General features: G+C 40.0%; 4 protein-coding genes across 4 annotated transcripts in view; 1 reads left to right on the plus strand and 3 right to left on the minus strand.

The window, feature by feature from the left end:
* Positions 1-6,070: 6,070 nt before the first annotated feature.
* Positions 6,071-33,261, minus strand: LOC136706682 (macrophage mannose receptor 1-like). The gene is made up of 24 exons (XM_066680277.1): positions 33,228-33,261; positions 32,588-32,749; positions 31,109-31,222; positions 30,541-30,718; positions 28,405-28,553; positions 28,000-28,199; positions 26,854-26,978; positions 26,328-26,400; positions 26,072-26,228; positions 18,637-18,672; positions 18,385-18,548; positions 18,199-18,260; positions 18,007-18,107; positions 16,971-17,113; positions 15,033-15,135; positions 14,489-14,631; positions 12,633-12,738; positions 12,111-12,343; positions 10,582-10,747; positions 10,192-10,344; positions 8,130-8,246; positions 7,717-7,908; positions 6,480-6,509; positions 6,071-6,345 (listed from the first exon to the last, which is right to left on the minus strand). The coding sequence occupies exons 1-24, from the start codon at positions 33,259-33,261 to the stop codon at positions 6,119-6,121; spliced, it is 3,168 nt and encodes a 1,055-aa protein (XP_066536374.1). The 3' UTR covers positions 6,071-6,118.
* A 9,393-nt stretch (positions 33,262-42,654) lies between these two features.
* On the plus strand, positions 42,655-56,553 carry LOC136706683 (voltage-dependent L-type calcium channel subunit beta-2-like). The gene is made up of 12 exons (XM_066680278.1): positions 42,655-42,778; positions 42,928-42,993; positions 43,277-43,299; positions 45,692-45,772; positions 46,528-46,586; positions 47,110-47,219; positions 49,493-49,501; positions 51,240-51,391; positions 52,007-52,102; positions 52,641-52,814; positions 55,480-56,080; positions 56,369-56,553. The coding sequence occupies exons 1-12, from the start codon at positions 42,655-42,657 to the stop codon at positions 56,551-56,553; spliced, it is 1,680 nt and encodes a 559-aa protein (XP_066536375.1).
* Positions 56,554-74,910: 18,357 nt separating this feature from the next.
* On the minus strand, positions 74,911-104,541 carry LOC136706831 (macrophage mannose receptor 1-like). Its single transcript, XM_066680486.1, has 30 exons — positions 104,450-104,541; positions 103,814-104,200; positions 103,160-103,333; positions 102,826-102,981; positions 102,604-102,717; positions 102,339-102,476; positions 102,067-102,246; positions 101,662-101,819; positions 101,335-101,451; positions 101,079-101,194; positions 98,225-98,373; positions 96,286-96,485; positions 95,855-95,979; positions 95,375-95,447; positions 95,120-95,276; positions 93,767-93,796; positions 93,517-93,680; positions 93,355-93,416; positions 93,167-93,267; positions 92,432-92,574; positions 90,406-90,508; positions 89,169-89,311; positions 88,652-88,757; positions 88,122-88,354; positions 87,170-87,335; positions 85,621-85,779; positions 81,417-81,533; positions 80,998-81,207; positions 75,582-75,614; positions 74,911-75,501 (listed from the first exon to the last, which is right to left on the minus strand). The coding sequence occupies exons 1-30, from the start codon at positions 104,511-104,513 to the stop codon at positions 75,299-75,301; spliced, it is 4,281 nt and encodes a 1,426-aa protein (XP_066536583.1). The 5' UTR covers positions 104,514-104,541; the 3' UTR covers positions 74,911-75,298.
* A 28,491-nt stretch (positions 104,542-133,032) lies between these two features.
* Positions 133,033-144,179, minus strand: part of LOC136706684 (macrophage mannose receptor 1-like) — a 26,318-nt gene continuing 15,171 nt past the window's right edge. The window contains exons 12-26 of the mRNA XM_066680279.1: positions 144,068-144,103; positions 143,804-143,972; positions 143,624-143,680; positions 143,435-143,535; positions 142,891-143,033; positions 142,054-142,156; positions 139,202-139,347; positions 138,850-138,955; positions 138,334-138,566; positions 137,314-137,479; positions 136,828-136,986; positions 134,670-134,786; positions 134,275-134,463; positions 133,537-133,569; positions 133,033-133,400 (exon numbers count right to left, since the gene is read on the minus strand). Coding sequence (XP_066536376.1) covers positions 133,186-133,400; positions 133,537-133,569; positions 134,275-134,463; positions 134,670-134,786; positions 136,828-136,986; positions 137,314-137,479; positions 138,334-138,566; positions 138,850-138,955; positions 139,202-139,347; positions 142,054-142,156; positions 142,891-143,033; positions 143,435-143,535; positions 143,624-143,680; positions 143,804-143,972; positions 144,068-144,103 — 1,973 coding nt within the window. The 3' untranslated portion in view covers positions 133,033-133,185. The remainder of the gene's footprint in view (positions 133,401-133,536; positions 133,570-134,274; positions 134,464-134,669; positions 134,787-136,827; positions 136,987-137,313; positions 137,480-138,333; positions 138,567-138,849; positions 138,956-139,201; positions 139,348-142,053; positions 142,157-142,890; positions 143,034-143,434; positions 143,536-143,623; positions 143,681-143,803; positions 143,973-144,067; positions 144,104-144,179) is intronic.

Genomic DNA, 144,179 nt, shown 5'->3' on the forward strand with positions numbered 1-144,179 from the left:
ACTGAAGTCCCCAGAGTAATTCACAGACTTAAGTGGCAATGCGGCGTGAAGTGAGGGAGGAAGCGAGGCACCACAGAGACAGGTGTGACACCAGCTGTCAAAATATGGTTGAGCATCTAGCCACTATAGAAGTTTCCTCTCATATATACACATGTACATGTGTGTTTTATATATATATATATATTACCACATTAAATGTAATATGTTCCTAACTCTGCTCCGGCCCAGGCCTTGACGATTACTTGTCCATCATCCTCGATCTTGCCGTCCAATTCAGGGATTCCGCATTTTATGATTGTCATCGGCAATTCTCTGCACGGGCCACTGCCCACCTACAGAAATGGAACATCGCTTGCTACTGGGGTGCTCTGGATCTAGAACTCTACTGCCGTGTCTTTGCCGTTTGCATCGCTTCTATGTGATGTATGTGGCAACCCATCCCATCCTGCCGCATCACGTTCGCTTCTCACACAAACTCCCACTCCTGCAACTGCTATTTTCCCCCACTTCATCCACAGCCACCATCGCACCATGTGTTACTACTTCCAGTTCTCGAGATAGTCGTAGACGCCTGTCCTACCTCAACAGCCAAATGATTTGTAACAACTTTAACTTAGGTGGATGTTTCGCACCCTCAGGTAGATTCCTCCACATCTGCACATACTGTGGCCAGGCTCCAGCCCGACACAGCTGTCGCCTTAGACCACTTAGATTTGAATCCTTGAATCCTTGAATCCTTTCCACTCCCATCAACGTGCCGAATTTCACCAACTGCCTCTCCTGTCATCCCGACTGCACTTCTGCCTGTTTCCTTCTCATCCGTCCAGCCCAAACCTTCTAAGTTCGCCCCACCTCGCTGACACTTTTCTGGGTGTGGTCTATGCTAGTAAAGTGGGCGTTTGGGACTTTGCTGACATACTGGCCAATGAATGATAAGTGGGCGTTTCTGTTGTGGGCGTTCTTGGTTTCACAGAAACATCTTTACTTGGAGTTGTACTCTATTGGGGAGATGCAGATGGCAGGTCATAAGTGATTGACACCTCTGTAAACCAATAGTATGGACTTAAGGTGCATTTTCCCATCACATTCTCCATTTACCACACCAATGAGTAATGATGATAATGATAACCCAATATATTCCATAATCCATCCATCCATCCATTATCCACCGCTTATCCGGGTCCGGGTCGCGGGGGAAGCAGTCGGAGCAAAGAAACCCAGACCTCCCTCTCCCCATCCACCGACTCTAGCTCCTCCGGGGGTATACCGAGGCGTTTCCAGGCCAGTCGAGACATATAGTCTCTCCAGCGTGTTCTTGGTCTGCCCCGGGGCCTCCTCCCCGTTGGACATGCCCGGAACACCTCACCAGGAAAGCGTCCAGGAGGCATCCGAACCAGATGCCCGAACCACCTCAACTGGCTCCTCTCGACGTGGAGGAGCAGCGGCTCCACTCCGAGTCTCTCCTGGATGTCCGAGCTCCTAACCCTGTCTCTAAGGGAGAGTCCAGACATCCTGCGGAGAAAACTCATTTCAGCCGCTTGTACCCGCAATCTCGTTCTTTCGGTCACTACCCAAAGCTCCTGACCATAGGTGAGGGTTGGGATGTAGATTGAACGGTAAATCGAGAGCTTTGCTTTTTTTTGCTCAGCTCTCACTTCACCACAATGGACCGGTACAGAGCCCGCATTACTGCTGACGCAGCACCGATTCGCCTGTCAATCTCACGCTCCATCTTTCCCTCACTCGTGAACAAGACCCCGAGGTATTTAAACTCCTCCACTTGAGGCAGGATCTTACTTCCAACCTGGAGAGAGCACTCCACCCTTTTCCGGCTGAGTACCATGGACTCGGACTTGGAGGTGCTAATCCTCATCCCTACCGCTTCACACTCGGCTGCAAACTGGTCCAGCAAGAGCCGGAGGTCCCGGCTCGATGAAGCCAACAAGACCACATCATCTGCAAAAAGCAGACATGGTATCCTGAGACCACCAATCCGCACACCCTCCGCCACTTGGCTACGCCGAGAAATTCTGTCCATAAAAATTGTGAACAGAACCGGTGACAACGGGCAGCCCTGACGGAGTCCAACTATGACTGGAAACCAGTCGGACTTACTGCCAGCCATACGAACCAGACTCCTGCTCTGTTTGTACAGGGACTGGATAGCTTGTAACAAAGAGCCCAGTACCCCATACTCCCTGAGCACCCCCGCATAGACCTTACCGGGGAGGCTGAGGAGTGTGATCCCCCTATAGTTGGAACACACCCTCCGATCCCCCTTTTCACCACCCCAGTCTGCCAGTCCAGAGGCACTGCCCCGATGTCGACGCGATGTTGCAAAGACGTGTCAACCAGGACAGCCCCACAACATCCAGAGCCTTGAGGAACCCGGGGTGAACCTCATCCACCCCCGGGGCCCTACCGCCAAGGAGTTTCCCTACCATCTTAGCCACTTCAGCCAGCCACTATCACCCAGTGATAGACGAGCCCCCCCCCCCGGGGTGCCCAAGCTCTGCTTCCTCTGCGGAAGACGTGCTGGTGGGATTGAGAAGATCCTCGAAGTATTCCTTCCGTCTAGTGACATCCCCAGTCGAGGTCAACAGTTCCCCACCCCCACCATATACAGTGTTGGTGGAAAACTCACCGAGCTCCTCCCACACCTGAGTTTTTGCCTCAGCGACTGCCGAGGCCGCAAGCCGCTTGGCTCCTCGGTACCTGTCGGCTGCCTCCGGAGTCCCCTGAGCCAACCAGGCTTGATAGGACTCTTTCTTCAGCTTGACAGCCCCCCTCACCCGGGGTGTCCACCACCGAGTGCGGGGATTGCCACCCCGACAGGCAGCCTTGCAGCCACAGCTCCGTTCAGCCGCCTCAACAATGGAGGTCCGGAACATGGCCCACTCGGACTCAATGTCACCAGCCTCCCCCGGGATGCAGTCGAAGCTCTGCCGGATGTGGGAGTTGAAGATCTTTCTGACAGGTTCCTCTGCCAAACGTTCCCAGCAAACCCTCAGCACACGTTTGGGCCTGCCAGGTCTGTCCGGCATCCTCCCCCGCCATCTGATCCAACTCACCACAAGGTGGTGATCAGTTGACAGCTCAGCGCCCCTCTTCACCCGAGTGTCCAGAACATATGGCCGCAGGTCAAATGATACGACTATAAAGTTGATCATCGAAATGCGGCCTAGGGTGTCCTGATGCCAGGTGTACTTGTGGACACCCTTATTTTCGAACATGGTGTTCGTAATGGACAAACTGTGACGAGCACAGAAATCCAGTAACTGAACACCACTCGGGTTCAGATCAGCGTGAGCGTTACCCACGTGAGCGTTGAAGTCCCCCAGCAGAACAATGGAGTCCCCAGAATGAGTGTTATCCAGCACTCCCTCTAGGGTCCCCAAGAAGGCATGGTACTCTGAACTGCTGTTCGGTGCATAAGCACAAACAACAGTCAGAGCCCTTTCCCCAACCCGAAGGCGCAGGGAAATTACCCTCTCGTCCACTGGGGTAAACCCCAACGTACAGGCGCTAAGCCGGGGGGCAATGAGTAAGCCCACACCTGCCTTACGCCTCTCACCCTGGGCAACTCCAGAGTGAAAGAGCATCCAGCCCCTCTCAAGGAGATTGGTTCCAGAGCCCATACTGTGTGTCAAGGTGAGCCCAACTATATCTAGCCGGTACCTCTCAACCTCGCGCACCAGCTCAGGCTCTTTTCCCACCAGAGAGGTTACGTTCCATGTTCCAAAAGCCAGTTTCAGTAACCGAGGATCAGAACGCCAGGGTCCCCAACCCCGACCGCCACCCGATACACAATGCACCAGACCTGGATTACTAGCTCTCCCACAGGTGGTGGGCCCATATTTTCATATTATTCCATAATGATTGTACTAAGTAGTTTTGATTAAATATTACTAATAAGGTTAATAGAGATGTAGAACATATTGTGCTTGTGACCATAAAAGACTTATTACATTGTGTCCTCAGGACATGACCCAGGGCATGACCCAGGAGAAACTGTTGCAGGAGGGAAAGTGCTGAACATTACACTTCTGGGTTTAGATTAGAGAAGTAAGGTCCCTAGATAGATTAGAGAAGTCCAATAAAAATCTTGAAGAACATCCTGAGTAGGAAACTTGACCTAACCATTTGCAAACATTTTGCTGACAAGAGGAAAAACAGAGATAACAGATATATTCATAGCATAAGATGCCAATTTAGGAGTGTCTGGGTTTGTGCGATGAGACATGATGTAATAACACCCAAGGGTACACATGACACTTGGTGTACGTGCCGAAGGGGCACATGACAGTTGGGTGTATGTGACTGAAGTCCTATATATATTGCATCAAATGTTCCAATAAATCAGAGATTGGAGAAAATTCTTGAATCTGTGTCTTTATTCCTCTAATTTCTCCTTGGGTCCAAGAATCCTTTTGAGCATCGAACTTCATGCCTGGTGGTGCTTAGATAATTGCCATAAAAGACAATAAAAATATTCAAGTATTTTCAAGAATTTCAAGCACCCGTACGAACCCTATGGAGAAATGTGCTATTTTAGTTGTTTTAATTTTAACAACAAACCACCTGTCATGAAAACAAAAAAAGAATTACAAAGGCCGATTTACAAACTTGCTGCCCCATTCCACCTTAAATACTGTTTGTTTAACCTTTTAATAGTTAACAGTTGTTTCCAGCAGCCACAGAATTTTGATAAACTCTCAATATTAATAACAATCTTCTCCTATTTAAAATAATTTTCAGTTATGGATTATTCTTTTTGATTCCCAAAACTTTTGGCCCTATTTTGACACCATGCTTTTTTCAAATTTCAGTGAAAACTAACAATTAAAAATGTGTAGTGATGGACTAGGCTTAACCTCTGTCTGGAAATCCACCCCTATGAGTTCTGGATATGAATCATCTTCTGAATATATAATATAGTTGTATCTGCATATTTGTAAAAATTAAGTATATAGAGCCATTACTGGATAAAACAATGTAAACTTATTGAATATATATTTTTTTCATGGTATTGTTATTTGTTGTTTATAGGTTGTGTTGTTGCTGTCTTCATGCGCATGTTTGGGCTTGGTGTGTAGTGTGTTTGTTGGGGGTCTCACCATCATGCAGAAGCGAGTCTGCTGGCATGTTGTGTTCTGGGATCTTGATACACCCCAAGCCTAAAACTAACCAAGATTATAACTTTTCCTGCCTGTGTCCTGGTAAACACTCTCCACTCTCAAAAAAGGGCTCCACTCAGCACACCTCATATTACTGTGCCACTTTTCAAGGATGAACTCTGCTATATTCTTGTCTGGCCTTGTGGGTGGAAAGGACATCACTGCAGTCATGGACACAGGTGCCTTGGTGTCATTGATGAGACCCAGAGCAAAAGGGAGCTAGAAAAACATGACAGCCTAGTTCATTTCAGTTACCTAAGCTTGCGCAAACATAATGGGATCAAAGACCTGCGGCTGTCCATGCAAACAGACAAGTAACTCTGGCAGAAATCACAAACATTAAATATTGGAGGCCCCACACACATCTCCCACAAAAATCAGTACAGCGTTCAGTGTTCAGATGTAGATGGAAGTATGAGACCCACAAGAGTGTCTGGGGGGAATCAGCCCAAAATGATTGGTACAGTGACTCACTGGACCAGGCCACATATTGTTAGTCCTCTAGGGCCCAGTTAGCACAGTGTAATTGCATTTAACTTCATAAACACAAGGTGGAACAGATTCTCATTTTAAATGATTAATTAATGATCATACATGCCACTCCAGTTAATCGCAAAGTATTGCTGTTACATAGCTCATTCCTAGAAAGAACTTGTACCACTCTAGCCAAGAACTGGTACTGAACATGATGCATTTAGGTGCATGTGCTTGAGTTATGGTGCAAATTGTATATAAAAAAAGAAAAACCTGATTAAATTTATTTAGTAAAGACTGATGGTTACCTTTCTGTAATTTATATAAATCGAAATACAAATTAAAGCCCCCTTGGCAGTATAAATGCCTACATTTATTTAAGACAACAAGACCCCAGATCACAAAAAAACATTTAATACAGTTAAAATAATCAAAATACACATATACAAAAATGACAAAAGAGGGCTCTACTCGTTATTGTCCACTAAGAACTTGGTATCTTTCTCCTCTAACCGGGAAGATCCTGTAGCATAATAGAGTGGGTTCACAAGTGAGGGAAGGACAACAAGACGTTTTGAATTTCTGTTGTAGATGTAAGCCAGTCCAGCCAGCACTGATAGGACAACAATCACCACTACCACTGACACTGCAGCAGCGTTTGAACGTGGTAAATTAGGACCAGCTGCAGGAAATGCTGAGAACACAGGAATTATACTTCAGTAAAACACAGTACAATACAGTAATAACTTCATTTTGAATCTCTTATGATGCATTTTGAAAATAATGTAAAATATTGCACTAAAACATTTGAATGTTTCAGAATATTACCTGTGCCGTTCACTGTATGACCTGTGTTCACTGGAGTGAAAACAGAAAGAGAAAAATGGTTTGGTACTTGGTACTTTGGCTGTTTATGGTATAATGTTTTATACATACAATTATTTTAAATGTCAGAATTAATTTGTTTTGTGTGTTTGATGTAATGTATACTCCTTTGTAGATCACAAGAATCAATCCCACTCCTGTTTTATTCCTACAGTCTGAAGCAATGAAATATAACTACAACTCGATTTCTAAAAAGCTGTGAAAAAGGTAAATAATTACAACAATCAATGGCATGCAAATTATTTATATTTAATTTTTTTGGTATGAAACTGGAATAGTTTGTTTTTTGAAAAATATTTTTGCCTGTTTTGATTTTGATGCCAGCAACGTGCCAGACAGTTGAGATAGGTTCACCAGTGTGTTGCATCACCTCTTTTTTTAACACTTGCTTGTTAAATTACTTTCGCTGTTCCAAAGCTCGGCTTCTCTATAATAGTGTTTTTTGTTTCATAATGCACCATTGTTTTCAGTGGATGACAAGTTGGGCATACATTAGCTGCCAGACTCTTTTACTAAGGAGCCATGCTGTTGTAACCCATGCAGAATGTAAATTGGCCTTGTCTTTCTTTAATAAACCAGGCCTTCCCTGAAAAAGATGTTGTCTGGTTGGCAGCATGGTGCTCCAAATCCTGTATATATGTATAATTTAACGTTAACAGTGTTTTCAAAAACGTGTAAGTCACCTATTCCATGTGTTCTAATGCCTAGTAATACCATCACAGATGCTGGCTTTTGAGCCACCCTCATCTTAAGCGTGGAGGACACATCATCCATGATTTCCAAAAAGAAAATCTTAAATTTTGTTTCATCAGACCGTAGGACACGTTTCCATCAGTCCATCTTAAATAAGCTTGGACCCAGAGAAAATGGCAGAGTTTCTTATTCTTGTTTATGTGTTTTTTACTTTGCATTTGAGACTTAATTCCGTTTGTTGATGCAGCAAAAAACTGTTCAGAAGCAGTGATTTTGGGTAGTGTTTCTGAGACTATGCAATCAAATCTACTCAATTCCAGTCAATTATACATATTATATATTTACATATAAAATATAACACCTTTGTTTGAGGAATCAAGCAATAACAAAACAAAACCTTACTGAAGTCAGCTGTACTGAACTTAATTTGCTGTACTACTCATGTTTATTATCTCATTTTACAGGAAGCTAATAAATGAAATGCTACCTTTGGCTATTTTGCAAATGAATTGCGCACGACTGTATCTGCAGTGTTGTTTTCCCCATTTTTTAGTTGTTGCAGAGATAAAAGCACAGTAATTTTCACGATAATCATAGTAATCCTCATCATCACGACTGTCTCCAGATTGGTCCCAGTTAGTGTAATCCACCACACTGTTGTCCGTCCACAGCCAGTGTCCTGAATGAGGAAAGAGGAAACTCAATGTTAATTTATTTAAAAACACTGCAGTGTAAAAGTGTGTTTTAATCAAAATTCTATCATAAAGGGAAAAAGATCAGAAGTAATAGAAGCTCATTAAACACAAGCAGAAAATCTATCAAAATTATCACCCTAACACTGCAGAGAAACTTTGCTGGGATCTATTAGTATATTTCATAAAAGGAATATGTTGTATTTACCTCCAAAGGTTTTGTAAAGACCTATCCAGAAACGGCCCTCGATATTCCCAAGGAAACTTATGTAATTCTCTAAGAATGCTGACTCTTTTGTGTCTTGAATGCTGACAAGGCTGGCTCCTGGAAAAGACACAAAAAAACAAATATAGACACAATAAATAAAGACACAATAAATAAACATTACAGTACTTTACGACACACTCAGTAATCCTGGCAAATCATGGCACAGTACTACACACTACTTTGCGTATTCTTTACATTTGGCATGTAATCTGTTTCTTAATAAAATTGAATGGGATTCTATTCTATTTTGTAGATTTTAAGCTCATGTTGAATGTGAGGTGACTGCAATCAAACAGGGGCCTTTAAAAAAAAAAAACTTTGCAAACAAAATTCTTGTCTTTTCATTCATTTGTTCACTTGTTTTTATTATTTATTTCTGATGCTCTTACTCACTCGATTACTCTCATCTCTTCCTTTGCACTACTCTTTTCCCCCCTATACATTTTTCCCTGCTCTTTATTCTTGACCCTGATTCGATGTCGAGGGCAGGGTAATGCATGAGGCATTCATATCTAAACATTGTTTTTTGGTTTTAAGTTATAAACAATTAATAATAACTATATTTATTATTTTAATAAAAAAAACTATATTATTATTATTATTATTATTAATTGGGGTAAAAATCACTTTAATATTACTACATATTTAATGATTATATATTGAGAAATCTATCTAATTATTCCACATATAATTTTATGTCTAACACTCCTTCATATTTCTTGTTATTGTTGTTACTAAATAGATTAAAAATGTACAGGATCAACCTACCATCAGAATCTGGAATATCTGGACCAGTTGCTATAGATTTTGATTTGATTAAATGCATTTTTTCCGGTTTTTATGCATTTCAGGGTTTTTATGTAATTCATTCTCTCATGTCTCCGTCTCAGCATTACAATTGTCAGTGCTCTGTATATTTATTATTATACCAGAGTTAGTTCCAACCCTGCAATGTGATTGGCTGAGAAACCTTCCAGGAGTGCCAATATTACATGATAATGGCACTCTGAGAAAAGCTCTTCAGGTATCACTCCGCAAAACACATGTAACCTAGCAACAACGCGAGCGCTTTCAAGACAGAGCTATGCCTGGACTTTTTCACCTAACAGGGAACAGGTTCATTTTCTGTTTGCACACCTTATTTTGAACAGAGTTCTCGCTGCTCTGGTTCACCAGTTCCGCAGCACGACTTGTGATATTCTAAAATATTTTCTTTTAACATAGAGAGAACTTGGCATCTTTTAGTGCATGGTATCACTACGATTTGAATCCACTGTAAACAATGGTTAAACATAACATTTTATTGACTTGATGCGTTTATCTCTGCCTCTGTCCTGATTTCGATTGGTTTAACATTACACAAGTTAAAGATCCAGAATTCGCGGAAAAGAGCAAAAGGGTATGTGTGACGGAATGGAACTATTTATAATAATAAACAGTGATAACAAACTGTAGTATAATAGCAATAATACACTCAAGGTCCATGCTATATATTGGCACTGGTGTACTGATTTTCGGCACTAGCACTCCCTCTTGTGTATTATAGCAAAATTATTGTTGCATTTAGTAAATCAGAAACATTTGAATATTTAGCTATATATTTAGCTAAGTTTAAATTTAGCTGAGTTAAACTGTGGCCACATTGTCAAGATAATGACTGATGTGCAGGAATAGTGGTAAAAATATCTGGCTTGTGGAGACCAGGTGTTTTTATATATGGTCAAAATGGCCGCTATATTCTTATTTAGTCTTTTTGATATATTTACCCTGAATATATTTTATTCTTTGTAATATTAATTTCATAACAAAGTCAGACTACAATATGCTCTAATATAATAAAAGTCACAGCTCTAAAGACATGAGTGATTTAACCCAAAGGAGTGGAAGCACTACTTTTTTATATATTATAATATTATTTTAGTGGTGTTCATTACATAACTCTATTACATAATAATAATAATTTACGGTACAGTATCTAAGCTCATTATGATTTTGTTCTCACCTCTTCTGCTGCAGAATTTGGATGCTGAGACCCATGAATTTGAAGGAAATACAAATCCATAACAGTGTCCTCTGAAAGGCACCCATGTCATCCTGTATTCACCTTGCTCAGGGCACACTCCTGGATACTGAGTTGGTGGAGTTGGGGCAACGTCTGTAAAGATCACATTAAACAGAGTTCACAACAAGTATTTAAAGAGCATCATACATGTTAAGAGCATGTTACAGAGTATAAGGGATACATTGTCATTGCTGGAGCAGAAAGAGGAAGGATCTGAAGAGATTAGATTGAGATTAAATATTGTCTCATAATTAACAGCCTCCCCAATTAATCCCCACTTCTATTTTCTAAATCATACATTTTCTAACTCATAATTGCAACATAACTCACCTGTTGATTTCTTACACAGGCTGTAGTAGGTGTTGTTGCACTTGGCAGTTTTCCACCTTCCATCCTCATCCACATAAACACAGGGCTGGTCCTTCTTTGGTTCTCCGTAATGCCATTTCTCCATATTTAACTGCCAGTTATCAATCCACAGGAAATATCCATCTGTCTGCATAAATATAAGAAGTCTTTGTTAAAAAAAAAAAACAAAACTTAAGGATAATTAACTGAATCTCACAAGAAAATGATGACAATAATCTAAATATATATAATTATATTAAGCCTAAAACCACCAATTGTTAGCACCAATACAATGTAAATAAAGTGCTTCCATTTCAATTTCACTTTTTAAGTGAATCTGTGTTCATGAATATTTAAGTAGTCATTAGGCCAATAACTGTGGAGTTCATTTTTACAGCAAAACATTATAGAAAGTACGACTCACTCTTTTTTCCAAAATTATAATTAGATGCTACCTCAATACAAACAAATTATCTGTAAAGTGTAGGTCTACCAGAATAAAGCCTTTACTCCATAAAAATAAGCCCCACAGAGCACATTTATTTCCATACAAAGATCACTTTCTATGTTGGTACATTTTTTAAGAATCAAATTCTCTCGTCAGGTGAAATGAAACACATCTTTTGGCAGGTTGAGATTGTTTGGCATTGAAAGAAAATACACTCATATGAAAAAGAATCACTGTACTGTTAGAATATTTTTTTGTTTGTAATTTCTTTTGTAACTTTGATTCTCCTTTACAAAACAAGAAATGTAAAATGAAAACCCTCTGACAAAAAGTTGAACCTGTGTCATGTTTGTATCTTCCGCAGGATAGTGGTCCACATTAAGAGGGTTCAGGGCTACTTTTGAACCTGTGGGATTAGGTGAAGCTGAAGAGGGGAGCACCAAACGGGATACCTGTGAACTCTGAGGATGTGGAAAGATTCTGTTTTGGGGAGTGTTTCTTCAATTACATCAATATTATATTATTAATATATAATAATATATCAATATAATATTATATATATATATATATATATATATATATATATATATATATATATATAGTCATATCCCTTGCTCTAATCTTTTAAATTGCATTTCATTGTTTTCACTTATGTTTTAACTCTTATTTGAATTGTTTTATGATGTAATTCTATAAGTTTATAACTGTTCTGTTACTTTTATCCTCAGATGAGGGACAACCAGTAATGAAGTAAGAGTAGTATTTGTTTTGTTTTCCCCTCAAGGGACGGAAGACCAGTGATTTATAACTTTAAGTTTTACTGCTGTGTTGTTCTGCTATAACGCTTCTATACATTCCCTGTGCTCTATCTGTACAACACTTTGAATTGCCATTGTGTAGGAAAGGTGCTCAATAAATAAACTTTCTTTGCTGAGATGTACACTCACCCCTACATTTTTGTTTTCTACAGGAACTGCACTCTGTTAGTTACTAAGATACTGCTGTAATTTTGCAACATTTAGAAAAATCACAGGTTTAATGCTCTTTCACACATCAGTCCTACCTCCTGACTGTTAAGGCCGATCCACATGGGTTGTCCAAGTTTATTTGCCTGCAGCTCAATGTAGTATTGAGCATAGAGGTCTCGAATGCTGGCCAGTTTTGCCTCCTGAGACTCACAGTGTTGTTTCGCTTCTCCCCAGGTCAGGTTTGTTTGAACAATCAGGTAAGAAGCATTTCCAATTGTGATGAAGGTTTTGGGCAGTTCTGTGGAGTCTGGGCTTTTTACAAATGTATCTAAAAATTTAGACAAAATATATAAGAACATGATTACATTAAAAACAGACATGGAAAAAATGTGGGTATAAGTGTTTAAAGCATCATCAAAGCAAAGGAAGTTGATTTGTAAAAGAATCTCTGTATAATTCTGTTGGCCTTTGTATATATCCATGCTATGGCATAGTTTCAATGTCTTTAGTCATAATAACAATAAAGAAAACACTAGTAGTAGATGTGTCTCTCCTTTTGATTATCAGTGTATGTGTCTGTTTACTGTTTAATTAAAAGTATGTATTTTCAAACTTACCTGGAGGTCGACTGCAAATAAAGCCACTTGTGTCATTGCAGTCTTTCTCCACCCATTTTCCCGGCTTTGATCTTAATCTGCCTCCCATAGCAACACACTTTTTACCCTTTGGAACACAAACACAGGATCCTAATTCAGGATTAATATAATTCAGGATTTCAGGATATTTCATGCTCATGAAATATAAGTGAAACTTAAAGGAGCAATCTGTAAGATATGTACTGTACTTAGTCATAAAATGTCCAGGGTGTGTGATGATAGATTAAGGAAACGGTCAAAGCTAAAACAGTGCTGCCTCTCACAGCATTGCTAAAGCAGTATATTCCCCTTGAGAAGTGCCCAGTCCAGAGCAGCACTCATAGATCCTTCCCTTCGAGGTCCTGCCTGTGTCTCGACCTCTGTCCAATCATCCAAGTGAACATAGTCAATGTTATATTTTACCAGACACAAAAAGCCCCATTGCCCTTCTAAAAAATCTCCATGACCAGAGACAGAGTAAAGTGAGAGGAAATAATGGCCTTATATATGAAAATTGGGGGCAGTTTAGATGCAGCAACATGACAGAACAGAGCTGGCTAATTTTCTCTTGAACAGGAAACAGCAAATCATTTCTGAAAAAAAAATATAGAACTACTGATGCCTATGTATAGATTAAAAGAAGTAAAGGCCATTGGTTTTGTATTTTATATAAAGAAAGTGAGGCATAGCTACATTTGAATGGTGTTAGGACTGTGTTTTTTGTGTTTTTTATGAAGAAGGTGAATAACAACATGATTGAAAAGTGCAAATACCATTGTTTGTTTAAAACAAATTGATGCCGATTAATGTGTGTCTCTCTATGGTGTGTGTGTTTTAAACAAATTAAGGAGTAAGAATTGTGTTTGAAAAGCCTTGCATATTCACCTATTTAAGGTGGAACGCAGAAATCAAGCTTGGTAGTACCCAGCACAAATAAGCGCTTCATGTAATGTGTTTTAGTGGCATGACGTACACTTGGTGGTGTGTTTTAATGGATAAAATGGGAAAAAATACTTTTTCAAAAATGAGTTTGTTTATAAATCCTAGCACTAGATTTAGCTTAGCATGGCAGTTTAATGTGGAAATGAATATTCGATAAGAAACTAGAGAACAAACAAAAAAACTGACCCATTTAAGGTGGATCTAAATGCTTAAATACGAAAATTGTGAATAATTCCTTGAATAATACAATAGTTTTTGTGATTTAAATAGATAAAGTGGAATAACAGTTGCTTCCAAAATTTCAAATCTATAGCGCTTGCTTCAACTCTTAAGGTGCAACAGAGAATTCAAGAACCTGGCAAATAACGGCAATTCATAAACGGACACATGCAAGGTGGAACAAAATGTTTGAATAAGAAAATTGTGGATAAGAAGGTCTGCCTCCTAAACGACATTTATGGTGGAAGGGAAAATTGATAAGTAACACCAGTCTTGTGTAGTCTAAGTATTTCGGGTGAGAGTATTTCATTTGGAGAGTAAAGGCTTGCAAATGCAGGTGGCCACATGTTCAATCTTATGGATCGGTAGTACTAGATGTTTTAGTGAAATGTGTTTAGTGAAATGTGTCTTTTCTGTGTAAATGTGTTGATTATGTCACACTCATCTTAGCTATTAAGGCTGAAGTTCTTAAACTTATCTCTTGCTTGTTTGTTCGGTTTTCCTCAAACTGGCAACCTGTTCGAGCTTCACTTCTGGGGAGGATAGGGAGGAGGCAGACAGCTCTCTCCACTGCTTTGAAACTGTATTATAATTCTGATTTTAAACGCTTGCTGTTAATATTACAGATTGCTCCTTTAAGGCAAAGTCTTGATAAATAATCAAAGTGTGTGACATGCCGACGTATAGTAGTTTCCTGATTCTAAAAAGCTTGTGAGTTTGACTGGACTGCCATCTGTCCATTTAAATCTTCTGTTTGCCAAATTACTGAAGCCAATCCATAAGTCTTGGGTGTCTTCTACCATCTTCAAGGTCAGGAAAGCTAAATCAAAAAAGGGAGAGAATAAAACCTGAATTTTTTGGTGCTTAAAGTTTAAATTCTATAATGAATGGAAAAACATGGGTATATTAACATGAATAATATTCAGGATTGAGTAATTGGTGAGTCACTGATTTACAGTAACATTCTTCAGTGGATCACAGAATGTGTGAGTACTGATTCAGAATTGGGAAATAAAATATTTTTAAGATACCTTCAGAGATATCCTGAACAATTTATGTTTTCTACCACAGACTACTGAGTGACAAATGAACCGCAACTAATTTGCCTAGCCTAGCCTTGTTTGTTCAATCCCCTTGATCTCATTGGGTGGATAAATAAAGAGGAATTATCAACGTAATAGGATTTAACATGGTAGTTTTTGAACAGAAAATATCTTTGACCTTGCTGAAGTTGGTGAGTTATCGATACCAGATTTCCTCCAGTTCTCTTACAGTAATCTCTGGCATCATACCAGGTTTTCTGCTCCAGTTGCCTTTTATAACACTGTAAATACATGACCATACAGATGATATGTTACATGAATAGTACAGAAAGCAAAATCAAAGTGTTTCAATGAACCTCAGCAACAACTATTTCACAAAGACAAAGGAAATTCGGAGAAATTTTAGTGCACCAATGGACCAAAAACATAATATAGAGCAAGCCATTTTGGCCTAAAGTGACACCAGTCGTACAAGTCATATCTCATGTTTTTACAAGTAAACACTCCAAGATCTCTGTAATTTGGTTTAGAAACTATAATTTCAGATATCAACTATGACATTTTTAATAGTAAGAATATACATCTACATATACATCAAGATTCTGACTTGTGACATTGCTTGGACAACATATCCTTAATGTAATTTTGACTAGTCATATATCTTCATTGATTTACATGTAATTTCATATACTCATATACATAATTAACTAGAAATAATAGTAAACAGTAATAGTAAAACATATACAGATATCTGCAACATTTTATTAATAAAACATATTATTGCAGTTATCTACAAAGTAATTCAGATTACTAAGTAGTCTAGATCCACATATCCATAACAGAAATCTGACTAGTAAAATGGTTATTCAGGATATCGCTAAATTAATTTTGACTAGTAATAATATGCTTTCAAGATTCATAAGATTCAGTGTAATTTTATAAATCTAAAACAGTTTTGACCCATAACACTAACATAATTGATATCTAACACTAGAAATGTCAGTTTTCACAGTTTTATTCTAGTAAAAATGAAATAATAAATATCTCTAGTACAAATTGCAATAGAACTAGTAATGCATTTGATTATGATATAAACAATGTTATTTAAGATTAGTCATAATATTTTTATAAGTTTCTACAATTTCCAAAAAGGAGATCTAAAACATAGTTTAAAACATATATAATTTATTATTGTTATTAGTCACAATTATAATGTGGAGCTCTCTATAAATTTGACATGACCTGGACTTGTTGACATTAATAATACTCCATTTTTATGAAAGCATTTCTAACTTTACTAGTAAAAAATTATATTGACAAGTACAGATGAGAATGATCTGTAATTCAAAAACTAGTCAAAAAGTTTCTACGTGTAAAATGCATATTTTTACTAGTCAAAATTCAATTATAGATCTATATATTTAATAATATATAAATAAAACCTTGATACTAGTGATAATGCATATGAAAGAGATCCGTTATGAAATTGTCACTTATTCATAAAATAATCATGACTAATCACATTGGAGTTCTGACTTAGTAATAAATTCAATTTGAGGGATCTATATCTCCATTTTTACTAGTCAAGACACATATTCAACACACGCTAATTTACATAGGTAGCATGCCTCTTCTTATCTCATGCATTCCTTACAGCACATTTCAATAAGAGGGTGTCACGTGTGTACAGGGAAGATGATGGAGGCAGACGTACACACAAGGAGTCTTTATTAAACACGAACAGAAATAAACACGATCAGGACAAGAGAAAAAAAAAACAAAACAGAAAACAACCGTGAATGGTGTACATGTGTTTCATCTGTATTTCGATGTATGAAACACTGAGACCAGGGGGCAGGATTACAAAATAGACACAGGTGGAGAGACTGACGAGAAGGCAGAGCTAAGGCGGAGACAAGGGACCAAATCAAGCAGAGAGCCATGTGCTGACACACAAGTTTTATATATTCTTTTATACACGTTTTGTTTGTTTCTGACCTGCTCACTCAATATTATGGTCTGTTTAAGTGGTATCAGGTTCACAGTGTATATAATACGGACATACTGTACGATCTTGTATGGCTTAAAGATAGTACACAGTCTTCCCCATTTTTACCTTGTTTTGAAATTTGAACCAGTCCGGGGCACAGTCTCCTTGGGGCGGCTCGGTGGGGGCAGCAGTGGAGTTGACCAGGACAGAACCACTTCTTTCACAGATAAACTTCTCATAATCACCACAGTTCACACTTTCCCAAAGCCCTGGGGTAGAAAGTGGTGTGTTATTTTGATGAAAATATTTTAAAACGTCTTAAAATTTAATTACTTAAACTATACTTGTTTACTGCAGCATTACAAAATTACATTACAGGTGCTGGTCATAAAATTAGAATATCATGAAAATATTGATTTATTTCAGTAATTCCATTCAAAAAGTGAAACTTGTGTATTAAACTCATTCATTACACACAGACTGATATATTTCAAGTGTTTATTTCTTTTATTTTGATGATTATAACTGACAACTAATGAAAACCCCAAATTCAGTATTTCAGAAAATTAGAATATTATTTAAGGCCAATACAAAAAAAAGGATTTTTAGAAACGCTGGCCAACTGAAAAGTATGAACATGAAAAGTATGAGCATGTACAGCACTCAATAGTTAGTTGAAACTCTTTTTGCCTGAAGTACTGCAGCAATGCGGTGTGGCGTGGAGTCGATCAGTCTGTAGCACTGCTCAGGTGTTTTGCATCTATATATTCTCTGTATTTCAACTGTTTTGCAAACCTAGAATAAATATATATAATGCTTAATTTTTTTTCCAGTGTATAATTGTGTTTATGCCTGTAGATGTGTTGGAATTTCAACTGTGTATTTGTAAAGGTTAATTTGTAAATATTTGCATAATTACATAATTAGGTACTCAGTTTAGTCCACACTGACATTCATGACATTTTGACATTTAAGCCATTTTTAAAGTCCTCCTGCTTTTATATAAAAATCAAACAAGCATAAAGAGTGAAGTTTAGATTTAGATTTCCTCACTGGTTTTACTGTGATAAATAATAGTAAAAAAAAACATCATGATTTTGTCATCACTTGTAATTACTGAAATTTCGAGGTTATTTTTGATGAATCCACTGTCACGACTGACCTTGAGACCTAGTCATTTTCACACAATCCTCCTCTTCATTCTCAAAAGCCGGCTGGTTTTGTTCCCATGCCTGGAATACTACTGGAGATCCATCCATCCACCTTAACAAGAAACGTGGTAAGTTTTTGCCATTTCTGTTTTAATCATATCTTAAATATGCTTTTAAATGTGAGAGTTCTGGCAGTAACTTACATTAATGACTTATCCAGATCAATTTTCATGCCAATAAAGACATCACTATAACCGAACCTTGACTAAAAGATACAAAAATATAAAACAGTAAATTAAAAAACCACAAAGTAGTTCACTATTTAAACATGCAAATATCAACAAGTCTTATTTTAAAATATTAAAATGCCACCACAAGGTTCACTTTACCTGATGCCAGACAAACAACCTCTCTTCTTCATCATTGATGACCACAAGATCACCGTGTCTGTGCTTACAGAACCTCCGTCCTTCTTCCACAGAGGTAGGACCATGACCCATATAATACTGACTCTCCTTGAATATAATCCAGCCATCATCTGTTTTATTGTATGCTGCAGTTGAAAGAAGAAAAGAGAATTAACTTTTAAATTCTTCTCTTGTAAACCAAAATTGATAAACAGCCGAGCTGCGAAGACTTACTTTGCTCCGTAATCTGCACATTCTTTGGTGCAACACCTAGAGGGAGACAAAGATACCATAAGATAAGTTAAGATAATCGTTTATTAGTCCCAAAGTGGGAAAATTCACAGTGTTATGCCTGTAGATGTGTTGAAATATTAAACAATATATTAAAATGTTATATAATATGTAATAAATGCATTCTAGATTCTTATACTCAGTTTAAGTAAAGTGTCAATGTAGATGTGAGAGGTTTACTGGGAGCAGTGCTGGCTGTAAAGTCTAACAGCAGCAGGAAGCAAGGACCTGCAATATCGTTCCTTCACACACTTGGGGTGAAGCAGCCAGTCACTGAAGGAACAGCCTAGGGCTGTCAGAGTCTCATGCACAGGGTGAGAGTCATTCTCCAGCATGGAGTCCTACATTCTCCCACCATCTGCACTGGGTCTTGGGGGCTTTCCCAGAACAGAGTAAGTATTCTGTATGACATTTATCAATTATTAGGTTGTCGAAGAACATTTATCAGAATCAAATCGACTAATCAAGGCCTACTGCACAAACACGGACATTTCTGGTCATGGGCGCAAAAAAAGCAAATTGCTTACACTGACTGAACTGAACTGAAGGGTCCTATATATCTTCACTGATCTATGAAGTGATTCTAACATAGCAGAGTTACAAAAATATTCATATTCATGTCCATTGCACTGAAAACCTCAATGTTCCACCCATAATTAATGGAATAAACCCCAAACCTCAGGGCGCCAAGTTAAATTTAAAATACTACATGGATAGTAAAAAATCTGATTGGATAAGCTGTTTGAAGCCATTGTAAAATGCTCTATATATGCACACCTATGACCACCTTACAATATCTGAAAGCCATACTTATGTGCCACAGTTTAAACCGGTTGTCAGAGAATAAAAAAAAAAAAGAAAGAAAAAAAAAACATTTGAAGTAAGTGTTGACATTTTGACACCAACTATACAAGTACTAATTTCACTTTTAATAGAACATTTACAAAGTTTACTAGTAAATTAAATAAATTAAATAATTAATTAAAATTCTTAAATTCTGACAAGGACAAACTGTTTGGTATTCCGTAATTCAATTGTTACTGGCCACAATTAAATTACAGATTGCTATAATTACTAATATAAAGCATTTTTTTTTTACTTGTGGTAATGCATATGACAGAACATGACAGATATTATATTCAACACATGCTATTTTACATAGGTAGCACACCTCTTCTTCCTATCTCACACATTCCTTACAGTAAATTTCAATATGAGAAATACCACCTCAGTTTGTTAACCTTAAAATAGACACAGACAATAAAGCTCAGAGCTCTAAGCCGAGCTTTATAATATATATATACAGAATCTGCTACTTAGTAGAATTCTGGAGTGGCCCATTTTACAGCATTTTTAGAAAATGCCAAATTTTATTTGAAGGAGACAAAAGTTTTCAGAATGTATCAAACTCTTTATTCAACTTTATGAATATAAATATTCATTCATTCATTATCTGTAAGCACTTATCCAATTCAGGGTCGCGGGGGTCCAGAGCCTACCTGGAATCATCGGGCGCAAGGCGGGAATACACCCTGGAGGGGACGCCAGTCCTTCACAGGGTAACACAGATACACACACATTCACTCACACCTACGGACACTTTCGAGTCGCCAATCCACCTGCAACGTGTGTTTTTAGACTGTGGGAGGAAACCGGAGTACCCGGAGGAAACCCATGCGGACACGGGGAGAACACACCAACTCCTCACAGACAGTCACCCGGAGTGGGAATCGAACCCACAACATCCAGGCCCCTGGAGCTGTGTGACTGCGACACTACCTGCTGCGCCACCGTGCCGCTAGGATTAACAATCCAGTTTTATGACGAGCGGCGTCAAGATGGCAAACCTTATCCTATGCAAGATCAACAGATGGCTAACAGGATCGACCTCGCCCTGAACTCCTGTTAACCCATCCGCACAGGACAAACAACATGGACCAACAGCGACCCCAAGTGGACGTTTGCGAAATCACGTTTCGCCCTGCGGCCGTTTAAATACATTAAGGGACTTGATCGAATTTTAATAAATATGTTTATGCAATATGTATGAATGTCACTCTCTTGTCCTCAGATGAACGTCTACCAACTAATGAAGTGATGTGTATTACTGTTTCAATCATGAAGGAAAGTTTCTGTCTCTGATTAGGAAAACGAATTAGTATCTAACCTCTAACATAATATTGTAGTGGGATGTAATCGTAAAATACCCAAGATATATATACATAGATGTTTGATATTAATATTCCAGGACACTCATTGTGCTATACCACAAATATGTATAAGTAATTTTTGTGTATACGTGAATCTTTTCTCTCTCTCTGAAACGTGAAACAAGTCACGTGAGCCTCAGACCCAGGATCCAATCAAAGGGCGTGACTGCGCCACCTTTGAAAAGAGAGTGCCCGGCTCACGTCGCTCTTACTAGTTTCCGCCCTTCACTCTATAGCTTCTGCCCTTCGCTCTCTCGCTTCCTCTTAACTCTTGCTCTCTAGCTTCCGCTCTTCCCAGAGATCTTTCCCCGCTCTCCAGCGACCTTCTCACGTTGCGCTCACTCTTCAAGTGCGACGCTCTTCATTCTTCCTTACGCCGACGAAACGAATCAAAGACTCTAAAAGGACATCTTGTGTTAGTTAGCAGTGTGATACAGAAACTACAACGTAACGTCGAGTAACTCTAAGTTATCTTTTTTCTTTTTATTGTGTTTATGTTTGATCACCCAATCTAAGTTTAATCTCACGACTGATCAAAGCAGGTGAAACTTATTCGTGGCCAGAGTAAGTAACACCGCCGGGATAGAAGAAAATCATAAAATAAGTATAAGCCTATTGACTCGATTTTCAGTTCTGGAGACTGCACGGATCAGCGAAAACTTCTCGTCCAAAGCTTCCATATGGTTGGAACATCCCACTCAGGACAGTGAGCCAGAGGGAATCCTTTCATCTACGTCACCACGCTCTGAGAACGCCCGAGGCGGCTTGACTCGTGGGTGACTAAATCCACGCTGACCCATCCTGAAAACGTCCACGGAAGAACTGCGGGAACTAAGTGGGACTCCTCTCTTTCACAACCTCACAGCGCCTCTGTACCCGTCGAGTGGTTGAGATCGACCGAAAAGTAAGCTAAAATTACGCACTTCCAGAGCTGAAAATTGAATTAAGTCTCTTGATAAATTTATATGTTAATTAAATCTTATCTTTAAATTCGAATTGGCTTCACCTGCATTGATCCCGTGAGATTTTGAGATTATGTTAAGTTATATGTTAAGTAAATATTATTTTTTCCTTTTAATAAAATATTTCCATTATTTGAAATAACAGTGTGTGGAGTCTGTTCATTAAAAGTCTGAAAATCCTGAAGAACTCACGTAGCGATGACAGTATTCATTCTCTAACTACTAACTACTAACTACTAGTTAATGTTTTTGTCATTTAAGTCAATCATAATAATAACAATTATTATCAGTAGTCAAAACGTCAGTAATCAGAAGAGTTTGAATAAGGTCAAACGCTACAAACACAATATATATATATATATATATATATATATATATATATATATATATATATATATATATATATATATTACAGTGTATACACAACATACACTACAGCCATATGTTCTGGACATTCGGGTAAAGAGAGGTGCTGAGCTGTCAAGTGATCACCACCTAGTGGTGAGTTGGATCAGATGGCGAGGGAGGGGAGACCTGGCAGGCCTAAACGTGTGTTGAGGGTTTGCTGGGAACTATGGCAGAGGAACCTATCAGAAAGCTTTTCAACTCCCACATCCAGCAGAGCTTTGACTGCATCCCAGGGGAGGCCAGTGACATTGAGTCCGAATGGGCCATGTTCCAGACCTACATCGTTAAGGCAGCTGAACACAGCTGTGGCTGCAAGGTTGTTGGTGCCTGTCATGGTGGCAATCCCCAAACTCAGCGGTGGACACCCCGGGTAAGGAAGGTTGTCAAGCTCAAGAAAGAGTTGGCTCAAGGGACTCCCGAGGCAGCTGAAAGGTACTGAAGAGCCAAGCAGCTTGCGGCTTTGGCTGTCACTGAGGCAAAAACTCGGGTGTGGGAGGAGTTCAGTGAGGACATGGAAAACAACTTTCAGTTGGCTCCGAGACGATTCTGGCAAACCATTAGGCAACTCAGGGGGGGAAAGCAATTTTCCACCAACACTGTATATGGTGGGGGTAGGGAGTTGTTGACCTGGAAAAAAATACTTAGAGGATCTCAATTCCACCAGCACGTCTTCCACAGAGGAAATATATTTTGGGGACCCTGGGGAGGGCTTGTCTATCACTGGGGCTGAGGTGGCTGAGGGTGTGTTCAAACTATAGGGGATCACACTCCTCAGGCTCCCCGATAAGGTCTATGTAGGGGTACTGGAGAAGAGAGTCTGACTGATAGTTGAACCTCGGATCCAGGAGGAACAATGTGGATCCTGCCCCGGTCGTGGAACACAGGATCAGCTCTTTACCCTTGCTAGGATCCTGGAGGGTGCGTGGGAGTTTGCTAAACCAATCTACATGTGATTTGTGGATCTGGAGATGGCATTCGACTGTGACCCTCGGGATATTCTGTGGGGGGTGCTCTGGGAGTATGAGGTACTGGGCTCTTTGCTAAAAGCCATACAGTCCCTGTATAAACAGAGCAGGTGTCTGGTGTGTATGGCTGGCAGTAAGTCCGACTGGTTTCCAGTTAGAGTTGGACTCCATCAGGGCTGCCCATTGTCACCGGTTCGATTCATAATTTTTATGGACAGAATTTCTTGGCATAGCCAAGTGGCGGAAGGTGTCCGGTTTGGTGGTCTCAGGATCCCATGTCTGCTTTTTGCGGATGATGTGGTCTTGTTGGGTTCATCGAGCCGGGACCTCCAGCTGGCTGGACCAGTTTGCAGCCAAGTGTGAAGCGGTAGAGATTTGAATCAGCACCTCCAAATCTGAGTTCATGGTACTCAGTCAGAAAAGGGTGGAGTGCTTCTCTCCAGGTTGGAAGTGAGATCCTGCCTCAAGTGGAGGAGTTCAAATACCTCGGGGTTTACAAGTGAGGGAAACATGGAGCAGGAGATTTACAGGCAGATCGGTGCAGTGTCAGCAGTAATGCGGACTCTGTACCGGTCTGTTGTGGTGAAGGGAGAGCTGAGCAGAAAAGCAAACCTCTCGATTTACCATTCAATCTGTGTCCTAACCCTCACCTATGGTCATGAGCTTTGGGTAGTGACCGAAAGAATGAGATCAGCAGGGTGTCTGGACTGTCCCTTAGAGACAGGGTTAGGCGCTCTGACATCCGGGAGAGACTCGGAGTGGAGCCAGTTGAAGTGGATAATGGATGGATGAATGGATATTATTGTGTCAAGTGTTCATCTACACCTTAATCAACTACAGTCCTCCATCCATCAATTTATATTTATAGAGTTTAACTGACACTTATCCACAACTCACAAAAATCCTGTGTTGTCTACTCTGAGAATCGATCCCAGCTAGGATAAGTAGGTCCACAACACACTTTAACTAAGATAATGCTAGAAATATACACAAGATACTACTAGTACTTCTAGCTGAAACCTAGAAATCTAAACAAAATGCAACAGCATGTCAATGTCTCTTTAAATGGGAACTGAAAATCAGCATCTCTATAGCATATTCATAATCAGCATATTTATACATCATTGGGAGACAGCTGTAGCGTATTGGTCTAAGGTTGAGAGGAAGAAAATGTCCAAGTGGAAGGAGGATGCACAAAGCCAAAGAATAAATTAATTATATATTTTTAGATTAGCTTTGATATAATACTTAGTGTTATAAGTTATATTGGATGAGTGTTTGAATGCTTGTTTTATTCTGGACAAAAATGAACAGTTTGTAAAGTTTTAAATGTAAAATGCAGATGTGGAAAGTAACAAAATTACGTATACCCCAGGAAAGGCACAACACTCACAGCGTTACTGTAATTGAGTAGATTCTTTGTATATTTGTACTTTTTTAAGTGCCTTAGTGAATGGTGGGCTGGAGAGAAATCTAGCAGAAAATCATAAGAAATATGTAGACGGACAAGTCATTCACCGGTGCTGACCCAGCTGAGTCAGAAACCCAGTCGAATTCTGAGTTACTCTGGAAGGAAATGAACCCCTGGCCATATTCAAGTGCAAGGAAGGTGACATCTTTATAAAGCAGAATCATCCTGTATTTGGGCACTAAAAGATGTGTTCCATTTTGAGCCGACATGGGATGCATTTAGTTCCATATTTTTGAGGTCACACTGTTATAGCGATGGTTTGAGACAGAAACACACAGCTCTCTCAGCCAGAGTGAGGGGCGGATACTTCACGCCTCTTACACGCTCATTGGTCATCACCTTTATTTAGCAAATCAGCAGCCAATGCATTCACAGTCCCTCCTACAGTGAGTTGTTTTGGTGTGGTTCTGCTGTGAGCAGCAGGTCAGTGCTGAAAAATTGTGAATTTAAAGCTCTGCATAAAGAACTTATGTTAGCACCATGTCCCAATATTTTTATATACTTTTATTTTTCGATGAAAATTTCAGTCATCCTTTCCAAATCTACCATTTGCATTGGCCTCTTTGACTCCTACATCAAAATATAAATGGGAAATTAAAATCGTGTTCAAACAGCAATATGTATTGTTTTGTGAAATTTATATGCCCGGTGAAGGACTGGCACCCTCTACAGGGTGTGTTCCTGCCTTGTGCCCAGTCAGTGACCCACCACGACCCTGAACATATATATTACCCAAAGTAGTACCCAAGTAGCTCAGCAGTCTTCCAGTTCACAGTCTTCTTCCAGTCTGCTCCCATGAACTGGAAGAATGCTGAGCTACTTGGATACTGCTTTGAGTAATACATCTATATTCCTTCATTCATTGTTGAATGCTGTCTACTATGGGTAATACATTGACTTGGCATTAATACCTCATACATACACACTTCAAAACAACAGACATATTCTTTCAATAAAATGATGTTGAGTATACATAACTTCAGGTATTTTAATATTCATGTCTTATCTTCAGGCCTCTCCATTAGCACTTTATTTAATTTGTAAAATTATTCCATTAATTAAAACCAACTGGTTTGAAATGTATATCCCCTTTTTGCGCTAGGAGAGAAACCACCTCCCCACACAAACACTGTTAAAAAAAGTAACTAAGTAACTTCAACTCTGAGTAAATTTCAAATGCACTAATTTTTACTTTTACTTCAGTACATTTTTACACCGATAATCTTACTTGTACTTAAGTAAAAGTTTATCAGAGTAACAGTACTTTTACTTGAGCAGAATGTTTTAGTACTCTTTCCATCTCTGGTAAAATGCAACTATATGTTACTAAGTATGTATAGAACTAGATAAAATTTCTGTTACCTTTTTGAATCTCACAAAGCCAGTCTGTCCTTTGATCACACTGTAGATCATTCCATTGTTGTAGTGAGGTTCTATATGTGTACAGTTGAATTATAGCACATTTTTCAATGTTGTTTAAGTTGTTTGGTTCCCCCTCCTGCCAGTCTTCAAAAGATGACTAAAGAAACAAGAAATCCAATATGAATTTTATCACTCCACACATCAGCCCTATGAGGAAATATCTCAGAACAGCTGATCAAATTTAAACCACACTCACATCTGAGCCATCACTCCATGTGTAACCAACAGTGGGGTCCTGGATGCTGTAGCCAATCCATGCAGACTCTGAACTACAAAAATAAATATAATAAATCTGTATAAAAATTGTACGTCTAGGTCTCCACTTCTGTAAATTCAAAGCTACCCTGTAGTAGAAAAGACAGTGTATTCTTCATCTAATATTTGACTAAAATACCTATTTATATGTGAATGTTTATATTAGGTGGTACGTGTCATTGTTTTACAGCTCTGGTCACTGTCTGAGGAGTTTGGTGTGTTTTCTCCATGTCTGTTGAGTTTCTTCTGAGTTCACTGATTTCCTTCCACAGTCCAACACCTGCTAGTAGTTAGACTGGTTTTAACTCGTTAAAACATAACTCGTTTTGTTATAGACTACCGCACCATCCAGTTTCATCCAATTTCCACATTATGCCCATTGATTGCTGATAAGCTCCGGACACTGAACAGGAATAAGGGATTACAGAAAATGAATAAATTAATATTTTTAATACACTCATACTTACTATGCACTTTCCAATGACAGCAAATCAGTAGAACTGTGGATACTGAGTAGGTCGCCTCCCAATTCCCGACAGAAGGCAAGGGCTTCAAACCATGTCTTCTTTTGACTTTGCACCACTGAAAATATCTTTAGCAATCACATTAAAACAAACACTAATCAGTGCTGAGACACCAATTGCATGATACATCTTAACAATTATTTTTACCATATATAGTTTATTCAAAGCCCTTTTTGCAGAAAAAAGAGAACATGCCAAATGCCACACATAAACTGAGACAGGGCTGAACCCAGGCCCCCATTACCAGAGCTGTGTTGTAGCGACATCTGCTGCACCCCATGTAGGTTTGGGCAGTATAACAGTAATACCATATACCACTGTATTGAAAAATGTGGATGGTACCTCAAAATGAGAGCAGAATTTCAAAATTGTGACACGTGTGGTGTATCAAATTTTTGTTTTGTGTTTAACTAATTTAAGTGAGGGAGGGGGCACTGTGGGAGGTCACTGACTGGTGATGTTGCACTCTGAAAACAGCCCAGTAGCCCATCGCAGTTGTGCAATTTAGTGCTGAGATTGTATTTACAGAGAGATGAAGGAAGCTGTAAACAAACAAAATATGTAGAAGACACTTTGTGCTCACATGTATAAGGCATTATCCTTTGTGTGATTGCAGTTTGCTGGAAAACCGTCTGCTGTGGTGTGCTAATCCTCAAGTGCCTGTTAGCTTGCCAGGTATGCTTCTAAATAGTTTTCTGTTCCTCCAGCAACATTTGCTGAAATTTACTCGCTTGGAAACATTTTTTTATTGTCAACACATCTGTGTTAATTGTGAGCTGTACTGAGCTGAACTACACATCTGTGAATGTGGTTGAGTGAAGGTTTTTCAGTGCTATGAGGCTCAAACAGCCTGACAGTGCAGCCCGCATCCACACCCACAGTAATACAGCATACCATTTTAATATTTTGTGACAGTATGATACATGTGGATACCACCCATTCCTAACCCCACAAAAAAGCTCCCAAATATTGTGCTTCATTTTAATGTTCCATCAGAAGGTCTTCACAAACATTTTGTCATTTATTGTTTTTCATTCAAGTTTATCATTCTTTGTCATTATTATTAGCATCATAACGTTTTAATTGTACCTTGGCACACTGATCCCTGTTTCTGAGTGGAAACCAGCCCTCGCTGCAATTGGCAGGAGGAGTTGTTGGATGTGCTGGAGTTGGGGTCACTCCCTCTGCTTTCTGCTTACAGATGTATTTCTCTGCATTAGAGCAGTTTAACACATCCCATAATCCAGCAAGAACACCTGTGGTCATGGCAACGCAGCCTTGCTTCCCTCCTGTATTGGCACCCCAATACATTAACACACTGAATATGTTTGACAGGATAAATTGTATTTTTATTTGCTTGTTTATTGTTTTATTTTGAATCAAATATTGAGTTCTACTTCATCTTCTAACATCTACCATTATATATACACATTAAAAACGGAATATGTGACTCAGGTCATGTGAAGTGTCTCACATTATATCTGTAGATTTTACCTGGCATTTCTGCATTGAAGTGTGTGTAGGAAACTTTGCTAGTGTTTGTCCACTCAAAGATGTGTTTATTCTTTTGGTTGGACAGTCCGATCCAGAAGTGCTTCTCTGATCGTGCTCCAATCAGACTGACCAGGAATGCATTTTCAATCCTGAGGGGGAAAAAAAAAAAACATGAACAGACCCAAAGTATGGCCCGCATATTTTCAAACAGATACTGACAGCTGCAGAAACAAACTGAGTAATATGAGATAAACTACTGTGGAAGCAACACATATCAGTAAACGGATTATAATAAAAGGTAAAATTGCACTATGCAAATCGTGACATTTTTGAATCTATATCTAAACATTCCCTTATATATTTCCAATACAACATCATTTATATTTTTTCATATGTGGGAATCTGAAATCTAGTGATTCTCTGCATGTATATATTGTACTTTTTTTACCTATATAATTCACCCTATAGGGAATGAGGAGGTATTTGACAGAGACAGATGCTGCATTCAAGTAACGTAGACTTTATCAGAAAAACTAGTATCCCACCAGAAGGCACCACATGAACACCTTGTGAAGTTGGAAGCTGAATTCAAACACTTAGGCTGTTTCTCAATACAAAGCACATCAAGTTCGAACAGCCGTACTTGGTCGTACAAACTTGGCGAGTACAAACTCCCGAGAACGCTAAGATCATTCTGTAACTGGAACGCTGGCGTACTTGATGAAGTCACCGTCTCCTTGGCGCGAAATAATCAATAGTGCTGAGGTTGATGAAAAAATGCATTCTGGGATATCTGACTCTCTCAAGTCTACAGAAGTCATGCCCCAGTGCATCCTTGATAATACGGGTGGAGCAAAAACACAACTGGGTATTTGAACCTTATTTGGTAAGATGTGAAATTTTAAATGGAACAGTACTGGGTCTGGGCGGCACAGTGGCGCAGCAGGTACATGCAGGAACATGGAGGGTGTGGGTTCGATTCCTGCTCCGGGTGACTGTCTGTGAGGAGTGTGGTGTGTTCTCCCTGTGTCTGTGTGGGTTTCCTCCGGGTGACTGTCTGTGAGGAGTGTGGTGTGTTCTCCCTGTGTCTGTGTGGGTTTCCTCCGGGTGACTGTCTGTGAGGAGTGTGGTGTGTTCTCCCCGTGTCCGCATGGATTTCCTCTGGGTGCTCTGGTTTCCTCCCACAGTCCAAAAACACACATTGCTAGGTGGATTGGTGACTCAAAACTGTGTCCGAAGGTGTGAGTGAATGTGTGAGTGTGTGTGTGTGTTTCCCTGTGAAGGACTGACGCCCCCTCACCGGTTGAAATTGAAATTCTGAGCCCAATACTAATGTCAGAACATAGCCACCAGTCCTTTGCTAATTCCTGTTCAATACAAATCTATCTGCCTGATAAAATGTTTGTGACATACTTTGAGTAAAATGCAAGAAGGATCAAGCAATATGGTTCTTTATTATATTGTGTAAAGACCCAGTTTCAGAATGACTGGCTTCAGTGTCTGTTCCTTTAAATGAGAATGAGTGTCTGTGTACTCCACTCTGACCTGTCTGTAATGTAGACTAGATAAGATCCACTCTTCTCACACATCTGTTTAGCCTCTTGAAAGGTTTTAGTCTGTGCTCCAGTTTGATAGCAATAGTAGCCTGACCCAACCCTTAAAAAGTCAAGAAACACGAGACGCTGATTAGAAAAACTAATATGAAAACATTGAGGTACAAGTTAATGCCTTGCAAGTACAAATGTTTTCAAACATAAAACTAGTCCAAATAATATAATCTGGCTCATTCACATCCCACAGGACAAATGGGATGCTGGAGTGGTCACTCCATTCAAAGAGCATCGCAGTCTTGAGGTCATTTAAACCAATCCACACTTCATCTGTCTTCACTGTGTACGTTGGAAGAAATAATAAGAAAGACATATCAGAGAGTTCAGATCAGATCTTCTTCACAGAACTGATGGTTGGTTACAAATTCTACAGCTAGAGCTCAGTTTGATCCAAACCCCTAGTTTACTATAGTGTTCTCTTCTGATTCAAACCAAATTCAACAACCTGAACTTATGCTGAATGCATGTCACCCATTGTCCATTTTATCCTACAGAGTTATAGCTGATAGAACACACACAAACTCACAGTATCTGAGTTGTGAGATGACAAAGCTCTGCTCTTCTACACTGAGAACGCTCTGCAGATCTCCACCTTCCCGTCGACAGGTGTCTTGCTTCCAGCCACGTTTTCTTTGTTTGGTAGAAGTGGTAGCAGTGGCCTGAGTAAGGAATCCAGGGAGTGGTGCAAGAACCTGTGTGAACAGCTGGACAGAAGCAGACATAAAACATACAGGATGTCAAAGACCAGCATTATTTAATACTTCAATAAGTCTTTATTCAAGGAGACACTGATTACCTGGTGAAACAGTGGGAGTGGAGAGGCCTCTTTGACAGATATATCCATGTCTATCAGAACAAAGAGCAGTGGACCATTCAGAACCATGAAGCTGACTTAAGACCCCACAGCTATGGCCTGGTAGAGAAGATGGTTGACCTTTTCCCAGGAGGAAAAAAAAAAAAAAAAAAAAAAAAACAAAACACACACACACAAGCATGTGCAATAAATGAATGGATTCTCAGAATAAACAGATAATATGTCCTGATAAAGTCCACAGAAATAAAAATGAATGATGAATTAAGACAAGAAAACTCACCACTGAGCCATTGCAGATAACGTAAAGGTTGTCCATTGACCCAATGCCATCCACTAGAGGCATCCAAACTGTGTAGTCCTGTCCACAACACTGCCCCTGTTGTCTGAGTCAGCCCTAAATAAATTTAAAACTTTATTTGGAAATAGCTTTACACTATTACAGGAGTACAATGATTTAAAAAAAACACCATCGTCATACGAAAATAAGCAAAGTAAAGATTAAAATTCATATGAGAGTCCAGATTTGTGATGAAGACATGTATTTTTTTTTAAAGTTACATTCTACATAAACAAATGTTTATTAAACCTTGCACATTATGTCTTAATACTGTCTTCAAGGCAGCACAAAAATTCTGTTTAATATACTCAGTCCATTTTTTCCAAATCTGATTAATGAGACATTTGCAAATTCAGAAGCAGAAAGCTTTCACATTTTATATATATATATATATATATCATTCATAATCTGTAACCACTTATCCAATTCAGGGTCACGGTGGGTCCAGAGCCTACCTGGAATCATTGGGCGCAAGGAGGGAATACAACCCGGAGGGGGTGCCAGTCCTTCACAGGGCAACACACAGTCACACATTCACTCACACCTATGGACACTTTGGTGTCACCAATCCACATACGTGTGTTTTTGGACTGTGGGAGGAAACCGGAGCACCCGAAGGAAACCCACGCGGACAGTCACCCAGAGCGGGAATCAAACCCACACCCTCCATGTCCCTGGAACTGTGTGACTGCGACACTACCTGCTGCGCCACCATGCCGCCTATTTTATATATATATCATATGTTATTTATATTATATATATCCATCCAGTCGTTCTCAACTGGTGGCTCCAATTTAAAACACCTGCCAGTATTTCTAGCAACTAACAAATATGGGAGTCAAAGTTTAATCCCTGCTAGTCAACAATGTGGATAATATATTACTCAGGTGTAGGAAATCAACATTTAACAATAATCCCCGTTCTAAAAATTGCTGTATGCAAGAATTGCATCCCCAAACAGTGTCATAGTACATTTTTTATATATTATTATATAGTATTTTTCATCCATTCATTCATTCATTCATTATCTGTAACCACATATCCAATTCAGGGTCGCGGTGGGTCCAGAGCCAACAATTTTGAGTCTCCAATCCACCTACCAATGTGTGTTTTTTGGACTGTGGGAGGAAACCAGAGCACCCGGAGGAAACCCACGCGGACACGGGGAGAACACACCAACTCCTCACAGACAGTCACCCGGAGCTGGAATGGAACCCACAACCTCAAGGCCCCTGGAGCTGTGTGACACTACCTGCTGTGCCACCGTGCCGCCCATATAGTATTTTTGAGTACAGTAATATTTTTTGCTAAATAAATAAATAAACCAACTTCATAACTTTATTCACGGTTAATTTAATTATTTTTTTTGTATTACATTTACTGTAAGTAATCACTGTGTCTAGGAGTCATTAGAGCCTGTACCTGATATGAAAGCCTGTTCATGGGGCTCAGTGACGCTCAGCAGATCTCCCCCCTGCTGCTGACAGCTCTTCCTGGCCTGATACCACTTCAGTGCAGACACTTCATTCAGCTGGTAATACACATCTGTCAGAGGGTTCTTCACCCAGAAGTTGAAGTTGTCATCTACAATCAGAAAAGCACCAGAAAACTAACAGTCAGATATCCATATAGGGCTAGGTTAGAAACAAAAACACATTAAAATGTATAAATTAATATATAATGTTTTAAAAATGATTTTTGTTTCATTAAATAAACACATAATCTGTTCTAAGGCATGAACCCAGAGCTGATTGGGTTCATAGACACTTTCAACAGCACACCACAGACGTTTGATGGAGGAGCCATCCGTTGTGCAGTCTGTGTACCATTTCTTTTCATAAAGGAATGGAAATTCACAAGGACGTCCAAAAGCATTTCCTTTAATTGTGTATATCTCTGTGATAACAAAAAGAAAACAGCATATGCCTTTGGATACTATAGTTTTATGGTATTAACACCAATCCTCTTCTCATAAAAACCATTGTTATGGGCATGGATGTTTCTCTCGTATCTCTGTCCTGTCCTGTCCATATGTTCTAGGATCCAGTCCTGGGTTCCTGACTGACTGCATGCCGGATGTCGGAATCTGTGTCCATGGTTTGGCTTCAACCATCAGCTATAAATGAGAGAGTTACGTCATACCCGGCAGGAATGGTTCCTCACTAAATTGTTTACCTTTTGCGCTGTTGTACTCGGTTCGTGTTTTGAATTGTAAATTGTTGAATGTTTTTGTGAGTGTTGCCTGTCTATTGTACCTGTTTGTAAACGTGTACCAGTTGTAGGGAGTGGCTGCCGTTTTGTTTTGGGAACTGGGGTTTGTCTCTGTTTATACACAGCAAGGGAGTAAGGTTAGCACATTGTCTTTGTTTTTGTCGTCTTTCACAGGTTAGTTAGTGTACCTAAAGGTAGTTAGTGTGGGGTTTGTTTGTTGTTTTGGCCTGGGTCACTCCTGAAGTCATTTTTCTGGTCACTAACTGTATCAATCACATCAATACATTTCACAAAAAACTGTCCTAAGTTGTAGTTTTTTTTGCACTCCTCACACTCATTTGTTTTGTTATTTCATTTGTTTTGTGTTGCGGTCTGACCTAGACCAGGTCGTAACATTTTGGGGGCTCGTCCCTTTTCTTTTCTTGTTCTGGCTGGTGGTTTTCTCTTTTGTGGGTGGGCGGACGGTAGTGGTTGGAATGGCTAAATTTGACTTAGTTGCGTTTGCACTCGAGCCTTCCTTAGAAAGTTTTGATTTGTGTCGAAAAGACGACCTGCTTTTGGTGGCTGATTTTTTTTCTATTAATGTTTCTCGTTCTGCTCCAAAATATCACATAAAGCGTGTTTTGGAAATTGAACTCATTGGTAAGGGGATCTTACCAGAAAGGGACACTTCCCTGGGTGTTGCTTCAAGTGCTGTTCTGGGTGCGGAAGCGGCGGAGGTCGCCGACGTCCCAGACGCTCGGCCGTGCATGGATCCCAGCAGTTCCCCGTCTCCTGGATTAGATCCCCGCCTAGCCATCCGGCTGAAGGAGTTGGAGTTGGAAATTAAAATTCAAGAGCGTGAAGCGGAATCTCTTCGTCTGCGAGCGTTACAGATTGACGCCGATCGGGAGATGACCAAGTTAAGTTTGGCGGGCTTCAGGCCTGTCCCCCTCCCTCGGAGCACTGCAATCAGAGCTCACTCTGGTGGTCAGACAGCGATTGCTTCCCCGGTACCCATGCCCCGCTCTTCAGTACACTCTCCAACCCGCTCTACAGTCGTAAGTAACTCAGAACAATTTGATGTTACTCGGCAAATCAGTCTTGTTCCCGTATTTAGGGAGAATGAAGTTGATGCCTATTTCACTATTTTTGAGCGTATTGCCACCACGCTTAATTGGCCCAAAGACCTATGGTCATTGTTGTTACAATGTAAATTAGTGGGGAAAGCCCAAGACGTTTGTTCTACCCTCTCATTAGAACAGAGTTTGGATTATGATGTTGTTAAAACCACTATTCTTAGAGCTTATGAGCTGGTCCCCGAGGCTTATCGACAGAATTTTAGGGAAATTGTTACCTTCTGACACTTGTGTGCTGCTACTCGTTTCCCTGAGGCCATTCCATTACGCACCTTGAAATCACGATCTGTAATTAAAGCATTGATTAAATTTTGTACTACCTTTGGCTTACCAAAATATATTCAGTCTGACCAAGGTACTAACTTCATGTCTAAACTTTTTTCTCAGGTTGTGCAAGAATTAAACATTAAACACGTTGTGTCTAGTGCGTATCACCCTGAGTCCCAAGGTGCTCTTGAGCGTTTTTATCAAACTTTTAAAAATATGCTGAGAACATACTGTTTTGATCATGATAAAGAATGGGATGAAGGTGTCCCCTTGCTCCTGTTTGCTATCCGCGACACAGTACAGGAGTCTACTGGGTTCAGCCCAAATGCCTTGCTTTTTGGACGTTCGGTTCGTGATCCGCTCAAACTGTTATATGAGCAGTGGTTGTCTCCCCCCTCGATATCTAAGAAAGATAATGTGTTAAATTTCGTTTCGAGACTTCGTGAACGCTTAAAATCCGCACGTAGCTTGGCCAGAAAAAATTTGGATACCTCCCAGAAAAACATGAAAACTCGTTTTGATCACCAAGCTGTTAGTCGCTCTTTAAATGTTGGAGATAAGGCTCTCGCTCTGTTACCTGTTGGTTCTTCTCTCCAGACACGATTTTCAGGCCCCTATGAAATAATAGAGAAGTTGTCCCCCACAAACTACGTACTTGCTACTCCAAATCGCCGTCGGAAGACTCGTGTGTGTCATATTAACCGTTTGAAACCATACCATGATCGTTGTGTTAATGTGCCCTCCTCTTCTGCCTCATCTCACGCTCCTACTTTAGAATCTGCTGTAGCCACAGTCTCCATTATGGATTACTCACCTGAAAGCGACAATCTATGTTTGGGCCGAAATAGTTTACCTTGTGCTCGATTACCAAATTCAGAGGCTTTACAACATCTCTCGGAAAAACTTTCATATTTACCTTTGGCCGCTCAGTCAGATATTACACATGTAATCAATATGTTTCCTTCGCTTTTCTCGGACGTTCCGTCTCGCACTTCTGTATTGCAGCACGATATCGATATTTGTGGACACAAACCTATTCGACAGCATCCGTATCGTGTAAACCCATACAAACGTTCTGTTTTGAACAAAGAAACAGATTATTTGCTTGAAAATGGTTTTGCGGTTCCCAGCAGCAGCCCATGGTGCTCCCCTTGCCTTCTGGTACCAAAGCCAGATAATACGTAGAGGTTTTGCACTGACTTTCATAAGGTTAATGCCGTCACCACTCCAGATTCATACCCACTTCCACGAATGGAAGACTTAATAGATCGTATTGGCGTTGCCAAATTCGTTAGTAAACTCGACCTCTTAAAAGGATACTGGCAAGTTCCCCTTACTCCACGTGCCTCAGACATTTCTGCTTTTGCTACCCCTGACAAGTTTTTACAATACACCCACCGTTATGGCTTTCGGTTTACGAAATGCACCCGCAACATTCCAACGACTCATGAACATAGTTTTGGGTGACGTGCCTAATTGTGAATGCTACTTAGATGATGTGGTGCTATATTCTGACACTTGGGGACAACATGTGAAGCTGCTGGAAGTTGTGTTTTTAAGATTACAAGATGCCTCTCTTGTGTTAAACTTGGAGAAATGCGAATTTGGAAAAAGTGTGATCACATACCTTGGAAAGTCTGTTGGAAATGGCACTGTCCGCCCCCTGGATGCGAAAGTTCAAGCCATCAGTTCCTTTCCTACACCACAGACAAAACGGGAACTGAAACGTTTCCTGGGTATGGCTGGTTATTACCGCTGTTTCTGTAAAAACTTTTTAAATGTAGTTTTGCCACTCACCACTCTCCTTAAGAACGCCGTACCCTTTGTTTGGTCTCCTGTGTGTCAGTCTGCATTTGAGTCAGTGAAGACTTTGCTGAGTAATTCTCCTGTTCTCGCTGCACCTGACTTCGATAAACCCTTTAAATTAGAGGTAGACGCAAGTGATGCAGGAGCCGGTGCTGTTCTCATTCAGGAGGATACACATGGTATTGAACACCCGATTTGTTATTTTTCAAAGAAGTTTGTCAAGCACCAATTAACTTACAGTACTATCGAAAAGGAAGCCCTTGCTCTCCTCCTCGCCTTACAGCACTTTGAAGTTTACCTCGGTAGCAGTTCCAAGCCTATCATTGTATACACTGATCATAACCCACTTGTGTTTTTGCAGTGCATGTGTAATGCTAATCAGCGTTTAATGCGCTGGTCTCTAATCTGTCAGGGTTTTAACTTCAACATTATTCACAAAAAGGGTTCTGAAAATATTGTAGCTGATGCCCTATCAAGGTGTTAATTTTTATTTATTGCTTATTATTTTTGTTTGTTGTTTTGTGCATTCGTTGTTAACCAGTTATGTTTCACTCCTGTGGGAGGGGGTGTTATGGGCATGGATGTTTCTCTCGTATCTCTGTCCTGTCCTGTCCATATGTTCTAGGATCCAGTCCTGGGTTCCTGACTGACTGCATGCCGGATGTCGGAATCTGTGTCCATGGTTTGGCTTCAACCATCAGCTATAAATGAGAGAGTTACGTCATACCCGGCAGGAATGGTTCCTCACTAAATTGTTTACCTTTTGCGCTGTTGTACTCGGTTCGTGTTTTGAATTGTAATTTGTTGAATGTTTTTGTGAGTGTTGCCTGTCTATTGTACCTGTTTGTAAACGTGTACCAGTTGTAGGGAGTGGCTGCCGTTTTGTTTTGGGAACTGGGGTTTGTCTCTGTTTATACACAGCAAGGGAGTAAGGTTAGCACATTGTCTTTGTTTTTGTCGTCTTTCACAGGTTAGTTAGTGTACCTAAAGGTAGTTAGTGTGGGGTTTGTTTGTTGTTTTGGCCTGGGTCACTCCTGAAGTCATTTTTCTGGTCACTAACTGTATCAATCACATCAATACATTTCACAAAAAACTGTTGTAGTTGTAGTTTTTTTTGCACTCCTCCGTTATTTCATTTGTTTTGTGTTGCGGTCTGACCTAGACCAGGTCGTAACACCATACAAACCACTTATAGACTCTGAATCAGTGGCGGATGTTGGTCTTTCAAGGAGGGGAAGTTCAATTTCGGACTGCATCATAAAATGTGTCGGTTTATTTATACGTAAATTCTACCCTCCATTCCTTTTTAAGAAAATGATCTGTGACCCTGTCGTACTTGCTGTCGTACTATCAACTTGCAGAAGCTGAGCGTCCGGGCCAGCCGAGACCAGCCCACTGCCCCATAGACCCCCAGAGACGCTGAGCGTCCGATGGGTGAGACAAAGCCCAGCATTTATCCAATGACTTGCCTGGTTTCGGTGCACTTCGCTATTGAACTCTGTGGACACTCAGCATCCACACTGTTTAAAGCACTGTGAAACTGCAGGAATGGTTGAGAGTAAACCCATGTCTTTACCAGTGATAAGAAGCTGATTCTGAACAAAAGTTGAGCGCGTAGTAGTAAAAGTAGTGAGCAAAATTAGTGCATATTTATTCAAAGACATGTACACACAACAGTATATATTTGATCACTTATTTTTTTTACATTTTAGGGGAAGCTGAGCTTCCCTTGCAGTCTTAGAGCAATAGCCACTGCTCTGAATATAAAGTCACATTATGACTTTATATGACATTAAATTACAGTTAATGGCTAAACTAATTATAGCAGCAATTAGGGGATGCATAATTAGAGTTCTTATAAAATGTAATATGGTTCTAGAAATAAATACATTGTTTTATTGCAAATATTATAAAAATTATTAGCTATTGCACAGATGTTGTGATGTTGCAGTTTATTCTGAGAAACTAAATACCTTCATAGGGCCAAGAGCAAACACTGCCCATAGTTCCATGGATTGTCCACTTGTCCTTTTCCCCTGGGTTTGTGGACAGTGTCAGTAGAGTAGTGTCCCCCTGAAGGGACAAGTAAAGAGACTCATTCTTCAGGCCAAACAGAGTGTTGTTCTGGCACTCCCACTTCTGAAAATCACGGCTGGAATCACAGGTGAACCACTGCAGTTTATTGCCCTCACTCTTGACCCCTGTGCCGGGGCATTTCTTCTGGGCAACATTAAAGATGCGGTTCTCTGAAGTCCAGCGGAACTGCTGTTTGGGGTTCTGAGGGTTACACAGAGTCAGCTCTCAAAGACTGTCTCCCAGACATCGGTTCTTATGGGCGTTGTAGATCAGAAAAGTGCCATCTGTGGAGGAAATGAAGAATTGTGAATGAACACAGCAGCTGTTTTCCCTACAAGTCAGGCATTTCTTCAGCATCCATAGTGTACTGCTTCCATATCCATGCTGAGGAATTCAAATAAAGAATTTAGTGACGATAGATAGATAGATAGATAGATAGATAGATACTTCATTGATCCCAGAGGGAAATTCAGTAGCCGTTTCATATACAAGAATAAAATATAAAAATACGATAAAGAAAACATAAAATAGAAATTTAAAACATTTGAAATATAACAATGGAACATATGTAAAAATAAGATAATGGTAACAAAAATAGAAATTTGGAACTGGATATAGAATATAGAACAGTGTGTAGAACTAAAATATATACTATAAATAAATAAAATATATATATTCATTTATATATGAATATATAAACCAGAACGACCATCTTTCACCACTACAATGTTTTTATTTATTTATTTATTATTACTTTTTTAAACATTCTTTAACTAAATCTACAGACATCTCTGCAGATCACCTGTGCTAATTAAGTAATGATTGGTATTAAATATAGTTTAAATAAAGTGGCAACAAACCTGACTGAGCAAAGCAGTCTGACAATTTCAGTAAAAGCACAATGATGACAAGTATTTTCACCATCTTGTGTGAGCCCAATCTTATGTTGAACTTTGATGTTCAGTCTCAGAATGGCACTGGTCTTGTGACCTACTCTTAATAGGATTGCTAACTGCTCACCACAGAAGCGAAAATATCCTGTCACATGCATTTCTTTTGGAACAGCGAGGAACTGATTTCATCATAGCACATCCTGTAAGCAACACAAAGACAATTTATAATATCTACACAACTGTTAGGTTGAAATAATTTCCTCAGCATATACAATCCGGATTCCAAAAAAGTTGGGGCAAATGTCAATATTTTATTTGTAATAGAACATAGATGACAGATCAAAAGTTTAATCTGAGTAAATGTAACATTTTAAAGGAAAAATATGTCGATTCAAAATTTCATGGCATCAACAAATCCCAAAAAAGTTGGGACAAGGCCATTTTTTACTACTGTGTGGCATCCCCCCTTCTTCGTACAACACCCAACATACGTCTGGGGACAGAGGAGACCAGTTTCTCAAGTTTAGAAATAGCAATGCTCTCCCATTCATGTCTAATACAGGCCTCTAACTGTTCAATTGTCTTGGGCCTTCTTTGTCACACCTTCCTCTTTATGATGCGTCAATGTTCTCTATAGGTGAAAGATCTGGACTGCAGGCTGGCCATTTCAGTACCCGGATCCTTCTCCTATGTAGCCATAATGTTGTGATTGCTGCAGAATGTGGTCTGGCATTATCTTGTTGAAAAACGCAGGGTGTTCCATGAAAGAGATTACGTCTAGATGGGAGCATATGTTGTTCTAGAACCTGAACATAGTTCTCTGCATTAATGGTGCCTTTCCAGACATGCAAGCTGCCCATGCCACAAGCACTCATGCAACCCCAAACCATCAGTGATGCAGGCTTCTGAACAGAGCGTTGATAACAACTTGGGTTATCCTTGTCCTCTCTGGTCCGGATGACATCGCGTCCAAGTGTTCCATAAAGAACTTAAAATCATGACTCTTCTGACCACAGAACAGTCTTCCATTTTGCCACACTCATTTTTAAAAGACCCCTGGCCCAGTGCAAACGTCTCAGCTTGTGGAGCTTGCTTAGAAATGGCTTCCTCTTTGCACTGTAGAGTTTCAGCTGGCAACGGCGGATGGCACGGTGGATTGTGTTCACTGACAATGCTGTCTGGAAGTATTCCTGAGCCCATTCTGTTATTTTCTTGACAGTGGCATTCCTGTTTGAGGTGCAATGACATGCAAGGGCCCGGAGATCACGAGCATCCAGTAGAGTTTTACAGCCTTGACCCTTACGCACAGCAATTGTTCTAGATTCTCTGAATCTTTTGATGATGTTATGCACGGTTGATGATGATAACTTAAAAGTCTTTGCTATTTTATGCTGGGTAACACCATTCAGGTATTGCTGCACTATCTTTCTGCGCAACAATGGTGGAATTGGTGATCCTCTTACCATCCTGGCTTCAGAGAGACACTGACACTCTGAGAAGCTCTTTTTATACCCAATCATGTTGTCAATTGACCTAATTAGTGTTAATTGGTCTTCCAGCTGTTCGTTATATGCTCAATTTCCTTTTTCCAGCCAATTATTGCTACTTGTCCCTACTTTTTTGGGATTTGTTGACACTGAAATTTTGAATCAACATATTTTTACTTTAAAATGTTAAATTTACTCAAATTAATCTTTTGATCTGTCATCTATGTTCTATTACGAATAAAATATTGACATTTGCCATCTCCACTTCATTGCATTCGGTTTTTATTCACAATTTGTTTAGTGTCCCAACTTTTTTGGAATCCGGTTTGTAGTTTCTCAATAGTACTTTTATTTGTAAGTGACAGTTTATATAGGTGTGCAATTGAGGTCATTGAATTTTACCTGAAAGCCATAGTGAAATTTTAGTTAATGTTCATGCTCTATTGATATTGTAAAATTACAAATGAAATGTTCACCCGTCTGTGGCAGTGAACAAACAAACATATTCTCACATGCACACAGTATGGGTTTGGGGCAGTGAAAAAACACACATGCACACACACACACACACACACACACACTGGGGCACTGCCAGTGTCCAGGAAGCAGTTGCTAAAGGTCTCACCAGCCGTGGATGCTGAGAAAAAGCCAGTAAAGTTTATTCACTCTCTCAACCCTCAATTTTTCTTCCAGCTCAGGAGATCACACTGGTAAATTCTAGCCTGAAAGCATTTAAATTAATCTAAACACTATGACCAAAGATTAGTGGATACACGCTTGTAGAATACTTTTAAAATTATGATTTTAATGAGGAGTTTGTCCCCATTTCCTGCATTAACAGTTATTTCTTCTTCTGGGAAAGCCGTAAACAAAATATTTGAACATTACTGTAAGGATTTGGTGCAACACTGGTGCAGCAGGTAGTGTCGCAGTCACACAGCTCCAGGGATCTGGAGGTTGTGGGTTCGAGTTCCACTCCGGGTGACTGTCTGTGAGGAGTTCTCCCTTTGTCTGCGTGGGTGTCCTCCGGGTGACTGTCTGTGAGGAGTTTGTTGTGTTCTCCCTGTGTCTGCGTGGGTGTCCTCCGGGTGACTGTCTGTGAGGAGTGTGGTGTGTTCTCCCTGTGTCTTCGTGGGTTTCCTCCGGGTGCTCTGGTTTACTCCCACAGTCCAAAAACACATGTTGGTAGGTGTATTGGTGACTCAAAAAAGTGCCCATAGGTGTGAGTGTGTGAGTGAATGTGTGACTGTGTGTGTTGCACTATGAAGGACTAGCGCCCTCTCCAGGGTGTATTCCCGCCTTGCGCCCAATGATTCCAGGTAGGCTCTGGACCCACCGCGACCCTGAACTGGATAAGCGCTTACAGACAATGAATGAATGAATGAATTATTGAACTGAAGCAGGCAAACTACTGGTTGTACACAGGGAAGGGGAAAAGCTATTTTGCATAAACAAACCACTGTTTATTTCAGTGAATGAATGAATGTAAAGATTTAATGACATTCAGGCTCAAGAACATTAGAGAGGTCAGTTACTGATGTTAAATCATTCCTTGTGGATAACAGTTATCACTCCCACTCACACTAAATGTATTAAATGGAGCTTCAACACCTTGACTGCTCCTCATCCCAATGCCGGGGGGCTTTTTAGCCCTCCTGCTGAAACCTGGCAATGGACAATGTGAACGGAGACTTAGTGCTGCTGCTCCAAAGCGTCCAGCAATAGACACACCTAAAAATAGAGGACAATTCATGTGTAAGTGGTGTCTACAAACATTTGAATAGTGTTCCAAGCACATCTCCAAGCACATTGAATACCGCATGGGAATGTAAACATTTAAATTCTGAAGCTTTCTTCACATGGTCCGAATGCAGTGTGATGAAATCACCCTTCTGTTTTTCCAGCAAAGCCACAAGCGCTGGCTGCCAAAGATGACATGAACTCGAAAAAAGTCACTCCTCCTCCGACAGGTAAGGTCACCTGACTGACAGCCCACAGAGCTTTAAACTCCCAACAATTCCATTAACATGCTAATGAGGTTAGATCAAACATGATTAGCTCAGAACGTAATGTCCAGCATGGGCGTCCTAGTAGTCCAGTCCCACTCTTCCAATTACTCATTAACAACACTACTAGCATGAAATAGCACACAGTAGAGCTGTTAATAAAGCAAAGAGGAGAGAAAAGGAGGTTCTGTATCATATAATGAGCTCAGGCAAAATGTAATTTTTACCCTCTCCCCATCTCACACAGTTCAGCAAGTGAAGAAGAAGTCGGTGAGTACATGAGTTTACTGCCCAGATCCTCTTCACTGAATGCAATTCTCTTCATCCACCACAGTCCACAGAGGCCTTGAGACATTGTTCAGTCCTGTTATCTTCAGATCACAATATAACAAGATCTCAGTCTGAAAAAAAGGTTTTTCTGGATAAAGTCTTATTTTGGGGAGATTTTATTGGGTATTTATTTTTATGCAAGATAGCAAGTTTTTTTGTGTGTGTGTGGTTTTTTCCCTTACAAAAAAGTAAACTTCATTAATTCTTGTAAGTATACCTAAGCAAATGTACGAGTTGGATACTCGTTAAGTGTATTAGTTCAAAACTTCCTGGGACTAAATTGACTAAAGTTTTAGTTTATAAAATTACACTTAAGTATATTTTAGGTGTCACACAGCTCCAGGGACCTGGAGGTTGTGCGTTCAAGTCCCGCTCCGGGTGACTGTCTGTGAGGAGTGTGGTGTGTTCTCCCTGTGTCTGCGTGGGTTTCCTCCGGGTGACTGTCTGTGAGGAGTGTGGTGTGTTCTCTCTGTGTCTGCGTGGGTTTCCTCTGGGTGACTGTCTGTGAGGAGTGTGGTGTGTTCTCCCTGTGTCTGCGTGGGTTTCTTCCGGGTGACTGTCTATGAGGAGTTTGTTGTGTTCTCCCTGTGTCTGTGTTGGTTTCCTCCGGGTGACTGTCTGTGAGGAGTGTGGTGTGTTCTCCCTGTGTCTGCGTGGGTTTCCTCCGGGTGACTGTCTGTGAGGAGTGTGGTGTGTTCTCCCTGTGTCTGCGTGGGTTTCTTCCGGGTGACTGTCTATGAGGAGTTTGTTGTGTTCTCCCTGTGTCTGCGTTGGTTTCCTCCGGGTGACTGTCTGTGAGGAGTGTGGTGTGTTCTCCCTGTGTATGTGTGGGTTTCCTCCGGGTGCTCCAGTTTCTTTCCATGGTGCAAAAACACACGTTGGTAGGTGGATTGACGACTCAAGAGTGTTCCTAGGTGTGAGTGTGTGTCGCCCTGTGAAGGACCAGTGCCCCCTCCAGGATGTGTTCCCACCTTGTGCCCAGTGATTCTGGGTAGGCTCCGGACACACTGCAACCTTGAACTGGATAAGGGTTAACAGAAAATGAATAAATAAACAAATAAATATTTTAGGTCTAAGAGTAATAAACTTAACAACTAGTTTATTTCTAAGTTTTACTTTGTAATTTGTAAAAATAAAAACATTTGTAAATTGTGTAAGCTAAATATCTGGCAACCCTGAGTGTAAACACAGCCTTCTGATGTCAAAATATTTTTAGTTACCATAGTAGGTAGGTGATGTACCTTTGCTGTATGTGTTCATTTGGCATTTGGCATCTGCATGAGACATTCAAAATGTTACGACCCGGTCTGGGTCAAGCCACAACACATCAAATGAAACAAAGGAAATATTAACAGACAGAGTAATGTTGACTAAAGGACTCCAACCACTTGGACAGTTTTCAGAAAGTGTATTGTTGCTTATTTAAAATGGTGAACAGGATAGTGACTTCAGGAGTGACCCAAGCCAAAATAACAAACAAAACCCGACACTAATTACTTGATAGACACTGACTAACCTATACAAATAAATAAAAAAACAAAGGCACAGTGCTAACCTTGCTCCTTTGCTACATATAAACAGAGACGAAACCCCAGTTCCCCAAACAAAATGGCAGCCACTCCTTACAGCCAGGACTGGTTTACAAATATATACAATATAACCACAAGCAATCAAGAGTAAAGTGAATAGGCAGAGGTCAAAAATAATAAACTAGCAAGGTCAAACACAAGCAGAGGAAAACACTCAAGTGAGGAAATCTTCCTCCTGAGTGTAAAGTTGGCAGCTTTTATAGTGGAAAGGTGGAGCCCAACCATGGACATAAATTCCAGAATGGAGCAGGCAGGAACCCAGGACTGGATCTAAATTAAAATATGGACTGGGTAGAGACACAACATGCAGGAACATCCATGCCATTAACAAAAAGAACTGACTTAAACCTAAATGAACATCTATAAAGGCTTATTCCAGTGAGGATCAGTTGTTATTACACTTTCCAGGTTAACGGCAGCAGCTTTTATGACCACGGCCACATGTTGGAATAAGCCTTTATAGATGTCTTTGTTGATTTATTTTAGATCAAAGTCATGTAGTCATCAAAAACAATTGATGACTTTATCTTGAGAAATCATTCAGCTTAAGATCACAAGAGACTTAGGTTGAGACTTCTGGATAATAGTAGAGAAAAGCGTAAAATACTCCTGGCCTCTGTGGATTGTACTATTTCCTCACTTTGTTTCCTAGTGATTTTACAATCATTAGCTCCTCTCTCCACACATACTCATTGTAATTAAATCCAAAATCCAAATATTGATCTTTACACTGATGCTTTCAGGGGGAGCAACTGGCAGCGTATGACGTAGTGCCTTCCATGCGCCCCGTGGTGCTGATGGGGCCTTCTCTCAAGGGCTATGAGGTAAATATTTATTTCCTATCTCAGATTTTCTCTGTGTGTCCTAAAGCCAGATATATTCTACACATCATACACAGTCATTTTCTCTGATATTTCTGCTTCACGTTATGAAACTGCCCATATACTGACATCTAGTGGCTGAGATGGTTGAGGGGTTCATCTATTAAAGCTTTTTTAAACATGCCCTATGAATCTCTTTCATTGTGCGTCTGCAAAGAAATGTGTTCTTTATCTCACGTGAGTTGCCCAAAATAATCACTTTCATAAATATTTTGACTACTTTCTGGTGAAAGTTCACGACCTATACACACAGGTCGTGAACTTCCACCAGAAAGTAGTCAAAATACTTATGAAAGTGATTTTACGGAGCTTCACTTCTCAAAGTTTCTGAAGATGTGGACTGAAGTGAAACTGCAACTCTTGTGATTTGAGGATAGCACACTTGGAGGTTGTGAATGCAAGATATACAATGTTTCAGTTCTATTTTGGGGTATAATATAGATGTAAAATACAGACAGTGGCTATAAATCGCAGATGTAGTGTTTCATCCATATCACACAGATGGGCTTTAAGAGCCAATTGTCCAGCCTTGTGTGGGAGACAGTTCATACACAGAATTTAGTGCGCCCTCTAGTGTACAGCTCCCACTTCACAGTCTGCCTTCCTGAGGATTTAACCGTGCTTATGTACGGATTATATGGCGATTAAAGTTTCCCTCGCCCCTCCTCCAGTTCTCTCCCTTTCTTTCATTTTTACAGGTTACAGACATGATGCAGAAGGCTCTTTTTGATTATTTAAAACACAGATTTGAAGGGAGGTAAGCAACAGACCACGAGCATATATCGGTCCATTGGGACAAAAAGGCCGGCACACCACTGACTGTAGACCACTGCTGGTCCACCATCGGCCCACTCAGATTACTGTCCTGTACAGGATATAACTCACTTATAATCTCCTCACTCAGATTTTACATTCACAGAGACTTTTAATCTGGAAAACACACTAATACAAATATTACCAACAACTATGAGAGATATATTAATGAGTATAAGCCTGATATAAAATGATTATCATAAAAATGTTGACAATGTGCTGGATTAAAATTATTTCCTAATCTTATTTATAAAGAATAACAAAAGAATTTAATGAAGGAAAAAATTGTAAATTGGACTGTGAATGGAAAAGGGCTAAAATGTTGTCTAAAAAAGCTTCAATTTGAATTATTCTTACAAATTACATTTAGTATTTATTTTCTGACAGTCTGATTATTTTTACACAGCAATAAACTGATTCCCTCACGGAATATTTAACGTCTGTTTTTCTTGATATTTTTCTGCCAGAATAACGATCACCCGGATGACGGCAGACATCGCTCTCGCTAAGCGGTCGATCCTGAACAACCCCAGTAAACACACCATAATGGATTGCTCCAACACTCGCTCCAGTCTTGGTAATGCTCATATATTTCATCTCAAACTCAAAAAGGAGTGAACACATCAAAATGATTCTGAGCATTTGTTGATTAGTTCAGTGGGTACTCACTAAACTCTGGGGTCAAACTCGCTAATTCTGCATTCGCCCAAATCTGTGACAGAATTAATACAGGAAGTCACTTTGAATAAAAGTTTCTTGTACACTGTCAGAAAATGTATCACTGTTGTGGTACCATTTGCTGGCACTGTGGTGGTCCCTCAATGTTACATTTGAGTGCCTTTAATTAGAGAACACAATAGTACCTTGTTCTATATTAAATGTAGATTTTAAATTTGTGTTGATGTCATACACCCTGTTACATCTCCAGGACTTATGTTATATAGTTATATATCACACAAATCTATAATGAAATCTTACTATTGGAGAAGAGAATGTAATGTACCTTTAAGGAACATAACTAGACTTTAACACCGCTGTTGTACCTTTAAAGGTACATTTACACAGTTTGTACGTTTTGTGACCAGTAATGTACCGCTACCCTACCTTTTGAGTGTATGATGGAATTAGTGTTTTGTTTTTACACAAATAAAACCCTGTATTTATGAATCTGAACCCAACATGGGACAGAATGCACTCCTCTGCATACTCCAGAGGTTCTGTGTTCATAATCAGAGGCAGAATTACTGAGCAGTAGTGTGTAAGTGCAGTTATGGAGAAATAGTTTGTAATGTAATTATGATAGTAAGGTATTATTTTTATTCCACCACTCTCCTCAGACTTTTGTTTCAGATTTTTCTGAATGGGTCTTCCCCCCCATAAATCAGGTGGAAAAACACTGACTCAGAGGAAATCAGAAATTCGTGTTCAGGTCATTTTAGAGAGAACATGAAGGAACTTTCATACATATGGCCCCAGGTGTCCTGTGGTTAGCGTACAGACGTACAGTGGTGTGAAAAAGTGTTTGCCCCCTTCATGATTTGTTTTTTTTTTTTGCATGTTTGTCACTCTTAAATGTTTCAGATCATCAAACAAATTTAAACATTAGGAATTGTGCCCCACTCTTCTTTGTAGGATGGTTGTAATTCAGCCACATTGGAGGGTTTTTGAGCAAGAACCACCTTTTAAGGTCATGCCACAGCATCTCAATAGGATTCAGGTCAGGATTTTGACTAGACCGCTCCAAAGTCCTCACTTTGTTTTTCTTCAGCCGTTCAGTGGTGGATTTGCTGGTGTGTTTTGGATCATTGTCCTGCTGCAGAACCCAAGTTCGTTTCCACTTGAGGTCACGAACAGACAGCCAGACATCCTCCTTCAGGATTTTTTGGTAGACACCAGAATTCATGGTTCCCTTTATCACAGCAGGTCTTCCAGGTCCTGAAGCAGCAAAACAGCCCCAAACCTTCACACTACCACCACCACGTTTTACTGTAGGTATGATGTTCTTTTTCTGAAATGTGGTTTTACTTTGACGCCAGGGACACACACCTTCCAGATAGTTCAACTTTTGTCTCGTCAGTCACAGAGTATATTCACAAAAGTCTAGGGGATCATCAAGATGTTTTCGGGCAAAATTGAGATGAGTCTTATGTTCTTTTCAGTGGTTGCAATGGTTTTTATCTTGGCTCTCTGCCATTCAGGCCATTATTGCCCAGACTGATAGATCACAGCTACTTTCCTTCTCATTTGTTCCTGAATTTCTTTGGCTCTTGGCATGACGTCTAGCTTTTGCGGATCTTTTGGTCTATTTCACTTTGTAAGGCAGGTCCTATTTAAGTGATTCTTTGACTGAGAACAGCTGTGGCAGTAATCAGGCCTGGGTGTGGCTAGAGAAATTGAACTCAGGTGATAAACCACAGTTTTGTTTTAACTCTGGGACAAACACTTTTTCACACAGGGCCATGTAGGTTTGGATTTTTTTTTCTCCCTTAATAATAAAAACCTTCATTTAAAAACTGCATTTTGTGTTTATTTGTGTTGTCTTTGACTAATATTTAAATTTGTTTGATGATCTGAAGCATTTAAAAGAGACAAACATGCAAAAAAATGGGGCTTTTTCACACCACTGTAATTAACACTGTTGTTTATGGAGTCCCACTTACAGGGAAACCTTGTCCTGCCCCAAAACCAACAAACACACACCAGTGAAGTGTCCGTACTGTGCTGTGGTACAAGTGGATGGTCTTTTCCATGTGGGAATACGGAGAATGTGTTGTTAGCTACTGTACACAATGCTGAGAGGATTGATTACTTCTCTCCGCTCTGTTCCACACTTTGTCTCTTTTGCTTCAGATGCTGCGGGTACGTATCACTCCCAGTACCGGTTTCCTCTTGGTTTCAGTATTGAACAACTAGCCGTAATTACATTCCATTAGAGGTAGCACTGTTAGAAGTGCTAGAGTCCTGATAAATACTCACTGTGGGGTGTATAGGATCTGGCTTGCAGTAAAATAGTAAAAAAGTAAATAAAAAAAATAATTCATTAAATTATACAGCAGACCTGTGCCTTTTTGTGTTGATCAAAGGCTAGGATTTTTTTTTTACATTTTCTGATTACTGGAGCTGCAGGGCTCTATGATCAAATTCAGCATATTTCGATCACATCTTAGTGGCCAAATATTTGTGGACACCTGGTCATCCATCATTTATTCTGAAACCAATGGCTGTAATAGTTAATTATTCATTCATACATTCATTCATTGACTGTCTGTAAGCGCTTACCCAGCCTGCTTACACACCCTGGAGGGGGCGCAGGGTGACACACACTCACACACTTACACTTAAGGACACCAATGTGTGTTTTTTGAACTGTGGGAGGACACCGGAGCACCCGGAGGAAACCCACATGGACACAGGGAGAACACACCACACTCCTCACAGACAGTCACCCGGAGGAAACCCACGCAGACACAGGGAGAACACACCACACTCGTCACAGACAGTCACCCGGAGGAAACTCACGCAGACACAGGGAGAACAATCTAGTGACAATCCAGTAGATAAAAGAAAATCAAGCTTCAATTTGATTCAGATCAGAAATCGACACTGAATAAACACTGTGAAAGGATGTGGAACAATTACCCTTTACAGTGAAAAAATAAACAAAATAATAATGAAAGGAAAAATTGTAAATCAAAACTGCTGATGTTCTCTTGCTCCTCAAATAGAATGGACACTGTAATAAATGGAAAGCGATGATGCCTTGAAGGCAGCTTTCATGAATTTAATAAAAAAATAAAAATAAAAGTACTTTTAGTGTCAACATTTTTATAAAAATTTGAGGATATTCCTCATTATTTGCTTCTCTCCAGTCTGTTGGTGCTTGAAACCAGTCTAATGTGTTTATAGAGCCCGGGTGTCAGTAAATAGGTAAAAAAAAAATAAAAAATAAAAATAAAAATAAAAAAAAGTATCTCAGTCCTGACTAGGCTAGGCTTCATCTCTCTGCTCATGGGCAGAAAGGCAGCATTCTGGAGAATTTTTGACAATGAAGAGAACCGCAAATGTTAAAAAGCATGAATAGAGATGAGGATATTGCTCTATTCCTGCTCCATAAATCTGTAATATTGTGTTAATTTGCTGTGGATGGAACTAACTCTTAATTTGAGGGCACACTAACAATATGAAAGTAAACACGAAAGTAGAAAACTAAACAACTCAACTTACATATGAGTTTCTGTGGTAATTCACAATTTTTTTTCCCTCAAACATTTAGGAGCTTCTTAACGTAAACAAACCACAGACAATAGTGTCCCTCAACTGTAGACATTCCTTTAAAATTCAGATAAAATAATGGAATAATTGTTTTACATACTTTACATATAAAATTTTGGAATGGAAAATAGAGAAATAGAGTGGTTTCTGAATTATGTTTTATAATGTGAAAAAACAAACAAACTTTAAGTAGTAATCAGCAGTATGTTACAAATGTGGCAGATAGGCACTGGTTTAAAAATCACGATTATCAAACATTGAGATGAAGTAAGTGCTGATTCTCTAAGGTTCTGGTTTATTGAAGTTTCTCTCCATGTCTCTGCAGCTCAGATTCAAGGCGAGGTTGAGAGGATCTTTGAGCTGGCCCGAAGTCTGCAGCTGGTGGTGCTAGATGCAGACACAATAAACCACCCGCTCCAGCTCAGCAAGACCTCGCTCTCCCCCATCCTCGTCTACATCAAGATCTCATCCCCCAAGGTTTGAGCTCACAGCAGTTCAGTAATACAGCACTATTAGAATGGAATGTAGAATAATTCAATCCCTGTTTAGATCTCTGACCTATAGGAGTGGTAACATGATGTGTGATAAATGCAGAAAACACACTGTTCGTAGAGAACAGCAAAAATGTGATTATTAGCCTAATGAGGATTTGCTTAATAAATAATTCGAGTTTGTGCTCAACAATGAAATACACAATGTTACTGGAGTGTATTCACAGTGCGCCGAGACATTTACAACACCACAAAAGGCAAAACATTAGGGCAGACCCAAGTAATTACAACACATGTCTGACAAATGATTTCCAATATGTATGAGATACTAATCGGAAGTGTGTGCTCAAACCACAGCTGATTTTAGTTTGATTGAGAAAACCTTTGTAAGTGGTAGGTGTCTGTGTGGTTCTGATCTCAGTACTGGGGTCAGGAAAACTGCCAGGGTGCTTCCAGGATAGTCCTCCTCTTCATCTTCCTCATTTAACTGATAGTTAACTATGAAATGTAGATATTATTGATTTTACAGGGGAATTAATCTTAATTAATCTTACAACGTCATTCCTGCTCACACTCACCATGCTTTACTTTTTTGCTCCAGGTTCTCACCAGGTTGATAAAGACCAGGGGAAAATCTCAGACCAAACACCTCAATGTTCAGATGGTGGCTGCAGATAAACTCGCCCAGTGTCCCAATGTAAGATTCTACGTTTTTGAAATTTCTTGAGAAATCAAGTCAAAACCTATATTTGCTTGCATAAAGGTCCACCTGGGTGTCCTCCCTTTTAAAGATGCCCTTGTTTCCTTGCTTGTCCTTTCATTTCAATTATGCTTAAGGCCTTAATCAGGGACTGATTTACCTAATGATCAAGAGACTGGTATTTTTTAATTGCTTCTTGTTGCAAAGATCCTCCTGGGACCTTGGAGACAGACAGTGATATAGATTCTCAGTGCTGCTTTGGTGAAATGAGCAATAAGTACCTTTTACCACCAGAAAGTTGCATCTATGTTTATAACAGTGACTTTATTCTATGAAGTGTAACTCATGAGATCAAGAATCAAATTCCTTTGTAGTTACTGAATAAACCAGTTTTGCAGGGCAGCTACATTTAGTTTAGAAGCTGAGACTTTCAGGCCAGTATGTGTCAGTAGAATGAAAATATTACTTCATAACTGGAAGAAAAATGATGGGATAATAACCACTCTCGCTCACTCATTGCTACTTTATCTTTTAGGAGATATTTGATGTCATCTTAGATGAGAACCAGCTTTCAGATGCCTGTGAGCACATAGCCGAGTACCTGGAGGCTTATTGGAGAGCCACTCATCCGCCAGAAATGGAGCCAGCCAACCCCCTTGTAGAGAAACTAGCAGAAAACACACTCCCCACCTGCCCCACACCTCCTAAGGTACACACAAATATTCATGAGCAGCAACAGTAGAGAGACAGAGTTGGGAATCTCTAGCACAGATGCCACAAATATCACTGTGTAAAAGTCAGAGACCATCATTAATGCATTACATTTTAAATGAGATGGAAAGATGAAAACACATTTAACATAAAATTTCACAGAAGCTACAACCAAATAGTTTCTACATTCTTTCATTTGCCCACACTACTTTTAGCCTCCATTTTTCCCCAAAGACAAGTTAGTTCATTAACCTCTGTCTCAGCTGTAGCTTTTCTGCCCTGGTTTCACAAAAGAAAACTGCAGGAGCATTTTTCAGCACTGTAGTTTTAGAAGCTGATTGCATGTCCTGCATGCATATATATATATATATATATATATATATATATATATATATATAACAGTCTATGTTTTTTTGAGAACATTAGCAGCTTCTTTGTCAGATGAAATGTATTCTCACAGTGGAGTGATGGACACACAAGTGGATAATTGCCAAAGTGGAGCTTTTCTTCTGTCACTTAAAGATACAGACAGTGCTGTTTGTCTGATGTGGAGACATTTAGCACTCAATGGTGCACTAGGATGGGCACCATTTCTATTCACCCACCAATGCGCCTTTTACCGTAAAACTAATTTCTAAAAAAGAAAACAAAACAAGCACAGCCAGTCTGTTGTTACTATTTTGCTGCCCCCTTGTGTCATAGAGATGTGTTGCTCTGTGATGGGAATTGTTTTATGGCTGTAACAAATGTCCCACAATCCAAAAATAAACTGCTTTAATGAAAGAACCTCAGTGGGGGTTGGTGTAGGTGGCAAATGCACCTGCCCCCTTGCCCCCTCCATCCAGATGTCGCCCATGCTCCCTAGTATGTTTGAGCTTCAGATTTAGAGCTGGGCTTTAACGTAACAAAAGTGGAATATTACATATCTAACCAGAAATATCTACTAAATAATAAACTATTTGTACTTAAGGTACTTAAAGGTGGTTTTGACTCAAAGCTAAATAGATGTGGTCTTTGATTTTTTCCCAGTAATATACTCTTAAAAATCTATTTAAAGAACACAATATTTTAACCTTAACATTACAGCTTCCAAATTATTGCTTCACTGACCTTACCTAGTGTTCCTTTAAGTTTGAAGCAGAACACACCCTCACACATTCACATCTATGGAAACTTTTGAGTCACCAATCCACCTACCAATGTGTGTTTTTGGACCGTGGGAGGAAATGGGAGCACCCGGAGGAAACCCACACAGACACAGGGAGAACACACCACACTCCTCACATGCAGTCACCCGGAGCAGGATTCGAACTACAACCTCCAGGTCCCTGGAGCTGTTTGACTGCAACACTATCTTCTGCACCACCGTGCCGCCCCCATTTCAGTAATGCATCCCAAAAAATCATGGGGTCTGAAGTCATGTCCAGGAAAATTGACACCTTAATTAAGGGATTTCCAGCACTTTCAACCTAAAGTCCATCTATTTACATCTGCATTCTTTTATTTTGTCTTGAAAACAATTTTTGGACATTTCTGAACCACTTATTTACAAAGTGCTTAGTGAAATTTTGATTCCAGGCTTGTCGTCATTAAACACTTTATACCTGTTTTCAATACATTTTTAGTTAATTTGCTGATTATAGCTTGTTATGGACAAATTACACCCAGAAGAAAACACAAGTGAAGTAAGACTGTTACTGGAGGTTATAAATGATCTGTGCATGAATAACTCTCACAGATTTGGTCAAAAGAGCACAAAAATGCATTGAAGTCAAATGTGCTAAATGTGTCCATGATTGAATTATGATTAAAAATTCTATATATGATTAAAATGAAAAATTCTATATATGATTAAAATTCTAATGTGTCTAACAAAAGATAACTGCCCTTATTATGCAACACAGTAAGTCCCTTTACCCACCTAATGCAAACAGGCAATGGGCAATGCATATGTGCTTCTTAATGCTGTGAGACTCTCTCCAGCACAAGGAGAGGCGCTGTGTGTGAGGTAAATCTTTCCCATCTTTCCATCTGTTTACATTATTGTTCCACTCTGGAACCAGACAACTGTTGCCCACACCAAAAAAATAAATAAATAAATAAATAAATAAAATGGATTGGGAAGACCCAACACCAGAGACCCAAACCTGAAAACTGGAGATCCTGTCATAGCTTTGCCTTGATACACAATTGTTCCTTGATACTCAGCAGAAATAATATTTAATTCTGTCAGAAGGCACAGAGTACAATCTGCTATTTCAAGCAGCTGAATGGTATTCACAGTCCCGCTCACTGCCCTACAGACCCCTATACCATGACTCATTTGTCGTCCTCCAGCAATTTTACTTCTCATTCTTTGATTGTGAGAGTGCTGGCCTTCTGTGGACATTCTCTCACACTCAAATGCAATGGCAGCACTGGTTAAAATGCTGCTAAGTTTGGATTTAAACTGAAAACTGGTGGACTGTGCATTTATATTAACTCAGATGAGTGTCTGTGTAAATCATCATCAACTATACTGAATTATACTTTTGGACAGGCAGGTATCTACAGTTCTGGGAGTATGCACAATACACTCACCCTACTGCAAAGTATATTAAGTCTAGCGAGTAGTGATTATTACATTTCATGACTAACTTTATGTTTCTAATCCATGATGTCAGGATGAAACAAAAGGCAAGAGGACAGCAGCCACCAAGAGGAAAGGATCTCAGGAAAACCAACGGGAGCTGGAGCCTCAGGTTGAGGACCCTTGGGAGGACGAGGAGGAGGAGGCAAGGGATGAAGAGGCAGAAGAGGAGGAGAGGCTCCTGAGGAGTGAGCCGAAGAGACCACAACACAGCCACCATCATCACCACCACCACCATCATCAGCACCACCACCGGAACAGTGTGACTCGCGCAGAGCACCACAATCACCACCCGGCCCACATACAGCCGGGTGATATAGAGCTGATGCCCAGCAAAGACTTGGCCTACCCTGAGCCTCGGACCCACCACCTGCTGATGGATGAGGAAGAACTGGACCAAAGTGAGGTGTACCACAACAGGACCTCAGCCCACAGAGACCACAACCACCAGCACCACAATCACCACCATCACCATCACCATCACCACCACCATCGCCGGGGGACTACGGACCTCCAGGAAGACCAGGACTATGAGCTGAAGCACAATGAGCGCAACAGGCAGCACAGGCACCAGAGACACATACGATCCCACCACCATGAACAGCCAGTACGCTCCCACCATGAACAGCCAATGCATTCCCACCACAAACAACCAGTACGCTCCCACCACGAACAGCCAATGCATTCCCACCATGAACAACCATTACGCTCCCACCATGAACAGCCAGTACATTCCCACCACGAACAACAAGTGCGTTCCCACCATGAACAGCCAATGCACTCCCACCATGAACAGCCAATGCATTCCCACCACGAACAGCCAGTACGTTCCCACCACAAACAACCGGTACGTTCCCACCACGAACAGCCAATGCATTCCCACCATGAACAGTCAGTGCACTCCCACCATGAACAGCCAGTACGTTCCCACCACGAACAGCCAAAACATTCCCACCATGAACAGCCAATCCGTTCTCACCATGAACAGCACTACACTGTCCCTCACAACCACTACCACTACCAGGGCCGAGATCGAGACAGAAACAGGGATAGAGACAGACGTGGAGGTGCTGCTAACTGGTCGGAAGATATATACATTCACCACTGAACCATGTGGATTTGCACTGTGTCGATGCTGCTAAGTGAAATGTAGGCATAATACCAATGTTTGTACTGTCCAAACGATTCAACACAAGCATGCAAAATAGCAAACGGCATATTCCTGTATGCACAGTAGTTGAAATCAATGTGTACTTAATCTTTTCTGAACAGCACTAGCAGCAACTTATTTCACTACAAGTGGATGGTTGATTTTAATCATTTCCATGGCAAAGTTCTGTTAGTCTGAATATTGTTTTGTTATGCTGAAATTCCTTATGAATTCCTTATGTAGTAATCAGATGCATTATCTTTAGTTGATTTGTTGACTTGAAAACAATTCTTGAAAATTCTACTGGATTCCTGTTCATTTCCAGATGTTTGGGTTTAACTAAACAAATTATTTTGGTCCTAAACCAGTAGGGAATGGCAATTGCTCAAAAATGGATGCTATATTAATTTATAACAATCATACCTCAGATTTACATGAGCTAAGATTTAAACAGTTAAACTTGCCACTGATTTCACAATTTTACCCCATTTCTTTACACAGAAAGATGGTTTTAAGGAAGCTTTGAAAAGACTAAGCACAGAATAAAATTTTTGGCTGACGTTTGAAGAAAATGAGCGGGTTCTTGTGTAGCCACAGAGAGCTGAGGAACAGATTTCAGTTCAGCTTTTTACGACACAGGTTGGAGATTCAGACAGAGATAACTAGGCTAAACAACTGATTACTTTAAATCAAATTTAGAACACATCAATAAATATAAATAGCAAGCTTTCAGCTGTGAATTAGATTCATGTTTGTAGGCTGAAGTAAAATAACGGACTATTTTCATTAAATACCAAACTATATGAAACAAACGACTAAACAAAATGTTAGGATAATAATAAAATATACATGTGTTTTGAAGCCTGTAAATTAAAGACTGCGATTCAAGATCGAAGAAAGTTTCTTCATGTTCAATTTAGGTGGAATATTTGCTTCCTTTCTTACAGCTATTATTGTCTCTTGTAATTTTCTTATGAAAAAAAAAAACTTCCACAGAGTGTTTAATATTAGCATAACGCATAGCTAATAGCTAGCCTGAACTCAAATATGTGAAATAAGCAAAAGTTTAAATCAGCTTGGTCACTTCATATTGACATATATTGGGTATATCTGCATTTAATTTGAATACTGCTGAGATGGCACCTCAATATTTTATGCATGTTTTTAAGTGAAACAAATTAGCTACACAGAGCTAGCTTTAGCCTCTTTGTGATCCACACTGTGCTGTGTTTGATGCTAGAAACAAAAATGCATTGAGTTAGGAATTGTGAATGTTTTATGAGAGCAGTGTTCCTTTATTAGTGTCCACTTATTCATATTTTTGTAAGCAGTGCCTTCAGACAATGTGCTTTCTCTTTCATAACACTACAGTGGTTCTCAAACTTTTTAGACCATGTATGACTCATTAACAAAGTGAAATGAGTCATACCTTAGTGAAAGGGCTGAGCCTAGCCATGCAGTGGAGGAGACCATTTCAGTGAGCGTTAAATGCAGATCTCAGCATCCATTTTGTTACAATACAGGATCTTAGTTGTATCTTCTCTTTGGCAAGTGGCAAACAAAACATTTACAAATTCTGTATGGCTCACCTGCTTTTGCAATCCACAAGACATATTTTGGGATTTGGAAACTGGTGTGGTGGTATTTTTTTTCTTTTTTTATTGTGGCAGCACACAGCTTGAGATTTATAAAGTTGATATTTGCCCACACTGTATTTTTAATAAAAAAACATTAATTTTATTTAAACAGTATTTTGCTAGTATGGACCACGCCCGCAGAGGCTGAAACGGGGAGGCAAACTCAGAAGTCTTTTGGGGAAGAGTTCAGGGCGGCTTATGAATGCGTATGAAGCCGGACCCCCTCGTTGGATAAAGTAATATGAGAAAAGGGTGGAGATGGGGTGGAGGTGGGAGCGAGTTTAAAACAGGAGGCTCAGTGGGCTTGATAAAGGCCGAACACGGCTCCGAATATGGGGATCAGCAGGAATGACTCGGCGCGGAGGAGCAAGCTGACGTCGTGAAGCAGTCGAGTCAAGATCCATCTCCGGAACTAAATGAGGCGAGTTTGTCTGTCGCAGAAATGACGTGAATTTGCAGGGTATATATAGGGCTGAGAGGAGGAGTTCGGGCGTGGTCCTACTCCCAAAATTATGTTATTAGCATAACTTCACTTTGCTAGTACGGACCACGCCCGCAGAGGCTGAAACGGGGAGGCAAACTCAGAAGTCTTTTGGGGAAGAGTTCAGGGCAGCTTATGAATGCGTATGAAGCCGGACCCCCAAAAATTTACAGGAATGCTGGTCATTAAGTGCTACAGAATGGATAGGTTCAGGTACTCTGGTCAAGGGTTTGATTGGTGTCCTGATTGTGTTTAGGTGAAATGAAGGGGTTAGTGAGTCTTTGAATGAACTACCTTTAATAAACTGGTGTATGACTGAGTGTCATGTGAGACGGTAGAAAAATAGCATGAGTAAGTTGAATGTCCTTTGTTGATTATGATAACGGAAATTCTAGTGTGACTGGTAATTCGAGTATTCAGATGCCGCAGTGGTAAAGGGGTGATGATTGCGAAAAGTGATATAGAGTCAGAGTTGGTCTTAAGATGGACAAGATCATCGCATTGGCAAAAATCAAATTGATCAACTAATAATAGAATTTTAACGTATCACCAGCTAAATGTCATTTTGATACGGTGTAACAATAACAGTGACATTTATCTAGGCCACCATGCACTGGACAGAGTGTTGCTAAGTCCAATTTCTACTTCAGTATAATTGATGGTGGGTAATAGTGAGGGGTCTGAGGCTGGCAATAATGGTTGGAAAGTGGATTAGTAGCAGCCTTGAAGTCAAGTACTATGGGGGGCAGTGTTAATAAAGCGAGATATTCTTCGTTGGCAGGTGTGCCCTGGTGGTGCCTTTCCAATGGCATAGCGAGAATCAAGAACGAAATGGTGATCTAGAGGGATGACAGATGAGGCCAGTTAAGAAGCCCAAAAAGGTCAGCACCGCAGGAAAGCGAGATAGAAAGAAGGCATTTTGTCACACGGGAAGAGGAAAACTCTGGAAGAGGAAAATCCAAAAAGTGCCGAGGTGCTCAAGCTAGGTGGCAATGTAGAAAGTTGACTACAAGATAACGAAGATGCCTAGAGGGTGTTGAAATAACAGGTGCCCTAGGTGGCATCAAGTGTCGGTCCAAGGTAACCTGGGGAGAGAGCATAAGCTGGAACGGTGCGGCCGCAAAGCGATGGGGTCGGGACGAAGGTCTGTGGCATGAGAGAGGAGGGCTGTAAAGGAAGAGGCAGGATGCAGTGAAACCACGAGGGGAAGGGGATTAGGATGAAGGTCCACATCAGGAGAGAGAGTGTACTGTAAAGGAAGAGGCGGGGTGCGGGACAGATGCAAAGCAGAGGATTAGGACATGGCCTGTAACGGCACCCGGGAAGACGATGAGCTGGAAAGTCAGGGACTCTGAGTAGTGCAGCAGTAAGAAGTGGGGGATGAAGGTCCACCGAAGCACCTGAAAACAGAGCAGGAGTTAGAAGCTGTAGAGTGTGAGCAGCAAGGCAGCACAGAGGAGGGTCTGGTACGATAGTCCACAGCAGCATCTGAAAAGAGAGTATAAACTGGAAGCCAGAGGTTGGGAGAAGCACATCAGCAGAGGAGTCAGGATGAGGGTCTGCAGCAGCACCTAAATAGAAAAATGAGAATTGTAATGTTAGAGGCGGGGTATGGTGTGGCCGCAAATTAAAGAGGTTGGGATGAGCATCCATGAAGTATGCAAGCTGCTGATGTAGAGGCTGGGAGAATGAGACGATCGGATGGGAGCGAATCTAGGGTGAGGAAGCTGTGCAACAAGGAAACTGCATAGAATGCCCAGAACGCCAGGCAGGAGGCAGGCCCGCAACAGCAACCTATAGAGGGGGTGTGAGCTGGAAAGTATGAGGCATAGAGCAGCAGCAGGGGAAGAGGGTGGAAAGAAAATGAATCAGCAATGAGGAAGCCATGCAGTGAGAAGAACGCATCGAGTGCCCAGAGCGCTGGACAGGAGACAGGCCCGCCGCAGCACCTATAGGAAGAGGTGGGATGATGAAGGGAGGGGAGGGATGATGCATAGAGACAGATGTAGAGAAAGAAAAAAGGGGAGGGGTGGGATGATAAAGGGAGGGGTCGGATGGTGCATAGAGACAGATGTAGAGAAAGAAAAAGGGGAGGGGTGGGATGATAAAGGGAGGGGTGGGATGATGCGTAGAGACAGATGTAGAGAAAGAAAAAGGGGGAGGGGTGGGATGATAAAGGGAGGGGTGGGATGATGCGTAGAGACAGGTGTAGATGAAGAAAAAGGGGGAGGGGTGGGATGATAAAGGGAGGGGTGGGATGATGCGTAGAGAGGATAAGAGAGAACGAAATGAACTCGGAGGGCTGTCTAAATGGGTGCGATGCTGTCAATCAAGGTAGTGTTCAGATGGAAAGAGGAGCCAGTTTGGAATGGAAGCTTAAACATGCTGCCTGCTTTGCTCTTTTTTTTTTTTTTTTTTTCTTCCAACATTTCAGATAGGACCAGTTTGGCAAGCAATGTAGGTAAACTACTGCATGGGAGATGTGCATAAATAATGCAGATTCTCAGCCATTATCCAATTCAGCTCAGATAATTATATTATTATCAAAACAGCCCTCTAAAGGCACCGACCTGTGAGACAGCACAGACTATAAGACATTGAGGCTAATGTCTCCAGCTTAGACACGACCAGAAAGGGTAACGGGAAGATGAAGGATACTCCAGCAGGGGGCGTCGGAGATAGACGGTTGTGATGTCATCGCATTTCTGCGCAGGGGATCCTTACACCGGCAGACGAGTTTCTCTCTCTTTAGCTGAGTGAGCGACGCCATTGTTTCGGAGCACGTTGCTGGAACGCCGAGGTCGTTCTGCCGGAGAGGAGGAAATGGGAGTCTCGAGGCGCTGTAGAGCTCGTAGATGTGGAGCCGCAGCCGTGACGAAGGTAGATTCGCGTTCCCCAAAACACGAGGCAGTCCCTTAGCAGCGTAGCAGAAGATGAAGATAAGGGGAGGCTCGAAGCCTTTCGCCAGCGTCGGCGAGATATGCGGGGGGTCACTCGGGAGGCCGAATGCAGCGGGAGGAGAAGCAGGACAACAGAGCACCGATCCGGAGCGGGTAAGACAGCAGAGCATAGAACAGTTGAAGCGGTTGCAGGCATGACAACGGCCGTACTTTACTTCAGATACAGGCAGTCCCATAGCTGTTTAGCAGGAGTGAGTTTAAAACAGGAGGCTCAGTGGGCTTGATAAAGGCCGAACACGGCTCCGAATATGGGGATCAGCAGGAATGACTCAGCGCGGAGGAGCAAGCTGACGTCGTGAAGCAGTCGAGTCAAGATCCGTCTCCGGAACTAAATGAGGCGAGTTTGTCTGTCACAGAAATGACGTGAATTTGCAGGGAAAATATATGGCTGAGATGAGGAGTTCGGGCGTGGTCCTACTCCCAAAATTATGTTATTAGCATAACTTCACTTATAAAAAAACTGATTTTCACAGGAAAACTTTAGATTTTCACTACTGCAGTAATTGCTTTTTTCAGTGAATGTAGTAAATTTTAATTTTTCATCTGACATACCATCAGTGGTACACTTACCACAGTTTGAGAACCACTGCACTACACTGTATGTGCAAAGGTTTGGAGACACTCCTTATAGATTACAATAATTAATTATTTAGGTGGCACATGCATAGCGTAATATCAATAGAAAAACTTTGACTGTTACTCTGTAGCAGCCACATGAGTTTTAGATCACCAGCCCCAATGCTAATACATTATTAGGTATAAATTCCACCCTCAGGACTGGGCTTTAAAAATGAACATTGTGTTCTTTAGAGTTAAGACATGCCATCCCGTACCTTTAGGAAGGGGTTAATCATCCGACATCAATCTGATCACACTGATGTTTATGTGGCTGAATGCAGTCAAATCCTCACAGAAATGGTTTCACAATCTATATCTTTAAAGCCTTCCCTGAAGCTCCCTGTTAATCCCCTTTATTTTAGAAGAAATGTTGGATGAGCAGGTGTCAAAAAACTATTGGCCATATACTGTTCGCATGGTATTTTAAAGCTGCTCAAAGCCTGATCAGCAAGTTCAAATTTAAACAGCAATTGTAAATGTGGCATAATGCAGAATATCCCTGTGCAGTACAGATATCCCTTTGTTTTTGCTTGGCTTATCATGGCTTGCTCACAGTTTGACAGCGACTTTGTATTGAAATGTATTTCAAAATACTAGGAAAATTACCTGTTCAAATTCTTTGAAACTTCAAAACTTATTTGGAACATTGCACACAAAACACTGGCATTTTTGAATACAGTTGGAATAATTGTTGGACAGTACAGCGTTTGGTATTACATTACATCTACAATACGCACTCAGGATGCTTTTCATTTCTGTCTTTACATTCTTATACTATCTTACCTTGACCTGACACTAAGTGAATATGAGTATTAATGTATCTTTTGAACTATTTATTTAACCCCAGTTGAAGGAGGGTTGCTCTGGTAGAGCAGCTTTTATCTTTGCCCTCACATTCTACTCACATTAATACAGACCCATGTTATTTCTGATAATGTTTAAATGAGGGGGTTATGTCATTCCAAACCAAGCATAGACCATAAAGCTGTTTCGTTTTCTTTCTTGGTATGATGATTTTCTTTGAACATACTTTATTACAATGTACTTTATCATAAACTTTAGAGATGCTCAATAACTAATAGCAACGGAAAGAAAATAGAGAAGGGTCATTCAATGTAAACACTGACCTATCTGGTAATGCCATACTTTACTTTGGGGGAAAAAAAATCAAGCAAAAACTATAAAGCTAAGCTCCATATATTTGAAAATTTGGTCTAATTATGGTCTAAATTGCATTTTAAACACTGGCTTTAACTGTTTACACAAAAGGGAAATGAGGCTTTATTCTTATAGTATAGCATAGCATTTGAAAACATTTAGAGAATAGTTTCAGAAAAAAAGAAAAATCACTTGATGACAAATATATTGGATAAATTAATTATTAATTAATTAAAATGGAAAAATTAAAGCCAATACCTTAAACAGGCATTTATCCTTATTTTCAGCAAAATGTATTTTGAATGTATACACTAACCCACTACAACTAGGTACAACTATGGGTGGCACAGTGGCGCAGCATGTAGTGTCGCAGTCACACAGCCCTGTGAAGGACTAGCGCCCCCTCCAGGGTGTGTTCCTGACTTGGCCCAATGATTCCGCCATCAATTATATTCAGTGTTTAAAATGTAGTTTAGACCCTGATTAAGAAAACTTGCAAAATCATAACTAATAAAAATGGAACACAGCTTGAAAATATCTCGGAATAAGTAGATTGAAAGTTTGGTTTGAATATTTTCCAGTTATATACATTTTACATTTACATTGTACTGTTTTGTTATGAAAGACAGAAAATACAGCAGAACGTCAGTTAATAAGCTTGTTTTTACATTTATCTCATATTAATGACAGTAAAATAAACCCAACCACCTTGGTCTGTTCTACACATCTTAAAGGTTGGTTCTTATCTTCAGTCCCAGAGAGTTAACTATGTACCTATTACACTATGCATTAACTTATCGTAATATTAATAATAAAAATAATATATCCATAGCTTGAATATAATTTCTATGCATTTGTGTATACCTTTGTAGGTTTGCGCTGATAAACAGTTTGAGTTTTCCTGAAAAACTCTGATCTATTATTCAGTCACACTTTGTGGTAATAGGTCTTTTGTCAAACTGGAACAAGTGGTGAACATTCCTACACTTCACTGCCGTGTTAGATCATTCTTTGCATGGGATTTTTTATAAAGATTTTGGTAGGATTTAGATCCATCTTGTATTAATTTCCTGTTGGGAAAAACAAAGGGAACAAAATTGATTTTTCCTGAAAGTTTTGGAATGATTCATTTGTGGAACACTAACATTATTATGATCAGATAATAATCATAATATCAGATTTCACAGAGAACCTGCTTGAGAAAAGTAAAATGATTACTTTAAGACATTTGAAAACTGACTATTATAGTGAAAACTATAAGTGGCAGGTTGAAGAATCTGATGTACTGTACAGCCAGTTAGATCTAATCTGAACATGGACTTTTTAATTAGCTGAGATCCGAAGCCCATTCCAAGTGTATCTGGAAATTTTTAAAAATGAAGTTGTCCATACGATCAGTTTTTGAAAACACATTTCTCCACAGAACTCACTGACAAGTGAGCAGCAGTCCACGAGACATGAGTGATGCCCTTGACATTCCAAAATTTCTCACCACTCTTCAGTTCCTTTTTTAAATTTTCCAAAAACATCTGATTCCATTAAAATCCCCATATCCTGTAAAGTCCATAACTTCAGGAAGGCGTGAGTGCAGCACAGTTTAATTCCTGCCATACATCAATGACAATAAAGTGACCATTAGCTTTAAACATGTAACCAATCCCCAAACAGGAGCACAAACAGAAGCCATGTTATTATATTAATACATGTACATTTAATGGACAGAAACTGACATGCCCACATTGATGCATGTTTTCAGATTTTCTAAAAACCCGCATTTCCCCCTATTTAACAACCACACTGAAAAGAGAAGGAACTTGCAAAAGCATTTCACACTGTTAGCCTTCAGGGGCTCTCCTTGAGTTATGTTTAAACCTTTTTAATAAATAAACCTTTTTGTTGACAGGATGAAAAAAACACAATAAAAAAGTATGTAAGGCAACAGGTCTCAACAGACATTTCAATTATGGTCATTCAGTCAATTTTCCTGCTTTGCTCTGAGTTTAGGTTTTGTCTTTGGAGAAAAACTGCTATACAGTGTACTCCATATGTTTATAACAATTCATGTTGACAACAATCAACAACACAGTCATCTCCTAGGGTTTGTTTGTAATAAATACAACTGAACAACATGCCTTCCTTCATTTACTGTTTAGCTTATTGATGTATGACTTACAGGAAGATTCAGAATCCTACAGGTTGTTTGCATGATGACAGACGTGAAAATAAAACCAACAGCTATACCACCACCAAGTTTTGAACATCTTTTAAGAGCACTATGACTGCAGAGAGACCCCAAAGCTACATTTGCTTTTCAAGCTGCAATGGAATAAGTGTTTATATGTTTCCAGTTTCTTTCAGTTTCTTCTGTGCTAAGAATACAGAATGGTGGCCCCCAAATCATTATCAACTAACATGGATTAAAGGTATATATCAAGAACATCAGTTGATTCCTTTTCACCAACTGACATGTTAATCAATGCATTTAGTTCCTGCCTGGAACAACTTGTGTGTTGCTAAAAAGGCAGTCATTCGGTCATTTGGACAACTGCCTTCTCAGCACTATGGCACTATGCAATGACTACCTCATTATGCCACATGGTTTAACTAATTCCCTGTCTTGTTTCCAGTTAAAAGTGGCTTCCAGAGCTTCTTTTGACATTCAAATATATCTAGCTACAAACTATGTGTGAAAGGGCAACGTCCAGAGTTCAAATGAGAAAATTGTTCTTGACATGCAACAACTTCTGGTTGTGTACGTACATCAATGAGCAGTAGAAAGTTGCAAAGTTGCTGAACAAACAAGTAGAAAGTTTTATTTTTTCAAAAGTAGGAAAGTATTAAAGAAAACCTTATCTACCCCCAAAACACAGAGCTTTTTCTAGCTCCCATTTGACAACTGACCTAACGTGCATTTCCCAAAGCATAGCTGGAACTATCAAGGTAACTACATTGGTAACTTGCATAGTCCGAAAAATGGTTAAACGACACAGGTGTTTCTTAAAAGCGTAGTTCCAAGAACATATGCAAACACTATCGTTAAGTTTTAGACCTGTGATTTGAAGTTTCGTTTCTGGTGACATCAGCATCGATGATGACAGACACAGTAGAAATGGGGTAGTTTAATATTTTTTCATATGTTTGCAGATTATGAACACAATAGTGTAAGGTTTACCTATTATTTAATAAAAAGGGATGTTAGTCTTAAACTTTCAATGAACCACAAGTTTAAAAAAGAAATTGTGAACATATGTATATAAATTACACATATTATTATTATTATTATTATTAATGTTTATATTTAATTTAATTTACATAAACATTATAAAAAATATAAGAGTATTAAATATAAAATACCCTAAGAGTCTTTGTTAATTCCTCCATACACCAAACCCAGATTGCTGCTGCTTTCTTCTTTCTGCCTAGTGCCTTTCAAGTGCAGTTGTTAGGTTGATAAAGGTTGATAGTTGCAATAATGACTCAGCCTTATTATTTTTTTTTAGCAAAATATGTTAAAAACTCCTTGTGTTTGTCCAGCCAGTATGGCTATATCATACACTGTAAAGAGAAGTTGGCTTATTACTAATTAAGTTAATGTTCATTTACTTATTTTCTGTAGCCTATTCCTCATTTTCAGAATCACAGTGATGCCCAAGTAGTTTTCTATGGTAAAAAGCCTGTTTGTTGTATATGAGAAGTATTCAAAGAGATAAGAAAACAGTTAAGCGGCATCTTACTGCTTGTTCTGCACTGACCTTCGCAGGCTCTCCCTTCCTTCTCTCATACCTCATTCTGCTAAAATACTGGAAAGCCTTGTACATATTTCATACGTACTGGAATTTATCATGAAAGAGTTGATTTATTTAATTAATTCCATTCAAAAAGTGATTATTGTATATTATACTCACTCATTACACACAGACTGATATATTTCAAGCGTTTATATCTTTTAATTTGATTATTATAATTGACAACTAATGAAAACCCCATGCAAAATTTACTTTCATCAGAGAACATAACTTTGGACCACTCAGCAGCAGTCCAGTCCTTTATGTCTTTTGCCCAGATGAGACGCTTCTGACAATGTCTCTTGTTCAAGAGTGGTTTGACCCACAGAATGCGACGCTGAAACCCATGTATTGCATACGTCTGTGCGGTGGTGGTTCTTGAAGCATTGACTTCAACTGCAGTCCAGTCTTTGTGAATCTCCCCCACATTTTTGAATGAGTTTGGTTTCACAATCCTCTCCAGGGTGCGGTTATCCCTATTGCTTGTACACTTTTTTCTACCACATCTTTTCCTTCCCTTTGCCTCTCTATTAATGTGCTTGGACACAGAGCTCTGTGAACAGCCAGCCTCTTTTGCAATGACATTTGTCGTCTTGCCCTGCTTATGTAAGGTTTCACTGGTAGTCTTTTGGACAACTGTCAAGTCAGCAGTCTTCCCCATGATTGTGTAGTCTACAGAACTAGACTGAGAGACCATTTAAAGGCCTTTGCAGGTGTTTTGAGTTAATTAGCTGATTATAGTGTGGCGCCAGATGTCTTCAGTATTGAAACTTTTCACTATATTCACATTTTCTGAGATACTGAATTTGGGGTTTTCATTAGTTGTCAGTTATAATCATCAAATTAAAAGAAATAAACACTTGAAATATATCAGTTTGTGTGTAATGAATGAGTATAATACACAAGTTTCACTTTTTGAATGTAATTACTGAAATAAATCAACTTTTTCATGATATTCTAATTTTATGACCAGCACCTGTATATGTGCAATCCAAATTGGGCAGATAGCACAAATCAGGTAAAAAACCTAATTTAATCAGTCAGTCTCTGTCTTTAAACAACTGATCACTTGCTGCACAGAAAAGCTGCAGCCTACCAGCCCTTCATGGATAAGTTTGGACACCCCTACACCCCCTGAGAGTTTAGAATAACTCTCAATTTCAGCCAGCTTACCATGGCAGTCATGTTGGGCCAAAAAGGTTTTCTCCTCTAAAGTCTGACTTAGTTTTGCATATGCCTTATTAAAAATCACAATTACTATAAAATATGAATAGCTAAAAATATTCACAGACACAGGTTTCATGTTTAAAAGAGAACAGGTTCCATACTTCATTTAAACAGGTTAAAGTATAATCACATCAACCCGGGTCAGTCTAAAAAGAGATACCAAAAAAGAGTTAATGAAACAGGTTAAGGTATAGACACTTTAACTTGAGTAAGTCAAGGAAGACGTACAAAAAATCATTTGTGAAGCTCTCATTTTTTATATAGTTTTCAGGGACGATATGAATATTACCCCACCTTCTTCACAGTTGGATCCCATTAAAATCAAAAGGTACCTTATTCCCCATGCACAAATAAGGACTTCTGCTTCCAGATTTGCTGATCAGATTTCCAGATCTGCTTCCACTCTTCAGACATTGTTTACTAAACACTATTAGGTTCAAAAGAAAGTTTGTGTGCTTCTTAGAAAAGGTTCTTATCTATACCCAAGGCCATTTTACTCTTTCCCATACTCATTTTTCTTCTCAATAACTATGTTTCTGTTTTTCACATCCTCACAGCTTTTGAAAATCTCTTGACTAAAACCTGACTTCTCCCTGCACTCCCAAATACATGACACCCCTTCATTATTATTTCCAAACCACATGCTTTTTTAGGTTGCTGTACAGACATTATTTGTTATATCATTAACAATGCTTTCATTATTTTCCAGCCAAGCTTTACCAAATAACAACCTCAGGCTTCAGGTCTCAGACCTTGAGCTGGTCCATTCTCACAGTTGCCCCGTGTGCTAATAAAGCAAATTGATAATAACATTTTAAAAACTATCACTGTCTCAAGCCCCTGCCTTTGGATCCAGCAGGTGCTTTGATAATTGATTACTAAATGTCAAATTTATCCTTTGTTTCTTTGAATGCTATGGGGTTATATAATGCAGTTAAAAGAAAAGCTTTATTTTTATTTGCCGAACAATTTAGGGCAGATTTCTGTTTTTTTTACAAGAATCTCATTCCAGTAATTATGATGTCAACTTTTGGCGCTCTCAATGTGGTAACTCTGTGCATATGTCTGTGTATATGGTACTAAAACCTGGAGTAAGTACCTTTTAAAGAGCAGGTTTAGTGGAGAAGTTCTACACCCAGAAACTGATACTGCTGGACACTTTATATGTCAAGTAATTAAATATAATGACTACATACTTGTCAACCCTAATATTTACGGGTACAACAGGTACTTGGATCATGGCCTTTTTTCCAGGATAGAGAATGTTTTTAGGGGATGGTTAATTAAATATCCAAATGCTTTTCTGTTGATAGGAGGATATTTTAATACTGTGTTAGATGGGGAGATTAATAAATGGCCACCTAATTCAGGATAGAGGAACAATTCAAGGCTAAATAAATTTATGGATATGTTTGATCTTATGGACATTTGGAGAGCTAGATTCCTAGAGAGTAGGATGTTTACATGGAGTAATAAATCCTGTTCATGTCAGTCTAGAATAGACTTTTGGCTGGTTTCAGATAATTTAGATAAGGAATTATTAACTGTGGATATTTCACCTACTCCACTGACAGATCATAGAGTTATATCTATCAACATTAAGATACCCTCTGACAATTCTTACACCTCCCGTTTATTATATTGGAAGCTCAACAGTTCATTACTAACTTGTGAAGAGGTTAAAATAAGCATTTAAAAAATATCAGATTTTTTTATACAAAGATAGAAATGAAATGAAAAAAATAAATATGGGTTAAACTGGCAAATTTTCAAAGTTGAAACAGGGAAATACTTAAGGAAATTTGGAAGTATCATAGCTAATGTCAAACTAATTGAAAAGCACAAAGTAATAACTAGAATAACTAATTTATATCGGATGAACTCTGATACTAAATCAGAGGAGAAACTGGAATTGGCCGATTTGCAAAATAAAACTTGCTGTTCTTATTCAAAATAAAGCAGAATGTGCATTTATCGGATCAAGGAAAAGATGTTTAGAAGGATGGTTATCAGATCAAGGAAAATATTGTTATTATTTATTTAATTTAGAAAAAAGTAATTTTAATAATAACTGTGTTAATAAGTTAAAAATTAATGTTATTATTACAGAAGACCACCAGTCAGTTTCTGAGCACTGCAGTCAATTTTACAATAATCTATATAGTTCTAATTACTGCCCAGAAATAGCTGGTGATTTTCTAATTTCCCTTAGGGTTAAAGCCTATAGATGAAAATGAAATTGAATTTTGTGATAAACCTATTCATACTGACAAAGTTATTGATGCAATAAACAGTGTTAAAACCAATAAATCACCAGGTGTAGATGGTCTGGTAGATGGAGTTTTATAAACTCTTTCATAAAGAATTGACGCCATTCCTACTGGAAGTGTTTACAAAAAGTATAGAAAAAGAATGTTTAACACAAGGGCTGATCACCCTACTTCCTAAACCAAATTAAGGTAGACTTTTTAAGGAGAACCTGCAAAGTGTGTTTATTTACAACTGACAATATCCCTGTTGAGGTAGTCTTCTGTTTAAAAAAAAAAACATTAAGAATAACATTTAAAAGGCATCGAGGTACTTCCTTCTGTTTCAGACACCCTGCAATAACGTCCAAATATGGTGGCTCGCCAAGTCACATGACAACGTTCAAAGCAAGGGATACATTTCAGAAACGTTCCCTCTGCACACTCGCTTGCTCAGATACATACTCTCACACACAGATTTTACTGTTTACCCTAAAAATAACATTGATTACTATATTAAATACAGTGTAAAATGTTTGACTGCTGTTTGAATTTGAATGTTGTGCCAAGGTCCTGCATAATTGTTTATATTTATTTACAAATACATAGCAATTCTGTACATTTGTGTTAATGTTATATTTTGTTGTCCTGTCCTGGTGCCTGAAGTCTCTCACATAGTGAGGTAAGTAATTTTTAATTCAACAATGCTATCAGGTATTGGCTGATACCCAATGTTTATGTATCATATCAAATTTGAAAAAGTTGGACTGGTGTATCCCTACTTTAAGCCCCTTGGTCCAGAGCTGTGTGCAGGACTTGTTCACATTTTGCCTGAAGTGCTGCAGTCATACAGTCCTAACCACAAAGTTTTATCTGGCTATAATAAAAAAAAAAACATGTGCTTTGCAAAGCATCCTTAATTTATATATATTAAAACACTATATATTACACATTTTGGCTTTGATGATGAAGACACATAATAATGTTTATAATTAGACCTTCACATAATCTTAAGCCAGAAAGATATTTCAACCAAACTTCATGTTAAAAAAAGTGTCATGCCACAACCCAAGGTTCAACACAATGCTAAAGTAAACAAAGTTTTTTTTTTTTTTTTTTTGATCATGTTGAATATTGTGTTTTTACAGCCCTATGGATGAAGCAGAATGTCGCAAAGGATTCTAAACCCATTGTTAACTTTAAAGCTGTGAAACAGTATTTTACACAACAGAATTATACAATTTCACCAGTAAAAGGAAATAAACGAAAGTGCTCAGTGTTGCCTATTTGGAAGTCAGCACTGGCAACAGATTCCTGGAAAAATGGCAATCAAAACATGGGCTCTGTTTATGAGGAAAGCCCTGCTATTTATTAAAGACCCTGTCAGCTAATTGGTACTGCCGCATATAAGCCTCCTTTTGTCACGGAGAAATGCAAATTAGCTAAAAGAATTAAAAAAAAAAAATTGGGGCAAAAATGACAGTTTTTACCAGTGATTTAACAATTTGAATTTAATAAAATCAATGAGTCAATTAATTGATGAATTATTTAAATATTCTTCTTCTTCTGTCAGCTGCTCCCGTCGCAACCCTCCCTATGTATTGATTAAGTATTTAATTAACTTAAATAAATGCTTTAGTGGCTTTTAAGTTAGAGGTTACAGGCTTTTCCTTTTCATAAAACAAGAGCCTGGTCTTCCATCAGTGTAAATAACTGTTTGGGGCACTAGTATGATGGCAGTCATGTGGACTTCCCTATGACTTTTGGATATTGTGTACCCTTCAATGACATGATAGTGTACACTTCAAATAGGACCTAGGGTTTAGGACCAAACATTTGTCCCAACTCCCTCCTCATAGTCATTACTTTAGCTTTACAATAGAGGCCATGTGTTACCAGGACCATGTCCATTTTGCTGTTTTCTGCACAGTTACCACAAAGTGCAAGAACAAGCCAAATTATGGGTATGTGAATAGTCAAAGCATATCATGGAACTAACTTGTAACTTATTAAGATAATGTTTAATACATTTATGAAAATGCTCCATAAAGGGCTGTATTTAGCACATTGCAACAATGTCCCTTTTTAAATATAAATCCTTCTTTTAAGATCTTTCCTCAGCAGATTTATGAAGATTTAATGACTGGAGCTCTGACACACTTCTGCAGTTTCTTTATTTACTCTGCTTTTGAGCATGACACAGTTCCATATCTTCCTATGTATCATGTCATATCATTGTTCATTTCAAGGTGAACAAGGTCCCACTCACTTTTACTGCATGTTTGTGCAGTTTAGTTGGATGCTTGGGATGTATATTCTCACAATGTGTTTCACAGCTACCCAGAGAAGGATGTTGAGTGCTTTCATTTCCTTTAACTGATTTCTTGCTTAATGTGGGCTTTGTATTTTAGTGTGTGTGTGTGTGTGTGTGTGTGTGCGTGTGTATGACCAAACCAGTAATGCTGGTTTGCAGAATTTCTGAAGACCAACACTATGACAGAGATAAAACACAGCAACATGAACGTTAAAATAAAGTTCCTGTATACTCTTATGGCAGTATGTGGACGTCTTCTCAAACAATTCTACTGAAATAGAACAGAACACTAAGCATCAAGTGAATCCCTCTGGATAAAAGCATCTGCTAAATGCTGTAAATGGAAATAAAAGGTACTATTGTGGAGCCAGAAATGGAAGGGAGAGTTCAGCTACATAAGCATTAAGCAGGGCACATACTGATATTGGATGATAAATGAATGATAATACACACCACTTTAAATCATCCCAACTGTTTTGGATTATGCTCAGAGATCACTTCAGAGAATGCAGGTCTGGGAGAATTTATGCCCCTATTGAATGTCATCCTTAGAAAAATTCTATATTGTAGTAGTTTAATATACAAAATGGGCCCTCCCTACAAAATGGGCCCTTGAAAGAGCCTGATGCTTCATCAGAACTCAGAAGAAGTGCTTAATTTCCAGGCTACTAGCAATTTATAGCATCAGAGGCCTTCATCAGAAGTGTTGAAGGTCCTATATTATTACCGGACCGCCTACCAGGTCGGCCTAGAGGAGGCATTTTCCCTTACTGAGTGACTGACTGACATATTTCACATTCCAGTTTGTGAACTTAGTTTGGTGCATTTCTATTGACATAAAGTGGTTCACGACCAGACAAATTAGTTCCCAGATAGAACCAATGAACAGTAGGTTCTTCAGCTCAAATAGTGGCTGAATAATAGGAAATAAGACAGGAACACGCTCTGCTTGTGTGTGTTTTTGAGGCTGTGATTGACGTGACACCATACGCGTTGGGCAGAGCCTCGGCTCAGCGTTGGTGAGTTCACAAGCTCAGCAGGACAGATCTGAGCTTAGGAACATTTACACAGTATTATATCTCACAGAGAGAGGAGAACTGCTAAATTTATCTTATTTCATGTGTGTGTGTGTTTATGTGTGTATTTGCCTGAAATATTGTAAAGAGAATTGGTGGGGAGACATTTTGTGGTTTTAGTGTGTTTATAAAACTCCACAGTTGCACACAACCTCCTGAAACTTCACATGCTTTAACCTGTTACACTGAATAAATTATTGTAATTCTTAAAATCAACAAAATGTTCTTGGTCTTCTCTGTTCTTTGGTGGTAGATCATTTAGTATTTATTTTTAAATAAAATAAAATGTATTTTAAATAAAATGCTCCTTTTTTAATTTCTGCATTTATTAGTCCTGCCCTCCATATTTTCTGAATCAGAAAATATCACAGAATAAACAGCACACATAAACAAAGACACTGAAACGAAGCACCAAAGCTTCTCCAGACCTTCCCATGACAAAGGTATGTATTTTGGGCTTTCCTGTTTTGAAATGCCAGAAACATCTCTGTGACAATGGCTGTACGGCTAATAGCGGTCCAGCAAATCTAGACTTGTCACCCACTTCCAACTTTTCTTTAACATAAAATTTAACTAAGCTTCCTACTTGACAGCTAATTGTTTTCTAACAACACTAACCTTTATGAAATGGGATTAATTCTGAATGTTGTTAACAGTGGAGTAAAAAAAAAAAAAAAAAAAAAACATATTTTGATTTATAATGTAACAAATGTTCAGAGTTTGTGTTGCCTGGATTGTGATACATCAATAGACAAAATATGGTAGGCTTTTTTTCTATTTCTTTTGAGATTTCTTTTTATTTAATCAGTGGGTTTTTAAAGAGATGATCTCAGCTGAATTCAAAGGGTGCAACATACAGTAATGGAATTTACTCAATATCCAGTATTGAGCCAAAGCCACAAGCCTCCTATCTCAGCAGTTTCTCCACGTTACCCACTACACCAACAGCCATTAACCACAATGTTGCATCACAACTGAGTCTACGTTTCAAAAATAGTATTTTTGACAGAATTTTTTTACAGACATTGATTGTGCAAACTTTATTATTATTTATTATATTTGTGTATTTTATTTATAAATCTGGTATTATGAGCACCTTGAAAGTATAATCTAAATCAGCAATACTCCTGATCACAAAATCATTAATACAAATCAAAGAATCAAAATGTACATATACAACAATTACAATAGGAGGGGTCTATTAGTTATCATTTACTAAGGGCTTGGGATCTTTCTCCTTTGACCATTGGAATCCTGTAGCATAATACAGTGGGTTCACATGTGAGGGAAGAACAAGGCCTATTGAATTTCTCTTGTAGATGTAAGCCAGTCCAGCCAGCACTAACAGGACAACAATCACCACCACCACTGACACTGCAGCAGTGTTGGAAGTTTTAGGAACATCTGCAGGAAAATCAGAGAACACATTATTTATACTTCAGTCAAATACAGGACTATAAGAACAGTGTGTGTTGGAATATTACCTGTGGGTTTCACTGTAGTGGCCGTGTTTATAACTGTAGTGAAAAGAGAAGGCAGAAAAATGCTCGGTTTAGTTTGTTTGACTTGGCTGTATTTGTGTGATGATTTATAAATGCAATTATTTAAAATGTCAGAATTTTGTTTTTAAACTTTGTATAATGTATACTGTTTGGAGATCACGTAAAATAAACTCACACATATTGTCACTGTCCAATGAAGAACGTGTTTCCAATATTGCAACTTTACAGTAGAAGGGAAAAAAATTTAATGGATATCAATTTAAAGATATATAAATTTTGGAGCATTTTTTATTTGTCCATTCGTCATGAAAGTTTCACACTGTGTGAAGGACAGTTGCTGTTTTTAAATGATGAAGTAAACTAAATCCACAAAAATGGACATGTTTTTCATTGGACAGCACTGACGAATAAAGCAATGAAATTCTAGCATTATGTGTTGAAAATTTTTCATTCATTCATACTGTAAATTATTTTACCAGGAATATGTGTAAAAACAGCACAACTTAAGGCCTATTCACAGAGAGTATTATTATTATATATATTTTTTTGCTAGTACAGACCACGCCCATAGAGGTTGAAATGGGGAGGTGAACTCAGAAATCTTTGGGGAGGAGTTCAGGTTGGCTTATGAATGCGTATGAAGCCGGACCCCCTCGTTGGATAAATGAATATGAGAAAAGGGTGGAGATGGGCTGGAGGTGGGAGCAAGTTTTTTTTAAAACAGGAGGCTCGGTGGGTTTGATAATGGCTGAACACTGCTCAGAATATGGGAGATCAGCAGGAATGACCCAGCATGGAGCAGCGAGCTGACATAGTGTAGCAGTCGAATCAAGATTTGTCTCCTGAACTAAATGAAGCGAGTTTGTCTGACGTGGAAATGACGTGAATTTGTGGGGTATATAGGAGGAGTTCGAGCGTGGTTCTACTCCCAAAATTATGTTATAACATAACTTCAATTTGCTAGTATGGACCACGCCCGTAGAGGGAGGTGAACTCAGAAATCTTTGAGGAGTTCAAGTTGGCTTGCCTGGGTGAATGCGTATGAAGCCGGACGCCCATAAATTTACAGGAATGCTGGTCATTAAGTGCTACAAAATGGACAGGTTCAGGTACTCTGGTCAAGGGTTTGATTGGTGTCCTGATTGTGTGTAGGTAAATGAAAGGGGTTAGAGAGTCTATGAATGATCTACTTTTAATAAACTGGTGCATGACTGAGTGTCATGTGTGATGCAAGTGCCTGAGTGCTGGTCCAAGGTAACACATGAGGAGAGAGCATAACTGGAACTTAAGGGCTAGGAGAATCATGGTTGTGAAGATAAGAGGACAGGTTGAAGGGCCACAGCGCCTGGAGGAATCACTGCGAACCGTACCATAGAAGGCATGGTGAGGTGCAGTTGCTAGCAGAGAGATGAAAGATGAAGGTCCTCAGTGGCATGAGCTGGAAAGTTAGAAGCCAAGAGCAACAAGGCTGCATGTGAAAGGGTGAATTGAATATGAGGTGGCGTCAAGTGCCTTAGTAAGAGGTAGAGGGACTGGTCCAAGGCGATGCCTGAGAAGAGAGCAGAAGCTGGAACTTAGCGGCTCAGAGCAGCATGCTTGCGAAGAGGAGAGGTCAGGTTGAAAGCCCACAGCTGCTGGAACAATCAGTACGAACAGTACCATAAGAGGCAGGGTGAGGTGCAGTCGCTAGGAGAAGCTTAGCTACAAGCAGAGAGACAGAAAGTAAGATCCAGCAGGAGAGAGTGCAAGCCATACAGTGGGCGCAGGGCGCTGTTTGTCTGTGAGGGGAAGGCATAGGGATGAGCGTCCACAGCAGTTTCTGAGGAGAGAGTGCAAGCTGTGAAGTTGGAGGCAGGCGATGTGGCCGGAAAGCTATGGGGTTGGGATGAAGGTCCGTGGCATGAGAGAGGAGGGCTGTAAAGAAAGAGGCAGGATGCAGTGAAACTGCAAGGGGAAGGGGATTACGATGAAGTTCCACATTAGTATAGAGGGTGCGCTGTAAAGGAAGAGGCGGGGTGTGGGACAGCCTAAAAGGAGAGAGGATTAGGACATGGCCTGTAACAGCACCCGAGAAGACGATAAGTTGAAAAGTCAGAGACGAGGAGTAGTGCAGCAGCAATAAGTGGGGTGTGAAGGTCCACCGAAGCACCTGAAAACGTGCTTTCAGTGTGAGCAGCAAGGCAGCACAGAGGAGGGTACGGTACAATAGTCCACAGCGGCATCTGAAAAGAGTACAATCTGGAAGCCGGAGGGTGGGAAGAGCACAGCAGCAGAGGAGTCAGAATGAGGGTCTGCAGCAGCACCTGAATAGAAAAGTGAGAACTGTAAAGTTAGAGGCAAGGTATGGCACGGCCACAAATTGAAGGGGTTGGGATGAGTGTCCACGAAGTACACAAGCTGCTGATGTAGTGGGTGGGAGAATGAGACGATAGGATGACAGCGAATCTAGGATGAGGAAGTTGTGCAGCAAGGAGACAGCATAGAGTGCCCAGAGGGCCGGGGAGGAGGCAGGCCTGCAACAGCAACCAGTAGAGGGGGTGCGAGCTGGAAAGTATGATGCATAGAGCAGCAGCTGCTGTGGGGGAAGAGGTGGGATGATGAAGGGAGGGGTGGGATGATGTGTAGAGTACACCTACGTAGAGTAGACGGTGCCGGGTGCCCAGAGCGCTGGACAGGAGACAGGCCTGCTGCAGCACCTATAGAGTGGTGCGGGCTAGGAGGTCTGAGGCATGCAGCTGCGGCTGCAATGGGGGAAGAGGTGGGATGATGAAGGGAGGGGTGGGATGATGCGTAGAGACAGAGGTAGAGGAAGAGAAAGGGAGGGGTGGGATGATGCATAGAGAGATGTAGAGGAAGAGAAAGGGAGGGGTTGGGATGATAAAGGGAGGGATGGGATGATGAAGGGAGGGGTGAGATGATGTGTAGAGAGGCTAAGAACAATCAAAACGAGCAAGGCCATTGTTTCAGAGCATGTTACTGGAACGCTGGAGGCTGTTCTGCCGGAGAGGAGGAAATGGGAGTCTCAAGGCGCTGAAGAGCTCGTAGCTGTGGAGCAGCAGCCATACCGATGGTAGATTCACCTTCCCCAAACATGAGGCAGTCCTGTAGCAGCGTAGCCAGAGATGAAGGTAAGGGGTTGCAGTGGGAGGAGAACAGTCGAAGCAGTTGCAGGCGCGACAACGGCCGTACGTAACTTCAGATACAGGGCAGTCCCATAACAGGAGGCTCGGTGGGTTTAATAATGGCTGAACACGGCTCCGAATACGGGGATCAGTAGGAATGACCCAGCGCGGACGATTGAGCTGACTTAGAGAAGCAGTCGATTCGTCTCCTGAACTAAATGAAGTGAGTTTGTCTTACGTGGAAATGGTGTGAATTTGCTGGGTATATATAGGGCTGAGAGGAGGAGTTTGGGTGTGGTCCTACTCCCAAAATTATGTTATTACATAACTTCAAATATATACATATGCCATTTTTAATGTAGTGGGTCCCCCACACCAAGTCCAACACATTGTTTGTCTCAAATCTGAAATCATGTGAAGGCGCAGAGAGAGGAAAAGGATATTGATTCATTGGTCAATGAAGGATGATGTATCACGGACAAGTAGTTGTCGCCACCATTTTTGCAGCCAACTGTGACCAAGGCTGTACAAGAAAAAGTAAACTCAGAGCATATTCTTTTCACTCATTTTCTTTTACCAGTAAAAAAAAATATGAAAATACTAAAGAGGTTTAAGGGCAGCATGCAGGTAGTGTTGCTGTCCCACAGCTCCAGGGATCAGTCTGTGAGGAGTTTGGTGTGGTCTCCCTGTATCTGCTTGGGTTTCCTCCTGGTGCTCCGGTTTCCTCCCACGGTCCCATAGCACACGTTGGTAGGTGGATTGGTTACTCAAAAGTGTCCATAGGTGTGAGGGAATGTGAGTGTGCGTCACCCTCCGAAAGACTGGCTCCAGACCCGCCACCAACCTGAACTGGATAAGCGGTTACAGACGATGAAGGAGTGAATGAATAAAGATGTTACCACTAGGGAATATTTTAAATCCTTTAAAATCCTTTGTTAATTTCTGCTTCATCCTTGGGGCTGTAAAAGCTAATATATGAAATAATACCATACAAATCTGGAATATTTTCTGGTTTACTTTAGTACTCTACCAAATGTTGAGTTTCATTAAGATGGCAATAAATTGTTATTTAAATATATATTTAAGTAGAACTGTTAAGACTATGTCAGGCTCTGATATTATACACTATAACATGACTTCACCATTGTCTGTATTCGTAGGGTTTTGCTTTAATGCAGAGGTCCAAAAGTATGTAAATGCAGCTCTTTACTCCCGACAAGGAGACCACACCTGATTCCACTTGTTCAATCAGTCTGTCTTCGTCTTTATACAACTGATCACTTGCTGCAACATAACTTTCTCACATTGCTCATACTTCTCCAGTTTTAGTGCTCTCACTGCTGCCCAAGTATGAAAATAATGTATTTTCATCACCGTTTTCATTGTGACTATACTGGCATAATGGCGCACTGGTGACACACATCACTAACAAAGACCGATTGAGTAGGAGTGATAATTGATTCATCATTTTACTTTAAATACTGCAAGTAAATGACACACACATTGAATCTACCAACACAGGGAGTTCAGCAGTTTCCGAAGGTCACTGGAGAAGTTTGAGGCTCTGCTTCTTCTTATTGCTCCTCTAATTAAAAGGGATTTTTTTAACCATCACATTTTAGTAGTCAGATTTTGTGCTACGATAAGCTACTACGAACAAGACAAACTGTTCAGTCACCATTTCCTGCTCATTGTGGCAGGTCTGCAACCACGACAATGGTGCTCTGATTAGTCAGATTTTAATGCATCCGTAAAAAGCTGAAAATGGAACAGGAACTAATTTAAAATCTGATGCAGCTTGCAGTGCATCAGTTTTGGATTCAGTGTGATATGATTAATATTTCTTTAGAAAACAAACATTGAATGTATTTAACAGGTATTTGTAAATAATATTTTTAACGTGGCCAGCACGGTGGTGCAACAGGTAATGTCTCTGTCCCACAGGTCCTAGGGTTGTAATGTTCTGGCAAATGAGAGTTTACAATCAGTCAGAAAGAGGCTTATTGAAAAAAGATATTGTAATCAAGTGTGAGACTTCTCCAATTTCCACTTCAACACAGATTCTGCAAGAAGTTTAAGAACCACTGTGTACTAATAGTAATAATAATGAATAGTGAGGGTCCTCAGAACTGTGTAATAATTCCGGTATATCTCATTTTTGTTAGAGGAATCAAGCAATACCTGAACTTTATCCTATACTTTGCTATACTACTCATGTTTATTACTTCCAGTTCTTTAAATATAATTGTACAGGAACCTAATAAAGGACAAATTACCTTTGGTGATTTTGCAGATGAATTGTGCTGAACTGTATCTGCAGTGGCGTTTCACCCATTTTTTAGTAATTGAATGAATAGACGCACAGTCATTATCACGATAATATGAAAAATAAGAGCTATCATCATAATCATCATCATCTCGACTGTCTTCAGACTGGTCCCAGTTAGTGTAATCCACCACACTGTTGTCCGTCCACAGCCAGTGTCCTGTATGATTCAAAGAGGAAACTCAGCTTGTTAATTTATTTTAAAACACTGCAGTGTAAAAGTGTTTTAATCAAGATTCTATCATAAGGAAAAAAATATACATTTTAGAATTTAGAAATTAGAAGTAGCTCAATGAAAATATTTCAAAAATGACCAAACAATTTTGGGATCCATGAGTATATTTCAAATTAGAAATAGGTTTTATTTACCCCCATAGGTTTTGTAAAGGCCTATCCAGAAACTGCCATAATTATTCCCAAGAACACTTATGTAATATTCTATGAATGATGACTCTTTTGTGTCTTGAATGCTGACAAGGCTGGCTCCTGGAAAATAAACACACAAGCAAATAAAAAAGCTATACAAGGATTATTCTTCCTTTATACAAAACACAAAACTCCTATACTGTCACTTCTTTTTTATACAGTTTTTGTTCTCTAAAATGCTGAATAATATAAATTGTGCATAATATGAATCCATTTTTTCCCAGAAGAAATAATGGAGGGTGTCACATCCTGGCACTTTCTTGTTTTTTTTTCCCCTGCCATGTGGCTCTGTCTGTTTGTTGTTATTCCTATCCCCGCCCTCGTTCCACCCTAGCTCCACCTTTGTTCCGCCTCTTTGTCATTTTCCTTTGTTATCTGTGTCAGGTGTCTCTTGTTAGTTCGTGTATTTAAGCCCTCTTCCCTCACTTCCTGTTATCGGTCATTTGTGTTGTTGTTTTGCTCTGTTCAAGTCAAGTCGTGTCGTTTCGTTCTGTTTCCCAGTTGTTGATGTATTGTATTGTTTTCGTTCTCGTTCTCGCTCATTCTTTGTATTGTTTCCTTCCTTCTCCCTGTAAAGTCATGCCATAGTCATTCATACTCATTTATTATTGTAGTGTCGTTTCGTGCTCTTTCCTATGTTTATAAGTAATGTTATTTCGTGTTTCTCGTCAAGTTCGTGTGTCTGTTTGATCTATATTAAACTATCTGTGTTGTAGCGAGTGTGTCCGCCTCCGTAAGTCCACTCTTCACGTCCCCCTGACAGAGGGTTTATTCTGGTTAGATGGGGAATGGAGTAGACGAGAATTCCATTCTCTTAGACGAGCATGAGGCAACTCTGGATGCTTCCTGTGTCATGCTCAAGGACAACCAAGCTGATTTCTAAGATTAAATCTCCAGGTGGTGATATAACTTTAGACCCAGTAGGAAGGGGTGTCCATAGTCCGCACCATCACTTTTATAATACATCATTAGTGGGCTGCTGACACTTGGCAGTTTATCTTTCGCAGAAGTACATTAATCTATAGGATTTTGCACCACTGTGTTAATGAACTAAGCTAAATTTAAACACCATTCATTTTTCTGGGCCTGCAAAGTAATTCACAAAATGACATTTGGTGATGGCTGTAGCCATAAAATAAATAAATAAATAAAAATGAACAATGCTACACTTACATTGAGAAGCAGCAATTTTTTTCAACCTGCAGTAAAATGCAGTGGCTGATTTGAGTGCTGTGAGCACCAGCTCTTTGCAACATGACCCAGTCACAGTCACACCGCTCTAGGGACCTGGAGGTTGTGGGTTTGATTCCTGCTCCAGATGACTATTTGTGCGGAGTGTGGTGTGTTCTCTCTGTGTATATATGGTTTTCCTCCGGGTGACTGTCTGTGAGGTGTGTGGTGTGTTCTCTCGGTGACTGCCTGTGAGGTGTGTGGTGTGATCTCTCTGAGACTGCCTGTGAGGTGTGTGGTGTGTTCTCCCTGTGTCTGTGTGGGTTTCCTCCCATGCTCCAAAAACACACGTTGGTAGGCTGATTGGCGACTCAGAAGTGTCAGTAGGTGTGAGTGTGTGAATGAACGAATGTGTGTAGGCAGGTGAATGTGGGGAGACGAAGCGTAGATATGGCTTAACGTAGCACGAATTTCGATGTCTATTCGATGCTATTTACACTAATACTAAATTGCTAAAACTACTATTTGCTAATTTTAAAAGCTAGAGGGTCGAGAGAACGAGAGAAAATGGGTCAATGACTGGGCGCGCCGGGAGACTCCTCGCCTATTGGGGTCAGTGGCCATTTCCAGCCGCCGGCTTGGCGGAGGCTCGGGTTCGTTTCTAGAGTCATGGTTCGTTGGTGGAGGCAAAAACTATTCAAATGCTCGGTTCGTATCTTGGAAAGTTTGTTAGTAGAGGCGTTTGTAAGTAGAGGTTCCACAGTAGATGCTTTGTTTTCCTACCTGTAGATGGATATTCAAATTTTTTTTCGTAAAAGCCAGCAGCTAATTAGTTTTAATTGGCTCTGTATAAAAATAATAAAAAAACTATTTAATAAAATTATTTGTAATATATCCTCATGTCAAAAAAAAAAAATATTGAGAAACTCTTTCTGCTGTCAAAGGTCACATTCAGACATCTAGGTTATTAAAGGGAACTACAACTATACAAGAAATGAACATTAATTTTACCAGTCTGTATTCTCAGTTTTTGAGCGTATGTGGGACCTCATAAAACTCACTTTATTATTTGTACTTTAATGCATTTATATTAAACATCCATCCATCCATTATCCACCGCTTATCCGGGTCCGGGTCATGGGGCAAGCAGTCGGAGCAAAGAAACCCAGACCTCCCTCTCCCCAGCCACGGTCTCCAGCTCCTCCGGGGATATACCGAGGCGTTCCCAGGCCAGTCAAGACATGTAGTCTCTCCAGCATGTTCTTGGTCTGCCCCGGGGCCTCCTCCCCGTTGGACATGTCCGGAACACCTCACCAGGAAGGCATCCAGAAGGCATCTGGACCAGATGCCCGAACCACTTCAACTGGCTCCTCTCGATGTGGAGGAGCAGCGGTTCCTCTCTGAGTCTCTCCCGGATGTCCGAGCTCCTGACCCTGTCTCTAAGGGAGAGTCCAGACACCCTGCGGAGAAAACTCATTTCAGCCGCTTGTACCTGCGATCTCGTTCTTTCAGTCACTACCCAAAGCTCATGCCTATAGTTGAGGGTTGGGATGTAGATCGAATTTGCTTTTATGCTCAGCTCTCTCTTCACCACAATGGACCGGTGCTCATCCCTCATCCCTATCGCTTCACACTAGACTGCAAACTGGTCCAGCAAAAGCTGGAGGGCCTAGCTCGATGAAGCCAACAAGACCACATCATCTGCAAAAAGCAGACATGGAATCCTGAGACCACCAAGCCGGACACCTTCTGCCACTTGGCTACGCCAAGAAATTCTGTCCATAAAAATTATGAACAGAACCGGTGGCAACGGGCAGCCCTGATGGAGTCCAACTTACTGCCACCCATACGAAACAGACTCCTGCTCTGTTTATACAGGGACTGGATGGCTCATAGCAAAGAGCCCAGAACCCCATACTCCCAGAGCACCCCACACAGAATATCCCGAGGGACATGGTCGAATGCCTTCTCCAGATCCACAAAACACATGCAGACTGGTTGAGCAAACTCCCACGCACCCTCCAGGATCCTAGCGAGGGTAAAGAGCTGGTCCTGTGTTCCATGACCGGGGCGGAATCTGCATTGTTCCTCCTGGATCCGAGGTTCAACTATCAGTCGGACTCTCTTCTCCAGTACCCCCGCATAGACCTTATCGGGGAGGCTGACGAGTGTGATCCCATTAGAGTTGGAACACACCCTTCGATCCTCCTTTTTAAAAAGGGGAATCACCACCCCAGTCTGCCAGTCCAGAGGCACTGCCCCTGATGTCCACGCGATGTTGCAAAGACGTGTCAGCCAGGACAGCCCCACAACATCCAGAGCCTTGAGGAACCCGGGGCGAACTTCATCCCTGCCCGGGCCCTACCGCCAAGGAGTTTTCCTACCACCTCACCTTTATATTAAACTGTATGCCTTCAAATAATAATTTACAAATACAATAGGCTTTGGCTTAAATCTAACTCTGTACAGAATTTCCTCATTAGCAAAAATCATTCTGCACTTTAAACATGAATTTTACTGAAGGTAGCATCTCACCAATCTGAGTTTCTTCCATGGACAAAGTATATAATCTCTAAGCCCATTTCACATATCATATAAGTTCAGATGAGGTCAAAACAAAACGTTTTGACTATGTTTTTACGGGATGTGCACAACCCTCTCTCAGTAATCTGGATTTCAGTTTTCTCATTCATACATGATGTAGGAAGTACAAACAACATCAAGCTGGTCAGTCAACTAACTGATTTGATTCATTTATTCAGTGTTCATTATCTATAAGGTCAGACCTCCTCTTAACCCTACAAAATAGTGAGTGTTCCCTTTAAAAAAATGATAATGTGTTAAGTAGAAACACTAGTCTTTTACATTATACATTATATGCTATTCTGACATTATTACAGTGGCCTTCACTATACTATTAAAAAAAGTAACAACATTTATGGCATTGTTTCTAATCTCATTATGATGTTTTTCTCACCTCTTCTACCACAGATTTTAGAAGCTGAGGTCCATGATTCTGAATCTAATACAAATGCATAACAGTGCCCTCTGAAAGGTACCCATGTCATCAGTGGCTCCTCATCAATTAGCTCAGGGCACACTCCTGGATGCTGAGCTGGTAGAGTTGGAGCAACTTCTGCAAAGATAACATAAAATAAAAACCCTGCTGTGAACGTTTTGAGTTAAAGAGCATCATATAACTGTTAAAGATTAGAAGAAATGCATCCTCACCCCTGGAGCAGAAAAGCTGGGACACTGAGCAAAAATTTAAATAAAAATAGAGTGCAGTGATGTTCAAATCATTAAACCCTACATTTAATTGAAAATACAACACAGACAACATTCCAAATGTTAAAACTGTTGAATTGTTTCTGAAAACTATTTGCCCATTTTGTATTTGATGGCTGAAAAACATTACCAAAAATGTTGGAATAGGGAACAAATACTGGTAAAGTTGTGTAATGTGACCAAAAAATAAATAAATAAAATAAAACCACAATTAAGTTAACTTGAAATAAGTTAGTGATGTGACTGGGTTTGAAAAGAGCATCTCAGAGAAGCAGAGTCTTTCAGAATAAGGATGGGGAGGGGTTCACCACTCTGTGAAAAATTGCATTGGCAAAGAGTGAAACCATGGAAAGTATAATGCTTCTTAACTTAAAACAGTATAGAACTTGGGTATTACATCTTTCATGGCACATATTATTAAAAGTTTCAGAGAATCAAGAGAATTCTCTAATATTCAAGGGATGAGGCCCAAAAGCAGAATTGGCTTACTGTAGTCTTCAGGCCCTCAGATAGCAATGGATTAAAAACAGAAATGTTTCTGTAGTGGAAATCACTGGATGGGCTAAGAAACACTTCCCAAAAACACTGTCTGTGAACACAATTCATGACATGTTGCAATCCAGACGATGACTTTTCTGGGAAGGCCTTTTGTATTTCAGTAACACAAGACCAATACACATTCTGCATGGATTACAAAAACAGCAAGGCTTCTTATTCAAGGAAGTGTAGGAGCTAAATTAATCCAGATCTGTCACACACCGAATCACACTATAATGGAGACCCCAAATTGTTGAGCAGCTGAAATCCTATAACAAAAAAGAATCTGCAAATACTTCACTTTGAAAACCACAGTGGCTGATCTCCTTGGTTCACAGAGTGTTTTAAAAGAGGAGGTTATGAAACACAGTGGTAAACCTGCACCAGTGCCAACTTATTTTGGTACGTGTTGCTGACATCAAATTCAAAATGGGCAAATATTTTTAAAAAACTATTAAACTTTCTCAGTTTTAACATTTAAAATTCTGTCCTTGTACTACCAACAAATTAAGTCTAAGGTTTAAGTTATTTGCATATTGCTGCATTTTGATACATCTCTCAGCATTTTTGGAAATAGGGTTCTATGACTAAATCATAACTGAAATTACCTTCAGGGCTCAAAACAGAATTTTAGACTGGTCAGTTATTTAAGTGTGTACAAATGATTTTAACTTTATTCACTGCTGCTAAACATAACTCACCTGTTGATTTCTTACACAGACTGTAGTAGGTTGCATTGCACTTGGCAGTTTTCCAACTTCCTTCTCCATCCACATAAACACAGGGCTGGTCCTTCTTTGGTTCTTCGTAATCCCATTTCGCCATATTTAACTGCCAGTTATCAATCCACCGGAAATATCCATCTGTCTATTAAAAAATAATACTTACAATAACCAAGGTTGCACTTAGGTGTGCCTAATGCCATAGTCTGAAAGATGTAGCTGAATTCGCAGGTGTATGGGAGAGTACAGTCATATGAGTTGACCAGCTCTGACAAAAATCCCAGTCTACAGGAAATTCACCTGAGAATTTTGGATCTTCCAGCAGGACCATGATCCAAATTAAGAGGGTTAAAAGACTACAAAATTGAGCTTTTGAAAAGCTGAAGGGGATCTGGAACTCTGAGGATCTGGAGAGATTCTGTTTTGGGGAGTGTTTCTTCAATTACATCAAGCACGACAGATGTTTTATTGCTTTTAAACTGACAAAGGGATGTGGCACAAAATAATAAATGCTGAGTTGGCAAAAATTGATACATGCTTTTGTTAAATGAAGTGGTTTAAATAAATCCTTACTGTTATTGTAATTTTCATAACTAAAACTCATAAACCACCATAAAATACATTATAGCCACCAGCATGTTAAAGAACATGAGGTCCCTTGCTCTAATTTATTTATGTAATAATTCTATAAGTATGTAACAGTTTTGTTACTGTTATCAGGTGAGGGAAGAGTAGTATTTGCTTTGTTTTCTCCTCAAGGGAGGGAAGACCAGTGATTTATAACTGTTTATGTTTTACTGTTTTGCAATGAGCTGTACACTCCCCCTAGGTTCATATTTTCTGCAGGAAGTCCACTCTGTTAGTTACTAACATACTACTGTAATTTTGCAACATTGGGAAAAGTCACAGGTTTAATGCTCATCAGTCCTACCTCCTGACTGTTAAGGCCAATCCACAAGGGTTGTCCAAGTTTATTTGCCTGCAGCTGAGTGTAGTATTGAGTGTAGATGTCTCGAATGCTGGCCAATTTTGCCTCCTGAGACTCACAGTGTTGTTTCGCTTCTCCCCAGGTCAGGTTTGTTTGAATGATTAGGTAAGAAGCATTTCCAATTTTGATGAAGGTTTTGGGCTGCTCTGTGGAGTCTGGGATGGTTACATCTGGATCTGAAAATGGAGGAGACAAATGTATAAGAAAATGTTAAATGTTATAAAGGCATGCAAAAATACAAAAGAGGTTAAAGCCTCAGAGCAAATGAAGCTGACTTTCAAAAATGATCTAAAATATAGACCTATTTTTTACTCTATAAATCCCCATGTGTTTAAAGTTTTGATGATTTTACTCATCATAAAAACAAGGAAAACCTTTTTATAAGAAATGTGTCCAGATGTTTGATTAACAGTGTAGAGTTACTGTTAATTTAAGAGTGTGCCATAGTAACTAAATTGCTTTTTTGATCTTACCTAGAGGTCGACTGCATATAAAGCCACTTGTATCATTGCAGTCTTTTTTCACCCATATTCCTGGCTCTGATCTTTGCTGACCTCCCACAGCATAACACTCTGTCGTCTTTTAAACATAAACACCAGATCTTAATTCAATATTCATATATTTAATTTAAGAGAAAAAAATCACTTACAATAATGCTGTAAGATAAGGTGCAATGCAGTCATAATATATTCTTGACACGTTAAAGAAACACTAGGTAGTATCTTTACCTTATAATTACAGCTTTAACCCTATTATATTGTTTCACTGACCTGTAATAGGGAGAACAGAGCTTCTTCTACTTGCTACTCCAGTCTCAGCACTACAGAAACTAAACTATGTAACTTTTGGAGACGGGTAGTACAGAGCTATAAAAATAAATTACACTAAGCAACTGCACAGGTCCCAGGAGAAAAAAGACCAACACTTACCTAGTGTTACTTTTAGTGTTTATGTAGAAAATGTTCTAAATGATCAAAGTGGGTGACATACCGACATGTCGTATCTTGATTCTAAAGTGTTTGTGAATATGACCGAACTGCCATCCGTCCATTTATATGATTTACCCCCCAAATTACTGAAGCCAATCCATAAATCTTGGGCGTTGTCCTCTAACATCTTCAAAGTCAGAAATGCTAAATTAAAAAGGAAGAGAATAAAAGCTGTTAAGAAACTCAATGTAATATTTGCCACACTGCACTTGTTTACAAGTGTTTATTTGACTTTGGCCTCTCTTTGACGTCATATTTTGGGTAAAGGAAAAGTTATTCAGATGCTAATGCATTTCTCTACTCTTCTGTCTGAATCTGAGTGAGTTCATACACAAGCTTCAGTAAACGTATTATTTCACTTTAGTTTTGCTTTTTCCTGTGTATGAGACCACTGACACAAGCCTCACATTGTTTTGTCTCTCCTGCTGGACAAACATTTTAACAGTAGTTATTTAACTGCTGTATGTATAATAACTGGTTAATCACTGGTACAAAAGTGACATTTTCTTCAATCTCCATCTGTCTCCAATAGAGAAAAAGCTCTTCAACTTTTTGTTCTGGATTCAAAGAAAATGCAAATGTGGCCGAACTATTCTGTATGTCTATTAATGTTTACATGAAAGTTGTATCATGTAATGTGTTGGTGATATTATTGATTACATTAATTCAAAAATAATTTTATATAAATACATATATAATGTGGTGGCACTGTGGCAAAACTATGTCACACAATCAAATTTATATTGATTATATATAATTGTAAATTTTATAATGCATATTAACACTGATTTCTTATAATAAATAACAGATATAAATGTTAAAAATGTATATCAGAGTTTTTATATTATTTGTGTTTATATGTATTTTTATATTGCTTTATATGTTTAATTATATTTATATTAATCAGAAGGAACACTTGTGGAAAGTCTAATGAGCCTCTGTGCGATGGAGCTGGGCAATGGTCACCTGCTCCTTCCAAAACACAACATTTAAGAGTTAAACCAGTCATTGTGTGTTATTGCTGCCTACTTCTTCGTGTCCTCCTCCCACTTTGTGATAACTCAGAAGTGGTTGTTTAAAACTCCCAGGATTTCTGTCTGTGTGGGATTTTTAAAACTTTGTCACTGCTACTAACACGTCTCGTACAGAAAAACAAATAAGAGCGCTAAGTTACTTCCATGTTTCAAAATAAAGTGGATAGGATATGACATGGTGGTTTTTTAACAGAAATCACTGACCTTGCTGAAGTTTGTGAGTTATTGATGCCAGATTTCCTCCAACAGCCCTACAGAATTTTCTGGCATCATACCAGGTTTTCACCTCCAGGTTTATTCTGTAACACTATAAAAAAAACATATAAATGATATGCTACATGAATTGTGTAGAACACGAAACCAAACTGTTTTATGAAAACAGAGTGCACAAATTAACATCACAGCACCAACAGAACACTGCCCAGACCCAAGTGTGTGTGGAGTGACCTTACTGACTTTTCTATGGCTGTATAGCTCTGCTTCATGTAGCTTAGTCTTGATGCTTAGTTGACAGAGTTGGATGAGGGTGTAATATTTATGCTTCATTTGAATAACATATCAACAACAAAAATGGATAAGAAAATGTCGAAGCCATTTTGGTTAAGAATAAAAAGGGGGAAATTAAATACTTACTTAAAAGCTAGTATAAAACTAATGTTTTATATGTTACTTGCTACGGTAACAAACACTGAAAATATTTACTGTTGAAGTAGCTAATTTCACAAGTTCACATATCATCCAAACCACTCCACAGATGATGTTGTAGCTATCATTCTTCATCTGCACTGTAAAATATGTCTGTAAATTTTACAGTGAAAAACTGTAAATGACAGTAAATGACTGTAAACTCTAAAAAGGTTGAAAACAGTTTCTGTAACAGTGAAATACCATAAATACTTTTATCAGACAAGACACTACACTAGCACTGGAAGGAGCTGAGACTCATTAGGGAGATGCCAGCAAGATGTGCTGCTCCATATTTTCTGTGATTTTCCAAGTTTCTTTGTTTTTCTCTGTCTTTGAGACTTTTTGATTTTGGGTTGCATTGGGGCGATTATGTTGTGCATTTGTGTTCATGTGCATGTTGTGACGAAATGTTTGTTTTTCAGAAACGTTCGCCTGTGTTCCAAGTGCTGGAGTGTGGCGCTCATATACCACACATTTCTCTGCTCCTTTCCGCAATACCTCATTTCGAGGGCTGAATATAGGATGCAGTATGGCTATATCTAAGTCTCCATTCTCTCATCTGTCACACTATTTACATGTTAATTTTATGGCAAAAAAAGAGATAAAAAATAATATGCTACAGGTAAAAACAGCGTGGGGCAGATTCTGATGCAAAGAACTGCCACATTTTCCTTCAGCTGAGTGTTTCTTCTATATTGTCTTCACATGTACATTCTCACTTAGTTTTCTTTTATTCTGGCCTCTGGATTTAGTCCTTCTGGGCTTCGGAGTATTTCTCAGGCTTGGTCTCGGCTCGTTTTTCTCGTTTTTGCTTTGCCCTATTTATAATAAATTCCAAATTGCTCATGTCTGTCTCTGGCCTTTGCTTACATCCATTAAGCAGCTGAAACTGGGTTTTCTTTACACAGATTTCTCAAAAAAACTGGGGATCATGTCCCCTCCCGTACAGACGTAATCAACTACGGTGTATGCATAGCACACTGTATTTTTCTACAACACAAATTAATTTAATTGAGGTATGATTATGAAAACTGTGAAACATTATGTAATTTTCACATAGAACCTTTATATTTTCAGTTATTAATGAATTTCTTAATTAGGTAGTAAATAGTTCAAAGTAATTTGGCATACCACCTCTTGTTGCTTCACGTACCACAGTTTGAGAACCACTGAACTAAGCTAAACTTAAACGCCATGCATTTCTCTGGGCCAGCAAAGTAATTCACAGAATGATATCTGGTGACGGGTGCAGCAAAAAAAAAAAAAAAAAAAACCCGCAAAGTTGACAGTGAGAACCAGCCATTTCAAGAGAGAGGGAACTATTTGTAGTAAAATTTTGAATTTTACACTTTATTGATCTTCTGCAGCAGTCAGTGCTCTAAAATGAAATTCAGTAGTTAATAAATATAAACTGTTTTGTAAATTTCTGTTTTTCATATTTTGAATACACAGTCATAAATCATTTATAAATAATTTATATTTATATATATATTATAAGTGGTGTAGCAGGTAGTATCACAGTCACACAGTCTTGCACTTTTACCTTGTTTCGAAATTTGAACCAGCCTGGGGCACAGTCTCCTCGGGGCGGCTCGGTGGGGGCAGCAGTGGAGTTGACCGGGACAGAACCACTCCTTTCACACATAATCATCACATAATCACCACAGTTTACACTTTCCCAAAGGCCTGGAGAAAACAGTGATGTGTATTTTGATTAATTTTTCCCCACACATCTTAATATTCCTTAAAAACTAGTCAGCTGTATTCCTCTTTTATAAGTTTTGTATTATATTTCGTTGTATTTCAAATGTGTTACAATATATAAATATAAAATAATCTATTTTATTTAGGGCAGCAGGATGGCACAACAGTTAGTGTCACTGTCCCACAGCCCCAGGGTCCTGGGGTCATGTATTCGAGCCCCGCTTTGGTTGACTCTCTGTGAGGAGTTTGGTGTGTTCTCCCTGTGGGTTTCCTCCAGGTGCTTCGGTCTCCTCCCTTGGTGCAAAAACACATTGCCTACTCATAGGTGGACTGCCTACTCAAAAATGTCCATAGGTTGAGTGTGTGAATGTGTGTCGCCCTGTGAAGGACTGGTGCCCAGTGATTCCGGGCAGACTCCAGACCCACCGTAACCCTGAAATGGATACGTGGTTCCAGACAATGAATATATCAAAAAAAAAAAAAATACATCATGCTTATGTCATCACTAGAAATTACTACATATTTCAAGGTTTAACCCCATGCTTATCTTGACGGACCCATTGCCATAACTGACCTTGAGAGATAGTCATTTTCACACAGTTCTCCTCCTCGTTCAAAAAAGCCGGCTGGTTTTGTTCCCATGCCTGAAATACTACTGGAGATCCATCCATCCACCTTAACAATAAACATGTGCTACATTTCTTTCTGTTTTATCATATCTTAAATATGTGTTTAAATGTGAGAGCTCTGGCAGTAACTTACATTAATGACTTATCCAGATCAATTGTCATTCCAATAAAGATGTTACCATATTTTAACCTTGACTAAGAAATACAAAAATATAAAATAATACATTAAAAAACACAAAGAAGTGCACCATTTAAACATGCAGATATTAAAATTCCATCACGAGGTTCACTTTACCTGAAGCCAGACAAACCTCCACTCTTCTTCATCATTGATGACCACAAGATCACCGTGTCTGTGCTTACAGAACCTCTGTCCTTCTTCCATAGAATGAAAATGATGATCAATATAATACTGACTCTCCTTGAATATAATCCAGCCATCATCTGTTTCATTGTATGCTGAGAAAGAACAAAACAGAATGAATTTTGAAATTCTCCTCATGGAATTAAAATAATTTGATTAAAACAGCAGAGCTCAGACTTACTTGGCTCCTGCACTTCCTTTGGTGTAACTCCTAGAGGGAGACAGAGAACATTTATCAGAATCAAATCCACCATCTCAGGTCTGTTGCACACACCAAATATCGGTGTGCAAAGTTAGATGTAAAAAGAATAGTTCTGGTCCTTATATCTGATTGGCTGAGCCTTGTTCAAAGCCATGGCACAACATCTAAATTCCATATTAATGTTCCATCTTTCACAGTAGTTGTCAGTATATTAAAAACTGAAACCTTTGAGGTAAATGTTGATATACTGTGTGGTTAAACAAATTGTTTCAGCAGCTATGATGGCTTGCATACAGGACTGAACAGGTACATATTTGCCACATACATTTATTTTTGCTCCTTAGTTACGTCAGAGAGCCCATTGTTGGCAAGGAAAATTATGGCTGTAACTGTCCAATGAAGTAAAATGTCACTGTCATCTGACTGGCACGGTAATTTCACAAAGCAGAGATTCTGGAGTAATATCCTTCTTCACACTGAGTTACAGAAAAACCAATATCAGAGCCACACTATTTCAGCCCACAAGTGAAGAAAAGTACAAATATGATTGAACACTTTTTCAAGGCATGTACTATAAATGGAAATGCTCAGATTAATATAAACAATATGATTAAGTATGTAAATAAGTGTTTACGAAGCCCCAGTGTCAGAAAATGTGTGAAAAAAAGTGCCTCAGTTCCTTATGCTAGGCTTTCTCTCTCTCATTATCTGTTTTTCTGCTCATGGTAGAGAAAAGTCATTTGGGGTTTTTTAGACAAACAGTGAAATCTAAACTTTGAAAAGTATTAACTGAAATGGTTTTGCTCTATTTCTGCTCCACAGGTGGATAATATTGACTTATTTTTGCTGTTTCGGGTCACTTAAGGTGGAAATGTCTCTAACTTGAGTTACAAATGGGTTTCTGTGGTAATTCAAACAGTGAATAAAAACCTACAGAGAAGTTAAATTTCAGCCATGTGCAAACAGTTGCTTTTCCCCCTCAAACATATAACTCTACCTTAAAAGATACAGCACTATTGAACTGAAACAAATCAGAGAGAACAGCATTTCCCCATAATCATAGACATCCCTTTAACTAATATACAGCCAGAAACAGCTAGCACACTTATCTGAAACCTAGAAAAATGTGAGAAAAGTCTGACTTAATTAAATATTTTTTTGATTTGCTTTAATTTATTTGATACATTTAGTGACATAGTTGGAAAAAAAACTGTAAAGATGTTTGGGTGTAAAATGAACAAATAAAATGGTACTCATGAAATTTTGCAAGGACTAAAATAAATGCCTCTAAAGCCATTCTTTAAATCCTCAAATGATGTACAGTTGCTCTACCTTTTTGAATTTCACAGAGCCAGTCCATCCTGTAATTACACGGTACGTCATTCCATTGATTTGTTACGTCATACCATTCGCCAACTCTCATTTTTGCACATTTTTCAATGTTGTTTAAGTTGTTTGGTTCCCCATCCTCCCAGTCTTCAAAGGACGACTAAAAAACAAGAAATCCAATATGAATTTTATCACTCCACACATCAGCCCTATGAGGAAATATCTCAGAACAGCTGATCAAATTTAAACCACACTCACAGCTGAGCCATCACTCCATGTGTAACCAATAGTGGGATCCTGGATGCTGTAGCCAATCCATATTGAATAGGAACTGCAAACATAAATATCTGTATAAAGACTGTATGAAAAGAAAATTTATTTTTATATGAATGTTTTCATTTATTTTGCACTGTAAAATTGTTATACAGCTCAGGGCATTGTCTGTAAAGAGTTTGGTGTGTTCTCTCCTGTGTGTTCTGTCTATTTTGTTTCCTCTGTATTTCCTCCCATCGTCAAACACATGCTGGTAGGTGGACTGGTTACACAAACCCTTCATAGTGGTGTGTGAGTGATTGGGTGAGTGCATGATGTCCTGTGATGGACTAGTGCTCTGTTCACAGTGTGTTCCTGCCTTGTTGCAAATGATTAGAGGTAGGTTCTGGACCCACTGCGAACCTGAACAGGATTAAAGGACTACAAAAAACTAAAGGTATGCTTTTATTAGACTCAAATACTTACTATTCCAAGTCAGCAAACGGCACATCAGTAGAACTGTGGATACTGAGTAGATCACCCCCCAATTCCCGACAGAAGGCAAGAGCTTCAAACCATGTCTTCTCTTCATTGTACCCCGCTGTAAATAGCTTTAACAAGCACATTAAAATATGCCCAAATCAGTGTTGAGAGACATTAAAAAAAACAATAAAAAAACAATAAAAAAAACAGAGCTTTACAATATATTTTAATAAAGTGTAACCTGAGACAGGGCCCTCCAAAGCTGTCTGGTAGTGACAACATCTGCTGCACCCCAATGAACAAACTCCCTAATAATGTGCTTCATTTTAATGTTCAATTAGAAGGTCTTCACAAACTTTTTGTCATTTACTGTTTTTCATTCAAGTTTAACGTTCTTTCATATTATTATTAACATTATAACATTTTAATTGTACCTTGACACACTGATCCCTGTTATTGAGTGGAAACCAGCCCTCGCTGCAGTTGACAGGAGGAATCGTTGGATGGGCTGGAGTTGGGATCACTCCCTCTGCTTTCTGCTTACAGATGTATTTCTCTGAATTAGTGCAATTTAGCACATTCCATAATCCAGCGAGTACACCTGTGGTCATGGCAACGCAACCTTGTTTCCCACCTGTGTTAAAAATATTTTTCAAATGTAGTTTTGTGTCAAAAAAATAATGGAACATTAAAGAAATAATATAAATAAATAAAAGGATTAGGTAGGGGCCTGGACTGGCTGGGAACGCGAGTGCAGCTAACAGCACACCTTCCAGGTCCACTGCGTATACTGAGGTTCATTTGGGGTTGTTATTTGGTATATTTATGTGCATGTTAGGGATTTCATATTTTGTTTTTGTCTGGGTAGGTGCTTGGTTTGTGGTGAGAGACTGGGGATTATACACTGTCTTGGAGTTATTGTTCCTCCGGCTCTTGAGGCACACTCCACCTATGCCCTTGTTTAGGACATAATAATACACTTCCTAGAGAAGAATCCCTGTCTCTTCCATCCCCATTGCTTGTTCATACCCTTAAGCTAGTAGCATCTACAATTATAATTACACATTAATAATGGTATAGGTGAATTCATGTCAACTACAGAGGTTAGACAATGAAACTGAAACACCTGTCATTTTAGTTTGGGAGGTTTCATGGCTAAATTGGACCAGCCTGGTGGCCAATCTTCATCAATTGCACATTCCACCAGTAAGAGCGTGAAGAGTGTGAAGGTTCAATTAGCAGAGGGTAAGAGCACAGTTTTTCTCAAAATATTGCAATGCACACAACATTATGGGTGACATACCAGAGTTCAAAAGAGGACAAATTGTTGGTGCACGTCTTGCTGGCGCATCTGTGACCAAGACAGCAAGTTTTTGTGATGTATCAAGAGCTACGGTACCCAGGGTAATGTCAACATACCACCAAGAAGGAAACACAACAGGATTAACTGTGGTCGCAAGAGGAAGCTGTCTGAAAGGGATGTTCGGGTGCTAACCCGGATTGTATTTAAAAAACATAAAACCACAGCTGCCCAAATCACGGCAGAATTAAATTTGCACCTCAATTTTCCTGTTTCCACCAGAACTGTCCGTCGGGAGCTCCACAGGGTCAATATACACAGCCGGGCTGTTGTAGCCAAACCTTTGGTCACTCATGCCAATGCCAAACGTCGGTTTCAATGGTGCAAGGAGCGCAAATCTTGGGCTGTGGACAATGTGAAACATGTATTGTTCTCTGATGTGTCCACCTTTACTGTTTTCCCCACATCCGGGAGAGTTACGGTGTGGAGAAGCCCCAAAGAAGTGTACCACCCAGACTGTTGCATGCCCAGAGTGAAGCATGGGGGTGGATCAGTGATGGATTGGGCTGCCATATCATGGCATTCCCTTGGCACGTCACTGCCAAGGACTACCGAACCATTCTGGAGGACCATTTGCATCCAATGGTTCAAACATTGTATCCTGAAGGCGGTGCCGTGTATCAGGACGACAATGCACCAATACACACAGCAAGACTGGTGAAAGATTGGTTTGATGAACAAGAAAGTGAAGTTGTACATCTCCCATGGCCTGCACAGTCACCAGATCTAAATATTATTGAGACACTTTGGGGTGTTTTGGAGGAGCGAGTCAGGAAACGTTTTCCTCCACCAGCATCACGTAGTGACCTGGCCACTATCCTGCAAGAAGAATGGCTTAAAATCCCTCTGACCACTGTGCAGGACTTGTATATGTCATTCCCAAGACGGATTGACGGTGTATTGGCCGCAAAAGGAGGCCCTACACCATACTAATAAATTATTGTGGTCTAAAACCAGGTGTTTCAGTTTCATTGTCCAACCCCTGTATATCAACTAAAATCTGTAGATTTTACCTGGCATTTCAGCATTGAAGTGTGTGAAGGGAACTTTGCTAGTGTTTGTCCACTCAAAAAAGTGTTTATTCTTTTGGTTGGACAGTCCGATCCAGAAGTGCTTCTCTGATCGTGCTCCAATCAGACTGACCAGGAATGCATTTTCAATCCTGATAGGGAAGAGAAAATAAAAAGAATATGTATGGTCCACAGGTTTTCACAAAAAGAGACTGACAGCTGCAGAAACAAAATGAGTGATATGAGGTATTTTGGAAGCAACACATATCACTAAATTGATTCTAATAGAAGTTAAATTCTGAGCCTAAACCTAGTATAATGTTTACACAAACCTCTAACAGCTCTGCTAATTCTAAATAATTACTGGGATATATCAGCTTTTTACTTAATGAAACGTATCTGACATGCCACAAGAATAAAACAATGCAGCACCAGGCCAGTGACAGGTTACTCACCAAAGTTCACAGGATACCAATACATCTGTTACTATTGAGGAGAATACCAACACAAGTGTACAGGAGGATGTGGGAAGGAAGTGGAACCCATGAATGGCAGTGCAGGTAGCCAGGAGCTCATTAGAACTAAGGGATGTAATTGTCCAAGTGCAATACAGAAGAGCGGGCCTTGGGTCAGGTGATACATGGAAATCTTTTAGCAAGGCAACATCACCAGAGAGAAGGCAAATGATGACTAGTTGTAGATTATGTACAGGGGTTGGCACGCTGAAGCATACTCTATTAGCAGGTAAGTTTAGTTTGTCGCAGGGGAGGTATACATGGAGACATAATCAGGTGCTAAGGGTTTTAGCATGTTTGTTGGACAGCAAACACTTTGCAAACAGAAAGCACCTTGGAGAAATGCTTCTGTTGTTCAAATACAAAAGAGGGAATGTCGCAAGCCAGAATGCAGATGGCATAAAAGAAATCTACAAAGATAGACTACGTGAATACAACACGATGATATGCAAAACACGGCAATCCTATTTCTCTAGCATCATCAACAGCAACATTAACAACAGCAAAATCCCTTTTACTGTGATCGACAGACGTACTAACTCACCCACAGCAATGGCCCCTGAATTAGTATCAGCTGAGAGATGTAATGAGTTTGCATTCTTTTTTAACACTAAAATCCAGAATATCAGACAAGTGATTAGTACATCTATATCCAACAATGAGTCTGTACCATCTTCATCGCCTCATAAAGACTCCTTAGTTAAAATTTCAGAGTTCAGTACTGTAAAGAGTGAAATTTTAGTCATCTCAAACCATCCAGTGTGTTTCACACTATAGCAGCAGACCTACTTCACATTGGTGGGGGTCTTTCCAAGCTCACTAAAACAGCAGTAATAAAGTCTCTTCTAAAAAAGAAAAAATTAGATTCCTCTCAGATAAGTAACTACAGATCAATGAATTAACTTACCATTCATTGACAAAATCATTGAGAAAATAGTTTTCAGGCAAATCACTAGTTTCTTGTCCATAAACAGTAACCTAGACAAATTCCAGTCTGGGTTTCGGTCTAATCACAGCACTGAGACTGCTCTAATCAAGGTAATTAATGGAATTCACTTAAATACAGAGGCTGGAAAGTTATCTTTCTTCTTGTCCTTAGTGCTGCCTTTGATACCTTTGACCATAAGATTCTTATAGATAGACTCGCAGACTGGGTTGGACTCTCAGGAACAGTCCTGAAGTGGTTTCTTACCTGGAAGGCAGGAACTACTTTGTAGAAATATAAAATAATATTTCAGAGAACATGCCAGTGACCTGTGGTGTCCCACAGGGTTCTATTCTTGGTCCACTTTTATTTAATTTATACATGTTTCCTCTTGGCCAAATTCTACAGGACTATGGGCTGTCCTATTACAGCTATGCAGATGATATTCAGATTTACATGGCCCTGTCCTCAAACAACTTTTTCCAGTTGACTCATTAACCAAGTGCCTTGAACACATCACTAACTGGATGGGACATAATTTTCTGCAGCTAAATAAAGATAAAACAGAGATTATACTATTTGGGAACAGCAATGAGAGACACATATTGGCTGCATATCCTGACTTGAGAGCCATCAAATCTATATAACTGGCTTGCAACCTTGGTGTCTTAATGGACTCAGATCTCAGTTTTAGTCTCATATTAAAGCGGTTACTAGATCAGCATTTTTCCATCTTAAGAATATCAGTAAGGTTAGAGATTTTCTGACTAAACCAGACCTGGAGAAACTTATCCATGCCTTTATTTCTAGCATTGATTACTGTAATGGTCTCTTAACTGGGCTTCCAAAAAAGACAATTAAACATCTTCAGCTGATTCAAAATGCAGCTGCCAGAGTTCTCACTCGGAGCAAAAGAAAAGATCACATCAGCCCCCCGTACTCAAATCCTTACAGTGGAAATCAGTCTGTTACAGATTAGACTTTAAGGTGTTATTACTGGTCTATAAATGTCTAAATGGGGTAGGACCAGTGTATTTATCAGATCTGCTACAGAGATATGAGCCGAGCAGAGCTCTCAGATCTTTAGGAACTAGTCAGTTCGTCCTGCCTCAGGTCAAAACTAAACTAGTGATGCAGTGGGTGGTTTGGATACTCATGTGATGGGCTCAATGATTAACCATAGTTGTTAAGGATAGGTGATTGCTGATCGGATCATAAATGGCCATAACAACCCTAGTGGGTAGGTGTAAGATTCAAACAACAGAAATTTTGTGGCTGCAGGTAGGAAGAGAGTTTGGTGAGCCCTATGTGAAGCTCTAATGGAGTGTCATAGAATATTTTACATCTTAATCTGTGTATGGTTATAATTACTCTATAATTTAAAAACAAAAAAGTATGTTAAATACTGAACACCGACCTGTCTGTAATGTCGGCTAAATAAGATCCACTCTTCTCACACATCTGTTTGGCCTCTTGAAATGTTTTAGTCTGTGCTCCAGTTTGATAGCAATAGTAGCTGTACCTGACCCAACCCTTAAAAAGTCAAGAAACATGAGACGCTGATTAGAAAAACTAATATGAAAACATTGAGGTACAAGTTAATGCCTTGCAAGTACAAAATGTTTTCAAAGATAAAACTAGTCCAAATAAAAAAATCTGAAGCCAATACTCACAGGTTTGCAGCCTGGGTTCGTAACAACTGTGTCGTTAGTGGATGGACTTAAATTGTTTTTTTTCTTACAGATGTATCCATACTTGTTCTGACAAACTTGGTCAGCCCACTTTCCCTCCTAAACCAGACACAGGTAAATTTACTTGAGGGAAAGTGTCCCTTCTTTGCTAGTAATGTGATTTAATTATGCTGTTATTTATTATTTATCTAAATTACTGTCTCATCTCAAAATTAAGCAAAACGTCAAGAAAGAGTATTTCAGTCGTTATATTAATATTAGTTTAGTGGAAATGGATCTGTGTTACTGTGTAAGTGATAATTCTGTTACCTCTCCTCTCATTGAAACACAGTCTTCTTTAAGGGTGGCATCGTGGCTCGGCTCATTAACATTCCACAAGACAAAAGGGACACTGGAGTGGTCACTCCATTCAAAGAGCATCGCAGTCTTGAGGTCATTTAAACCAATCCACACTTCATCTGTCTTCACTGTGTACATTGGAAGAAATAATAAGGAAGACATATCAGAGAGTTGAAATCATATCTTCTTCACAGAACCGATAGTTGGTGAGGAATTCTACAGCTAGAGCTCAGTTTGATCCAAAGCCCTCGTTCCCTATAGTGTTCACTTCTGATTCAAACCAAATTCAACAACCTGAACTTATTCTGAATGCATGTCACTCATTGTCCATTTTATCCTACAGAGTTATAGCTGATAGAACACACACAAACTCACAGTATCCAAGTTGTGAGATGACAAAGCTCTGCTCTTCTACACTGAAAACACTCAGCAGATCTCCACCTTCACGTCGACAGGTGTCTTTTGCCTCCAGCCACGTTTTCCTTGTTCGGTAGAGGTGGTAGCAGTGGCCTGAGTAAGGAATCCAGGGAGTGGTGCAAGAACCTGTGTGAACAGCTGGACAGAAACAGACATAAAACATACAGGATGTCAAAGACCAGCATTATTTAATATATCAATAAATCTTTACTCAAGGAGACACTGATTACCTGGTGGAACAGTGGGAGTGGAGAGGCCTCTTTGACAGATATATCCATGTCTCTCAGAACAAAGAGCAGTGGACCATTCAAAACCATGAAGTTGACTTAACACTCCACAGCTATGGCCTGGTAGAGAAGATGGTTGACCTTTTCCCAGAAAACCACACACAAACATGTGAAAGAATATAATTCAATTACAGATTAAAGAGTTACTGTTCTGATTAACAGTCAATTTAAATAAAAATGAATGATGAATTAAGACAAGAAAACTCACCACTGAGCCATTTCAGATAACGTAAAGGTTGTCCATTGACCCAATGCCATCCACTAGAGGCATCCAAACTGTTCAGTCCTGTCCACAACACTGCCCCTGTTGTCTGAGTCAACCCTAAATAAATGAATCAACTTAATAACAATTTATATTTCATTTAATTAGTTTTTTGTATTACATTTACTGTAAGTAATCACTGTGTCTAGGAGTCATTAGAGCCTGTACCTGATATGAAAGTCTGTTCATGGGGCTCAGTGATGCTCAACAGATCTCCCCCCTGCTGCTGACAGCTCTTCCTGGCCTGATACCACTTCAGTGCAGACTCTTCATTCAGCTGGTAATACACATCTGTCAGAGGGTTCTTCACCCAGAAGTTGTCGTCTACAATCAGAAAACCATCAGAACATAATAACAGTCAGATATCCATATAGGGTTAGGTTAAATGATCATTACAATGTATATATTAAAATATCATTATTTTTAAAAATAATTAATGTTTATGTTACTGAATAAACCCAAAAAAATCTGTTCTAAGGCATTAGTAGAAGAAACCATGTACCTTTTTTACGTATTGGACAGTAACCCCAGAGCTGATTGGGTTCATAGTCACTTTCAACAGCACACCACAGACTGGAGAAGTCTTCCATTGTGCAGTCCGTGTACCATTTCTTTTCATAAAGGAATGGAAATTCACAAGGACGTCCAAAAGCATTTCCTTTAATTGTGTATATCTCTGTGATAACAAAAGGACAAATTAGTTTTTGTTTAATACAATACTACAATGTGATTCTCATTTCAGTGTGTATACAGACTATGCAGACACTATGATTTTAAATTCAGGAGAATATGTATAGCCTTAAAGCAATGGTGGTTGTTGGGCCCAGTTTGTGGCCCCAATTACCAGTCCCATCTATCAAAAAAATATATATATATACTATATTTTTTATTTGTATAGTGCATTTTAACATCAAAATGCTACCACAAGTCTGCTATGCTCAGTTGTACTGATGCTGTATAACCACAGTAGTGATAAGAAAAATAGAACTAAATACAGTTAATGGTTACTAAATTTAACAGCAGTTAACAGATGAAAAATTAGAATACATGTGAATTTCAGTGTGGTTCCTGAAAAAAACAAGGCCAAATTTTACAAACATAATTATGGTTTAAACAAATGTTGTGATGCTGCTGCTTATTCTGAGAAACTAAATACCTTCATAGGGGCGAGAGCAAACACTGCCCGACGTGCCATGGATGGTCCACTTGCCCCTGTCCCCTGGGTCTTTGGACAGTGTTAGTAGAGATGTGGCTCCCTGAAGGGTCAAGTAAAGAGACTCATTCTTCAGGCGAAACAGAGTGTTATTGTGGCACTCCCACTTCTGAAGATCACTGCTGGAATCACAGATGAACCACTGCAGTTTATTGCCCTCACTCTTTACCCCTGTGCCGAGGCATTTCTTCTGTACAACGTTAAAGATGCGGTTCTCTGAAGTCCAGTGGAACTGCAGTTTGGGGTTCTGAGGGTTACACAGAGTCAGCTGTAGCAGACTGTCTCCCAGACATTGGTTCTTATGGGCGTTGTAGATCAGAAAAGTCCCATCTGTGGAGGAAGTGAAGAATTGTGAATGAACACAGCAGCTGTTTTCCCTACAACTTGAGTATTTTAAGTATTTACAATATATTGCTGCCATATCCCTAATGAGGAATTCAAACAGAAGAATAAGTGTGACCCTCACACAAAGCAAATCAAACCTAAAATGATGGATTCTCTGAATAAGACCACCTTTGCAAATTAAATAATTAATAAATGCTTGAGATCAAATGTAGTTTAAATAAAAATGCAACAAACCTGACTGAGCAAAGCAGTCTGACAGTTTCAGTAAAAGCACAATGATGACAGTTATTTTCACCATCTTTTGTGAGCTCAATCCTATGTTGAACTCTGATGTTCAGACTCAGAATGACACTCTGGTCTCTGTGACCTGCAGTTAATAAGAGTGCTCACTGCTGACCACCCAAGCCAAAATAACACATCACATGCATTTCTCTGGGAACACAGGCAAGCTGATTTCATCACAACACTTCCTGTAAGCAAGTGTAAAATAATGTAGAATAGCTACACAACTGGCAGGCTGCAATGATGTCCTCAGCAGTTAGTAGTTTCTTTGTGACAGTGTGTCTATGTGTTTTTTGTGTGTCTGTGAGTATGACAGATGATGCCATGCACAGCATTTTAACATTTTAAGCGTTTCAATCAGGTATTGCAAAATATTTAAATACTTATATATTACAGTCATGATTATATTTCTATTCTAAATATTTTACTCTTTTTCATTGCAGGATATGTTTTATCAAAACAATATTATTAGTTAATGCTTTGTTAAATTTGTTAAAATTCACATTTTGTGGCACTGAACACACATACTTTTTATTATTTTTTTTAAATGTTACACTTATATAGCACCTTTCTAGAAACCCAAGGACACTTTACAATCAACACTCATTCGACATTCAATCGACACACAGACTGGTGAGAAACAGCAGCCAAACGCACACAGCATACTCTTGACCAGGAACGACCGTCCACCTGGAGGACTGCATCGGGCACTAGGGTTTCACCCAGAATAGAGCGCCAATCCATATCTGAGCACATTCAGACCCTGGAGGACATTGAAACTCCACCCAGATGGGCCTTGAACCAAAGATCCCAGCGCTGAGAGGCAAACGAGCCACTGTGTCGCCACAAACGAAAGAATGTTGGTGATTGGTGGTCCAGCTATAAACTTATACAAAAATATAATAAAATATATATACAAACTTATAAAAAAACACAAAATAAAAAATTCAATCAGAGAAGGATTTCAAATTTAATATATCTCAAATTGTCAAGCTTTTTATTGCAGACATATTTGAATTTAATTTCCTTCAAAAAATTTTTGGACAAATACAATTTTAAATATTAACTAAAACATTAACATATTCATTTAGAGTTTTATTTCTGTAAAGCTGCTTTTTGACACCATCAGTTTGCAAAAAGCTCTATACAAATAAATTAGGCTTGAATTCAAAAGCACAGGATCTGTTGCAGGACCCCACCATCAACCACTTCATTCAAAATGAATGGCTAATGGCTGCATGTCTGTGTTTGCAGTCATGATGTGAAGACTGTTGATACTGAGTTGTAGGAAGGCATGACTGTTGTACAATTGAAACAAAGCACATTGCCTCCATATTCTTCTGATGTGCATATCAAGCTTGTGATGATGATAAAATTATCTAGAAGAAGTCACATTAAGTTAGGTCTAGCTTAATGTGTCCACCCTGCCATGGTAAAATATTGAGTGAATTATAATTATTTCAAAATATCACAATTTAATTCTGTGTCACGCCCTCGTCTCGTCAAGTCTGTTTCCCCCCGGCCATGTGTTCTTTTAGCACATGGCTATGTTGGTTTATTCTAGTCCCGCCTTTGTCCTGCCTCCTCGTCTGTCATTTGTTAACCTGTCCCCTCGTTATCTGTCCAGGTGTGTCTGGTTTGTGTCAAGCATTTAAGCCCTCTTGTCTCACGTCCTGTTTGTCGAACATTTCTCCTTTTACCTTTGTTCTATGTCAAGTCGGTCATGTTTTTTGTCTGTCTCCGAAGTTCCCCCGTCGTCGTTTCATTTCCTCTGTCGTCGTTTCGCTTTGTTGTCCGTCTGTCCCCGTTTACCCTGCTTATTTCCTTGTCTCCAGTTTAGCCTGTTTTCCTTCTGTCAAAAGTATTTGTTTTGTTATTTTCCTTTAATAAAAAGAACTGTGTTTTAGCGAGTGCGTCCGCCCTCAGTCAGTCCGCTCCGTGAGCCTGACAGAATGTTCGACCAATACAAGGACGCAGCTAGCACAGAGAATCGGTGTGACAGGGCCGTGATATGGAGTAGCCGGCTGCGACAGATACACACCAGCGTCACTCAGCGCCTACAGGAAGAGGCAGCTCGTGAATCGAGTAATTGCGCCAGCGTGAGTCGAACGAGTAGGCGGAAGAAGCGTGCTGGAGTCCCCCCCTCGACGGTGGATTACCCCCTCAGGTCCGGGGAAATTTTTTTTTGGGGGGGGGGGGGTTAAGGGTAGGGGCTGTTAGCCTCCAACCTTAGGACTACGGAGGTGGGGCTAACAGGGGCGCACTTCTGAGGGATCTAATGGGTGCGCCTGTGAAACCCCCTAAACCCTCTACAGCTCCAGCACGTGCCCGGCGAGCAGCAGGTCCCCCTGCCTCCGTGGACGACGTCGCAGGTCCCCCTGCCTCCGTGGACATCGTTGCAGGGCCTCCTGTCTCTGTGATGGCAGCACCCGCCGCTCCTGTCTCCCTGAGCGCGGCGCCCGCCTCTCCTGTCTCCCTGAGCGCGGCGCCCGCCTCTCCTGTCTCCCTGAGCGCGGCGCCCGCCTCTCCTGTCTCCCTGAGCGCGGCGCCCGCCTCTCCTGTCTCCCTGAGCGTGGCACCCGCCTCTCCTGTCTCCCTGAGCGCGGCACCCGCCTCTCCTGTCTCCGTGAGCGCGACGCTTCCAGCCGCTCCTGCCTCCGTGGACGTCGTCGCAGGTCCCCCTGCCTCTGTGGACGTCGTCGCAGGTCCCCCTGCCTCCGTGGATGATGTCGCAGGTTCCCCTGCCTCCATGGTTGACGTCGCAGGTTCCCCTGTCTTCGTGGATGTCGTCGCAGGGCCCCCTGTCTCCGTGGACGTCGCTGCAGGGCCCCCTGTCTCCGTGATGGCGGAACCTGCCGCTCCTGTCTCCGTGAGTGCAGCTCCCTCAGCCGCTCCTGTCTCCGTGAGCACGGCTCCCTCAGCCGCTCCTGTCTCCGTTAACGCTGCTCCCTCAGCCGCTCCTGTCTCCGTGAGTGCGGCTCCCTCAGCCGCTCCTGTCCTAGTGACTATGGCTTTGGCCGTTTCGGCACCCGTGACTGTGGTCCCGGCCGCTCCTGTTCATGTCCGTGGGTCCTTGGGGCCGATCCCCAGAACTGTGCCCAGGCTGGTTCCTCAGACTGCCCCACAGATATTTGCCAGTCCTGGGCACCCCCCAGTTATTTTGGTTCCCTTGTCTGTCCCTGTCTCTGTCCTCGTCCCAGTACCTGTGTCTGCTTTTGTTTCAGTTCCTGTCCCTGTTACGGTGTTCGTGTCTGTCCCGGTAAATGTCATGGTCCCTGTTCCTCTGCCTAGTCCTGTCCAGTCCCCTGTTATTCCAGTCCAGTCCCTGTTTCAACCCTCTGTCCAGTCTCATGTCCCATCTCCAGTCCAGTCCCCGTTGCAGTCTAGTGTCATGTCACCTGTCCTGTCTTCTGTCCAGTCCCAGCACCCAGCCTCTGTCCAGTTACATACCCCTGTCCAGTCTAACGTTTCTGTTCCTATCCTGTCCAGTGTCTTGTACCCTGTCTTGTCACCAGTCTCTGCTCCCGTCCATTCCCAGCACCCAGTCCTGTCATCTGTCCTGTCTCATGTCCAGTCCCCTGTTAGTCCTGTCCAGTCCCCATTTCCACCCTCTGGACGTATACGGGGACTGGACATGAGACGGCACTTGAGACAAGACAATGTTCAGTCACCAGTCTTGTCTCCGTTTTCTATGTCTGTCCAGTCTCAATCCCCATTGTCCTGTCAAGACATTGCAACCCCAGTGTCCTGTCAAGTCGCATGTGTTCACTCCCATCCTGTCCAGTCCGTTCCAGTCTCTTGTTGCCCCCCTTTGTCAGTCACCTGTCATGTCCCATGTCCCGTCTCAGATATTCGGTCCTGTCGTGTCCCCAGCTCCTGTGTCTGTTCCCGTCCTGTCCTGAGTCCTGTCTCCCATGGTTCCTTGTCTGTCTTGTTTTCCTTGCCCTCTCCTGTGCCAGCTCCTGGGGGGTTTAGGTGTACGCGCCCCGGGAGTTCAGGGGGGTGCATCTGTCACGCCCTCATCTCGTCAAGTCTGTTTTCCCCTGGCCATGTGTTCTTTTAGCACATGGCTATGTTTGTTTGTTCTAGTCCCGCCTTTGTCCCGCCTCCTTGTCTGTCATTTGTTAACCTGTCCCCTCGTTATCTGTCCAGGTGTGTCTCATTTGTGTCAAGCATTTAATCCCTCTTGTCTCACGTCCTGTTTGTCGAACATTTCTCCTTTTACCTTTGTTCTATGTCAAGTCGGTCATGTTTTCTGTCTGTCTCCGAAGTTCCCCTGTCGTCATTTCATTTCCTCTGTCGTCGTTTCACTTTGTTGTCCGTCTGTCCCTGTTTACCCTGTTTATTTCCTTGTCTCCAGTTTAGCCTGTTTTCCTTCTGTCAAAAGTCTTTATTTTGTTATTTTCCTTTAATAAAAAGAACTGTGTTTTAGCGAGTGTGTCCGCCCTCAGTCAGTCCGCTCCGTGAGCCTGACATTCTGAATCAAAACAAAGTCATCTTGAACAATTCAGCATGTCTGCAGCTGTAGATCAGTCATGTGATCATTAAACCCTAGATTTAGCTAAAATTGTCCACCCTATCATTTATCTCGTTATGGATGATAGGATAGACATACATGCATATTTTCTTTGTTGTTTTCTTGTTTATATTGATTTATTTTTTAAGAAATTACTTATTCCTAATAACTGTTAAAATAATTATATTTTAAATGCAAAAATTCCTCTTTAAATATGGATTTTTCTAAAGGTTAATTTCTTGTCACTCATTACACTGCAGCAAAAGCACTTAAAAAACAAACACATTCAGTCACTCACACACCCAAATCTACTCAAATATAACCTTTACCATGTATTATGGAGACACTAAACTGGATTATCACTAGATTAGGAACACCTACGTTGTATTTACACTTATTGTCCATTAATCAGCTCCACTGGCCACACAGGTAGTTCTACAATTGCAGACTGTACTCCATCAGTTTCTCTGCATAATTTCTTTCTTCATTTCCTCTTATTCTTCATTGGTCAGGACCCCCACAGAGCGGGTGTGATGTGGGTTGTGGATCATTCTTAGCGCTGCAGTGACACAGACGTGGTTGTAAAATGTTAGTGTGTGTTGCCCTGGTATGAGTGGATCAGACACAGCAGAGCTGTTGGGAGTTTTTAAAGTCCTGAATGTCACTGATGGACTGTGAATAGTCCACCTACCAAAATACAAATACAAATATTTCTTTAAAGGAATGATGCCTGCTATGAAAGGAGCTCTTATTGTCATGGACTTTTGATATTCCCTGTTCAAAAATGTGTGCTGCATTCATTGTTTGAGTTTTTCAAATTTATGAGTTGAAAAAAGATTGAGATTTAAATTCCCAAGGTTTGTATTGCAATTAAGTTATTTTGCATCAATAACATAATATCTGACTTACTTATATTGTGTTTTATTGTCCACCCTGTCGTCTTAATATTTAAAAAAATAAATAAGTAAATATTTACAGGGAAACAAAGCATTATATTTGATTTGGTACCTAACAAGGGCGGCACAGTGGTGCAGCAGGAAGTGTCACTGTCACATATATCCTGAAGGTTGTGGGTTCGAGTCCCGCTCCGAGTGACTGTCTGTGAGGAGTGTGGTGTGTTCTCCCTGTGTCCACATGGGTTTCCTCCAGGTGCTCCGTTTTCCTCCCACAGTCCAAAAACACACGTTGGTAGGTGCAATGATGACTCAAAAATGTCCGTAGGCGTAGGTGAGGTGTGTGTCACCCTGTGAAGAACTGGCACCCACTCCAGGGTGTGTTCCCACCTTGTGCCCCGTGATTCCCCACTGTGACCCTGAATTGGATAAGTGGTTTCAGACAATGAATGATTAACTGAATGGTACCTAACAACAAGTCAAGTAGTTTTATTCCAGTTTTTGTTCAAAATGCTTCTGTTTACTATTGTTCAATGGAAAAAAGTTATGTTTGATTCAGATATGCTGTAAAAAATGAACAAATTTTACAAAAGACACAATTAACGAAAGTTTACACAGGTCATGAGAAAGAGGACACAATACCTCTCTGAAAATGATTTTATGGATTCTACAGTACATCATGTTTTTATACTGTGTAAGTCCGTGACAGGGTGGACACAAATTGTGGTTGTCTCACAAAATGATAGCTTGTCATTGTAAAATGAAAAGTGATTAAGCTTGACCATCATGTTTTCTGTGTAGTCTATAATATTTTAAACATGATGAATTGTGAAAAGAATTAAAAATCTAGAGAAATTATTTTGAAAGTTATGAGAGCCTAAAGGCACATTATATTGACACTGACCCATTTATGTTTTTAATTTTTGCAAGTTCTTTCTTGTCTTACACTTTAACATGTTAGTAATGAAGCTGAAATAAATTTGTTTAAAAAAAAAGTAATTTATTTTTCCCAACTGATGCAAACGTGGCAAAACTAAACTGACTAAACTGGTTTGACTTGCTTCATTAGACAAGACCTCTGAGCACAAAACACAGATCAGTTAATGTGCTAGGTGCTAACTGCAGTGTTTTCTTCAATTTGGTTTATGCTGGGCTTTCTCTCACTTGTAGGTGGTGCAGCCTCAGGATCTTTTCGTGTGAAAGACCCGGTTTTTAGCCATTTATCTATGGTGGGTAAAACTCACACAATAAGATAGAAATATTTCATTCCCACTAGCTAACATTATGAGCTTTGTCAGACTTGTTAGTGTACTATGAAAGACAGCTCCCTTGCAGTACTAATGTGGCCCACTGGGTGGCTGCAGCTCACAGGTTCAAAACTATGGCTCTATGTCATTTAGTGCAGCACTGTACCTAAACTCTTCACTGGCCTGTCCAGTAGAGGAGGTATCAATCCTCCAGATGGAAAGGCTAATCCTCCAGATGGAAAGGCTAATGATTGAGTATGACTTTGTCATAGCACAGGTAATGCTGAAAGAAATGTTAATAGGTACCATTAGGAATGATATGCACTGACTGCAGGTTCATGCAGTTACATGTATGTATATAAGTGGAAAAATTGGCACTTCATTTTAAATAATTAATTAGACATGTCTTGCTCATAACAGTGGTTTCATGATGCAGCAGTGTTAATTCAGAATGCCTCAGGATCTTTTCGTGTGAAAGACCCGGTTTTTAGCCATTTATCTATGGTGGGTAAAACTCACACAATAAGATAGAAATTTTTCATTCCCACTAGCTAACATTATGAGCTTTGTCAGACTTGTTAGTGTACTATGAAAGACAGCTCCCTTGCAGTACTAATGTGGCCCACTGGGTGGCTGCAGCTCACAGGTTCAAAACTATGGCTCTATGTCATTTAGTGCAGCACTGTACCTAAACTCTTCACTGGCCTGTCCAGTAGAGGAGGTATCAATCCTCCAGCCATCAAAATAAATAAATAAATAAATAAATAAATAAATAAAAATATATTCCCACACATGATGTCTGTAAATTTCCATCTTCTTTGCATTAAAATATTTTTGTATTCCTTAACTTATATTCATAATGTAGACAATAAGCATGTGTTTGTTGATAAAGCTAGTCAGCAGGAATCAGCATTGCAATATTTTGCAAGCTGGTGACACAGATATCTTTAGCGGTAGGCCATACTGAAAGAAAGACCGTTAAAACCAAATGCGTTTTTTTCTTTGTAATAGGAATTAGCTTACTACTAACCACTGGAGAACACTAGTTTCATAATGAGGAGTTAGAAATGCACATGGAATCAGTCATTTACATTGTGATATGAGCACATCAAGAAAGGCCAAAACACATTTCAAACAACCAGAAACAAAAATAAACATAGGGAAATCTGATTATGAAGTTCTAAATACCTTGAAACAGTGTACATCTCCAGTATAAAAAGTTTTTCTCTTGTGTAATGTCATTAGTTAAAGATGGAAAGGCTAATGATTGAGTATGACTTTGTCATAGCACAGGTAATGCTGAAAGAAATGTTAATAGGTACCATTAGGAATGATATGCACTGACTGCAGGTTCATGCAGTTACATGTATGTATATAAGTGGAAAAATTGGCACTTCATTTTAAATAATTAATTAGACATGTCTTGCTCATAACAGTGGTTTCATGATGCAGCAGTGTTAATTCAGAATGCATTTCTTTTAAAGGTTTTCCTTAGTGTCTTCAATTTTATAGTTCTGAAAATGTAATTAAAGTCACCTTGAATTTAATCTCTTAACTTAGTTATATGGTATCTGATTTGTGTATCAAACCATTTACGTTTAAATGTTTTAGTTATTAATAGCTAAATTATTCGTTCTTTGCTAGAGATGTTACATTTGGGTTCTTGATTCACTTTGCATTACATTCATTTATTTGACTCTTTTCAGATTTTGTGACCTATGTGCAATTTGGGGTGTAGGAGCAGTGACCATTTCCATTGATGCTATTGTGAAATCACTGTCTCTAGACAAAAACAACTCACTACCCACCTCCAAACCTACCATAAAAATATGGCTCATTCTTTGGGCACAGAAACACAGGCAACAGCAGCTCAGCCTTCACATGCACAGATTTGTCAAGAAAAACCCCAAGCTCAGATACCTCGCTCTCAATTTACAAAAGTACAGTGCTCAATTTGTGTTTCACTGTTGATACGGAGGAAGGAGGTAGTGAGATGTCTGAAGAGGACGATGGCGTAATTTCATGCAGATCTGAAGTAACATTTTATGCACCACAAATTTATGATTTGCATAAGAGTTTTACAGGCTAAACAGCGAAACTGCGAGCTGACATCTGGGCAGAAGTAAGAACAGCTTATTGCATGGCTACCTTCATTTTGAAGCTCTAACCAATCACCATTACCAATTCTCCAGTAATGTGAAATTGGAAGTGCGAGAAGAAAAGTGACCAACGAGCTTGACGGGGATTGAGTCTCTTAGCATTACGTAGGTATTCTAGATTTTTATAATCAGTTAAAACCAGGAATGGATGTAGTGCCCCTTCCAAACAGTGACGCCACTCCTCGAGAGCCAATTTAATAGCTAATAATTCCCAGTCCCCTATACCACAGTTACTTTCTGTAGATGTTAATTTGTGGAAATAGAAGGCTACTGGATGTAGATTCTTAGTAACATCCGAATGTTGGGAGAGAACTGCTCCAATACCTACTTCGGAAGCATCTACTTCCACAACAAAAGGCATTTCCAGATTAGAGTGATGTAGGATGGGTGCTTTAGTAAAAGCCTCTTTGAGCTTTTGGAATGCAACATCAGCTAAATTTTTCCAATGGAGTGTTCTAGGAGACCCTTTAAGTAGTGAAATCAAAGGGGCAGCTAAGGTGCTATAATCTCTAATAAAGCGGCGGTAGAAATTAGTGAACCCCAGAAATCATTGGAGACCCTTTATCAGAATATCATCCAAGTAAGCAATGACAAATTTTCCAAGCATATTTCTGAGTACATCATTGATAAAAGATTGGAAGACAGAGGGTGCTACTGCCAAACCAAATGGCATTACTAGATATTCATCATGTCTGTTACTAGTTGAAAAGTCTTCACTCATCTCCCTCCTTTATTCTTATCAAATTATAAGCACTATGGAGACTAGTTTAGTAAAAACCTTTGCTCCCCTAATCTGTTCTAAGGCCTCATGCATTAGTGGTAATGGATATGGATATTTCTTATTTATTTGGTTTAAACCTCTATAGTCAATGCATGGTCTTAAGCCTCCATCTTCCTTCTCCACAAAGAAGAATCCTGCTGAGACTGGTGAGGTGGAAGGACGGATGAAATCCTGCTGTAATTCTTCTTTTATGTACTCTTCCATAGCTTGGTTCTCTGCTTGTGTGAGAGGATAAATTTGAGCCTTAGGAAGATTAGCTCCCTCTATGAGGTCTAAAATACAAACATAGAGATGATGTGGGGGAAGTGACATGGCCTTTACCTTACTGAATACTTCAGTAATATCATTATTCTCATGAGGAATGTCAAGTCTTGTCCTAATATCAGGGCTCTCAATAGAGGTTGAATGAATATTAATTTGTGGTCTTGATAAACAATGTCTCAGACAGTGTGGAGACCAAGACAAAACCTCCCTTTCCGACCATGAGATAACTGGTTATGTTTCATTAACCAGGGCAACCCTGAAATAACTGGATAATCAGAAGGGTCTATGACAAAAACTGATTTCTTCCTTGTGGAGAGCACTAGTTTCTAACAAAACAGGAACAGTCATTTGAGAAACCAAACCAGTTCCTAGGGAGTCCCCATCAAGGGCTGATAGCTGTAGGGATTTTTCCAGGGACAACACAGGAATCTTCAATGGTTCCACCACAGCCGCAGTTATGAAGTTTCCTTCTGCTCCCGAATCAATCAAGGCTGAAAACACATGAGAACAAGGCTGAGGGCAGTGGATAGTAACTGGAAGAGTGAAGGACCTAGAAACTAACCCCTTTATGGTTGTACTCACCAAATTAGCCTGTGAAGGCATCTCACGCTTTCTAGGGTTAGGTGTCTGATATTTGCGTGGACGAGCCTGACATTGACAGAGAACATGATCAGCTGTTCCACAATACATGTATAAACCTTGTGTCAGACGCGACGAATCACATTGCATGGGAGTAGGGTACTCGCTGAATACCTGACGAGTGAAAGAAGCAGGTGCCGGTAACGCCCTGTTGCGATGTTGCCGCAGGAGAGGAATGTGGGGGCCCTTGGCGGTCTTTCCAACACTGCGAGGTTTGCGAGTATTTAACAGTTGGTCAAGACGAATAGCCAAGTCGAATAATTCCTCCAATGTCAGACATAATCCGCAACGGATCTGCTGCCTTGATGTATTTTAGTGATTAGCTCGCCATTAAATCTCTCCTCATAAGGACGATCAAAAACAGTTTTAAAGTCTTTCTCAAATCTGTCGTAAGAGAGAGTCTGTACATGAGGCCAAACGGCCGTAGCCCAATCAAGGTCTTTACCAGTCAACTGATATACTATAATAAGGATATACGTGCAAAATCAGAGCATGGAGGGGAGCTATTAAAATATAACGAGCATTGCAGCAAAACCCCATACATTTATCCATTGAGCCATCATATTTCTCCGGTTTACTCACACTATATCAGTCTCGTACAGCTCCTTCGAATTCCATGCCATCCTGATGACTGCACCTGTAAAAATGTATGTGGTCGTTGTATACCGTCCCCCAGGGCAACTGGGTTGTTTCCTAGAAGAACTAGACACCCTGCTTTCATCCATCTCTGAACATGACTGTCCCATGCTCATTCTCGGTGACATGAACATCCACCTTGACACTCTGGCTGCTGCTGACTTCTTCTCTCTGACCCACTCCTTTGAGCTACAGCAGGTATGCACCCCCTCAACTCACAAAGCAGGTAATGCACTTGATCTCATTCTCACCCAACACTGCCTAATTAACTCTGTAAATTTTACTCCTCTACATCTCTCTGACCATTACTTTATTCAGCTCAATGTCTGTCTCCCTCAGCAACCCAATGTGTCCTCTCCCTCTGTCCCCTTCTGGCGCAATCTCTGCAACCTCCCACCCACTTCTCTGCCCTTGTGACTTCTGCTCTCCCACCCCCCAGCACCTTCTCATCTCTTGAGGTCAATGATGCCACAGAGTCACTCTGCACAACACTGAGCTCCTGCTTAGATCGCCTGTGCCCTCTGACTACCAGACCCGCAAGACCCATGCAGCCCCACCCATGGCTTACTGACTCCCTTCGATCAATGCGCACTAACCTCAGAGCTGCTGAGAGGAGATGGCGAAAAACAAAAGACCCATCACACCTGACACAACTACAATCCCTGCTCTCAGCCTTCTCAATAAATGTCACCATTGCAAAAAAGAAATTCTACCAAGACAAAATCAACAACGCTACTGACACCCGGAAGCTGTTTTTAACCTTCAAGTCTCTGCTGAACCCTCCACCTCCACCCCCTGCAACCAACCTCACTGCTGACGCATTTGCTGACTTCTTCACCAGCAAAGTTGCTGCAATCAACAGCTGGTTTTCTGACCCTTCTACACAGCCTCTGGCTCTCCCTTCGAATCCTCCTAAACCTATTGCTTCCTTCCCTTCTTTCACTCCTCTCACAGAAGACGAGGTATCAAATCTTCTTAGAGGTGGCCATCCTATATCCTGTCCACTGGATCCCATTCCTACCACCCTACAGCAAACCATAGCCCCATCCATTGTGTCCGCAGCCACTCATGTAATCAATTCTTCACTAACCTCTGGAACATTTCCAAACACCTTCAAGCAAGCTCAAGTAAGACCTCTCTTCAAAAAACCTTCTCTTGCTCCTTCTATAGTAGAGAACTACCGACCAGTCTCTCTCCTCCCCTTCCTGTCTAAAATCATTGAAAGAGCTGTCTTTAAGCAGGCAACAAAATTCCTCTCCCAACATAACCTTCTTGACTCAAACCAATCCGGCTTCAAGAGCGGCCACTCGACGGAAACTGCACTTCTGTCAGTAATGGAAGCTCTTAAAGATGCCAAAGCAACAGGCCAGTCCTCAATTCTCATTCTGCTCGACCTATCAGCAGCATTTGATACATTCAACCACCACATCTTACTAAACAAACTCACTGACATGGGCTTCAAGAACAATGCACTCTCCTGATTTGAGTCTTATCTCACTGGACGATCCTTCAATGTGTCATGGCTTGGACAAACATCAGCGCGACACCACCTCACCACAGGTGTGCCCCAAGGCTCAGTGCTGGGACCCCTCCTCTTTGCCTTGTACACCACCTCTCTAGGCCCAATCATACATTCGCACGGCTTCTCCTATCACTGCTATGCAGATGACACACAGCTCTATTTATCCTTTCCTCCAGGAGACACCTCAGTGGCAACTCAAATCTCTGACTGTCTCTCTGACATATCTACATGGATGAAGGAACATCACCTCCAATTGAATTTATCCAAAACTGAACTACTGGTCCTCCCAGCCAAGCAAGCTATTCTCCACAACATCAGCATCAAGCTAGTGTCCCTATCAGTGGCTCCCACCAAGGTTGTAAGAAACCTAGGTGTCATGGTTGATGACCAGCTGACCTTCGCAGATCACGTTACCGCTGTAGCTCGATCGTGCCGCTTCTCCCTATTCAACATAAGGAAGATTAGGCCATACCTAACTCAACATACAACACAGCTCCTTGTTCAGACATTAGTAATCTCCCGTCTAGACTATTGCAACACCCTCCTGACAGGTCTTCCGGCCTGTGCTGTGAGACCGCTACAGATGATCCAGAATGCTGCAGCATGCCTGGTCTTCAACCAACCTAAAAGAGCACATGTCACGCCCCTATTAGTTGAGCTGCATTGGCTACCCTTAGCTGCTCGCATCAAATTTAAATCACTAATGATGGCCTTCAGAGTATTCACTTGTTCTGCTCCCATCTACCTCAATAGACTCTTAAAACCATACGTTAGCGCTCGCCCTCTCCGTTTCTCAAAGGAGCACCAACTAACACGACCAACCCCCCGTACAGGTCAGTTGAGGCTATTCTCATCTCTGGTACCACGCTGGCGGCAACAGGAACCCTCTCCGCATTCAAGAAATCCTTGAAAACCCAGCTCTTCCAAGAGTATCTTTTGCACTGAATGTCTTTCTTTAATGCACTTATTACTTCCTGGCATATTGCACTTAATGTAAGGTATTTTGTATAATTTGTGCTGTAGTTTGAATGTTAGATCCTCTTTTGTAAGTCGCTTTGGATAAAAGCGTCTGCCAAATGCATAAATGTAAATGTAAACTATAGGGAGATGATGGACCAGAGGAAGGTAAAACTTCTGCTGATGCTGATTGTGGTTCGAGCAAAGGGGCAGGGTGTAGCTGATGAACAAGATCTTTTAGATATTCAGAAATAACCAACATTTGCTCTTGTTGTTGGCTCTGTTGTTGCCTCAGTAGAGTCACAGACTGTGATAATACCTGCAATATAGAATGATGTTGTCCTAACAACTGTCCTTGGTTACCAATAGCAGTTGTTAAGTCACCAGAACCTGCCATCTGCATTTTAAAGGCAAAGTATTCTGTCAGGCTATGTAAACAGGAGAGGCACTCGCGGGTTTTTAGCAGGAACAGTTTTACTTCAGAGAAGTTAAAGTGCAAAGCACACCATAAAGGGAGAGCAGTCACAACCAAAAGGGCAATCTAAAGAATTTTGAGGTACAGGCAGAGGTCAAAAACACAAAGTATCAAATACTAGCAGTCCTGATCCAAAAAAAACAGAGTCAAGAGAAATGTAAGAAATGATCATACAGGCATTAGCTTTCATAAACAAGGTTCACTCAGTAAGTAACATGAGAGTCAGCAATACTTCGCAAGTGGCAGATGCAAAAGCCTGGCTTTATATACTAACTGAATGATTATGTCCTGATACAAAACAGCTGTGACTTAAAACTCAGGCGACCCGGAGCGCACCAAAGAGTCCCCAGTGGTTGATGGAGTCATGTGACCATCCGCTGAACTATGGGAACTGAAGTCCCCAGAGTAATTCACAGACTCAAGTGGCAATGCGGCGTGAAGTGAGGGAGGAAGCGAGGCGTCCACAGAAACAGGTGTGACACCAGCTATTAGAATATGGTGGAGCATCCAGCCACTAGTGAATTCTCCTCTCATATATACACATGTATATGTGTGTTTTATATATATATATATATATATATATATTACCAAATTAAATGTAATATGTTCTTAACTGTGCTCCGGCCCAGGCCTTGACGATTACTTGTCCATCATCCTCGATCTTGCCGTCCAATTCAGGGAATCTGCATTTTATGAAGATCATCAGCAATTCTCTGCACGGGCCACTGCCCGCCTACAGCAATGGAACATCGCTTGCTACGGGGGCGCTCTGGATCTAGAACTCTACTGCTGTGTCTTTGCCGTTTGCATCGCTTCTATGCGACGTGTGTGGCAACCCATCCCATCCTGCCGCATCACGTTCGCTTCTCACACAAACTCCCACTTCTGCAACCGCTATTTTCCCCCACTTCATCCACAGCCACCATCGCACCATGTGTTACTACTTCCAGTTCTCACGATAGTCGCAGACGACGCCTGTCCTACCTCAACGGCCAAATGATTTCCTTCAGCTTTTCTCCCAGCCTTGTAGTCCTCCCCAACTCCTCCTTCTCCGCTCGCAATGTGCTATCAGCCGAAGCCGAATCTGATGTCGTTTCCTCACTTCTAGACAAGGAGGTCTCAGATGGTTTCATGATTGGCCCCTTCTCCACGCCTCCCGTCTCTTCGTTCCGCATCAACCCAATCGGCATTGCCACCAGAAAGTATTCAGGCAAGAAACGCCTCATCATAGACCTCTCGGCTCCCCACGGCTCCTCCGTGCCATCCATCAACAGTCTTATCCCCAGCACGGATTTTTCCCTTTTCTATACTCGAATTGAGGACGCTATTTCACTCATAAAGATCATCGGACACAGCGCCTGTTTGGCCAAGGCAGACATTGTCTCTGCCTTTAAAATCTTCCTACTCCATCCCGATTTCTGGCACCTTTTTGGCATGCACTGGCGATGCTCATATTATTTTGCCATCTGGCTGACTTTTGGTTGTAAAAGCAGCCCCAAGATTTTTGACTCGTTTGCCGAGGCCCTATCTTGGATATTGCTGAACATCTATCACCTGCCCTACATCATCCACCTCCTCGACAACTTCCTGTTGCTCGACATCCCTCCCTCCCCGTCAGCACGCTGCATTACCCAACTCGAACCTGCCTCCTGCTGCCTATGTGTTCCCCTCTCAGCAGAGAAAACCCTCGGTCCCAATACTTCACTTGAGTTCCTAGACTCCGCTAGTAAATCAGAGCTGAACTTCTGGCTCCTCCTCCGTCACTGAAATGGCATCTCATTCTTCTACAACGACACTCTTTCCAATCCCAAAGACCCCTTCATCGTGGCTGCTGCCATTCTTAGGGGGCACGAATGGGCCCATTGTGCCATTACCATTCATTCAGATAACGCATCAGTCGTAAACATAATTAATAAAGGGAGTTCAAAAGCACTGCCACTCGTTCTTTCTCTGCCGTCTCATTTGGCATTCAGTCATGCACCAATCCAATAGCTGACTCACTCTCTCATTTTCAATTTCAGAGATTCAGAGCATTGGCACCTCAATTGGACTTTCATCCCTCACAGACGCCTCCATTTTCAGAAGTCATCTTCCCACTTCATCCTGGCTTCGCCATCTTTCAGTCATCTCGCAAGACCTCATCCTCCAGGTTGTAGCACCCAACACAGTCTCTCATATATTGGACCGGCTGACTAACCTGCAGAAGTTTCCACATCTTGTTTCCATGCTTTGACTTCCAAACCACAACCTTGTTCATCACTTGTGCCAGCATACACTTCTCTATCTGACCATCCAAGTCTATCTAGCAGCCATCAATTTTTTTCCACAAACTCATCCTTGGTTCTCCACATCCTTATTCCCACTACCATCAGGTCACCCTGCTCCTCCGGGGCATTAAAAGGAACAAACCCAGTTTTCACCCTCGACGCCAGCCTCTTACTTCATACATCTTAGCATGTTGCCTCTCCACGCTACACTCAGGATAATTTTTCCCCACTCTCTCTTCAACACTCGAAGCCATGTTCCTCCTAGCCCTCTTTGGCTTCCTCCACTGCACAGAATTCATGGCATCTTCATCTTTACATCCTTCACACCACCCCAGTCTCACAGATGTTCAAATCTTCAATGCCACTACATTGATCTTCACTATAAAACACAGCAAAACTGACCAGTTTGGTAGAACCACTCCAGTATATCTGTTCAAACTGTCTTCCCTACTGAGTCCATTCGAACCACTCTTCTTTTCCACTCTTCAGACCCGTCACATGCAAGCCTCATCTCGACAGGAAAAAATTTTCACAACTGAACTTGGATCTGTCACCGCTCGCCATTGGTTCCATCTCCATCTCCGTCACATCCTTTGTCTCAGTGGTTTCAATCCTTCTTTCTTTCTCTGCTCACTCCTTTAGGATCGGTGCGGCTTCCTCAGCCTCCCATCAAGGAATTCCCGACCACACCGTCCAAGTCCTGAGTTCACCATCCTCTCTGACACTTCTCTGGGCATGGTCTATGCTAGTAAAGTGAAGTCACCACGTGACATAGTTTTGGGAGCTAATCATGCCCCAATTACCTCTCCACAGCTGCATTTATACCCCTTCACTCTCACTCAATCCCCGTGTTGAACAACATTGCACCCACCACCAACCTGTCTCCCCCCTTTTTCATTCTGACCACTTTAAGCCTGGTGGGGGGAGCTTTAAGCGCATGCCTCCAAGCCACCTCAAACTCCAGCCCAATCCTTCTAAGTTCGCCCCCCCTCTCTAACGCTTTTCTGGGTGTGGTCTATGCTAGTAAAGTGGGCGTTTGGCACTTTGCTGACATACTGGCCAATGAACGATAAGGGGGCGTTCCTGTTGTGGGCGTTGGTTTCACAGAACCAACTTTACTTGCAGTTGTAATCTATTGGGGAGATGCAGATGGCAGGTCATAAGTGATTGACACCTCTGTAAACCAATAGTACAGACTTAAGGTGCATTTTCCCATCACATTCTCCATTTAACACACCAATGAGTAATTATGATAATGATAACCCAATATATTCCATAATGATTGTACTAAGTAGTTGTGATTAAATATTACTAATAAGGTTAATAGAGATGTAGAACATATTGTTCTCGTGACCTTAAAAGACTTATTATATTGTGTCCTCAGGACATGACCCAGGGCATGACCCAGGAGAAACTGTTGCAGGAGGGAAAGTGCTGGACATCACACTTCTGGGTTTAGATTAGAGAAGTGAGGTCCCTAGATAGATTAGAGAAGTCCAATAAATATATTTTTTACGTATTGGACAGTAAACCCAGAGCTGATTGGGTTCATAGTCACTTTCAACAGCACACCACAGACGTTTGATGGAGGAGCCATCCGTTGTGCAGTCTGTGTACCATTTCTTTTCATAAAGGAATGGAAATTCACAAGGACATCCAAAAGCATTTCCTTTAATTGTGTATATCTCTGTGATAACAAAAAGAAAACAGGATATGGCTTTGGATACTATAGTTTTATGGTGTTAACACCAATCCTCTTCTCATAAAAACCATACAACCCACTTATAGACTCTGAATATAAAGTCACAGTATGACTTTATATGACATTAAATGACAGTTAATGGCTATACTAATTATAGCAGAAATTAGGGGATGAATAATTAGAGTTCTTATAAAGTGTCATGTGGTTCTAGAAATAAATACATATTATTGTTTTATTCCAAATATTACAAAAATTATTAGCTATTGCACAGATGTTGTGATGTTGCAGTTTATTCTGAGAAACTAAATACCTTCATAGGGCAGAGAGTAGTGTCCCCCTGAAGGGACAAGTAAAGAGACTCATTCTTCAGGCCAAACAGAGTGTTATTCTGGCACTCCCACTTCTGAATATCACGGCTGGAATCACAGATGAACCACTTTATTGCCCTCACTCTTGACCCCTGTGCCGAGGCATTTCTTCTGGGCAACATTTAAGATGCGGTTCTCTGACGTCCAGCGGAACTGCAATTTGGGGTTCTGAGGGTTACACAGAGTCAGCTCTCAAAGACTGTCTCCCAGACATCGGTTCTTATGGGCGTTGTAGATCAGAAAAGTGCCATCTGTGGAGGAAATGAAGAATTGTGAATGAACACAGCAGCTTTTTTCCCTACAAGTCAGGCATTTCTTCAGCATCCATAGTGTACTGCTTCCATATCAATGCTGAGGAATTCAAATAAAGAATTTAGTGACTCAAACACTAAAAGGTTACTGATTAGATAGACAGTGTGGTGGAAAAATTATGACAGAAAATAAGACAGCTCTTTGAGTCTCTGAGTCGGCATCAAGTAAGACACCATTTATTAATTAACGTGAGAGAGGGACGTGCGCGCAATGCTGTTTTTCACCTCTCTGCTGACCATTTTTGATCAGCGTCTTTTTATACATGGAAAATCCTTTGAAGTACACCATCTGTTTGCTCTTTTACATTTCAGTCATCTTTTGCTGTATCCTGTTCCCAAAACTCAGAGTTTCCCACCATTTGTTTTCCCCTATCTCCTGTATTTCTAACACCTTTCCAGACGTGGCCTGTGCCTCCCCCTCTACCTCCTTGGTCTGGAGACAAAGGGAGGTGTCGATATGTTATTTGAAACACACACACATAAGTCTGCGGTCTCACACAGAGAATTAGGAATAAAACAATTTCAGTTTACACAAGCATGCGTGGCCATTGCTGATTAAATATCTCTATTGATTATGAATCATTTATATAAAAAAATTTCCATCACAACAGATAGATAGATAGATACTTCATTGATCCCAGAGGGAAATTCAAGGCATCCAGTAGCCATTTCATATACAAGAATAAAATATAAAAATACGATAAAGAAAACATAAAATAGAAATTGAAAACATTTGAAATATAACAATGGAACATATGTAAAAATAAGATAATGGTAACAAAAATAGAAATTTGGAACTGAATATAGAACAGTGTGTACAACTAAAATATATACTATAAATAAATAAAATAAAATAGCAAGTAGCAATTTAAATATAAAATGAAACAGTATGAATATATAAACCAGAACGGCCATCTTTCACCACTACAAGGTTTTTATTTATTTATTTTTTTATTATTATTATTTTTTTAAACATTCTTTAACTAAATCTACAGACATCTCTGCAGACCACCTGTGCTAATTAAGTAATGATTGGTATTAAATATAGTTTAAATAAAGTGGCAACAAACCTGACTGAGCAAAGCAGTCTGACAATTTAGTAAAAGCACAATGATGACAGGTATTTTCACCATTTTGTGTGAGCCCAATCCTATGTTGAACTTTGATGTTCACTCTCAGAATGGCACTGGTCTCTGTGACCTACTCTTAATAGGATTGCTAACTGCTCACCACACAAGTGAAAATATCCTGTCACATGCATTTCTTTTGGAACAGCGAGGAACTGATTTCATCATAGCACATCCTGTAAGCAACACAAAGACAATTTATAATAGCTACACAACTGTTAGGCTGAAATAATGTCATCAGCATATACAAACCGGATTCCAAAAAAGTTGGGACACTAAACAAATTGTAAATAAAAACTGAATGCAATGATGTGGAGATGGCAAATGCCAATATTTTATTCGTAATAGAACATAGATGACAGATCAAAAGTTTAATCTGAGTAAATGTAACATTTTAAAGGAAAAATATGTTGATTCAAAATTTCATGGCATTAATAAATACCAAAAAAGTTGGGACAAGGCCATTTTTTACTACTCTGTGGCATCCCCCCTTCTTACAACACTCAACAGACGTCTGGGGACAGAGGAGACCAGTTTCTCAAGTTTAGAAATAGGAATGCTCTCGCATTTATAGGCCTATAACTGTTCAATCGTCTTGGGCCTTTGTTTGTCACACCTTCCTCTTTATGATGCGCCAATGTTCTCTATAGGTGAAAGATCTGGACTGCAGGCTGGCCATTTCAGTACCCGGATCCTTCTCCTACGTAGCCATGATGTTGTGATTGCTGCAGAATGTGGTCTGGCATTATCTTGTTGAAAAACGCAGGGTCTTCCATGAAAGAGATTACGTCTAGATGGGAGCATATGTTGTTCTAGAACCTGAACATAGTTCTCTGCATTAATGGTGCCTTTCCAGACATGCAAGCTGCCCATGCCACAAGCACTCATGCAACCCCATACCATCAGTGATGCAGGCTTCTGAACAGAGCGTTGATAACAACTTGGGTTATCCTTGTCCTCTCTGGTCGGGATGACATGACGCCCAAGTGTCCCATAAAGAACTTAAAATCGTGACTCATCTGACCACAGAACAGTCTTCCATTTTGCCACACTCCATTTTAAAAGACCCCTGGCCCAGTGCAAACGTCTGAGCTTGTGGAGCTTGCTTAGAAATGGCTACCTCTTTGCACTGTAGAGTTTCAGCTGGCAACGGCGGATGGCACGGTGGATTGTGTTCACTGACAATGCTGTCTGGATGTATTCCTGAGCCCATTCTGTTATTTTCTTGACAGTGGCATTCCTGTTTGAGGTGCAATGACATTCAAGGGCCCGGAGATCACGAGCATCCAGTAGAGTTTTACAGCCTTGACCCTTACGCACAGCAATTGTTCTAGATTCTCTGAATCTTTTGATGATGTTATGCACGGTTGATGATGATAACTTAAAAGTATTTGCTATTTTTTGCTGGTTAACACCATTCTGGTATTGCTGCACTATCTTTCTGTGCAACAATGGTGGAATTGGTGATCCTCTTACCATCTTGGCTTCAGAGAGACACTGGCACTCTGAGAAGCTCTTTTTATACCCAATTATGTTGTCAATTGACCTAATTAGTGTTAATTGGTCTTCCAGCTGTTCGTTATATGCTCAATTTCCTTTTTCCAGCCACTTATTGCTACTTGTCCCTACTTTTTTGGGATTTGTTGACACTGAAATTTTGAATCAACATATTTTTACTTTAAAATGTTACATTTACTCAAATTAATCTTTTGATCTGTCATCTATATTCTATTACGAATAAAATATTGACATTTGCCATCTCCACTTCATTGCATTCGGTTTTTATTCACAATTTGTTTAGTGTCCCAACTTTTTTGGAATCCGGTTTGTAGTTTCTCAATAGTAGTTTTATTTGTAAGTGACAGTTTATATATGTGTGCAATTGAGGTCATTGAATTTTACCTGAAAGTCATAGTGAAATTTTAGTTAATATTCATGCTCTATTGATATTGTACAATTACAAATGAAATGTTCACCCGTCTGTGGCAGTGAACAAACAAACAGATACTCACATGCACACTGTATGGGTTTGGGGCAGTGAAAACACACGCACACACACACACACACACACACACACACACACACACACACACACACCTGGATCAGTGGGCAGCCACCCTCTGCACAGTTTAGGTGCCTTGGTGCCTTGCTCAAGGGCACCTCAGACATGGAATGAAGGTGGAGACAGCAATGTTCCTTCACCCCCAAAAACACTTCCACAGTTTTACAACATTATACAGCATATAGATATGTATTGATTACAGATAGTAAAGTCACGAATCATGACACAGATGTTTGTAATATCCCTCCTGTTAAACAGAATGTGTACTATGTCAATCCTGAATGTACGAAAATGGAAACTGAGCACCTTTTTAAAAATGGTCTCGCTGACCCTAGCTCTAGTCTCTGGCATTCTCCATGTTTTCTGGATTCCAAGCCTGAACATTAAAATTTTGCATGGATTACTATAAACATTATCTGTTTATTTAAGACTGATACATTTCCCCTTTTTTGAATGGAAGACTGTGGACAGGACTGGGCTTTTGCCAACTCGGTCTAGTTTAAGAATTCACCTGCAATATTTCAGTGGTTACCTAATAAGATGCACATGAATGTGGATAACTGAAGCCATCTTCATAAACTGTAAGTTTGTTCATAGCAACCTGACCAATCTAGGGAAACAGGCTGGTCAGGGAACTGTCTATGTAATGGATGTCAAGGTTCAAACTAATAATGATTTTTTCTGCCACTAAATAAAAAGTAGGGACTTTGACGCCTTCTTTGAATGTCATATTACTATAGAATTTTCTGTAGGAACTTGTATGTCCTGACCCTTAAACATCTTAGTAGTTCTGTCCTTTTCCTGTAGTCAAGTCAGTGTCAATCTGCTTTAAAGCATTTGAAACCTTGTTGTGTAGTGACCTGGTTCTCTGCCCCTAAATTTACCAAGCCATTGAATCTTGAGCCAGTGGGGTTGGAACTGTAAGAGTGCTAGCTTAATTTATTTATTTAAATAAGTTAAGGTGGCACGGTGGTGCAGCAGGTAGTATTGCAGTCACACAGCTCCAGGGGCCTGGAGGTTGTGGGTTTGATTCCCACTTCGGGTGAATGTCTGTGAAGAGTGTGGTGTGTTCTCCTTGTGTTTTATATGGGTTTCCTCTGGGTGACTGTCTATGAGGAGTTTGATGTGTTCTCCCCGTGTTTTGTGTGGATTTCCTCCGGGTGCTCCGGTTTCCTCCCACAGTCCAAAAACACACGTTGGTAGGTGGATTTGCAACACAAAAGTGTCTGTAGGTGTGAATGTGTGAGTGTGTATGTTGCCCTGTGAAGGACTAGCGCCCCCTCCAGGGTGTATTCCCACCTTGCACCCAGGTACCAGGTAGACACTGGATCCACTGCGACCCTGAACTGGATAAGCGCTTACAGATAATGAATGAATGAATGAATGAATGAATGAATGCTGAGGTATATCTAGGGTCTAGTATAGACTCGGTGATGGCATTTTTATTTTGCCTTGCTTTTTGTTATGTAAGTGTAAGTATCACAGTTTTAAATGGCATTGTTGATGGAAAATCTGTTCAGAAAAAAACTTAGTGTCCATAATTTCACTGTTTTTGTTTTGTGTTAAGATTACTTATACTAGTCTGGAAACACAACATGTGCATCTGAAAATACTTGGCTGTACTGAAATGTGACAGAACATTTAATGGGCAGTAAATTTTCAATATTGGCTGAAATTCAAAGCTGAAATATATTCCCGTTAAAAGTAGCACAACCTATTGCCAAATTTAAGGAACCTCTTTTTTGTTATTTAATATAGCTATTGCAATTTTTATCCCCTTTTATAACTATGGCATTGCTTTGACAGTGAAATTGTTGTTTAAAAAGTTTTGTTTCCTTGTGTTAGTCTTGTTCTGTGTGTTTATATCATTCCATATTGGGTTTGCTGGTGTGTGACCCTCACCTTACTCTTTTTTAAAGCTACTTTAAAAATATTTGGGGCTTTTTGTGTCTGAAAAAACAGTCTATAAGTTTTCCATCATGTAATAACTGTGCCAAAGGTGCAATTGCAAAGAGTATCCCTACATTAATTCAGCTGAATCTATTGCATCAATGAATCTATTGCACCTTCTTGTCCAGGAGGTTTCTGCAGTTCTTTCAGAGGGTTGGGGTTGTATATTTGGTTTATGTATCACAGGGCCATCCAGGAAAGGATAGTGACTGCTTTCATTTCCGTTTTTGCCATGTCTTGCATAAAATGACCAGTATAGCAAAATATACGTAAGAAAATGCAGTGATGTGTAAATCATTTAAACTTTAATAATATGGAGACAACATACCAGACATTGAAAAGGGAATGATTAATTTTTAGGAAAATGTTGTCTTATTTTGGATTCAATGCCAGTAACACATTCTAAATTTGTCAGTAACAAGAGAAATCTTTTTTGCTGCTCCAGGCTTCTTCTGCCGGTCCCAGGCCTGCTGCAGCCCATCTCACTGCTCTCAGTCACAATGCCCAGGGTCCGCCTTCTCACCACAGGGGCCCTCGCTGGCCACACTCTGGAGCCTCTAAGCTTCCTCCTGATCCTGGCCTTGGACCCTGCAGTAGCCAACACACTACCAGGTCCTTCAGTCTCTGTCTAAGGTTCAAGCTATCCCCTGCTAATAGGCCTGCATCAAGCAGGATGGAAGCTGCCAATGCCCTGACCCTTCTGGTTTCAGCTCAAGTCCAGTCCTATTTTTTTTTTCTCCCTGATTCTGTGCTTGCAATCTGCACTTGGCAGAAGCTGACCATGACCTGTTTTCATGATCTTTTCCACTCCTCCCTTCTCTTTCTTCCACATAAACCCTATTGGCATCACCACCTGAATGTATTCAGGCAAGAAACGCATGATCATTGATCTCTTGGCAACTTATGGCTCCTCTGTGCCATGAATCATAAGTCTTATATCCAGCTGATTTTTGGCTCTAAGACTCCTTTCTATCACCTGCCCTATGTCATACACCATCTCGATGACTTCCTATTACTCGACATACCTTCCTTCCTGGCTGTGCGCTGTATTACCCAACTTGACTGCCTTCAACCACTTAGGTGTTCCCCTTTCAGCAGAAAAAAACCCTTGGTCCCACTACTTCACTTCCTTGGCATTCTGTTTTCAGAAGTCATCTTCCCAGCTCATCCTAACTTCACTACTTCACTACTGGACCGGTTGACAAATCTTCCACCAATTTTATAACATTCTGTTTCCATGCTTTGACTTCCAAACCACCACCTCATTCCTCACTTTTGCCAACATACACTCCTCCATCCGGTCATAAATCCTCAAACTCTACCTAGCAGCAACCAAGTTTTTCCTCAAACTCATCCACTGTTCTCCACCTCCTTCTACCCATCACCATCAGGTCACCCTGCTCCTCTGAGGCATTTAAAGCAATTAACCTATTTTTCACCTATGGCACTAGCCTCTTACTTCATACATTGTAGTATGCTGCCTCTCTACGCTATGCTCAGGACACAATTTCTCTGTTTTCTCTTTTACACTCGAAGCCATGTTCCTCCTAGCCTTCTTTGGCTTCCTCCTCTGCTTCTAATTCACAGCAGCTTCTGCGACCTACAATCATTCACGCCATCCCAGTCTATTATATTCAAGTCCTTGACGTGACTACATTGATCTTCACTATAAAACACAGCAAAACCGACCAGTTCAGCAAAACTACTTGAGTATATTTGTTTAAACCCTCTTCACTACTAAGTCCATTTGAACCATTCTGTCAGGCTCGAGGGACTGACTGGGGGCGGACGCACGCGCTAAAACACAGTACTTTTATTAAAGGAAAAATAACAAAACAAAGAGACTTTTAACAGAAGGAAAACAGGCTGAACTGGACACTAGGAAATATACAGGGCAAACGGGACCGACAGACAACAAAACGAAACAACGACAAAGGAAATGAAACGACGACGGGGGAAACTTCGGAGACAGACAGATAACATGACCGACTTGACAAAAAACAAGGGGAAATGTTCGACAAACAGGAAGTGAGGGAAGGGGACTTAAATACACGAACAGACAAGACACACCTGAAACAGATAACGAGGGTGACGAACAAGGAGGCGGAACAAAGGCGGAGACAAGAAACAACAACAAACATAGCCATGTGCTCGCTCTCAGCACATGGCCGGACAAAACAGACATGACGAGGGCGTGACACATTCATTCGCCATCTTCAGACCCATTACACACAAGCCTCAACTTGACACAAACCACTTTTCACAACTGAACTCAGATCAGTCGCCACTCACTATTGGTTCCATCTCCATTCCTGCCATACCCATTCTTTCAGTGGTTTTAATCCTGCTTACTTCTCTACTCACTCATTTAGGATCTGAGCTGCTTCCTCAGCCTCCTACCAAGGAAATTCCCGACCACACTGTCCTCAGTCACTGGTCCTCGCAAGCCTATCACAGATATATCCGTACCCCTGCCCATAACCTGCTTAGAGCCTACGAACGCGTGCACACCTCCAAGCCACCTTGAACCCCATCACAAACCTTCTGAGAGTTTGCCCTCCTCTCAGACACTTCTCTGGTCATGGTTTATTCTAAAATGTATTATTTTTCACAATGCCCCAATTGTGTTCAGTATGTGACAGTTCTTGACTAGCTTAGCACCAGGACACATTCACTCAGGAGCCCTGGTGTTGTACTGCATGCAGAATATGGATTTGGCTTGCTTTACTCAAATAAGCAAGGTCTTCCCAGAAATACTTGCTGTCTAGAAGGCAGCATGCTGCTCCAAAGCCTGTATGTGTCATTAAACATTAATGGCATAATGTACTTCCATATCATTACAAATGCTGGCTTTTGAACTGTGTGCTTAAAACAAGCTGGATTTTCACACTCCTTTTTACCGCATAAGACACAACATTCATGACTTCTTGAATTTCCCCTGGGGATCAATAAAGAATCTATCTATCTATCTGATTTCTAAAGTTAATTATAAATTTGGATTCAACGGACCACAGGACACATTTCCACTTTGGCTTGTTTCATTCAGGACTAGACAAAATGCCCGGTGGCATTTTGGGACCCTGTTTTTTCAGGTGCATCTCAACAAATTCGAATATCATCAAAAAGTTAATTTACTTCAGTAATTCAATTCAAAAGGTGAAACTCATATAGGTTCATTACAAACAGTGTCATCTATTTCAAGCATTTATTTCTTTTAATGTTGATAATTATGGCTTATAACCAATGAAAACCCAAAAGTCATTGTCTCAGAAAATTAAATTAATCAACACAAAACACCTGCAAAGGTTTCCTAAGCCTGATTTGACAGATGTCCAGAAAGCAGTCACTGACATCCTCCTGCTGTATCCAAGCATATTAATGGAAGGTTGAGTGGAAGGGAAAAGTGTGGTAGAAGAAGTTGCACAAGCCACAGGGATCAACGCAGCTTTGAAAGTATTGTCTAGAAAAGGCCATTCAAAAATTTAGGGGAGATTCACTAAGAGTGGATTGCTGCTGAAGTCAGTGCTTGAAGGGCCACCACACACAGATGTATCCAGAACATGGGCCACAACTGTGGCATTCCTTGTATCAAGCCACTCCTGACCCAGAGACAACACCAGAAGCATCTCACCTGGGCCAAGAAGCAAAATAACTGGACTGTTGCTCAGTGGTGCATTCCATTGGGAAATCAAGGTCCCAGAGTCTGGAGGAAGAATGGAGAAGCACATAATCCAAGCTGCTTGAGACTAGGGTGAAGTTTACACAATCAGTGATGGTTTGGAGAGCCATGTCGTCTGCTGGTGTTAGTTCACTGTGTTAAATCAAGTCCAATGTCAGTGCAGCCGTCTACCAGGAAATTTTTAGAACACTTCATGCTTCACTCTTTGTCAACATGGCTTGCCAAGATGATTGCATTTTTTCGATGTTTGAATGCACTGCTACCGGAGGTCTTAGTGATATGTTTAGAGTGCAGTCTTTGAAAAGGGCCACTGCTGCCTGAGGTGCTGTGCTGTGAAAAAAGTCCATTGAGAAAGAGAATGTTTAACTGGCAGTACCAGCACGAACTGCAGGAGAGTAGATTTTCTGTTGGTGATGCAAGAAATGAGGTCATTGTACTCATCAATCCTGTGATCCAGGGACATTGTTCTTTAGCTTCCATGGAATAGGGAACCCTCTAGAGTGCCTGGATGGATCTATGATTTTGTAGAGTCTGTGCCATATGAACCCTATTCACCAGCCTGAAACTACTGGTCCCAAGACTCATTGGACAAGGCCATATATTTCTAGTCCTCTAGGATCCAGTTATCAATCTCAGAAGCACAGATGAGCCACTGATTCGGGTGTTGTGGTATTGTTTACAGAGCACTTCTGTGAGGATATGGTTGAATAGAGCAAATATCAATTTTAATTCATCCCAAACATATTTAAGGAGCTCTCTCTCCAGAGAAAACAGATCTACTGTTCCACAGTACAATGTTAGTTAGGTTTTATACCACTCTAGCCAATAGGTGGCACTAAGCATGATGAACTCAGTGACGTGCTGTTGTTCTAGAGAGATATTTACATATATAAATCGACTGAACAAAATGTATTTAAAAGAAAGTCTGATGAACTTTATTTAGTAAGCACGAATGACACAATATTTACATTTATGTAGCTGTTAATCCAAATACAATTTCAAAACACCTTGAGAGTTTGAATGTCTAAATGACCCAGCTTAATTTAACACAATCCCTGATTACAAAAATGCATTTAATTAATTACATATATAGAAATCAAAATGTACATACACACATTTACAAACAAGTAGGTCTATTCGTTATTTTCCACCAAGGTCTTGGTATCTTTCTCCTCTGATCGGGGGAATCTTGTAGCATAATACAGAGGGTTCACAAGTGAGGGAAGAACAACAGGTCGGTTTGAATTCCTGCGGTAGACATATGCCAGTCCAGCCAGCACTGACAGGACAACAATCACCACTACCACTGACACACAAGCAACGTATGAACGATGCACTTCGTAAGCAACTGCAGGAAAATCAGAGAATGAAATAAGAATATTTCAAGACAATTCTTCAAAAAATGCATTTTATTATAATGCAAAGTAATGCACTCCAACACTTGGATTTGTCAGAGACTGCTTGTTTGTGTGTCAGACTCTCACCTGTGCTGTTCACTGTAAGGGCTGGGTTTATAACTGTGGAGAAAACAGAAGGAGAACAATGAGTATTTTAGTTAACATTGTGTTGTGTAATGTTTAAGACAGGATAAGTTGACTTTAAGACAACAGGAGTGAAGGGTAATACATTGCAATTAGTCAATTATAGACTAAAACTAGATTTGAAAAAAAGGTAAAAATACATTTCAGAACTGTGGTTTTGGTTTTTAATGGCAAGTTTGTCTGAATCAACTCATGCATGTTTTCTGTAGATAAAAATCAAATATGATAAATTTTTACACTACTCAAACAGTGCTAACAACAAAGTTGTGGGTCAGTGATAAATCACTTTTGTGGGATATTTTGTGTAAAGTAGGTGGATCTTCTGTCTAGAGCCCAAATTGAGTGAAATCTTATTTACTAGTTAACCACCTGGTATATATAAACCTGCCAACAAACACCCGAACACAGCAAAAATAACCAGGGATGTGTTAAAGTACTGATATTGCTGCATGAGGTGTTTCAGAACCATGTTAAAATAACATTACACATATAGAACACCTACTTTTTTAAGCAAATATAACTCACCATTTGTATAAGAAATTAAACAAATACCTGAAAAACTTTACTGAACTCAACTGTACAGAAATCTGTTATACCACTCATGTTAATGTTCTCCACTTTCTTAAACCAGTCACCTTAAATAAATTTGACTTTACAGGAAGCTAAATCATGGCAAATTACCTTTGGCAGTTTTGCAGATAAAGTTTGCATTACGGTATCTGCACAAACTTTTACTCCATTTTTTAATTTTGGCAGAAATAAAAGCACAGACGTTTTCATAAGGATCATGGTAATCATCATCACGGCTGTCTCCAGGTTCGTCCCAGTTAATGTAATCCACCACATTGTTGTCTATCCACAACCAGTGCCCTGTATGATTCAAACAGAAAACTGAACTTGTTAATTTACTTTAAAGTGGGATTTAATCACGATTGTGTCACAAAAGACATTGTTTTGAAACATGATTTTTTTTCACACTGCACAAAATTAGCAGCCAATGATCAGCCCAACCCTAAAAAATAATTTATTTTGGGATCCATTATTATATTTCATACTTTAAATACTTTTGTATTTACCTCCAAATGTTTTGTAAAGACCTATCCAGAATTTTTCCTCATTATTTCCAAGAAAACTAATGTACTTCTCTATGAATGATGACTCTTCCATGTCTTGAATGCTGGCAAGACTGGCTCCTGGGGAAAAAAACAATCATTTAAAAATAAATGATTATTCTTCCTTTATACAAAACATAAAACATTTAACTATCAGTATCTATGAAAATGTATTATTTAATAGTTGGAAAATTGTCACATCCTAGCCCAATCCTGTTTATTTCCCCCTGCCATGTGGCTCTGTCTGTTTGTTGTTGTTCGTATCTCCGCCCTCGTTCCACCCTAGCTCCACCTTTGTTCCGCCTCCTTGTCATTTTCCCTCGTTATCTGTGTCAGGTGTCTCTTGTTTGTTCATGTATATAAGTTCCGTTGTTGTCACTTACTGTTATCGGTCATTTGTATTGTTTGTTTCCTATCCCAGTTGTGCCGTAACCATTCCTTGTCATTTGTTGTTGTTGTTGTTGTTGTTTTGTTTCTCGTTTCTCGTTCGGTCTCTTGCCTGTTTCATGCCCCAGTCCTGTAGTGTTGTTTCGTGTTCTTTTCCTATATTCTATGCCGTGTTATTTCGTGTGTCTCCTCAAGTTCGTTTGTTTTGTTATTTCTATAATAAATTATCTGTGTTGTAGCGAGTGTGTCCGCCTCCGTTAGTCCACCCTTCACGTCCCCGTGACAAAGATATAAGAAATTGCTTTTCCGTTGTTCTTGACTTATACTGTGACTTGTACTGTTTTCCATTTTCTATCTCTATAATAGTAAAACTAAACAATAAAACACCCAGATATTCCACTGATAATGTTTTTCACATATTTACTGTCAAGCAAATTGCTTTGTTTTTACATTTTTACATATTTTCCACAATAAAATAGACATGTTTAAAAATAAATTAAAAAAATAAAACAGCGATTAAAGTGTCCATAGATGTGAATGTGAGAGTGTGTGTCGCCCTGTAAAGGATTAGCTTCACCTCCAGGGTGTGTTCCCTCCTTGTACCCAGTGATTCCGGGTAGGCTCCGGACCCACCGCGACCCTTACAATGACTTTGTATTCCATTTCCAAAACTCTGGGTAACAACTGTTAGTCCTTTTCCACCAACTTGAAATCAGTTTGCTTCCTATTCATGAAAAATATCTGTGTGTTATTTGAATCTGTCAATGTGAAAAAGCACATTGTCTACTCCACTGCTCACAAGGACCCTACTCTGAAATGCTTTTTAACAGAAGACTGCCATTACTTCATGTGATTCTATCTGTTTATTCTTGGCCCTGGCACTGAATTCAGCCGCAGGAAAACTGGAAGTGAGCATTCTGCCTTTTTTATTGTCAATCACGTTCTATAAAGCCAATCAGTAACATAAGTGTTTAGTTTTTATCATTACCCACTATAGCCACATTGCAGTTCTCCCAAATGAAAGCAGTAACAATTCTACTTTTTTATTAGAGTCTAGTGGCTGAAATAAGACTTGCTACCATCAGATGTGACACCACAGTATTATAAATATGGCACAGAATGTAAGGAAATTTGTGTTTTGTAGATCATTTCTTTGTTGTAACAATGCTTGTTGGCAATAAATCTTATACAGTTGGAAAGCCTGTAAAGTTCCCCTTGAAATGGTGCCACATTCATAAGGAACATACATTTGTGGGATGAGCAGTAAAGCTGACTATGTGGACTGTGACCATGAAAAAAATAGCTAAATACTCTCATCCTTTAATATGGAAATTAACAGGCTTTCCAACTTTATTAGATTTATTGCCAAAAAGCATTGTTACAACAAAGAAATAATCTACAAACACAAATTTCCTTACTACTGTGTCTGATCCACTCATACCAGCACAACACACAATAAAGCACCACAACGTCGATGTAAGTGCAGCACTTTGTGAGATCCACCGTCCACATCATACGTGTTCTGTGGGGTCCTGAACATTGAAGAACAGGGTGACCAGTGGCTAACAAATTCCTCAGACAAAACAGATGGACTACAGTCTGTAATTGTAGAAGTACAGAGTGCTCCTGTGCGGTCAGTGAAGTTGATAAAATAGGCATTGAGTGCAGAAACAAGGAGTTGATGTGTATAATGTTTTTGCTACAGTTTTTAAGATCATTATGATGTTGTTCTCACCTCTTTGGCTACAAATTTTAGCTGCTGAGTCCCATGAATTTGAATCTAAAACAAAGGAATAACAGTGCCCTTTGAAAGGCTGCCATGTCATCATTGGTCTCTCTTCAGTTAGCTCAGGGCACACTCCTGGATACTGAGCTGGTGGAGTTGGAGCAATTTCTGTAAAGTTTACAATGAAAGAATACATTCACATCACTTATTTAACATTTAAAATTGATACAATTATTAACTGTTACAGATTAGAAGAGATACAGTGTTAACACGAAGGGAAAAACCCAACATTTTTACAACAAGCACACACATGAAATTAATTAAACTTTATCCCATAATTTACAGATTTCTCATTCAATCCTTTCTTCCTGTTCATGAGTGAAAGACTAAATCATAACTCCAAATTAGCCACTAATCTTATCTGCATTTCCGGGTTAAAAAGACAATAGATTATTTTGTTGTTTACATCATCCAGAGCTGCTTAACATAACTCACCTGTTGACTTCTTACACAGGCTGTAGAAGGTTTCATTGCATTTGGCAGTTTTCCACCCTCCATCTACATCCACATAGACACAGGGCTGGTCCTTCTTCGGTTCACTATTACTCCACCTCTCCATATTCAACAGCCAGTTATCAATCCACAGGAAATATCCATGTGTCTGTTCAATAACAAACATTGACCAGCATTGCTTTACACCAAAAAGTCAACTGTGAAATATAGCATAATTAATAGCAGCCTTGGTTAATTTTTGAAGGTCAATTAATTCAATGTCACATAGAAATTATGAACACAATCTAAATTCATCTATAAATGTTCAAATACAAAATTTTGTACTTGTAACTAAGCCATGTCAATGTTGTTAACACCCAAAACATTTTCATGCACACACAATATCAATGAAGTGTTTCCATTTCAATAAAACTTTTTGTTCATTTATCTATGTTCATGAATATTTAAAGGGTTTATTTCACCTGTTTCAGCTAGGTTTTAAATACAAGCTGCTACATAGGCCAAATATTTACTTTCATATGGATGACTAGAGAACATGTAAATGACATAAGAGAAAGGTGTTTTCACTCGTAGCTGGTATTAAAAATACCTACATTCCTGGAAGTGGACTTAAGCATATTTTGAATCCGGCTCCAGAAATACGTTTAGACACCACCTTTAGAAACGATATGCAAGTGGATTTAACCTCAACTATAAGCCCCACATAGCACATTTTATTCCCTTCCAGAAGCACTTTCTATGTTGGTATGTTTTGAAGGCTACTGGAGCTTTAAATTGAATCAAATTCTCTCGTCAGGTGAGATGAAAATTAATAATAATAAAAAAAATTGTATAGAAAAAAAAAAATAACAAAGTTAAATTGTTGAAAACCTGTGGGTTGAAGCTGAAAAGAAGAGCAAGTGTACTCTGTTCTGTACTGTACTCTTTTGATTATTAATATAATTTTGTTACATCAGGAGTATGTCATACATTTTATGCTTAGTAATTTTAATTTAGTCCTACCTCCTGACTGTTAAGGCCGATCCACAGGGGTTGTCCAAGTTTATATATCTGCAGCTCAATGTAGTATTGAGCATAGAGGTCTCGAATGCTGGCCAGTTTTGCCTCCTGAGACTCACAGTATTGTTTCGCTTCTCCCCAGGTCAGGTTTGTTTGAACGATCAGGTAAGAAGCATTTCCAATTGTGATGAAGGTTTTGGGCAGCTCTGTGGGGGTTGGGATGCCTAAATCTGAATCTGAAAAATGGAGAAAACACATAAGAAATATTTAAATTTAATAATCCCATGCATTCAAATTTTCCAAATATATAATCCAAGAGTGGTTATAGCTTCAGAGCAAAGGACAATGACTTTCTAAAATAATCTAAAATACATATGTTCATAGGTTTGATGCCTTTATCAATAGTAAAATAAGGAAAACCTTTTCATAAGAAATGTGTCCAGATTTTTGAATATCAGTGAACAATTACTGTTTATTTAAGAGTACGCCTGAGTAGCCAAATTGCTTTTTTAATCTTACTTAGAGGTTGACTGCAAATAAAGCCACTTGTATCATTGCAGTCTTTTTCCACCCATTGTCCAGGCTGTGATCTTTGCTGATTTCCCACAGCAACACATTTCTTATCCTTTTAAACACAGACAGGATCTTATTCAAGATTACGCAGTTAAAAATCCTTTCACATACACATACAAACAAAGAATAAATCTTAAGATAAAAAAGTATCAGCTAAAATAATGGTGAATATAAGAAACAATATAATCACCATATATTGTTGACATGTTAAGTGTTCATGCTTATGAAATATACATGATAAACACATGCTTAAAGCCAAATATCTGTGAATGCGTTCAAAAATCAATGAGTGACATACCAAATTATAATAGTAGGGTCTTGATTCATTAAAGTTTGTGAATCTGACTGGACTGCCATCTGTCCATGTAAATCTTCCGCTTGCCAAATTACTGAAGCCAATCCAAAAATCCTGGGTGTCTTCTATCATATTCAAGGTCAGGAAAGCTAAATCAACAAAGGGAGAGAATAAAACCTGGTAAACGAGTGGTTAACCAGGCAATGCACAGCATACACAGAACACTCAAATGTCAAAGGGTTTTGATTATTTGACATTGGGCACTGTCTGGGTTTTTACTTGGGGTCAGGAAACAGTGACAGAGCAGAATATGCTACACTAAGTTTACCAGAATGCAACCTGTATTTTAAAAACGATATACTACTCCCCTTTTTAACACAGTTCACTGGTGTCTCTTTAAAATATCTGTCACGCTTTTGTCAAAACACCTCTGTGATCAAACATGATCTCTTTCAGGTATTCTCCTGTATATATATATATATATAAAGGCCTGTTTCCTTTTCGTGGAGATACCGGCACCCTCCATAACCCGAGGCCGTTGGAGCCAGTGAAAGCAGGTGAGGCTAAAAAGGGTGCACATCATGAGGATCCTTGGTCAAAAAACTTATAGGATTTCCTCATGAATGCGCTCATTGGACCATCTGAACCCGCAACAGCTCCAGCACCTGTTTTTTGAGGAACACCTGCCCCTTGATCACCCACAGCACCTGCCCTAAGAGCAGCCCAAGCACCTGCCTCCATGGACATTATTGCAGGACCTCCTGCCTCTGTGGATGTCAACGCAGTGCTCCCTGTTCCCAAGGACATCACCGCAAGGCCCCCTGTTCCTGATGACCTAACTGCAGGACTTGCTTGCTGCTCCTAGAGTTTAGTGTTTTGTCTCCTGTCCAGTCTCTTTTCCTAACCTTGTCCAACCTTGTCTAAGCTCCAGTCCAGTCACCTGTTGGTTCATTGATATGCTAGTCCCTTGTCTTTTGTGTAACAAGAGGGCAGGGCAACAAAGGAGACTAGACTGGGAGACTGGGAAAAATACATGACATAAGCAGAAACAGGTGATGGGATTCAGGACAAGACAGGGGCACATACCAGAGACAAAACACTGGACTGGAAACAAGATAGGACAAGCAGACCGGACTGGGGATGGAACCAGAGCTGAAACAGGAGACGAGACTGGGGACTAGACAGGAGCAGAAACCGGAGACTGAACAGAAGATGAAACACTGGAATGGTGTGGAAACAGGACAGAAGCAGGAAAAGGAGACTGTACTGTGGACTGCACATTGCACAAATATGGGGACTGAACTGGGGACTGGAACAGTGATGGGACAGGACTGGGCATAGGAAAAGGGTACAGACACGAACAGGGACAGAGACTAAGGAGGAAACAGGCAGAGGGATGCAGACTGAAACAGGAACAAAAGAGGAGGAGGGTTCTGTGTCTATATGCCCCGGGAGTTGCATGTTTGGGGGGGTTCTGTCACACATTTGCCCTGTTTTGTGTGTTCCTGCTCTGTTTGTGTCTGAGTTCCTTTGTTTTTCATTTGTTCTGTATTTGTTCTGTTACTGTTTCCTCCCTTGTCTCCGCCCTAGCCCCACCTTGTCATCAGTGATTGCACCTGTGCCTCCTTTGTTGCCCTGCCTTCTCGTTATCTCTTATCTTGTGTAAGTATATATATATATATATCTCCCTGGTTAAAATTATAGCTCTATTACTAACATAAAACAAATAAGTAATTATTCATTTGGTCCAAGTCCAAGATAAGAATGGAATAACCTGTATATGTAATTCCAAGATGTAGTTTACATTTCATTGGTTTGTTTGGTAGCTTCCTTATTTACACAATACCTTATTTACACAATAAGGAGTGAGAAATGTGGGAGGGTAGGGGCACGGCAGGTAAAACATGATAGAAACAAAGTTAAGCCAAAAAAAGTCTTAACACAGCTATCTTCTGTCAGTTATTACACGAATTGCCCACTCGGTAATTATAGTTAATACTGAAGAGTGCTTGTGCCACGTTTGTGAAGAGTTCCAAACGAGAATCTATTGGTTTATAGCTTAGCTATTCTTGCTAAGGAGCTACGTGTGTGCTAGCCTGCTCTGTTTTGTTTTTTTTTTTGTCATTATTTGCTCTCTCTCCATTGCTCGTAAATACTGTGGTGTTCGAAGAATGAGCATTGTTACACTCTTTTCATTACGATGGACACAGAAACTCAGTAATTCTGACCCAGATAGCGCTATGTAATATTGTAAAACGTCACACACTTGATTATTGTGGGGATCCGATTACATGATTAGTTTTGGTGCAACTGCATCCCTAGGTGGCACTAAAACAGAAAAAAAGCCTCTTCAAACATTTATAGTAGCACCTCCTATATGTGCTTTGTTTGGACATGCTCCTTCACAGTAAGGCCTTTCATAAGTCGACCAAATACGTTCCCAGATGGGCTTGATTTGTTTGGTTTACCGCTAAATAAATATATTAAACTCTACCCACTTAGGGTTTATTTTTTTAGATACTGGCCATTGACAATTACAATTTTGACAGAATCGAAATGTCCTTAATTGTCTACTTATAGCCCTGTCCACAGAAGCACCATGCCAAATGTCAGAGCGATTGGCCTTGTGGCTGCTGATATGTTAACTTCTAGCTTTTATGGCACCCTGACATGAATCTTCACGCTAATATTTACATGCTACCCCAGAATCCCTAAGCTAATAACCTTCCAGCAAAAGAGTCCTTGCCTAGCCTTGTTTGTTCAATCTCCTGTATCTCACTGGGTGGTTAATTGAAGAGGAGTAATCAAATTAATAGGATATGACATGTTAGTTTTGAACATGAAAGATCTCTGACCTTGTTGAAGTTTATTAGTTATTGATGCCAGATTTCCTCCAAAGTCCTTACAGTAACTTCTGGCCTTAAGCCAGGTTTGCTTGTCCGTTTGTATTCTGTAACACTATAAATAAAAAACATATAAATATGTTACATGCCACACCCAATTGTTTCAATAAAGAGACATTCTATCAAAAAAAAAACTGTAAAAATTAACCAACACATTAAAGTGTCCACAAGAACACGCATACCCAACAAAACACTGCGCAGAACATCACAATCCAACATCCTTACAAATAAACCAGCTACAATAACTTTTTTAAGTGATGGCAAAGAAGATCCAGTTTTGCTAATAATGTTTAAATTGGTAAAGAACTTTAATATCTAGTGATGGATTTGTAAACCTTTAAAAGATTCTTCACACTCAAATGAGACTAAAATCTGTTTTTAAATTGGTTATTAATTAGGTTGTAAACAACAAATTTCTTTCATAATCACACAACTATTAATGAATTTTAATGTGTTTACAACCTAATTAATAACAATTTATAAACAGGTTGTCTTATTCTAAAGGGTTATGAAACAAACATGGTTCTTTATGGAACTATAGCGTTTTTTTCTATGACATTTCTCAAAGAACCTTTTGTACCAGCTTTATTTTTAAGAGTGAAACAGGTAAATGTGTGGATGTTGTGTGTTAGCATAAGTGTTCTGACTGGTCTGTGGCTGCACTGATTTCCCTCTGTAATGTGGCTTAATGTGTTTGTTCATTGCAGCACATGCACACAAAAACCATGACATAGACCTAAATCATATGAGCTTGTGTGACATATGAAGGGAGCAAACATCATCTTTAACCTTTTTCTGAAATCTGACCCAGCCTTCATGACAGCCTCCTTGAGGCGGCTCAGTGGGGGCAGCAGTGGAGTTGACTGGGACAGTACCATTACGTTTACAGACAATCTCGTTATAATCACCACAGTTCACACTTTGCCAAAGCCCTGGAGGAAATAATGATGTATTACTTGGACAAAATAATTTTCAAACATCTCGAAACGCAGTTAGTTAAAATGATCTGATTTATCATTTATACAATTAAATCCTATTCTCTATATTTCAAATGTTTTACTAATCTAGAATACATATATCTGAAAGTGAAAGTTATCATTTCCGTGTATAATTTTCTTTATGCATAGATGTAAACTATATGTAGCCCAGCAATTGGATTTTGTGAAGAGCTAAATGTAAACAATTAAATATCTACAAAAATAATTGCTCAGCTTTGTACTATTTAGGGTTCTGAGTGTACACAGCACGTGTTGGTGTTTATGTAATAGTAAATATGTGAGTTTAATAAGTTTAACTTCATGTTTATCTAGAATTTTCCACTGTCACAACTGACTTTGAAACACAGTCATCTTCACACAGTTCTCCTCTTCATTCAAAAAAGCCGGCTCGTTTTTTTCCCATGCCTGGAATACTACTGGAGATCCATCCATCCACCTTAAACAGAAACACATGCTATGTTTATTTTTGTTTTAATCATACTTTAAATATGCTTTTAAATGTGAGAGTTCTGGCAATAACTTACATTAATGACTTATCCAGATCAATTTTCATGCCAATAAAGACCTCACTATAACTTAACCTTGACTAAAAGATACAAAAATATAAAACAATAAATAAAAAAACACAAAGTAATTCACTATTTAAACATGCAGATATCAACAAGTCTTATTTTAAAATATTAAAATGCCACCACAAGGTTCACTTTACCTGATGCCAGACAAACAACCTTTCTTCTTCATCATTGATGACCACAAGCTCACCGTGTCTGTGCTTACAGAACCTCCGTCCTTCTTCCATAGAGTCATAACCACTTTTAAAATAATACTGACTCTCCTTGAATATAATCCATCCATCATCTGTTTTATTGTATGCTGCAGGAGAAATAAAAAAAAAACAACAGAATTATCTTTGAAATTCTTGGAAATCTCATGGAATTGAAGTAATAAACAGCCGATTTCAGACTTACTTTGCTCCATAATCTGCACTTCCTTTGGTGTAACTCCTAGAGGAAAACAAAAATTGTTTTAACATCAAATCCACTAATCAACATTCTCATGAAATTCTCTGTTTACACACAA

Source organism: Hoplias malabaricus, chromosome 9 (genome assembly GCF_029633855.1).
Source record: "Hoplias malabaricus isolate fHopMal1 chromosome 9, fHopMal1.hap1, whole genome shotgun sequence".
In the NCBI taxonomy this organism is placed as follows: domain Eukaryota; kingdom Metazoa; phylum Chordata; class Actinopteri; order Characiformes; family Erythrinidae; genus Hoplias; species Hoplias malabaricus.

Coding starts and splice junctions, on each gene's coding strand:
- LOC136706683 (XM_066680278.1), top strand. CDS start 42,655: ATGCCGGGGGGCTTTTTAGCCCTCCTGCTGAAACCTGGCAATGGACAA. Junction 52,103..52,640: donor AACTCGCCCAGTGTCCCAAT/GTAAGATTCTAC, acceptor TTTATCTTTTAG/GAGATATTTGATGTCATCTT. Junction 56,081..56,368: donor CCACCATGAACAGCCAATGC/ATTCCCACCACA, acceptor AACAGCCAGTAC/GTTCCCACCACGAACAGCCA.
- LOC136706682 (XM_066680277.1), bottom strand. CDS start 33,261: ATGGACACAGATTCCGACATCCGGCATGCAGTCA. Junction 32,750..33,227: donor CGACATCCGGCATGCAGTCA/GTCAGGAACCCA, acceptor TTCTGATTGTAG/ATGACAACTTCAACTTCTGG. Junction 7,909..8,129: donor TCTTTACAAAACCTTTGGAG/GTAAATACAACA, acceptor TTCCTCATTCAG/GACACTGGCTGTGGACGGAC.
- LOC136706831 (XM_066680486.1), bottom strand. CDS start 104,513: ATGGTGAAAATAACTGTCATCATTGTGCTTTTACTGAAACTGTCAGAC. Junction 102,477..102,603: donor TTATCTGAAATGGCTCAGTG/GTGAGTTTTCTT, acceptor TTCTGGGAAAAG/GTCAACCATCTTCTCTACCA. Junction 98,374..101,078: donor TTAGCCGACATTACAGACAG/GTCGGTGTTCAG, acceptor CTTCCCTATCAG/GATTGAAAATGCATTCCTGG.